The sequence below is a fragment of the Hippoglossus hippoglossus genome, chromosome 1, assembly GCF_009819705.1.
Source record: "Hippoglossus hippoglossus isolate fHipHip1 chromosome 1, fHipHip1.pri, whole genome shotgun sequence".
NCBI lineage: Eukaryota > Metazoa > Chordata > Actinopteri > Pleuronectiformes > Pleuronectidae > Hippoglossus > Hippoglossus hippoglossus.
The window spans coordinates 5988514-6132692 of NC_047151.1; positions in this window are offsets into that span (position 1 = coordinate 5988514).

The following is a 144179-nucleotide window of genomic DNA, read 5'->3' on the forward strand; positions in this document are numbered from 1 at the left end:
ATCGTGATGCCGGTTGAAATAAAAGTCAGATCATGACCAAAGCTGGTAAGATTCTTCTTCTGGAGAAATGTCAGTGCAAAACATCAGGACAATCCATTCAGTAGTTGTGGAGAATTGTCTGTCTCGAGTCTGGAGGAAAGAGGCAGAACAACTAACCAAACACTGCCATCCACTTAGCCATGCAGGCAGGATGGATAAAGACAGCATTAATTCCACGAAATTTTACACATAAATGTTTTAACAACTAGGACTTGAAGCCATGTTTTGTCATTTTTGTTCCCTCCAGCGCAAAAAAAAGAAGAATCCTCATCAAAACCAGAATCTGACCTCAATATCCACAGTATTCAAAGCAGCATAATTACAGTATGTGCTCCATGCAGTGACCATTTGTGAGCCTACTGTAAAAATACAACAAAGGCACCATCTCTTACTAAGGCCGATAGAAATTTTCATGAATCATTCATCTGAGCGGCTGCTATTCAGACTGAGAGCAGTTGTAACTTTGGCCGTGTACTTGTTCTAGAGGACATCACTTTGCCACTGGCGGTCCTGACTCTACAACGGCAAATGTTGTTTTGTATTGGATCACGGATCATAACACAATGCCATATTCATGTCTAATGCAGAGAATGCTATTATTATTATCTGTGTGTGTGTGAGAGTGTGAGTGAAGGAACTCTCCTGCCAGGCATCTTGACATACTGTAAATGTGTTTGCTTGTATCCCTGGCTCTCGGCAACATGAGTGTCAGTGAACTCTTTGTCTATTCAGTTACAGTGCAGATGTGGTTGAAAGGAAATCTACAGGTCACTCCACGCAGCACCATGTCGACATGTCAGTGAGAGGAAACAGACAAGCTGATGGATCGTCACTGTAAGCACAAGTTCATGTTGAGGTAAAACTGTAGTTTGTAAAAGTAATACCCAAAAAGTTTTCATCTTAATGAGAATCCAATTAATTTAGAAATTTGGAGACAGGTGCTATCAGATCCTCAGAATCAAGGTTGAGAAAAGAGTGGATCATCTTGTTGTACAGATAATTGATGCTGTGCGAATTCCACTGACAATTAAACATGTGTTGACTCTATGGAAACGGCACTAATCAGACATCATAGAGTCGGTTTCTGGCAGCTCGACAAAGTTAAACATTCACTTTTCTCCTAGCGCTGTTTTGGTCTTCGCTTTCTCTCAAGAGAGATATATATATCTGGGTCTTTGGCAGCTTAAAGCTCCACAATGTCCTCAAGTTAGTGGTTAACTTTGAATGTGGTCTGTTTGGTGCTGATGTACAGTAGAGCGTGGCTACTGCCCGAGAGATAACGAACTGAGCCAGACCCGAACTCCACAGGAATTCTGTTTTTTTTACGTTTGAGCCTGACCCGAGCCCGGTGTTTTACCTGATTACAGGAACAAGCAGTGTAATAAATCAAGTCGCCAAGCCAACCTGACCAAACCCAAATATAATTTCAAAATTTTGGGACGAGCCCGAGCTTGGTTGGGTATCCACATCCTAATGTGCAAGTGCTGGCTATTATTAGCTTTTAACGGATACACTGTAGTTTCTCCACGAGAGAACAGTGAAACGTTCATATTTTAACTGCTCAGCTCATATATTGGACATAAATCTTTAAAGGATAATTGCAGTATTTTGAAACCCCGGGCATTTCCTCAATAGTTTTTGGTCTAAATTATTAATCAGGAGAAAAATGTTTGGAATTGATCCGATATTGAGCCAGAATGCTATAACTGGCAGTCGTTGAACGGCTGCAGGGTAAAACTGTTAAACTGGGCATTTGTTCGCGTCAAAATTCCCTGAGGTACTACTGGCTTTGTGAGCTTTTTCTCGTTAACCTGCCATGACTGTGTGTACTGACGCCAGGTTAACAAAATAACTTTAGCTATTAGCTCCCCTCTGTCTGAGGCAGGTCTGTTTTACCATGAAGCACATTTCTCTTCAGGAAAAAGGGCTTAAGGATAGTTTCTAATATTTGACTGGTAGTAGTCATTGGGGTCAAAGGGGTCATTGCAAACACGATATAGTCTGCAAGGTGCAATGTAAGGACTGACCTGTTTTCATCCATTCACACAACAGGCCACAATTTTAGCACTGTCCCTGTACCCCAGAGGCAGTCAGTTAGTGGTTAGTGAAATGTGGCACATGAGTTCTTGTCTTTTAATAATAAATAATAAAGGTAATATTGTGCTAAGCTTTCTATACTCCAACTCCGTAACATTCCTCCACTCTTCCCCAGACGGCTCCCGTCTCCCACTTCACTGCAAGATTACACAGCGAGACTTGTGTTTCATGTTAGACCCGTCATTCTCTGTAGGAATCAGATCCATAATGTTGTCAGACACTTATTATAATAACCATTACTTATCAGTGGGCATACTTTGAAGCAGATTATCATCCCTTTGGTTTCACAGTTGCCGGTTGGAACATTCTCTCTTAGCAGTGGCACATCCGGTGGTAGGAACTTCCTGCATTTTACCTGTCTCGTGAAAAGTGGTTTTGTTAATTTAATGGGTAAGTCCATTTTCCCCAGAAAGAGGAAATAGTAATGATTCCAGCTGAAGTATAAGTTCTCATCTCTGCTTCTAATCAGCCCCTTTGCACTCTCTCCTCTGGAATTGTTACCAGCAAATTGAACAGCTGGAGAGAAACAAATGGCAAAAGGGAAATTATTTTGTGAAGGGCGCCTTTTCTGTGATTCTTTTCTTTTTCAGGTGTCCAGAATATCCAGCCAATATGTAATTCAGGAGGTGCTATGACTCACTGTCAGCCCTAAGGGTTACACCATTATGGTTCCCTCGTGAAAAACTACTCTCACTCTGTTATTCTGCCCCTGAACAATATGCATAATACCCACAGTAAGCCATTTCATTAATTCTGAATTGTTTTTGGAATAGGACGGTATTCTCAGAGAGCCTTACCAAAGCAAATAGGGTATGTTGTTATTAAACTCTATTGCATATAAAGCATTACCAGAGGAAAAACTGTTAAGATTTATGGAAGTAAGCTGCTGTATATTCCAGAAAACAAATCCGACAAATTCAATCCTAATTCTGATTGCTTTTTTTTTGCTTTCCGCAACTCTGTGTCTGTTCCAATGACAGCTCGATTACCTCTTATAGCAATATCTATACCCAGTCACAAAGCATTCCTCTAACCCCTCAACAATATTTACCTCAACTCTGCCTACCTACTTCTGATATTCCACTCACGCCTCTCCATCTCGGAGATTAAAGACCCAAATATATCCCCATTGCAATATTGATCCTATCGATCATGGCTCGGAGTGCAGCACAACCAATAAAAAGAGGGCAAAGTATTCCAGAAAGCCTTCCCACTAACTTTATTTGCAGGGAATACTATTCTGGTCCATTTGTCAGGATCAAGTTGAAAGACAAGAGAAAACACCAGGGATATCTATAAAGGGACTTAAAGTTTCCTTTGAGCTTTTTATAAACCATAAAGCATGTAGCCGAATCCTCTTATGTCGGCAGTGAGTGGCAGAATCTTGCAGCATCAATCAAAATAATGAATCTGTATTAAATCCAGACATCCCTCTTGCTGACATCCATTTTTCGAAAATACATATTCCTCTGTCACAGAAGCTGAGGGAAAGGAGGGAGGAAAGAAAAATGAGCCGTGTGAGGGTAAATGTGAACGAGGAGGAAGTGCTTGTCAGTTGATCACTGTCAGATGCTGACAGTAGATACAGTTTGTACTGTATGTGCACGTATATGAATTCTCTCATCACTTTAGGGGGACAAGTCCGATTAGAATCCAGTGAGAGGTTGCCTCCCTCCCACCACAGTGACTCTCTGCATTACATGATTCATCCACTTTTATTAATTTATCGCTCTGCTACTTTTCCTCAGTTCTATTGTTTCTTCAAACAATAGTTACGGCCCCGGACCCTGACTCAATCTTCCAATTACGCTACTGCCTTATAGGTGCTTATGATGTGGGGCCTATTTTACTCATATTTGTATGATTTGCCCATGTTTAAATCCTAAGTGGATTTTTACAGGCTAAGTGGGTTAGCTAACTGGGACTTTGTAGGCTTAGTCACAAGTTTGCATTAACACACACTGAAAATTTGCTTATACCAGTCATGAGTTGGAGAACATGAGCTGTCATTTGAATGTACAAAATTCAATGTCTCAGTGTTTCTAAATTGAAAGTCTAGAACAAATAACTTGGTGATTTTAGAAACAAGGAATCAAGGGATCCTCTCGTTGAGCTAAATGTAATCAGAATGTTCTGACTCATCCAGTTTGTTTTGTTATCTCCTTCTGTCCAGTGCATCGTAAAGCAGCTTCACGAGGTTTGCGTGTAGAGACTGTGCTGCTCTTCATCATGTGAAGCCTCCGTCTACTCCTCTTCTTCTGTTTTGGGTCTGGCATTAATAGATAGATTTGTCTTTTTGCCATCATTCTGATAATATAAAGCATTACTTCCTGCAGCAGAGTGCTGTCCCAACAATTCATTAGAGGGTGTAGTGGCAATTTGTTCCAACCAGCCAGAGAGTTGTAAGTCATCAACAATAGTTGGAGAACCTGGGGGAACTTTCAAGGCTTCATTTTCTTGCACTGCTGCTGGACAGCGAACTATAAAGTAAACCAATTTCTTAATCCATGGAAAAGGCCGGTTGTCTGTTGACCGTGTAGTCCGTGCAGTCCAGTCCAGCATTCTGCTCTTCACCCATGTCTCCTGACAAGCACCTGATAAAGGCACAGATCACCTGCAGCTACAAATGTTTCTACTGCTGCATCAATTGCATTCAGCAGGTAAAAGGTGAGTGTAAACATGATCTATACTGAATGTAGAATGGTGGTAGTTCAGGAAACATTTGAAACTGTAATGACTCACTGCTTTTGCAAGATGAAAGGCTGTATACAGAGTAAACACTGCAAGTCCAATGTTGTCAGCTCAATACAAACTCTGCTATGACTGTATATTGTATTGCTATAAACAAAAACCTATTTGGCCCATGTAATTATTTGCTACTGTCACTCACAGTAAATTCGATTTTTATTGCCCTAACTAATACTAAAGCGGGGACAAAGTTCAAAAAGTCAATTTCTCTGTGTCTTTTATGGAGCACCGGCATTTTTACTATAAAGTAGTGGTGCAAATGTAGCATCTGTTTTTCCCAGATGTTAAATTTCAGAAATGATTACCTCCTCCCTTCCGGCTATTTGGCAATTACAGATGAGGTTAAGAAGCTATTTGAATGAATTTCTATCCCACATCCCCTGCCTTGTGCCCATGAATAGAAACATTTCCAAAAACATAGTGCTACAAAATCTATCAGTGCTTTTTTCCCATCATTTTATGGTGCAGTGCAGCTTCATACTATATAAACAATGCAATATGATGGTTCAGGGCCACAGAACCTTAGTCCTCCTCAGTGTTTGAGAGGTTGTTTGTCCCACTGATAACCAGCGTTCTGAAGAAGGACCTTGCACATCCAGCATTTTGTGAATCCTGGCAACAGAATAAACGTGTGTGAAATCTCCAGATGCAGGTGTGCAACGGGCGACCAGAGACTTGACTTCCCTAGCATAGCATTGCCTAGAAAAAGGTTTGGAGCATGAATATACTGCTGTCCCTGTTTACTGTTGAGGACTTTATAAGACCTTTCTCTGTGTTATGTGTGTGCATGTAATGATGCACATTAAAATACTTTAAAAAGACAGGCCCTCTCAGGGATAACTTATGTAGTACATTAGTCTGTATTGGTTGTAAATGAAATGTAATATACAGTAGTTGTCTGTTTTTACAGTTGCAGTGGCACTCTGTGCATGTACTTTATTGATACAATACTCACATAATGAAACCAGTAGCCTGTTGTTTTTCCTAGTACCCGAAACTGTCCAAAATGACAACCCGCTATAAATACACAGTGTACATAACATAAGGAGTTTCATTATCCTTAATTGGTCTTAGAAAATGATGGAATTACACATCACGGCAGAGCAACATTTCTGGCTTTTTTTTAGGTGACACAGAGGACCCTAAACTTGCTAAGAAACCTCCAGCAGATGGAGTAATTACGATAAAAGGAAACATAAAAAATGAAGTATATGTTCTAAGGAGTTGGTTCAGTAAAACATATACAATACTGTCAGTACTATGAACCAATAGCTAGTTGGTGTCATAGCTCCCTGAACTGCCCTAACTGACAACCAATCATAAATGGATTTGACCTCACTGCAGAGCACTCATTCTGTCTTTTTTAGTTTTACAGAGGACTCTATACTTGCTAAGCAACCTCTAGCAGATGGAGTAGTTAGGAGAAGAAGCTAACATAAAAGACGCAGTGTAATAATATAAAGAGCGACAAAGTCTGCAGTGAGAAGGAGACACAGGACATGGGAGGCTGTTACTTCAGGATATGCTCTAAATGTATCATATCAGATGGTAGGGTTGGGATCATTTTGATTGGTTTGTCTTGTTGGTACAGATTGGCAACTGGTGGCAATAGGCAAACCTAATGGAGTTCTATTATGTATGGTGGAGAAAGCGATTGAAAATATCTTTATGGTTTTAATGCATCCACTTCTGTGAGTAAAGATGAGTAAAATGTCATTTCCTGATAGAGGTAATTTCATATCCAGATAACCGCACTTATTGTTACACGTTACTCGCACTTTTCTTTGCAGATGTTAGTTGCAACGGCAGCTGTTCCCTCCTTCCATCTTCCAGGATGCTTTGCCATATGCTGTGTTGTGGGAAGTAGTGTCTGAGTCTGGGGTTTGTTTTGAGCACCTGACGGTACTTTTGTGGCTCTCATCTGTCGACTCTCTCCATCCGGTTTGACGTGGTAAAAGAAGTTATCGGTGTCTCAGTCTGTTGTGGTTGTCTGGTCGTAGAATACAACATTAATAGGTGCTTTATAATGACTATTAAAGAGACAATATTCCCCTTATAAAATAGTTGGTGGGAAAATTTGTGTATCTTAATATAAAGTGGTACTGGCCAGTGGCATTTTACTGTACATTATGATGAGGATAATTGACCCAAACTCACAACAAGATGAAATAAGTGGATTTTGGTGAACACGGAGTAGAGATACTCACTCAAGGATGGCTTATCGCTAATACCGTTCTCTTCGCTTGTGGCATGTTCATGCACCTACTTTTTTTATGTTCAAGGGTCTTGAGACTTTTTAAAAAGTTTCAGAGTTGATTTTTTTGTCATCTCCCCAAGACAATTGCAATTGGTCAAAGAAATATAAACAAGCCAGCGCGTTTTTCTCCCCTGAAGCAGATTGATAATGGGTGCAGCGCGATGTAAGACAAGCGATTATGGTTTCTGTTGTAAAACAGTATAGTTTTTTGCTGTGAGGTTATTATCTTTACTTCTATCTTTAAGTTTGACATATGACACCTATTTTCATTCTCTCACCTTCTGTCACCCTCCTCTTGCCTCTGGTAGCGTACACTCCGTGTCATCGCCTCTCCCGCCCCCGCCCGACCCCAACAGCCCCAGATGATCCTCTCTATCTCTCACTTTCTTGTGTGTGACACTGCTGAACTGCTTCTCTCAAACCAGCATTTTTTAACAAGGCTGATTCTTATCCTGCATCTCAACATTGACATCTCCACCCCTGCGCCAGCACTGTGTGGATAAATCCCCCTCTACACCACCTTATCATTTGCTCCGGGCTTCCCAGATTCTCCCTCTCTGTAAATTAAACGACTGTCATCAGAGATGGATCTCTGCTATAATCATAACCACTCCATTTTGTGCATAAGAGTCATATGTATATGAGTATTCATTCTGCATTATACAGATCTTTTTATGTTGGCATGGGTTATGTTGATTTAATTATGTAGAGCTGGGCTGTTTTTGAGTAAAGTGATAACAAATAACATTGGCCACTATATGCAGTGGGGCTAAAAATCTTATGATATTTCCAATTTAGTCTGAGGATGAATGTTTTTGGTGACACCAGATGTTCACAATTAGGTCTCATCATTGCAGTTTTATAGAAATAAATAGGGATATATCATTTGAGACATAATGATTGCAGGGAGTCGCAGATGGTGGGAAGACAGGGAGTAATATGGAGAAAAGATATTTTCAAAGCACTTTATGTCTTGTAAATATTCCTCTGGATACCTTTGTGCTTGCACAAGATCTTACTTTAATAACCAATATGCAATATTTAAACTATCCATAAATTGTGTTTATTCCTATCAAAGTGCTTGACATAAAACACTGTATGTCTTAATAATATCTCATGATAATTGTAGAAACATTACAGATGTAAACAAACTGTAATTAGTGTGGACATAACTCTGACCCAGAAACCGACTCGTGTGGTTGAACTGAGTTCAGAATACAAACCCAGTAAACACTCTGTCTTTGCAGTCAGTAACAGGCAGTCAGAACAGACAAACAAATCAAAGGCAGATAGATGTTCAAAACAAGTAAAGGTAGACAGGAACAAAGGCTCCAGCACTAAAGCAACGTTGACATTCAGACAGAGTGGGGGGAAGCCATGCTTTCTGCTGGAGACATTGTACTGAGGCTAATGAGGAAGTGTGCAGGCAACTAACTGGATCGGGTGAATCAACAAGGGGTGACTCGATGGAATCTGGAAGGGCAGGAGATGGGTATTTGGCCAAAGCAAAGAAAGCAATAGTTTATCCTCGATGTTATACTTCACAAGATTACTTTGGCTTAATATTGGATTTCGCTAAAGACAAATCAAGGCAAAAAAATGTATTCTAAAATTATGTACACAAGCTAATAAAAGTGACTGTGAATCTTGACTCCCAGGTTACTAAAATACCCAGATTCAAAGCTCCAAGGCTCATTGCGAGTTTTTGTAATCAAGAGTTTGCAATTCGTAATGAATGGTCACATAAAATTCCTTGTCATTATTTAAACAGATTAATCTCCGTCAACACTGTCCTCACACAATCACCTGGAATACAACAGGCGTTTTGATGAAGCAAAGGTTGCACACCATTGATGGGAGTCCCATTTGGTCCAGATTATTCCCATCGAACATTTTCCATCAATTACCTGGTTTGTCCCACTACAGACTAAATATTTTTGCTGTTGCTTAATTTGAGATGCGTGTGAAACTTTCTTTGCCCCACTTTTGCTCTCTTTTCCTCTCTCTCTCTCTCTCTCTCTCTCTCTCTCTCTCTCTCTCTCTCTCCCACATATGTCCCTCTCACAAAAACACAATCCATCTGTCGGACTGACCACCAACATCACCGGGAGAAATCCTGATCTGGTGGGCTGTCAAATCATCCAGAAAGTTTTAACTGTCCTCACAGGCAGGCAGACAGAACTCGTCATAACGCCAGTGATAGTTGTTCACGTTCCGGCGACAATCGGCCCTCTCTATGTCCCTGATACCCAACCTCCATTGCGCATAAGCAGTATTGCCCATTCCGACACTAGAGTGCGCCGGCCTGTCATATTCTAATTTGTCCTGCCCTAGTATCACCATTAATAATACAATATGTAATAAAAAAGAATAAGAGATCTCTCACTTGTTGTTATGCTCAATTGCTGTATTGGGTAGCTGTGTGCAGCGCTATTTGAAGCGCCTGCATGGTCGTGCTATTGTCTGTAAAGCTGTTACCATCCACGCAGACAGTCAGACCTCATAGATTCCGCTGCAGTTGAGCACGTAACACCCACAGCTCCCACACAAATATCCAGACAGACACACGGAGAAATATCCCTGCTCTCCAGCCACCCACCCTCATCTCTGAAGATGAAATATATTGAGTTGGTGGAGCAGACAGTCCCACTTGATAAGCGCCTCAGTCATGCAGAAAAACATCTTCCACATTCTCATAATGTAGACAAAATGCCATTTGCATGATCCATCGCCTCCAGATAATGTCTCCCTTTGTGGGTTTGGAGGTGTCTGTGCGTGAGTGCCACTCTGTGTGTGTCAGTGTGCATGTGCGTGTTTGACACTCCGACAGGAAAGAACTTGTCTCTGGTTTTTGTGCACTTTCTGCAACTGTTATGGGTTTAAAGTTTCTATGGGCTGGAATGGAAGAAAAAAACACTGCCATAAAATGTGCATTACGTGAGAACCAATGTTTGATTGACAGTAGACTTTGTCACTTTTTCTATACGGTTCTACAAAAGAATATATTGTTTGTTATTGTGTAAGCACTTAACTATTGGTATAATTTCTTATTAGAAGCAGTGATGATGATTAATTAGTCAATGAAAAGACTGTACGGTGGCTCTAAAAGCAGCAGCGTATTTCTTTGTTTTTCCCTCTTTCAGCAGTAATGTACCTCAGCCTCATTTCCATCATCTTTCCTTTTTTATCACGGAACTCTTTTCTCTTCATGAACCATTTGTAGCCGACCCTGACACTGGTCTTTACAACAACAGAACAAGCCTGGTATAACTGAGACAGCGTGACACCTTTCGAGATGGGTTTGAATGTAGACTTCTCCTCAGCACCCTAATGCTCAGCGGCTTCACAAAGCCAGCTGAAAGCAGAGTCCTTCACTGTTGTTTGAGGGTCGACACTCCACTCTGCCATGACTAAGAGGGTGATGGAAACTTTCACACATGTCAGCGAGCTAAATTTAGCACCGAAGAAAATCAGGTCTTTGGGGTTGACCTTTGCTCCTGAACCAGGCAGGTGTGAGAACACCTCTCAGGCAGATCACACATGTCTGCCTGCGCACTACCACAGTGAGAAAATGGCTGACAGCCGTGGATGACTGTACTGCAAATGCAGCTGCAATATGCAAGGCTAGAAAAATGTGAAGTTACAAGTTCTGGGTAATTGTAGCGGCTACTGAGTTGATTTGAATTTTAAGTTTTGTTGTTTTCTCTAAATCTTCAACCCTCGGGACTGCAGATGGAAATTTGCCTCTAACTCTGGCATATTTTCAGAAATGTTATTAATATGCACCGTCCCTGTCTAACGAAGTCTATTTGTTGCTGTCTCTCACTCTGGATATCTGCCTCTCCTTTGTCCGTTCTCTCGTTTTCCCATTTTCAGTTGCACAAAAGGTGGAGACTGTTCAGTTTATGTAACAACTGTTTAGCGAGGGCACATTGGGAACAAAAGAAATGACGATCATCAGATAGTGATTATCTTTGCAGCTACTCATTCACAGGATAAAGTGAATACATAATGCAAGTCCCTCATCTACCACGGCCGTCAATGGCCCCCTCATCCATTATAAGCTCGGCCCAATATGTATTTCTCAACTAAAGGGTGATCGAAGAAGGCGTGATGGGGCTGTGGCGCCTTGAAATAAATGCAACTTTGACCCACATCTCCTACCATCTCCCTAAATTAGAAATCCATACTTCATTTCTCGGGCAAGAACTCTTGTTTCTGCGAGGCAGAAGGCTGATGTGGGCAGCCTTGATAGGCACTCAGTCAGTGTTCGGGGCTGCTTGTGCTCTCTATGCTGCTGTACTAAATGGTGGAAAAGTCTGTATGATGGAGGGAGGGTTGAGAAAAGGGAAGGCTGACCTTTAGATAATCATCTCAGGGTCGGGTTTAGGACAGACATTATTCTTTTTTTTTTTGGAGAAGAAGAATTAAGTTTGACTTTTTTGTCTAAGGGGACTAGAGGTCGAATCAAAGTGTCCAGAGGTGAAGGTCCACAAGTTTAGTTTACTGTATCTGTGACAGAAAGAGAGAATCAGTCGTTGTCTGTGTGCTGGACTTGGTAGCTCAAAACTGATAAGGGTTGATGTGTCCCTTTTTTTAGGGGACATCTTTCTATCTTCAAGGTTCTGCAAAGTATTAAATATCAGGCTCAGTTTAAGCCTATGATGGTCACATTTGGCCTATTACAAAGTCTAACAAACAAATCAATAAATACACCTTCCTAAAAGATCAAGCGATATCTTACGATATTTTATAATTCAAATTCCAGTATTTGTCTTAAAGGAACGGCAAAGTGTGGCCAAGTCGGAGAGTTGGCCGAGAGTTACATGAGACGATTCTAATTCAAAAACTAGTCTTACACCTAAGCTTCATAGAGGTAAGATCAGGTATACAGCACTGTCCCTAAGGGAATCTTATCTCTGGCACCAAGCCACCGCTTCACATCAAATACAGCACAATAGTGCAAATACGTAAAAGTACATCACTGATACATCAAATATTTAAGCTCCTACAAAACACTTAACATGTGGAATGTGGGCAGTGTTGTTTAGTGGCCTGGTGGGAGATGGGATTAATGAGCTCTTGTTCCTTTTAACTCTGTGATTTGGGATCCTGAACCATCAACCTGAGGGCAACACGGCCAACCTCAACCCCCTAGTATTTAAACCCCCTCTTTAATTAAATAATACATTCGACAGATTCATTTAGGTCTGGTACCAATGTTGTCATCCAATTCTTTGTCAGGAGGTGAATTTGTGTATTTTTCAAATATTGAACTAGTGTTTTGAAAGGATTCGCTCCAGTTGTTTTTCCCTAAATGTCCCTTATTGTCCCAAAACATCTCCAAATATTAAAGTAATTTATTTGCGAGGATCTGTACATATGCATTACTGTGTTCCGGTATATACAACTATACATGGTATGGAGCTATAAGGATCAGAACGAGGATTTGACCTTAAGATTGTGATAGATCAAATATAAAAATGTTTTTTTTTATCCTGGGTGACAGAGCTCTATTAGACGATGGCTGCACACGTTGCATTAGGTTGTCGTGGACTTTGCAGTTATAACCTCTTTAAATATATTTTCTTCGTGGACTTCCTCTATGTGGACCTAGATTTGCTCGTGAAGTAAACTAGTGTCAGAATTAGTGTGATAATATAAATATATAAATAATAATTAATGGTTGTGATCGCTAACTTCGCTAAATAATATTAATAGATCATTTGAAATACATGTGGAAATTGAAATATCTCATAAAAAAGTTGTTCTTTTTCCAAACATACCAAGAAACTGTATCTGGGTCCAAATGTACATGCGGTGATCCGAGATGAGCTCCTCTCGAACTGTGCAACAATTTTTTGGCACTACCCTGGAGCCATTATCCTGAGAGGAAGAGGATCCATGTGAAGGTGTTCTCACACCATCCCTGGCTGCACTTGGTAGGAACAAGAATAGAAAACTACAGTCTTTGATGTGTTGGCAGAGGATGGCATTCAAACCCTTCTTGGCAACACATGCAGGAACAAACAAGACTGTCCTGGTCACCGTTTATCCTGCGCTCCATGAAAGTGCATACCACAGTCTTGTCTCCTGGCAACAGAGGTAAACAGCTGCACTTTGCGCCCGGGCCACACTGGACGCGGGAAACGCAGGAGTCTTGGAAACGAGTAGAGGAAGTGTGGCAGGGAAATTTGACAGAGCTTTCAAACTGTGGTGAAAGATCATTTTCACTGTTTGTTCTGCTGAGAACAGCGCACGGAATGTGGATAAAAGCGGCAAGACCTCTATCCTCCAGAAGAGCAGCAGCAGCCAGTTCTAATCTGTTAACATGGGCGCGGAAATGAAAACCAAGCCGTTCTGCTGCCGTTCTGCTGCCGTTCTGCTGCCGTTCCGCGTCCAGCGTGTCCTGAGCATTAGGCTATTCTGCTAACGTGCCACCAATTAGAGCGAGTGTGAAAGCAGAGCATCCTGGGTAGACGGAAGGGGGGGGGGGGTCAATAAAATCGGTTTCTCCATCCACTCTTTGCAATTGTACCTCTAATTTCTAGATATAGAGAGTGTCAATAAATAATAAAGAGCCCAATGTGTGAGCAATTACTTATCTAGTATATATCATTTGCCATGATCTTTTCTAAGTGATCACTCATCTCGACATTCCGTTCCATCTGCCCTGGATTTGAATCCCCTGACCTTCTGATTGCCACCATGACATTTACCTGCTTATCCACACATCATGTACATATTAAGTGAGGGTCAGGGGCTCGTGTCACCCTGTAGGCTAATGGTGAACCATGTGTCATATGTCAGCTCATGTGCCTTATTGCATGTCATTTGCTTGACCCGTATTTAAATAACCGTCACTTAATTAGGCATGTTGACTAAAATGTGCTTGGCCTGCCACAGTGACCCAGGGGGCGAGTTGTAGGGGGGGGGAGGGTCGAATGCTCTGACATATGAAAGCTTCACATTAATGTCCATTGAACAGATGAACTAATGAGTTAACAAATGTTTTTTTTAAATGAATCATTTTTTGGGTTCGGTTAATAGAGTGAGTGGCCTCTGGTCACTGTTCATCCACACTGAGCTGAGCAGCTGCTGCGTTCCTTTTTCACCGCGTCGCCGACGAGGAGGAGGATTGATTGTAAAGCACTGAATCGCAGGTTGACTGGAGCGCCTCCGCACCGCAGCTCGCTCATTTGCAATCGGGAAACATTTGTGGCGGACACACTGCTGCCTTCCCTGTCGGACTTGTAATCACAGTTCAAATGCACATGGAACAGTGTTTCCTCTGACCCCAAAAAATAGTCAACATCCCAAAACTTGTATAGCTCAAGTTGTGACAATCTACAAACATATTGATTTGGTATTGTTATTTTATTTACTAATAATTTATTATTAGTACATTTTTTGCCAATGTTGCGTAAAAGTATTGAGGAATAAGCTCATAGTGGTAGCGATCACTATAAGCAGAAATACATCGAAAGAGCTTTAGAATTTGATTCACTTAGATGTCCTTATTAAAGTGTTCTTATGGAACAAAAGAACTCAAACTGCCACAATCTTCTTGCGGATGTAGACGAAAGGTAGCATTTTTTTTTATAGATCTAAACCTTTGACTATTTTCTATTAAAAATATTGTTTCTCCTCTTCGACCCCTTTGCGTTCACTCCCATTTCTCAACTTGGTTCAGTTCAGTTCAAACAGCAATTACTGTAATCTCTTCTTTTTATTATTATATATTTTTTAAAGAGAAAAATAATTGCTGTTTGCGCCAACCCCCTTTTCAAGAATAATTATTTCTCTTTCCAATACAATCTGTCTCCCTGCCCCAGACTTTGCACTACAGAGGAAGAGGTCAGGGAACTGGACTACTGTCGACCACCCAATGGGATGCGTTTGATTCTGTCAGGAACAATTTGGGGCTGGGGCAGGGTGTGCCGGGAGCGTGTCAGCCTGATTTAGGCTTCCACTGTTGGGCTACCGGCATCTGGGAGAGTCCCTCTCAACTGACCGTGACTGGAGCTGGCTGGCAATGCATATGGATTACTGTCACGCCGAAGCTGGACACACACGTTCACATATATAAGGTCAAACGTGTCTGACATGAGCACGTAACATTATAAGCACTCTCCTTCCCAGCGTGAAGAAAACACACAAGGCGTAATCTGGTAAATATGCACACATATACATATTCCATGAGCAGACGCACACACGTGCGGACACGCTGCCTCATTCGATCACGCCGCCGGCCTGCAGGGCTTTGGAGAGATGGGAGTAGAAGAGTGCACGGGGGAGAGGTGTCCTAACATTTCACAACATTACAATGAATGCTCTGCTCTGTAGAGAAGCCACTGATTCATGAAATAATTCAGCACATCGCAGTGTGAGGTAGCCGAGCGAGGGGCTTATATCCGGGAGGAGCGGCACCACTGTGGACTTATTCAATTAAATGTTATTACATTTGTATGAATATATGTGATTTAATGTGGATTAAATACAAGTGATGGGATTTTGAATTCCAGATATTATCCGACGCACATTGTCACACCAACACGCACTCGCTCCTACGCCTGCCGCTGTTGCAGTAGTTACCTCGAGAGCCCTTGACTTCACACAACACATGTTTACCTCATGTTCACAATACGTGGTTGCAGCGGTTCCCTCTTGGACCACTCAGGTGTACGCCCATGCTTTATCCTCAACACGTAGGTAATCTGTTTACACCTAAGGAGCTACCACTGCATTTCCATATTTAATCATAGACACTGCAGGTAAACAATGCAACACATCTCTGCTTTCATACAGTGATGAATGACACGGCAGCTCCTCCATTATTACTTCCTAATCAACCCCCTTTGGGTTCATACGTACATGCGTGTGCGCCTGCGTGTGCGAGCGCGAGAGAGCTGTGAATCCCACCTTGAGGTGGGATTCACAGCAGGCACTATTTCATGAATTTCATTAGTGAGGTGAAAATAATTTCCTTGCCAGCTAGTATTGTAATTCAGCTATTGTTGTTAATCCAAATTTAATATGTTGAAAATGATTACAGGGATGGTGTAAGAGCGGCGTGGTGGTCGTGCCGCCGCCGCTGCTGCTGCGGCTGGTGCATTTGTACAGTGAGTCAAAGTATCTCCCCGTCTCCTCGGAATGTCGCTCTCTTTTTTTCAATGTTTTATTTCCTGTCCAAGAAAAAAAGCTTATTTATTCCCTCCTCTTTCTCTTCTTCTAACCCATCAGATCTCTCGATTTTCCTCCTCCGTGTCATACGAACACGAGACACTTTCATCTTCCGCAGTGATCACAGCGAATAGTTCAATAATGTTGCTATTCTTGCTTTGAAGAATGGGACTGGGGTGTAAATACATGCATATGAGATCCGTGTTTGATGTAGTGATTCAGGGTTTTTCAACAATGGCGGAGCACAGACACGGAAGCTGATTCACTTGACACATTGGTCCGACTTCCACATAAATAACCACTAGAATGATGGAAAATGTATAATGGCGTTTTTAAGCTCCTATAATATGACTCATTCAAACTGGATGTCAACAACAAGTGACCCTTTACCCTGTTGCATTTTAAAACACAAAATCTTGTTTTTGTAAAACTAAGGGAAGAGAAGAAGAAATTCCTTCAAAGAGAATTCATAGAATGACTAAAAGCAGACTTCCGAGTCTGTGTACATTGAATTTTCAGCCATGTTTCAAACTTCTCTACAACTCCAAGGTTCAGCTGAGGTAGCAAGTCATTTTTTATTCTACCCTCAAAGGGGGGGGTGGATGCTCACTGTGTGTATTTTCACCACAGAAGGGGACAGAGGGGAGGACCTGAGGATCACATCACACTTTAACTTGTGGCAGGACATCTGTGAAGGCCTGTGGGGGCGAGTTCAGCTCCAAAAACATTTGTCCATACAGAAACCTTAGATTTCCAGAAACTAAAGTACGTACTGATGCAACTGTTTCTCTCCTGATCATAGATTCTGATTCCAAGAGTGACTGCACTGATACTGTCTGCTACTGGTGCAGTGGCCGTTCTGAACCTGCCTGTTTGGAACGGGCTGTTCGCTTGGCAGGGGGCATTATGTTTTCGGATTTTCCATCAGTATGGACTCACAGATTTACTGATTTAAGTTTGGCAGCCAAAGGTCACGGTGGCATCACAAAGTATTTTTATGTTTTTCTTGAACATGACATCTTAAGATAAGCTTACGGGAATTTCTTAAAATTTGCTACAAACATTAACTTGGACTCAAAGATAAACTGATTCGATTTCACTGGTCACTTACCGTATAGGAATCTGTCTATGTCTATGTGTAAGCAAACAGCTCTGGTCGGAGGAGGCAACTTTGTTATTTACATCTGATGTATCTCATGTTTTCTCATATTTGTAAAGAAATGTGACATGTGAAAGTGTAAATCAGGCATAAAATGGGTAACTAGTAAACATTATACCTTTCAAATGTCTGCATATTAGCCATTGTGCGCATGTTGGCATGCTATTATTAACATATTGCAACTCAAAATAGCACTGTGCAGTCTCATAGAACTGCAAGTGTGACTGTAGATCCTTGTTGCCATCGCCACAGAGGTTATGTTTTTTTTTAGTAGGATTACGCAAAAAATATTAAGCCAATTTGTGAGTGATGTGTCATGACCCAAGGAAGAACATTTTAAATTTTGGTGTGGATCGAGATCAGGGGGAGGAATTTTTCTTTTCACTTTTCTTAACATTGCACATTTTTCAATATTTTTTGTTGATTTCTTAGAGAATAATTGATGGATTTTAATGAATAAAAACAGGCATGTTTCGGGGACTGATATTTATGAGCCTGTGAAATTTAATTAGATTGAAATAAAAATCCAGATCTAGTGAATTTAAATGTGGTTTTATAAGGGGAGTCTTTGGCCTCGGCATAAGTATGAGCTTCTACCTACCGTTTACTGACCTGAGAGACACATTGACGTTGCTTAATATGCCAAAGTTACACACGGGTGGGACTGTTGCATCACTAATGTTGGACAACGTTGTTAGTGAACTGTTGGTATAAATGATGAGCAATGGAATAGAGCAGAACAGAAAACACTATTCAATGTGAATTGGTGGATCAGGCACATCGGGCCAATGTGCCAGCCAAGGTCTATGTGGAGCAGATTTGTTCATTGCTACTAGACATTGTTTTCTTGTTAATTTCTCAGGGAAAGCAACTTGCTTTTGTTTTTGGTTAAATCTACCTGGAAAATTGTGTCTTCTCATTTTGAAAAACAGCGTGAGTGCGAAAGCCATTTCTGTCCGTCGAAACATTGGCCTAGACGCACTGGAGACTTGCCAAACAAGTTCAATTCCATCAGAAGTGCAGTGAAAAATATAGCCCTGGGCATAATTAGGCCAACACCGTCTCTATGAATCAATCCAGTTCGGCGTCCAGGATTTATAATCATAGTGACAGAGATATACAGCTTGTTGACAAACACCTGGATGAGGTCGCGCCTCGGGCATGGTACATACTGCAAAATGTCTCTCTCTGTGTGTGTGTGTGTGTGTGTGTGTGTGTGTGTGTGTGTGTGTGTGAGAGAGACTATCTGGTTCTACAGCCTGCAGAGCACATACATTGGTAATAAACAGCACTCCCTTATTTCCTACTCTATTAATCATCTGCCTGCAAGTTTAGGTTTTTATGTCACAATCTTTTAAAAGAGGGATTAATCCGCTTTTACACTCTCATCACAGCAAGACACTCCAACTTATTAAGTCCCCATGGGGACCCAAACTCTTCAAGCAGGTTTAAATTAGTGTATTCTTTCTCTGTTTGATTTACATCCTGTGATTAAATGGGGGGCAGGCTAGGGGGGGGGGGGGGGGGGGGGGGGAATATCCTACATCAGCAGCTAAGAAGATCTTTGAATTGCAGAACTTTTATTTCACACCAGACTAAATCATTAGGATACTTCTCCGTCTCCGCCAGGCTATGTCTAAGACTCCAAATTACTTGGGCTTACTTCCGAGGCACGCAAGGTGAGGTAAGGTAAATGTAGTAAATTCAAACAATTAAGCAAGTTAGACAGATAGTGTGTCACAACTCTTAAATGAAATGAAATAACTTTTGAGGCATGTGTCCAGCAATAGAAAAAAAATCCAAAGATTTGTTTTCCGAATAACAGCAATATACCGTCTACTCGTTCTACTTAAATGGGGACTCCTGTTATTTAGTGTGGCACATCCATAATGCAGGTGGACTCACAGAGGTAAGCTTTTGAATGGTCAAAGTAGATGCTGCAGAGGCCTTGACATTAACCGTTTCCAGACACGGACTCCGGGAATTGTCTGCCCAAGTGGGTACAGACCTTTTCCCAGAGTTAGCCTTTCATATACTGTATAAGAATGCAGCAGATGTGCTCACAACAACACAGTAATCTCCAGAGTGTTCTGATGAGGGGTGGTGCAGCATTCAGAGGCAGGACGTACCGTATTCATTCTGCTGCGGAGATCACGTGTTGTCCCACATCACCAGAAACTCTGGCGTGCCGTCTTTCCAAGTCAACATCTCCGTTGGTGTTGTCTATATTAAAGGAAAATATTTTTCATCCTGAGATATTTGTATTCTTTTAGTTTTTAATATTTTATATCTATCATTACATCTGCAGGTTGTCTGTCCATCCGTTATGACTGTGCATCAACGCAAGATCTCAAGAATGCCTTGAGGGAATGACTTCAATTTTGTTCAAACTTTCACTTCGACCTCAAGATGAACGGTTTAGATGTGGGTTCCAGGAGGTCAAAGGTCACGGTCACAGTGACCTCACAAAGCAAATTTCCATCACGCCTAGAGGGAATTCTTTCACAAGTGGCACAAACATTTACTTGAACTTGGATTTCATTGTGGTCGCCATAGGTCAAAGATGGAGGTCTTGGTGGCCTCAGAAAGTATGTTATGTTTTTCTTAAACATAATGTCTTAAGATCAATTTGAGGGAATGTCTTCAAATTTGGTACAAACTTTCACTTGGACTCAAAGATGAACTAATTCGATTTTGGTTCGTGGAGGTGAAAGGTCAAGGTCACAGTGACCTCGCATACTGCAAATGTGATAAATAAGAATTGCCTGTAGGGAATTTCATGACATGTGGCACATTTCCCTGAATGTAATTTCCCAGGAACATCTCACGGGAATTCTTTCAAATTGGGCACACATGGTCATTTGAATTCACTGATTAACTGATTGCATTTCGGTGGTCAAAGAATAAGACCACGTTGTTCTCAAAAAACATGTTTTTGGCCTCTTGAGTGTGATATTTCAAGACTGCTTGAGGCATTTCTTCAACTTTTGATCAGTTGTAACTTGGACTTAAAGATAAATTGATTATATTTCAGCGGTTAAAGGTCAAATATCACAGTGATCTTATATGAATCTGGAAAAAAATGATGTAGAAATATATAAATGGCAACGGCACTGGCTGGCGAAGCATACAGCTTGTAGTTGTATTTCTACGAAACAGCTTTGCCCTGTCTGGTAATCGCCCACATCTTTAACTCCAAACTTGAAAAATGACCATTGACTGTAACATTTGTGTAAAATGCCCTTTAAACTGTAGAAGGTTTAAAGGTTTATACCAACTTCATGATCTCTTTCCCATCAAAGTCTGACTGACCTGCTACATGTGCATCTATCACCACGATGCAACAGTGATGAATTATGTGCACCATCCTAAATGCAGTAAGCTTAAACATGCTTATTTTCTGTACACACACACACACACACACACACACGCACACACACACACACACACACACACACACACACACACACACACACGCGCGCACAAAGAGGGTGAAAATGTTAAAATTAAGAGAAAGAAGCCAGGGAGGTCTTGCCAAGTCTGACAGGCAGGGAAGGAAAGCTAATTATCCCTTGGTGCTTGGAAACTAAAGTGCTCATTGACGATCACAGTGCTGCTCTCAGGGTGTATATAGCCATTAGGCTGAGAGATAAGAGTTGGCCAAATGCACTGATCGCTGTGGCCACTCAAGCCAAGCCAGATCAACTACTAGCCTACAGCGTAAGTAGCATTACAGGACAAATATCGGCACGAGTTATCTGACTCTGTAGTCATGATGATTTAGATCTTAACTGGAGTAAACAGGCTAGTGGAATGAAATGAACAAGAATACATTCAAATAAAACTAACAATGGCAAATAAAGATCTCAATGAAAGGTTTTATTGTGAGATGTGGTTTCCCTTAACAGCTTTAAAGGTTTAGCATTACATTGAGCCAGAGTAAACACTGTATATAAAGATGGACGACGCTTCTCCACTTCCTCCCACTAACCAGAAATGAAGCCAAAATATCCCAGATATGAACAGACTTCAATGGAGCCACAGTAGCAAGGTCCCGCCAATACCACAACCAATCGCTCACTGTAGTGTCTGTCGGTTTTCATCAAATAACCAATACAAATCCTACTTATCAAAAAAAAGAGAACTTGAACATACATCAGTTTGATAAGAACAATAAAAAATTGTGTACTTGGCCTTTTTAAAGTCAATGTCCCATCTACTAACAGCAGTTACAGGTAGGATTTATGTCCTACACTGCAGCCGAGACACTTTGCCTTCAAGTCTGGGGAGCAGCCATGTCTTTATAGGCAGTTTACAAACTAAACAGACTCTTCTGATGTTGAATTATAGCCCACACTACAGTTGATATCCCATTCGCCAAAATCAACCCGACTGGTCAAAGGGTTAAGCCACGAGCCACATGAGGCCTTAACTCCAATTACAAGCTGTTTGCATATATTCTTAGAAACATGCAGGTGCAAATGGACCTTAAATGCTCTGGGATCAGACTGAGATCTAGAAATACAGTGTTGATGTATCGGGATAAATCACATCTGAGTACATTCTCAGTGAGGAGCACCTGAAATGTCATGTGTGAATAATGTGTGTGACAACAAACTACAAGAGCTCAGAGGATGAAAGCCCTGCCATCAATTGCAACCCTAACCACACCGATGATGGCAACGATAATAATAATGGGAAGAGAAAAAGACCAAAGATGAATAGAGCGAATTGGGAGAAAATGCAAAACAAGAAATAGAAAGAACAGCAGAATGTACGCGTGTGCAATGTGTGTGTGTGTGTGTGTGTGCGTGTGCGTGTGCGTGTGTGTGTGTGTGTGTGTGTGTCTGGCTGACAAAACCTATTTATTTAAGCCGGTCAAATGAGCCTGATGCATTGCTCGGAACTCTATATTAAGCCCATAGGTTTGATCAGGCTCATTTTTATCTTTGTGCAAAAGCCGTACACAGCATGTTTGGTCGCACTCATCAGTCTTGGACAATTCATCCAAGTGAGTGTAATTGAACTGCTGAGGTACTGCAATCTGCAGCTAACAGCAGCACCTCTCCACCCCCGAGCTCACTGACAGAAATGCTCTTTGAAAAATAGAAGTGGCTGAAATTTTGAGTCATGCATCCAATCTTGGACGCTAACGACGGATTTATGCAATTAACCCCGGCTGCATAACTCTCCCAGACTGGGCAGCGGGTGGAGGGGGGTGAGGTGTGGGTAATACCTGCAAGGTCCCCATCTGGATGTAAATACGCCTGTTCTTTTAAATGAGCGACTTTAGACGCACAAAAAAGCCATCAGGATTCTCACACCTCTGCCACCCTCTGGCAATGTAATCACTTTGTGCATTCGATATTGCATTTATTTTTTAATATTTCACTCTCCCCCTCCGTCCGTTTGTCTCTCTTTCTACCTCGCCTTGCTCCCCTGCATGCATTCCATTTTCATTCCCCCTCTAAATGGCATTTCTTCCCCAGAAATTAGATATCAGCCCGGCTGTCCCTTATTATTTCAACCCAGAAGTGAGGACTCCAGTTACGACCTAGATATCGCTCTCTCCTCTCTTTCTCTTATTCTGCCCTTCCCTTCTCTCCCTGTCTAACCCTGTCTCTTTATCCCCTTTATCTCCATTCATACCTCTCCCCTCCCTCTCATTCTCACCTCGGCGGCCTCACCTCCTCTCCTGCCTCACCTATCTCTTGCATTAAATCAAATGGAACACATTAAAAGTGGCATGCACAGCAGACAATGGCTTTTATGATTGCCTGCCGTGTTCGGCCTGGTTGTGCTGCACATCCCCATAAAATGCCATTTGTATCACCTCATTTCATAGGGCCTTACGACACAGATGAAACAGAGAGGGGACTGAGAGGGGACACAGAGACCGAGCAGAGATATAGTAGGTTGAGCGTGGCGAGAGGATGAAAGAGCGACTGGAGAACAGGGGTGATGGTTTAGCGGGGAGGAAGGGAGAGGCCAAAGAGTGTAAGAGAAAGACTTTAGAAAAGGGATATAGAATATAGAGTTGGAGTAAAATGAGAGCGGAGATACTGGGAGGAATGAATAAAATCGCATGAAAAATAGCAAAAGAAAAAACCTGCAAGAACGAGGGGAATCAAAATGAGTGGACAAGACAAGACAGATGAGAAATGCGGGTTGAAAAAAATGGAGGTAGGCTGAGAAAACAACTCAGAGAATGAAGGGGAAAGAATAAACGAATGAAGGGGAAGGGTGAGGTGGGTTGAGCAGAGAGAAATAGGTGAGAGTAGGATGGAAAGGTAAGGGGAGTAAAGAGGAGGTGAAAAAAGGGTGAGAAAAAAGATATTGGTGAGAGAGCGATAGAAAGTTTGATGGGCGGGGGTGTGAGGACTGAAATTACTCCGGGAAGCCCCGACACTATTCAAATAAGAACAAGCTGCCAGGACAACTACTACGATTTAGAGCAATAAGAAATATATAGCAACCCGGGGAACGGGAGTGGGGGCTGATGAGGGCACATCTCTTGCTCTCCCTCCTCGCCTCCCCTCTCTCCCTCTCCATTAGTACAGTGAGCATATTGGGCTTATTAAATTCTAATTGTCTATAAAGGCTGCCCAGGCTCTCTGAGGCACGATGTGACAGGGTGAGAGTGAGAGGAGGTATTTGTTTTGCTAATTGGAAACCATTCAGCTCCCTTAAGTGTTTCTGCTGTTCGCCGCTGCTCGTGGGAGCAGCTGATAAAAACCAGGCGGAGGCGATGGATAGATAGCACAGGTACGGCGGCATGAGGGAGAAAAGCGGGGGAGCGGCGAGCAGGGCGGGAGGGCAGAGTGTAAGAGGAGCACCTTGGGGGTATTTACCGGTGAGAAGGAATATGAAAAATCAATGAGGACATAATGAGCTTCATTTAGAAAGTTGTCAGACACAAGTGGAGGGCTGTTTAGCACGCTGGATCCACAGTGTGAAACAAAAGCTGTTTCCACAGCAGTCCATGTACGTGGAGGTTTCAGGATATGCTCACAAAGGCTCCCGTTCAAGCATCAAAGGAGGTAACAATATATTTGTGATTTATTATTTATATATGACTATTGTTACGTGGCTTTTTCTGTGTTGGTGTTTATGTTTAGATTTCTTCATATCCCGCTGTGCTCAGGAGTTCCTTGACCCTCCTTCCCAACCAATATCTCTCTCGTCCTTGCAGTGTCCTTACACACAGCATGGCCCAGAAAGCCATTTAAGAGTTCTTTACTTGCTCTCTATACTTCATCCGCACCATCTTTCCTTCCCCTTTCTCCCTACGGCAATATAAGTAGTGAAAAGAGCAGGAGGCGCAAAGAGGTGCAAAAAGCATCTACCGTGTTTCCATATGGCCTCGCTCTGCCACGCTCAATGTGCACACAAACACATGCTGAAAACAGGCATGCAGGTAATGATTGCACACAGTGTCTGACCCCAGGTCAGGAAACTTTCCTCAACATGCAGTTCCTCAAGAAATATAACTTGCTCACGTGATTATAATAACACTACTTTTGTTTGAGATATTAAAAAAATTAGCTTATTTGCTTTAGTGCCAAGAGTTAAATGATTAGATCATGCTTCTCTTGTATTTGTTTGTCCAGTATGAAGCTGGAGCCAGCAGCCACTTAGCTTAACATAGCATAAAGACTGGTAAAACTGGGAATTAGTCTGGCTACCAGCAGAAGTGAAACGTATTACTACCAGTGTAGTGCCTGTTTTAAATCTGCCTGTTTTAAATCTGCCTGTTTGTTTGATCTGTGGTGTTGCTGGTTGCAGCTTTCTTTCTGAAATTGTGAAAGCGACCTGCAATAACTGAGCAGTATCAGTCCGCAGAACCCTGAAGCCACCGCTGCTGCACAAAGAGCTCATCACCTGTTCGTTTAAAGTTCAGTGAAGCTCGACTCAGTACGCAGAGCCTTGAACAGGAGAAACCGTTTCCTTATTTCCTTTACTGAGTCTCAGCCGCCGAAGATACAGAGCACTGGTTGCCTGTTTATACAAATTGTATTAATAGTGAATGTATCGTGTATCCAAATCGCAAATAAATTCAAAACTACACTTTTTTGGACCCTGAAGAATAAACATGCCAAGTGTGAAGCCGATAAGATGAACGGTTCTCACGATATGCGCTACACATACATACAGACAGAATATTAGATGGATTTTGAGGTACAGTGGAAACTGCTCATAGTGATCATGGTGGTCTGGGCCACTATAAGCAGTTGATTACTATAACCGAAATTCCGTAGCATCTGTATACACACACACACACACACACCTCTCTCTCTCTTTTTCCCTGACTCGCTGACACACACACACACACACCTCTCTCTCTCTCTCTCTCTCTCTCTCTCTCTCTCTCTCTCTCTCTCTCTCTCTTTCCCTGACTCGCTGACACACACACACACACACCACACACACACACACACACACACACACACACACACACACACACCAACTCAGCTGATGGCTCTGACCTGCTACAGTTTGAACGTCGATTTGTTTGAAATGACCGCTACAATATCAACACTGACACGCAGACACACTCACACACACACAGACACACACAGACACACACACACAGTGTCATAGGACACATCTGTAGACTCAGACTGGGAAAAACAACTGAATTTGTAAACTGAGGGCAATGTATAGAGAGACAGAGGAGATAGCGGGATGCCTTAGTTTGGCTCGATTGGGTTGGCTGTGCGCAGAGACACAGAGTTTACAATAATCATTACTTGGTTATATTACATATATAATATGCATACTGACTGACTTGGCTATTCACCAATGGGACATTTAAGTAAGACAGATAAAGTCTGACGGATAAGGAAACCAACTGTTCTGTGCCAGTGCCTTGTAATCCAATGTGTGATGGACCATATGTTGGTCATGACACATAATGTGAAATGGAGTGCTAATCAACCCCCCCCCCCCCCATTCATACCTGGTCATGTCTGGAATTTTAACATTTAAGTAAGAAGGCCACTTGACATTTGACATTTTTTGATGACAGCAAGGCCATGGAATTAAAGACTTTAAAAAGTGTATTTAACTTGTGAACAGGGTCAAGCTCTTTCATTGCCTGCAACCACTTGGTAACTGTTATGAGATCGAACCTGAAAAAATATGCCTTCATCTATAACCTGAACCTCTTTTCTCCAATGAATACAACCAGGAGTACAACCCATCAATAAAGTCACAGTTCGGATCAGATCACATTTTTTTGTAACTGATTATTTATATTATACACATATTAAAGATATCAGCAGTTTCAAAGTGAAAAATAAAATGGCACTTCCACTTAGTGGTTTGCTTTTTTTGTAGAGCTGTCGGTAGTGCTGTTTGCCTCGTGCTAGATTGGTCTGTCGCGCAATTGCTCTATCGTCCACAAAGTTGTTACCGTCCACACAGACAGCCAGACATCATTGCTTCAGCTGCAGCTATGTGTTTACCAGTCAGTGGCATCCAATGCAGTTCTCACAGACACAAGACATTCACTCTCCAGTCTGTGTACCTGTCACTTTGGCTCTGTTGTGTGTGAGGACAAAATGAGTGCACGTACAGGTGCACCTGCGCTACGGCTGATGTCGCTTCAAAAGTGAATGCTAGATGCATTGTTATTGTTCTATAGCTTTTCTTTGCACAATGCCTGTGTACCTGAACAGTTTTTTCCATCACCATTCTGTCATCAGTATATTCTTCTGGGGAGTCAAAATGTCCCCATATTTCTGTGATTGTTCCGCACCTCCAGTAGTCCTGGCTTTCACCATCATCTGCTGTTAACATGCACATTTCACTTGGAACACACAGTGATTTGATTGAGCTCTGGGTTGAAACGTACACGTTTATTTCTTAAAGGTTCAGTGTGTATAATTTAGTGACATGCAATCAATCCACGGGTCACATGCATTCTGAACCATTCAACAGTCAACAGTTACGCCACTAAAGTTCATTATGTGCATGTATGTGTCAATCACAGCAGTCGTCTGAAATGTTTTCTCCCTGTGGATTTGTGACCGATTCCCCTCTCCTGGCTTGTGTGGGTGACCCGTTAGAACTGAGCAGAAGTGCTTTTGGCTGCCTTGTCTCCTTTCCCCCTGTGCCTTTTTAAGTGCTGCCGTGTTATTTTTACATCGCTGTGTGTCGCTGTCGCTGTGTGGCAAGTCCCACAGCGATTTGTCTCAGTGATAGTTGGGGGAAGAGCGTGTGGGAACAGTGGATGTGAAGATCAAAGTGTGTGCGGAGGCGTGTGTGCATCTCCCAGTCTGATTTCTACGTGTTCATGCAGTATTTTTGAATGTGCCACTACATGTTCGGGCATTTGAGCATGGACATGTATGTTTGGTAAAAAACTTTTACTCTGTGACACTAGAAAAGAAGTAGAGACAAGGCTGTCGTCGAGCAACACTGGATCAAGATGCCCAGGGAATGTATTTCTGTCGGAAGCAATGGAGATTGTATTTGTTTGAATGAAAGAAATCAGAAAACCGTGAAAGCATATGGTGAAATGCATAGTCCATCTCTTGAGATGTCAACGCATGTCTCAAGAGATGCTAAACTATATTTGCTAAAGAAGTAGCATATGCCTTTATGATGAATTAGCAGAAATACACAGAAAAGGCTGATTTAAGGAATAGAGCATGGTTGATTTTACAAAGACATGCATAAAAATACAGGCACAAAGTACTAACACAAACTATCGTCTGTGCAAAGATCTCAATTATTCTAAATCACAAGTTAATGATTCCGTTATTTGGTTGACAACTGAGATCACTGCTGAGATTACTGAAGTGATTTCTCAGCTTGATGTTGAAATTGGGTGCCGGTATTTTCCAATATTCAAATTAATTGATTAAATTTTTTTGAATCAATATATGACAAATATATTATATACAAACTCCTGGGCTTTCAGCCTCATTTTGTTGCTTTCAGTGAAGATCTGACATTATGACCTCATGAAGATTTATGGATCACAGAAATTGCTCTTTGTAAATATTCTGTTGACTGACAAAGCAATTCATTGTTCCAATCAACCAATTGTTCCAGCTCTAATTTAAAGACAATCTCAAACTAGGAGATGTTAGGAGGAGTTTTACCACTCAGAACTCGCACCTTGATTCTCCTCTGTTCTCTGGCCCCTGAACATCTGCATGTGTGCCCTGTCAACAGCTGAGACAAAATACTCCCCACGACTACACACTGACTTGGTAATCCCCAATTAGACACAATAATACTATTTAGTGAGCAGCTGTCCCCACAGACACCTGACACACGCACGCACACACACACACAGACGTGAGCACAGCCAACACACATCACTTATGGTAGTATGTGCGCACACACACTGTATACACACATGCACACATATGGCCTTAGCCTGTATGCTCTGCTAGAGCGTGTTAGCTGCCTCACCAGATGCCTGCTGGATAATCTAGGTGCCATATCGGATGCTCTGCCAGCCAGTGTGTGTGTGTGTGTATTAGTGCGTGTGTGTGTGTGTGTATTTGTGTGTGTATTCATTTGTGTGTGTGTGTGTGTGTGTGTGTGTGTGTGTGTGTGTGTGTGTGTGTGTGTGTGTGTGTGTTCTCTTGTCTGCCAAGATTTGGGCTTAAAACTTTTATCAGTTGGCATGTTTGCAATTTATGTGTCTTTTTGGGGTTAGTTACTTCCCTCGTCCATTTTCCTTTCACTCCTTCTCCCTCCCTAGCTTCTCTTGCTCACCTTATATCTCTTCTTTATTTCTCTTCCTTCACACCTCTCTGATTTTCACTCGTTCCCCATCCCTCCTCTGACTGGAAGCCGCCCCAACACCTGTGCCTTCCCTCCCCCAGCCTCTGCTTCGTTCCTCCTAACAGCACACGTGCTGTCCAGAAAATCCTCAATGATTATTGTTCCTAATTTGTTATGTCAAACACAATGTCTCTCCAGATTGTTGGATATTGTGCTGATGGCAGACACTCCATTTAGAGTGGCAGAAGCACAGCACCACAACGAGAGAGCCCTGCCATTTGTGAGAGTTAAAATGCTGTTTCGAGTGATTGCCATTATAGCTACTACATATGCATCACACACACACACACACACACTCAAATACACCCACAACTCTGCATAATCCCTGTAACAAGTAGCCACTTATTTACACCAAATCTGCATTTGCAACTTAACTCGCTCACTCTGGTGGCCCAACCGCAGAGACAGGCACATTTCCTCAAGCCATCCTCGCTCCTTTTTTTCCCTCTTCTCCTTCTATTGAATTGTCGCTCTCTCTTTCTCATTATGTCAAACACTCAATTGCTCCCCCTCTCTTCTATCTCTGTGTTTGAGTGAGTGAGTAATCGCATAGTCACTAATTCAATCCTGGACTGGCTCAGGATACCAGAAAATGCATTTGATCTTGTGTGTGTGGGCGTTACATCCGTATGTATGGAAAACACGAAGATGTTCGCTAACCAGACAGATTTAAGACGTTATATCATAGTTGTACTTCTCAATGTGCAAATCATGTTTTGGGGTGTTTTTATTTCCCTTATATAACAACAAATATATTAAATTGTCCCCGGTCGGACTCCACTTTATAGATATTTGTATTCTTTTTGTCATTTTCAGTTTTGCATCTGTCACGTGTTAGAAATGTTATCAATGCGTCCACTCACTCGTGAAGAATCCTCCAGAGAATCTCCTGCTGTGTTCTCATGTGGACTCATTAGGACATCTTTCAGAGTTTTTACTAGGGGGCTGGCAGGAGACACTCCAGAGAATGTCCCCAGCAACTGACTCAGAAAGGTGTGTTCTCACGTACACCGCCTCCAGATAATTTTAGGTGATTTTCCGACCTTCACTGCAGGTCTGAAAGCAGCTATTTGGTGCAAATTGGTTCGGATCCAAATTATATCAGGAGCTAGCTGATTGAAACGAGGTCGATTTTATTTAGCAATCAGGTATAAAGATTGGTGCGGATACGGACAAGCTGGCAGATCTAGGAATTTTCATCAGTTTTATTTTTATTTAAATTGCCCGTGGCAAAGTTATGCACCCTCCTGAGGGCCATTCTTGTGTCAAATATCTGGCTTTGTCAACAGTCAAAAATGCAAGGAGATGTTTCCTATTACTTTTATTAAAAACCCAAGTCACTCTACAGCGCCGTTCACTGAGTGTTTACTCAGTGTGTACATACTGATGGCCTTTCATGCATTCAAGCTGAAGGACAAGTCAGTTTCATTTCAGTATTTTGCTCCCAGAGCACAAAGCTATTCAAATGTTCACATCTCTTTACTCATGACTGATTCCAGCCTGGTGAAACTCCACCTCTTGAAAAGGCCACTTTAATTGAAGTATTTATCATGAGACTAATAATCTACAAATGAAAAACAAGTGATATGTAAAGCCACAGCTGAATGCTAGAATATTCAGAGAGTCAAATACAAAGGATCTTTTTTTACAACCAAGAAAACAAAACAACTATATTTCTAATAAAGTGGGCACGTCTCCATCACTCCATCACAAGTCCGATTCTTACCGCCACATGTTTTATTCTGTGGTGTGAGGTTGCCTTTGAGTTTGAACATCTGAGTTGACAAAAAAAAAAAGCATAAGAAGCAACAGCAAGTGATGTGGTTTTGTGCCAGCACTCTTTCTTTTTGCCTTGGTTTTATCTTCTCAGATGACATATATGCACCCTGCCTTATTGGTGAAGGTAGTTATGGCTGGAAAAGGTCCTGCAGAGTGTCCATTCATCCATTCATCCATTATCTAAACTGCCTATCCTTTGAGGGTTGCAGGGGCCTGGAGCCAATCACAGCTGACATTGAGCAAGAGGCGGGGCGCATCCTGGACAGGTCGCCAGTGAAACGTGGGGCCAACCTACAGTGACCATTCACACTCACATTCACACCTACGCTCAATTTAGCATCTCCAGTTACCCGAACCATAATCCGCATGTCTTTGGACTGTGGAAGGAAGCCGGGGTACCAGGAGAAAACCCACATGGGAGAACATGCAGACTCCACACGTAAAGACCTCATCCAAAGGATTCCTACCGGTAGGATGCCAATTATATAAGCTATATTCTAATACAGTTCATGTTTCCTTCAAAGTAAGGGTTGGTAAACCTAGAAAAGCCAGCAAAAGCAGGCACTATGCAACCGATGCGTTCCACCCCCCTCCCATCAGCCCTCACATCATAGCTGCACCTCTAAAACACATGAACGTGCACTGACTGACAACTGCTGACTTTTCTGTGACTTGCTCGGCAACTTCTAGCTATCATCTCTGCTTCACTTTTATTCAGCAAGGTTCTTTGTTTGTTTTTCCTTTTATCCTCGTCCGCCACAGTTTACAGGACATCTCTCTGTTGAAGTTTGACCTACCTTACGTCTTATAGTTTTCCTGTTTACTGGTAGATGATTATATCATGGGATAGCTCTCTTTAGGAAATAAAGTGGTTTGGGTATGCAAGGTATTGGCTTCTTTACCACCTGTCTGTTCAAGTTTCTTTTCCTCTCTGACTTAGCAATGTTACAATGTACCCACATTTCAGCTGTTCATTTAGTGAGTGCAATTTTATTATCACCGAAATAAATGATGTTTAAAACTAAAAGACTACAAGTGGTGATAAACTGGATTCATCCAGGCAATAACACGATCCGTTCCAATGATATCCCCCACGGGCGCACATTGATTAAACGTACAGGCTTGATGTAATGCCTGTTGTCATTTGAAATTTCACTCAACGGAAATTCAGCATGTACGAACTGTAATTCTTTATTTATTTAACTCTGAAAAATAGCATTATTTCCATTTGTTTATACCCTTTCAGACGGTTTGAAGTGTTTTACAATTACAGGCCAGACAGAGCAGACAAATGATGTTGACAGGGAGGCAGGCCAAGAGGAAGACAGAAAGGAATTGTACTCGATGCATTTAAAATGGAAAATATCAAGCTGTATTCAACCGATGTAATTTAGCCAAACCTCTTCAGGAGTACTTGACAAGGCATTTTAAATATAGCTACTGCTTTTTTTGGAAAGCAAAACAACAACAACGTCATTCTGGCTGCGCTACTTGGGGAAAGATGCGGCTTCATTTCGTCGACGCGTCAAAAAGGAAGGCGCACGCGAGTCCTGAGATCAGCGGCGAACAAGGCTCTGAATCGATATCGGGGGGGAAAGAGAGAAAATATGGGATTCCCACAGCTGAGCTCGCAATTCTTTCAGCTGTAATCACCAGCGATGTGCCGTGAACCAGACACAGAAAACCTGTTCGAGTGAATTTACTCGGGGGCCCACAGATTTTTAAGCAGAGAGAAACGTATCTTCCAGCACGTGCTTCCCAAAGACAGGGAAGGAAAGATACTTTGTCAGCCAACTTCACCTGCTTATAAAAGGGGTTGAAAAAAAAATAATGATAACTGCACTTTTCTCTCACACACTCACACACACACACACACACACACACACACACATAGTATATATAACATACGAGCAGGCAGTCTGATAGACGATGTCGGAGGGAATACATGTGGGCAGGTTCAATGATTCCAATGTCAGAGGCGATCTGAATGCTCTCTGTGTCTATCCTCTCTCCACTAGACCTTACATGGCAGTTCTCCTCTCCCGGGTGTTCTGAGAAGACAGGAGGGGCGGTGGTGGGGAGACGGGAGTGATGGGGGGGGGGGGGGGGGGGGGTGCAGCGTGATGGCAGGTACTAGGGGGTTGTTCCAATGCCCTTGACGAGGGAAAAGCTGGAATAAGAGAGAACAGGAGGCCAACCAAGATGTGGGGGGGGGAATCAGAGAGAAGAGAAGCCCGAGGGGGACGAGGGTGTGCGTGTGAAGCAGCGATGGTTTGCACTTCAGATTTATGTGCGTATGTATTTGAATGTGTAAGTGTGTGCTTTCACGTAGATCGGGGCTTATTTATGTGTTCTGGGTGTGTGTGTGTTGCCTGGATGGGAAGTGAACATCACGTCGAGTGTAAAGGTCTAAAGCTCCTGACAGTGTGTGTGTGTGTGTGTGTGTCCAGTCTGTGTTTTTTACTGACAGCAATTTAATCTATGTGAATGAGCGTGTGTGCATGTGGGTGCGTGTGTGCGCTTGCTGGCCAAACCCAGTATGAGTCCCAGACTAGGGCTTTTCTTTGGGCTAACAGATGTTTTGCTCTCACCTTGCCATACCTCATAAAGCGTGATGGCTCAGGACCCCGGGGCCAGCCTGGCACACACACACACACACACACACACACATGGATGCAAACACAAATGTACACGCACAGACACACACAGACACCAGTGTGCATACCCTCCTCCCCTTCATGACCCAACTAACGGCCACCTCTTCACAGCCCAGAAAGATAGAAATGCACACACACACACACACACACACCTACACACACACACACACACACACACACACACACACACACACACACACACACACCTACACACACACAAATTCAGCCACATAGAAATAGGCAAAGGCGTGCTCTCCCGGCCTGTCTTTGCACACAGACAGACATTTTCAAGGGCAGAACAATGTGAAAGTTTGAAAGCCACAAAACCTACAGCCACGGAGCTGCAGTGGAGCGCAGGCAGGCGGGCGACCAACACACAGCATTCACTCACACAGAGAAGGAGGAGAAGTGAATGAAAGGCAGCTTCAGCCACAGTGGGGTCCTTTTGAAGTAGCGACCAGAATAGTACAATCATGACCGGAAACAAAATAATAAATCCCTGTGTTCCATGCCAGTCAAAAATGAACGAATTAGCAAATTCCTTAACCAGAACAGTAATTATACATCCTGTCAACAACCTCTGCGTCTGACAGCCAGTGCAGTGTTTTACACCCATTGTGATTCATTCCTCTGGTGGTGGTGATTTTCATTTGACTTGAGCTGGTCAATTGTTTTAATCCCGTCCGGATGTACGTGGGTAACATTTCAGCAAAGCCCCAGTAATAATTACAGCTGCAGCTTTTTTTCAGCCAACCTGCTCATCCTCCGACAACTTAAATACCATCTTGCATTTTCATTTTTTTCTCCTTCAGAGAGACACACGCTTTTTCTCAAAATTTTGTCAGCCAAAACTGTGGTAATGCACCAACAGGAAAAAAATCCGTCAGGACCAGGAACTCATATAATCGTATTAAATGGGCTGTTGTAATATCAACTAAGGATATATTTGTTTAGCCTGTTTATTTATGTATGACGAAGTAGTTATTAGTAGTTCCACTTAGCTTTGTACTATAAATGGACTATGTCATCACTGATGGAAATTTTGTTCTAAAGGGTCCTTTTCTCTGAGTTATTTAACATTTTATTTTCTATCATTTCTGAGACATGATAACAGGGACAATCCCAGTAATGAGGTCATATAAAATCCTTTACAGTCATGATTTCAGATTCATATAAATGCTTGTTTATAACGTATCATTATTATTATGAGGATTATTAGCACAATTTTTAAAACATTGTACACTGTATGCCAAAGCACCAGGTTATCAAAGCTTACACAGTTGCACATATGAATTCAACTATTTCATACAGGACACAAGCTCATTTAAAGGGTGTTCATTCAACCTGCATTCAAACCCCCTCAAATGACAGAGCGCTGTCACTGTTAGCCAGGGGCGTCGCAACAGGGTAGGCAAAGCAGGCAATCGCCCCGGGGCCCCGAGAGCGGATGATTACATCAGTTCACAGCAACAACAATTTTGTGAGAGCCCCCGTAAATTCTATGATCAGGAGACTCCATTGACACCATTTTGGGAAACTGACTAACAAGGCCCCATGCTACGTATTTACTTATTTATATGTAGATCTTTGTTTGAAGACTAAAATGTCTAAATGCAGTTTGGGTTCATGAAGTTCAGTTTTGGTTCGATGTAATGCCCCCGAGGACCCTTTTGCCCGTGGCCCCTAAAATCCCTTGAAACGCTCCTGATGTACAGCAGTATGAGTGGTAGACATTCGTATCTCAGGATGAAAAAGAGGTGCCATACACATAGAAGACGCTGACAAAGATGTCACATTGGAAAGAAACCAAGATTTGGGAGCTTTTGAATGTGGTGAATGTGCTCTAAACAAAAAACACATGATTTCTGTAGTGGAATTTATACGTCATGTCCTGCTCCATGCAAATTTAACCCAGGCTCCACCCCTCACCTGAATATTCTGGACATTTACTGGAACATGTCTAACCTGGACAATCTCCTGCTGCAAAGTGTTTCACTTCTCTGCGAAGATGACCAGGTGACTCCTTGGCAATACAATATATTGTCCACAGAAAAGCACTAACCTGCTGCAATTATTATTGCAAATAGAGTAGATATTTTGATTGTAAATATTTAAAAAGAAAAAAAAGAAATGCATTTTTGTTGCCACAAATATTGACGTTCTACCCTCATCAATCAATCAAGGGGAAAACATATTCATTATAAAGTAATTTCAGAGGTTGCAGCAGCACGCTCGACGTCCATGTGGCATATTAACAATTAGAAAGTTATTGTTTTTTGTAAATTACCACTTTTTCCCAGCCAGTGTAAATGAAATGCACTCTGCAATCACCTGAATTTAGATAATTGAGCACAAGGCTTTGGAAACATTATTTATCTGACAGACAAACAGTTCAGAATTTACAAAACTAACCACAACCAACACAAGTTTTATTCATCACTCCCCATTGTTCATAACCAGAAGAAAAGAAGAAATGAAAACACAAGGAGACACCCACCCTCACACTCTCTCACACACACACACACACACACCCACACACTGAGACTGACATGCAAAGCACCAGGTTTGATAGAGAGACTACAGGGCAGTTAACACTACAAACACTGCAGAGATTCTCATTAAAAAACCCCGAGAGAAAATCTGTTTTAATCGTGGGAGCATTACCCAGTGGTAATCCACTGTGGATTACACTGAACTGTAATACTCAAGGCAACCGCAAGGTGGCAGAAAGCCTGGCGATACCCCAGCTCACACAGTAACGGTTACACAAGGGCTGGATTTATCTTTTTGACTTCAAAATGAGCACCCAGGGTGAGATCTGACTGAGAAGGCAGATAAGACCTCTTAACTTTGTCAGTCCATTGGGGTATGAAGTAATAATAAATGACAGAAAACATGATTTTATCTATTTGTTTCTAGGACTTTTCTTTAGTCTTTCCTTTTCTTTTCTTTAAAAAGCCAATATACTGTATAAAGAGGATATATCCACCATTGCTCTATTGGCTTGACTTACTTTACCCACTCTTCAGCATCCTGATATAGAAAAACACTATACCGAAACAAACAATATCTTTTTTTTACATATCATGTCATATGGGCTTCGCTAGAATATAAGTATAATGATAAGAACCCACTCAAATACTCGATACTTCAAACACTGTAGATTTTTCTGGGACTCACGAGGGTACATGTGTCATCTTGTGTCAAGTGGGTATTAGTGCTTTCAGTAATAAATACTTCCCCTCGTTCCTGTGTACCCAGTGTCCCCTGGCAGCTTAGTGGTTAAAACAGCAACAATGAACTGCTTAACCCGCGATGCTCATATCGGTGTGGACCTGTCTTTCTCCTCTTTTTTTTTAACCCCTCACTATTCTCCTTTCCTGTCATCTCTCCACTGCAATTGTCAAATAAATGGCTGAAAAACAATCTTAAAAACTGGGTTCTTGTCACGTGATTTGACTAATTCAGAATGCTGAAGCCACCTATTAACTCAGAGATACATTTTTGCATTGTCTGATGTTTGGAAGGGATCACATCCTGGGCAATTAGGAAGACTGTTTGTTTGTTTTTTCACTGTAAGACAGACTTTAAAAGATGGACACACAAAGATTCCTTTAGTTGTTCTGGTCATTAGAACAACATGTCTGTTTTTTTACAGGTCAAAGATATGGCTGAAAAAAAGTCTCTTATCCTGTGTTTGCTTTTCTGTGCATGTCAGTGTGTGCAGCCTTCAGTAACATAGGCTCACACCTTACCACCTTTCATCTCTATTTGTGCTTTTAGAAGAACAAGCACACATATGAACATGCACACACACACACACACACACAGAGAGATACACAGATGTGCAAAGTGATGAGCGCTCTGCTTTTTTCCAGGCACTGAGGTGCTTTCATCTTCCTGTGCGTCAATCAACTTTGGCCGATATAGTCTCTTTTTTTGGAGTGGACATGTATACACACATGGGGAGAAAAGCTTTCATGCCTGCATGTCTAACCTAATATTAAAACCCTGAAACTTTCCAAGTATTTTAGCCCTCTGACTTGTTTGAATACAGAATCTTGAGAGGTGCTAGGTTTGATCTTTAGGCCCATCAGAGATGACAGTGCAATGTAATAATCAAAAACTTCTGCAGCCGCTCTGCAGGCGGACTCCATTGGTTACGAAGGAGGCCAGAGATAAAAGGATGCCTTTGAAAAGACATTCTTTGCACAGCCACATACAGTATGTCTCTTCCAATTTAGCCTACACTGGTTCACTACCCCCTGACGAAACCCAAACACACACACGCGCACTTGCAAAGGCACACAAGGACATGGTCATGCATGAATGTACAGGAATATACACGCCCATAAAGACAAATATATTCATATATATGTGGAGGCACATGCCTGCACATGTGCTCACCAACACACGCACACAGCTACACACACACACACACAGGCAAGGCACTTGTCATTACTCGCTCCGTCAAAGTAGATCATACAGGCATTAATTGAGAGTGCAATCATGCTCTGAGCCCACGGTTCAAAGGAGCTGATAATAAGCTGTGATAGGTCCATCTGATGGAAAAAGCCAGGCGGGCTGCCGGCATGCGCAAATAGTACATGCTGGGTTTGTGCGTGTGTGTGCGTGTGTGTGCATATGTCTTTGTATTATATTCATAGAATTGTGGAAAAATCGGGTACATTTTAATGAAAACCTTGTATTTTTAGATTTGAAATTAGATTCAAGCTCTGCAGTGCCTGTTCTAAACCTGCCTGTTTGGAATGGGCTGTTCTCTCATCCTGTGTTAATGCTCTGGAACGACAGGACTTCACAATTATTATTGTCATTAGCGAGTCCTCCTTGAAATGTTTACAATATACTGTCACTTTTTATTGTTTGTGTGCTGGACATTGTGTGCAGAGCTTTTTATAAATACTTTATAATGCATCTATTGATGAAGTGGTCACCATTTACTCTAATCTTATTGGATTTGGCTTGACACTTCAGCCACCCCTCTATTGGCATAGTGGTGAGTAGATAATGAGTGAATTTTAAATTCGGGGTGAACTATCCCGCTAACAACACAGATGAGAAGTATGAACCCGAATAAATTGAGCTGTCCTCGAGATATGCAACAAACAGACAGATTTCTAGAGCTAGTAGATAGATTTAGTTTTTTATTACAGTCCTCACTGTTTTGAATTCTGGCGTTGAAGCTTGAATCCATATCTCTTCTGAAATGTCTCCTGACTTTGCTTCAAGGTTCAGATACTTTTTATGATGAGGAAACCTCATCTATGTGCCTGGGTTTAGGCTCAGAGCACCACACAACCCTAAAACCAATGCCACCCAAGCCACAGATCTGGCTTTGTAGCTGTTACCATAGCTCTATATATAAGTGTGTGTGTGTGTGTGTGTGTGTGTGTTTGTGTGTGTATCCGCTTGCCACTGTGTGTGAGAGCAGCCACTCTAGCCGCTAACTTGTCTTGTAGCCGGCTCTGTATTCCTGGCATTGCTGTGGTCGATAAGACAGTAGCATGAAATATTAATGCAGCCTTCTACTGTGGTCGGTAAGATCCTTGGACAGCCTCCGCTACTGTTTCAGAGAGAACTGAGAACAAACAGTGAGCCTGAGACACAGAGGTGAGGACAAAGCAAGAGAGGAGGGGAAGTAAAAGGACAGAGGAAAACAAGTCTGAAGGAGGGAAGAGGTGATAAAGACAAAGGGATAAAGGGATGGAGGAACAAGATAAAACAGCCGGGCAGATGGAAAAATAGAGCAATAAAGGGGAAGTTGCTGAATCACAGGAGAACCAGAGGGCAGACACAGGTCAAAAGACGTGAAAGCCAAGGAGAGAACAGTGGATGAAAAAGAGCTACAGGTTAAGCAAAATTGGAGACACGAAAGCAGGCTGAGGAAAATGAGAACGGGATGAAACACTGATTCAGAGGATGAGTGAGTGGAAGTGGACGCAGGCAGCGGAATGAGAGAGAGAAGCAACGGCACGATGAGATGGAGTGGGAGGGGAGGAGGTAAAAAAAAAAAGAGATAGTGGTTCAAATGGAGAGACAATAAGCGTGTGCTGGGAGGAGAGCTCAGAAAAGTGAGGCATTGTAAAAGCAGTTGAGGGAGAAGAATGATGAGGAAGGTGAGGGATGCGGTGCGACGACTGCGCTCCCGATAATGAGCGGTGTGGAGGACAGCTGAGCAGGCAGATGGAGAACATAATTACACACTGTAAGGTCATATAATATCAATACAGTAATTAAATCCTCGTCATACTTTATGGGGATGCATGCACAGGCCGCGTGCAAGAAACGGCAAAATGTCTGTTTTCCCACTGACACTATGTGTCACTCTCAAACATGTGTGCCCAAACGATTACTCACCCCGACACAGCCTCTTTAGCCGTTGCCTGGCAACTTTGAGGCAATTAAAAAGCAAAGGGGGTGGCTGTAACCTGACAGGATATATGAGTTTTGGGGAAAAAGCTCAGTTTACATGACTCTTAACTTACAGCGCGAGGAACCCTGACCCAAATTAGCCCGGTATCTTTTTTATATATATTGCGCTCAGCTTTTAATGTAAGATTCTCATGAGAAAGTTTTCAGAAGTCAGTTCTCCTTAAGTGGACTAGATTTCTCTGGGGAACATCTCAACTCATTTGGATTTCTCTCACTTGCTATATTACTTACTGTATCTTCCTCTCTCCCTCTTTCTCTCTCTCTCTCTCTCTCTCTCTCTCTCTCTCTCTCTCTCTCTCTCTCTCTCTCTTGATGCATTTAGTGGAGGAGCTCCGAAATGATTTAAGTGTCGGCGGGTGGTAATTTATTCATGTTCTGTTGGTAGGTTAATGATTGCACACCACGAGGAAAGAAAGAAACGAGGCAACCTCACGCTCAAGTTCAGTGACATTTCCAAGAAACAGAAGTTAAACTACGGTCTTTCAACATGTAAATTCCCTCGGCTGTGAAGTGAACTTCACAGCCGAGTGTTGTGCTTTTCTGTCGGTGCTCTGTGGAAACCGGGGTGGCACTGTTATTTTGCAAATAGACGGGGAGCGTGTGTGTATGGGGGGGGGGCCATGAATCTGCATTTGAGTAATTCAGTTTCCGGTTATGATTTGCCATCGCTCTCTGCCAAAGTTGTTTTCAGGGATGGAGAGTTATGTGTGGAAAAATGCATAACTCAAACCCATTACGGGTTGCTTTTAGCATCAAGTAACACTGGGCGAAGTACACTGGTGCTGCACTTGATGATGCATTATCAACTCTCAAGTGGGTGAATTGTGGCTTTGGCTGTATTCAGTCGTTTTCAAAGTCAGAAGAAAAAAACAAAAGCATTTTGAGTCCTGTCCATTTTTCTTTTTTCAGATAGAATTAATTCCAGTTCCAAAACCTATAATATTTCCCTATTATGTGAAACGTGTCGTTTTGAAAGATTGTTTCAGTTTCACTTTGTATTCAGTAACCATGGTTTCCCTGCTCAACACTCTCGCCTGAATTTTCTGTTTTCACCTTGATAAAACTTACCTTGACAATTGCAACAGGAGCAGAAAACGGACTATAAAATGAATGGGGAAAAAAAACCATTCAGTTCTTGTTATAAACGAATACATCTGCAAGCTATGATTAAATAGACGCTATGATTAAATAAACTGGATCTCATCTTTGATTTCAATGCGTCACTCACAACCTCTTCATTCAATAGGCTGTCATTTTCCACCCCAACACACAAACATGACACAAATTAAAAACACGCAGTTAAACACACATATGGTCGACCTCAATCTGACTCTCTCATATCTTCCCCTTGAGCCCACAAGTGCTCCACTGTCTGTTTTCCATTTGAGTGGCCGGTTTCTGTGTGCGTCTACTCACATTGACACTTCAAACCAGCAAGGTAAATGACCACGTGGCACTGCTTTGTAGAGGCGCTGGAAATAGATCCACACACCAAACAGCTCCGGTTAAAGGATTTGATTTGTCTGACGAAGAGCAGCGTAATGCATTTTCAGCTAATGCAGTATTTTTTGGGGGGGATCCAGTCCCCATCCTGTTGAATACCGCATGCATGTTGTTTCTGTTTGATCGTTTTTTTGTTGCCAAGGAAATGAGGATGTTGAGTTAATACAGTTAATACATTTTATATGAATAATAAATAATAATATGTAAATAAGTTGGCCTAGATCAAATTACATGTACAAATATAACAGAGGTCGATTGTTCTAGAGACTATCCTCCTCCTGATTTGGATCTGTTCCAAAATTTAAAGGAATCGTCCCTGGGTCATGTCCACGCCTTCACAAACTAACATGGAAATCGGTTGATTAGTTTTTGTGTAATTCTTCAAACAATTGTGCACCTTCACCTCCTGATTTACACTATTTTTTAGACAGTTATGAGACTAGGGTGAAGCGTATGAACTAACTAACAGTTTCTTTCTGTGGACCTACATCGCAGCTGGTATTACCATCGCATGCTTCATTGTGAAATCAGTAGCTGCAAGCCACTTTGGTTTCAGTGAGTAAAAATGGGTTAAATCCATAGCAATCCCATTCATAGAACTGTGCACAGCCCTACAATGAAGAAATGGTTAAAAAAAAACACCAAAAAAACCCAACAACCTTAGAGACGAATATGTTTTATGAGAAGTGTAGAAAAAAAGTTGGGTGCTTTTGAAACTGTGGCAGACTCGCCACTGTCAAGGTAATTAGAAGGAAACACTGCAGTATGTGTTTCCAAAGTCTAAATAGATAATCTGGAACTTTTGAGAAGGGCAACATGGCACGATAGGCCATGTTTTGGTGAGATGATGACTTTCTGGAATATACTGAGCCCACCAGGGTTCAGCAGAAAAGGGATTTAAGCTGCAGAAGTGGTTTTGAAGAGTTTCTATTGCTTTGTCACTTTGTCAAACTTGTAACTACTTGAATCGGCTGCAACCAACACGGAATCAAGCTGCTCACAGTTAGTTGTAAAGACACTACAAACTTTTTCAAACCCCTTCCAAGGCTACAGCAGATCAGTGTTTGATAGTGGAAATATTACAATTGAGGAGTATCACCGTTCCACTTTTCAGTCATTGCCAGCAGACATGCTTCCTGCCTGGCACTGAACAAACTACTTCTCTCCTCATCACTTCAGCACTCTTGGCAAGTCGCCATTCTGTCAAAACCAACCGGCTAATGAATGAGCACGTCAATCATGCATGAAAGGCTGTGTCCAGGGATTAGCACAACCACATACTGTAATGTGGCTCCCCTCCCGCATTGTGACATAGAATTGATAGACTGCTCACAATCACCCTTAGGCTCTCAGAACAAAACATTTTCAATGAATTAAAGGAACAGTGTGGACTTGGCTGAGGGACATTTCGAGGAGCTGACAGCTAGCCACAAACACGGCTAATGGGGATGTGGGTGCAAAATCTAGACGTTGGAAAGACTCACACAAAGCAACAGTAGACAGAGAATATTTTCTGAAAAAGTTCGGTCTAATGAAGGACCTGTTGCCAAAATGGAAAGGTCACATGTTTCCTAGAGTACACAGGGAAGGTGTTGCCTGCTGTTTGCCTCTGAAAATCACCATCTACTGTAGAAGTGATGAATGCACTATTCATTTGTCAATTTACGTCTGTAGTAATTTCAAAGCCTCTTTTCAAGTGCAATTATTTCATTGTTGAGTTTTCTGTTGAAAGCCCGGCTCCCTCTGGGCTAATTTAATTATTTAATACGATTTTTTTCTGCAACACGGACAGCATGCCTCTAGTGACAGCAGTATCGGCCCATTGTTTGGTCAGTCAATACACCACTTAGGTTCAGACTGAAACATGGAAAAGCCAATGGATGGATTTGCAGACAATATACTGACATTAATGGAGGACGAAGAGGTGACTTTTCCTCACCAGCATGTTAGTATTTTTGGCTTGTATGTAAATGTAAGAACTCCATTTTGGTCGGGTTTTTATCAACATTTACAGTGTTTGAGTCTACAACACACTTTTGGAGTGTCATGGGTAAACAGCGTTGGAGCCAAATCCAATACAATTGAAGAAAATAAAGACCGTTTCTTCAAGTGTAAAACAACAAGAGAAAGAAACATAACATGCCTCCATTCTGCTCCTGTGGTGTCATCCAAGGGTCTGTAAGCCCAGACATTCAAATTCAACTGGAAACAGCTTCATTTACACCGTGTTTTTAGCCTAAATGTCCTCTGTGATCCACTTCACCCACCCCTCCATCGGCATAGTGCTGAGTAGATAATGAGTGCATTTTCATTTTTGGTTGAACTGTCCCTTTAACAATACAGATGCCAAGTATGAAGCCGATACAATAAATGGTTCTTGATATATGCGTTCCACAGTCAGAAAAACTGACAGCTTTCTAGAGTTAGTTTTTTTTACAGTTGTCAGTCCTCACAGTTTTGAATTCTGGCATTGAAGCTTGATTCCATATTTCTTTTGAAATGTCTCCTGACTTTGCTTCAAGTTGTATAAGTAAATAAAGTATAATCTTGGTTATATTCCATCTCTTTCTGTGGAAAGGTGGACACACTTTGAGATTAAATGTTCACCTATAACCAACCCTCATTCACTGACCATTAACAAAATTGAGAAATACTAATGAATGTTTACATAACAAGGGGTCAATTATTACGTGTGCAATTAGCAGATTGTAAAAGTAGAACATGAGGATCCACTCGTCACACACCTGAAGCTGCTGTGAATGGAGTGAAACTGAATAAAACCCACCCAACAGGTCTACACAGTGTTTCTATTTATTACCCCGACTATGGCAACAGGTCAGGCCTACCTCAGCCCTCAGTGTAGCGGACAGCTTGTCTATTTTTTGTTTTGTTTTCCAGAAATAGTACATGTCCAAATACTTTGGTGTTAGTGTTGTGCATAACTGTGTTAACTGTGAACCCCACGGCAGAGAATACCCGCTCAGATGGTACCTATGTCCCAAACTACCACAGTGGCACCTCATAAGAGTGGGAAGCCTCAGGAAGCGAGTCTGATTTAATTAATTAGCTAGTAGTATTAGTCGATTAAAATACTTGTTGTCAGTTAACTGTTAATTAATGGGTAATTATATACATCCCTTATCATGACAAGTGCAAAGCCACAAACTGTATCTTGATTTTGGCTCTAAGTGGTATATAAACATGAGTTAAACAGCACTCTGCGTCACCCCGATGCTACACATAATGATCTGTTTTTCCCAGCTTTACAAGAATTTGTTTGTCTTGATATGTGTCTGATTTTTGCTGAGAGAAAAATCCTTAGTCTGTATGCCTTCCCTTCCCTTCTCTCTCTCCCAACCCTAGTTTTCAAGCATCATGCAACCATAAACACAGAGCCCAATATGTTTTCTTTCACTTTAAACAAATCTGTAACAAAGTAAAGATCGCTGTTTGAATATTCCACTTGCTCTGTTGCTCCACTGAGCTTCAGGGTAGGCATCTATACCAACAACAGTATTGCATTTGGAAAACAACAATTCAACCATACAGGATGCTTAGTTGCACGTCTTTTCCAGTCTTTTCTTTCCTTATCTGAAAATGTTTGTTTAAGTATAGATGAAAGTAACACAATGATAGAAAGACATTTAGACATCTTTTCAATACCTCTTTACCAGTAATATACTAGATACCTTACATTTAATTTTCTATTCCACTTGATCATTTCTCTTGGTCCTTTTCATGCAGCATTGAGTCCTCTGCTCTTTTAACCCTGACTCTTCTATCACATCCACTTGATCTTCACCATATCCACTTCTCCTTTTTTCTTACAGCTCTGATACCCTCTGCCCTAAGCTTTGTCAGCCCAGCGAGTCCTTCAGACCCCTGAGCATGAATTTCTAATAACACAATCCTCTCTGGTCACCTCACGCCCATCTAGCTCTAATCTAGGAGACACATACTAGCACGGACATAAACTCCCATTCACCCACTGCATAAATTGACTGGTTGAGTCAGGAGGACCCCATCATAGTGCCTGGAGACATGCACTGCCACCAGTGCTCCAGTCTACAATTCATCTAAAATGGCCAACCTTAATCAACGCTCCTGTCGCCCCTGGTTACCAGGCTGACCTGCTTCGGGAACAGATTGGCTCCTGCACTTGGATGATGTCATCACTGTGAGACCTCAGCAGAGTTAGTAATAAATTACAAGTGACAGGGTCAAACGTATAGCATTAAGTGAGGAATGGACTAATGGGATTAAACAGAGCGATATACCAGATGTTATTACAGAGGATCCATAAATGAGACAACAGTTGTTAATTGAGGATGGGTCAAATTGTGTGTCCATGGTTAAGATTATCCTCTAAAGATTGAAAATGTGCGTGGTTTGCCAAATAACTTCATCAATTAACGATTATCAATATTCACTGAACAAGCATGTTATTAGAAACATCTGTCCACCTGCGCATCCATGTAACTACCCTGTCAGCAAATCGTGCCAGAGTGGATGGTTTGAGTATTCCTGTCTGCCTGTAACTGCTGCTCTCCTGGTATTTTTATACACAACAGTCTGTAGAGAATGGTGCAATAAACGAAAAGCATCCAGTGAGCAGCAGTTCTGTGGGCGAAAAAAAAGGCCTTGTTGATTGGAGAGGTCAGACCATGTTGGGTTCAACTCCTATCAGCCAAAAACTGTTCTGTGAGGCTGCAGTGAGCACAGACTCACGGAAACTGTATAATGAAGACTGAAGAAATGTATCAGGGTCTGAGGAATCTGGATATAGATTGTTGGGTCAAAATGTGGCATCAACAGCAGGGATTCATGGACCCAACCTGCCTTGAGTCAATATACTGGTGGTGGTTTAACAACTGACACACTTGAGGTCCCTTAGTACCAATCAGTGTTGTTTGAATCCCACAACCTATCTGAGTATTGCTGCTGACCACCTGCATGTCTTTGTGATCACAATTTACCATTTTCTTACGTTTACCAGGCCATTCACAGCATGAATGTGCAGCCTACATATCTGCAGAAATAATGTCATGTCAACACGAAACCAGAACCTCAACGGTATGTTTTGAAGATTTTGTTCAATCTATACAACAAGTGCTAGTGTTGTTTGAGAGCAAAGTCCTACCAGAGTTACAATGGTGTTGCTGGTTTTCTGTGAGTATTGGTTTTATATGTTGCATTAACACTTTTAGCCGTGCTAGCAGCATGGGCCGTTATGGCCATGTTAGTATGTCCACCTCTTATGCTCACATCATAGACTGTATATAGCGTCAATGTCTGCACAGATGCAATTAGGGCAATGGAGCCAAGTTGTCAAAGTTGTGTCAAAATACATACTTAACCAACCATTAGTCAGTCTCAGCTGTCCATCATACTGGGAAATTAGACCTTGGATCTAGATCTGTGTAATAAAAAGGAGCTAAATGACAGAGACCATCCAACATTTATTAAACATGTTTTAGCCTTGTTGTCCCAGCGGCTAACATGGAGGAGGCAGGGTTTATAACCTGTACTGCAGCCAGCCACAAAGGGACCTTTTCTTTTGGGGAGCTGTCGTGTTATAAATTGTTATGTACAGTCCATGGTTCAAACTGAAACTGAAAAATCTTAGATGACATGAATCAAGTGTTATGTTTAATATCTATAGGCTGGGATGACTGGTACAAACATTCCTCTGACACTGTAGTCCCCAGGGGATAAGCGACGATGGCCATCCATTAACCTGTCCTCTAATTTCCATTGATACAACCAATGACTGTGGATGAATAACATGCCAGCTTCCCGGCAGGGTGCCTTGCTGTAGTAGAGGGCATAAAAAGTGTCCCTTTCCATGTTAGCAGATCGCTCCACTAAAAAGTAATTCACAAATATATTTTTTCCTATATTGTGTTATTAAAGAGCCACTGGAAACCCATGCATATATACGATTATGGATATGAACAGCAATGTCTTTGAAAAACATTTTTTGAAATCACAAATTTATAATAGGCTGAATTGCAGTAATATCTCTCGTATCTGAAGGCCTCTGTATAATCCCCCCCCTCCGATACAATTGAAGAATACAATTTATCACGGTTCTGCCAATTTCAGCGCTCTACTTAGTTTGACACATTTCTTTCCATCTTGCAATCCAACCTGAAAACATTAGCTCCACGGATGTAAATACCCATTGAAACATAGTGTAGCTGTGAGCCTCCCCGTCTGGCTTGACAACTCTGGCAGAAAGACAAATTCCTATCATCCATTGTTGAGTTTTTCCTTTTACTCCGAGGGCTACGAGGCCTTTTAACCAGCGGCTGCAATTAACATGTCATTTCTTGGCAGTCAGAAGCGTTGTGTGTGTATGTGTCTGTACGTGCGTGCTTATGCACACATCCAAGTGTAATAGCTGAGTGATAATTTGGACCACATATGCAGCATTTACTGACATGAAATGAGAAGCGTATCGTTTGGCTTGTCCCAGGTTCTTCTCCTCATCGTTTCTTACCTTCTGTTCATTTTGACAGCATGCCAGAAGGAACATGTATCTTAATTCAATCCTTTCCTGTCTCACATACAATGTGGTAATTATTAATAGAGACAAGCTGTGCAGAGTGTAGGTCGTTTTTTTTAGTGTCACATGCATTGTTGTATCTCTATCACGCCAGCAGGTGACTGCAAAACGAGAGAGGGCGTAACGGATGTGGCTGGACCTGAGGCTGTGAGCCCCGGTGGTAGTTTGAGTCTGCAGAGGTGCATCACCTGTTTACAGCACATTGCAAACAATGAGCCAGCTTTTGTTTCTGCTACAGTAGTGCAATAGGTTAAAGCTGGTTGGGATTAGTGTAGGTCAGATTATATTCACAGATTTAAAGGCAACAGGGAGACAACAGAAAATCATGTTCAAACCTTATGGGATGTTTGTCAAACTGAGCGGCGCATTTTAGAGGTTTTGTGAAATTTTCTTTTACCTTGGCACCGCTGGCACCTTGAGAGAATATAAAGCGACCACTCATCTCAGGAGATGTGGGCAAATCTGACATCCTAACCACAGAATAACCTGCACCAGAGTCGACCATGAAATTAAGTTTGTGACCGGAGTCAATTCAAACAAACAAGTAGAAATGACTGTCTCATGTTCTCGGGATAATCCACATACATCGCTGTGAACAATACCTTTTACTGTTTCTACTGTATAAAAAAAAAATACTTTGTGCAGCTCATGGACAAATACGGGTACCATTTAATTGTGCCAAGCAGTACAACTACTACTGGTTAATACACTCACAGAGCACTTTATTAGGAACACCCTACTGACACTGGTGGGCCCTTCGTTCAGTCAATATTGTCTAGATCCCACAAGATGTTGGAAACAGTCCAACATGATGCATTATCACACTGGAAGTACCCATTAAAAGATGGCCATAAAGAGATACACATGGTCTGCAACAATACTTAGGTTGCAGCATTCAAAACCTGATCGATTTGGTCTTAAGGGACCTCAAGAGTGCCAACATTCACCACATATCACACCACCACCAGTCTGAGCTGCTGATAGATGGCCGTTTGGATTTACTCTAACCTTGCTGTCCACTCGTAACAGTCTGACAATTCTCCTCTGACCTCTCTCATCAACGAGGCATTCCCCTCTGCAGAACTGCCGCTCACCGGATGTTTTTATGTTTTTCGCACCATTCTGAGAAACCTCTGGAGACTGTTGTGCATGAGAATCCCAGGGGATCTGCTTTTTTCTGAAACGCTTAAATCAGCCTGGCACTAACAATAATATGACTGTCAAAATTGTGGTGATCACGTTATTTCTAATCTGATGTTTTTTGATTATCTGCATGATTTCATGCTTTGTACTGCTGCCATGTGGTTCACTCATTGGTAAATTATACAAATAAGCAGGTGTACAGATGTTATACATATGTTACAGAAAGTTTAGTGAGTGCACACTTGTGAGTACCATAATTTACACATCAGTTAGAACTTAAACAATTAGTTGATTTATCTTTTCTTCAGTCGACACATTACACACACTTATAATGTTCGCAAAAATATTCATTAGTAGTTATTTATATTAAATAATACCGTTGCTGGTTGTAGCTCAGGTGTGTTTTGGTTCTGTTTCACCTTTTGACATTATTGTAAAGTCAATACTTTAGTTTTAGTTATAAGTATTGTTAAGTGTACTGGCTATGGGAAAAGATTAGCTGTTGTCAAAAAGCCTTTTAGGTAAACTGTAAATTTTTACATACAAAGTACATTTTCTGGTTACTTACAATTAGAGCGACTTCACAAACACCTTCATAATAAACACAGTTACTGCAAATAAAACATAGAGAAAAGGTGCTAAGGTTCTGCCTTTTAAGTCAAGCATATTCTCACTAATTGCAAAAAACTCTGAAGCTTATAAAATCCATCTTCCTATCCCTAAAATCACGTAATCCATTATATTTGTCTGATACGTGTAGCTGACTTCCATAAAACACATTTGCTTACATGTTGCTGACAAGCCTCTCAAATATTCATAAGAAGTGAGACAACTGAAAAGGTGTAGTTACATCAGGTGTAGCTAACAAGCGACAACGTCACATATGTCAAATACCCAGATGGTGTTATTGTCCCATCGCTGACAATTTCCTCTGCAGACAATGTTGTTGAGGCATTTGGTTGTAGTACGGATTGAAAGTCACATTTTTCACTATGTTTTGTATTTTATGTTATGTTCTACATAATGTGGTTGAATTATACCTGTTTTGTAACATTAAGAATATAGTACTTGAAAATATATACCAGATTTACTCAGAGACAGACATACATGTAGTATAACCAAACTGACCTTGTTCTCATACATAAAGACAAATACTTCTAATTATAGATAGTGCTTTTGGAAGTTCTCTGCTTTTGTATTTTAATTATAATATGGTCAAAATATGATTAAGATTAGAAAGCTAAACTTTAGAAAACTCAGGTGTCCATTATCCAAACCGAGCACATTCACCACTCTGACTTCCAGAAATGTGTCGCACTACATCCTGCACTGGCTTTGTTGACTGGCGTTGGGAATTGTGTACTGGGGAATCAGCCAATATAAACGTTATTTGTTCTGCTTTGTAAAAATGGCGATTCTGTGGCTAACAGCACTTTGCCAACTCACATTCCCACATCACAAAAGAAATTGAATATCTGCTGAAGTTTGAGCTGAGATTATACATATTTTAGACCGTTGGATATTTCCTTTCTAACGGAGTATCACTCCTTAGTGGTCACACACAGGCAGTTGCTCAGAACCCTTTGGCTTCACTTTTCAACATACAGGCTACACCTACCTACAGAAGTGACGCTGAATGTACACCCCAGTTTCTGGTGTCACAGCTGTGAGCTTTCTAAACCGGCAATCCTGCCCAACCCACCTCCTGTCGAGTCCACAGTCATTAATAAATGTAGTACTTAGCTTTATCAAAAAACACACTGCTCCTGCCTGTTGAAATGTCAATGGGGTGCCCTGTGTGTGAATGACACCAAAGGAGTTTCGACCAAAAGGAAACGCATTGTCCTTTCAAATTGAAATGAAACACTTAACTGGCAGAGAAGGCAGAGCAGAAAAAACATTAAGGTTATAGTGCAATCCTTTTTATCTGATAACTGCTCATAGGACATCTGTTGAACAAGTAAGTAGTCTACAAGCATATTTTGTACAATTGAGATTCTGGTGTGGAGCCATAAGACTGCAGAGCTGTGAGTAGAGGTGGGTGTATTGATACACCCAAACTTGGGAGGATTGATTCAGGCGCCAATAGAATCGATACGAAGATCGATTTTGTTGAGTGGCTAGGTGTCCCTCGCAGTGAGGGAGCAGCAAGCCGATTGGCCGATGCAGAGCGGGGTGGACGGGCTGGGGTGTAAGGTTTAACCATGTCCTGGATTTAGGCTGGGCACGATCTGTTCACAGCACAGTACGCAAGTACTAGTGTCTTGAAGCGGAGGAGCGGAGTAGTGTAGGGGAGAACTTAGGTAGGTTAAAGACCAGTCGAGCTGCTGCATTCTGGATGAGCTGCAGAGGTCGGATGGCTCTAGCAGGTTGACCAGCCAGGAGGGAGTTGCAGTAGTCTAGACGTGTGATGACCAGAGCCTGGACCAGAACCTGCACCGACTTCTGAGTGAGAAGGGGACGTATCCCCCTGATGTTGTGCAGCATGAATCTACACGATCAGGTTGTTGCAGTCGAGTGTCACACCCAGGTTCCTTGTGGTCTGGGTGGGGGCTACCACAGAGTCGTCGATGGTGATAGTCAGGTCATGGGTGGGAGAGCCTTTCCCTGTTACTTCAGCAGACTGATTAAATAAAGCAGATTAGATGCAGACATCAAAGTAATATATTCAGCCCATTGAAACTTGTTATCTAAAGTAATTATTTTGATAAAATTTTAAAAAAAGAATAATCAGAGTTTCAAAAACTACACTTATTCTCAAAAACGATTCAAGTAAAAATATAAAAGCACAGGTTCCCAAAGTATAAAAATAAAAGGTTCCCCTCGGGAGGCCATTTCTACTGGCTGTGTCTTTTCAAAGCAAACTGAGTCACATCACATTAACTTGAAATACTCTTACTTCAAATGAAAAATAAACTATGTTCTAAAACCAGGGGTTAAAGCAAGAAAGACTTTTGAGCATGAAAAATAGTGCGGGAGTATATGTACATGTGGCTGGAACAGAGTTACATCCACATGAAGTTAGGTTGACGCACACAGACCAGTGTAGAAGCAGCAGCACACGTGTTAATGTTTGGGCTCCTGCACAGAGGTAAACGACTCTGCATCGATGCAGTGACAGAGCATTATCATGTTTTCTGCTACGTTCATAGTTTCAGTGGGTTTCCAGCGCTGAATAATTATAACGCCGCTGCTTCAGGACAGACGCTCATTAAAGCTCCGGTCATCCTGTGTCTCTGTTGGAGTTTTCCTCCTCACTCCCCCTCTGACCAGCGCTCACTTTACACTTTAACAATAAACACCAGCACTGATCGCAAGTTATTAGGACACGTACAGGACTGAGGTTTACTTGGTGATTGTTTGATTCTTTAGAGTTTATGAGACACATGTTTAAACCTGCTACACAACACGAGACATGCACAGTCATGACATCAGGGTTAAAGTGACCGGAACGATCCGGAGTCATGATCCGACGTAATCGATTAATAACACAAAACTTTTGATTATCAGTTTGTGTGTGAAGAGGGACAGAGACGAGCACACACACACTCCTGCAGACAGAGGTTCTTCCCGCAGACTGAGTGTTTTAACTTCTTTGTTGCAGAAGAAGCGACTCCCTGTTTATTCAGGAACGTACATATGAATTCAGACGTTTTTTTATAAAGGTCAGTCCAAAGTGTGAGTGATTAGAAAACATCAGAGGAGCAGAGTCACTTGTTGACCAGCGGAGTAATGCGCCTCAGTGCAGTGGAGCTGATTTAAGATAAGATAAAACGTATTGCTCCACACACCGGGGAAATTCAGTTGTTCCAGCAGCAGGCTCGTCAGAATGAGGTAGACAATAGTATAAAAAATTGAAATTAAATAAAAACAAATGCTGAGTATGTACATTATATACACCTTTTCACTGTAATGGTTTGTATGAAATGTTATAAGTCAAGTGCAGTGGCACAGCATGATTGTATGAGCAAGCTAAATCTGTATTTGCCTTTGAAAACGGTCCTGTGTTTTAATTTCAAAAGGTATCATATCGGTATCAGCAATATTGTCCCTAAATTACTTGGTATTGGATCATAACCAATTGTTATGGTATCGCTTCCCTGGCTGTGAGTGATTTTTTTTATTTATTTAAAGACAGTACAGTTATATAGGTTGCTTGTCTTAATAAGCTTTTACTTGTGTGCTGACTCACAAAAACTCTTTGAAGCCTTTCATCTGTTTCTCCCTTTTTGCTAAAATTTTGTATAATCTTATGTTTTTGGCCATTAACTGTAATGAAACCTGAAATTAAACCATCTGTAATGATTTGAGGGATATTTCTCTGGTTGAACTGCTGCCAAACTCAAACCATTGATTTGATCATCAACAATACATCGTGAGTAATGAACTTATCTTGTGTTTTTTCTATTTCAATTTTAAATTTGATAAGTAACTAGAAACTATAGTTGTAAGATAAATGTAAGTTTTTCTCTGATATAAGTCAGGAAATAAGACAAGAACTTTTGTCATGTAGAATGAAGACGAGTTCAGTAATTAGGGCACTGGCCAACTCAATTTCTTTGTGCAAAAGGTCAGATGGCCATGAGTGACTCTCAGGTAGACTCATCTGAGGCTTGAACAGCCAGTGTTTCTAATAATGCTGTGCCTGAAGTCTCGAGTCCTTGTTTTCTAATTAGCATTGCAATAGTTGGGAGATGGCAAGTCTTGTAGTGGTCTCACAGGATGACACAGTTTCTAACACCATTCTCAGGAGGTGAAACAAGGCCAAATGCTGGTGGTGGTCTCAAATTTGCCAGCATTTCACAGTGGATGACTGAAAACATGTCCTATTTATTGATGAAGCCAAGTTTGAGATTCATGGCAGTGACAGAAGGGTGTGTGTCAGTAGACAAACAGGAGAGAGAATGATATCACAGTGTATCAAGCAGACTGTGAAGCGTGGTGAGAATATTCAAATGTGGGGTTGTTTTTCCTACTGAATTGACGACACCCTGACCAATGTACAGCTCCATTCATATAGCAGCAGGATAATAACCCTCAAAACACTTTGAGATCTTTGCAGGAACCACTTGAAGCCTAACGACGACCAAGAAGTCCTGACAGTCAATGCCTTTCCTCCACTGTCACCTGACCTCAAACCAGTGGACACTTTTTTGCGGACACCTGAAAACATTCTGTGACTCATTGAGCTCTTTAGACCATTGTCAAATCATGCTGAGATAACATGAGTCCATTCCTGTTTGAGAGCATGCTGTAATAACTCTGTAAACCTCTGTCGGTCCGTCTGTGGAAATCCTTTTTCAAGAACCTTCAAAGTTCTCACACAGGTTGTTGAATTTGATGCAATTTTGAAAAGTGATACGTCCAATATTCATAAACTGTAAATAAACAGGCTGTGTAGCAGAGTCTTCATCAACCTTCGTCGATCCTGACAACAGCGTGCTCACGACAATAAGCGAGTTCAAGACATCAAAACGACAGCTGATTCCACAATTCAGGTCTCTGTGTTGAGTCGAGCTTCTCCGAACTTTGAATACACAGGTGCACAGCTCTTTGTGCAGCAGAGGGGACATGTCTTCAGGGTTCTGCGGACTGAGTCCTGCAGCTGGTCTTTACTTGCCATGTTTAGAACAGTCACCACTCTAGTTAAAGTAAAAGTGGGACACACTTTACCAGAGATATTCTTCAGCTCATGCACATTTTTAGAGATTCAGGTTTTTCGCAAAACAATTTAAGCTAATGTCATCATTTGTAGTAAAAAAAAATAGTTTAAACAATTGCAAAATAGAAGTATCTTGACTGTCTGGAATCCATCTTAAAATTGTTGCAATCCCACTGTACAGCTTTTAATGTGAAGCTAATAGCTTTGATGTGGCTGTAGACCTAAAGAAAACACTATGTGCCCGCTGCATCTCTCAGTGGATGTTTCACAGAAAGCTGAACATTAAAGGACTTTTAAAAATGACGCTTTGACCATTACAGTTTGCTCCCAGGCAGAATAACATGGGCCAACGCAATTCTCCCCTGCTGAGATATGATCGTTGCTTGTCATGAAACTCTGCAGCAAAAGTGTGGGGCTTGTGGGGAGGAGGGGGGAATTGTCAGAGCCTGTAGATCACTGGCAGACACACACACACACACACACACACACACACACACACACACACACACACACACACACACACACACACACACACACACAACCATCTTAAAGCCTCCAGTGTTACTGGCTTTTAATTTTATTGTGAAACACTTTGGTTTATAGCCTATAAATTGCAGTCTAATTATTTAGTATACACTGGGTAAAATACAGAGCATTTATATTGGAACAAATATTTCAGTGCTAGGAAATAAGATTTTAGTGGAACTTATATGGTCAGTGTGCAGGATTAAGTGCAATCTACTGGTGAAGTTGGTAACACTATATTTGTGTAAATTTGTTCACAATTAATGAGTTTCTTATTAGCATCCCATTTAGGGCCATATTACCTCTTTATTAGTCATTTAATGTACTTATAAATGTGGTTTTCTGAATGATTCTACAACCACTAGGCCATTAACAGGACTTTTTCCCTCAAAAATCTCCTAATAACTGCTTGTTGATGTTTAGTAAAGGGCATTGTTGTACATGAATTACTATTTTAATATGCTTTGCTCAGTAATGGCCTTTAAAGGAAGTAGAACCACAGGAATAGACATTATTTTAATAAAACGTTATATGGTGTCATCTACTGTGAGTTTTTCTAACTCAGATTATGTTTCTCATTCTAAAGTGAGGTTTTGCTCATAACTAATTCACTGGTAGTGTGGCACCTATTAGCCCTCACGTTTTCCCTTGCTCTGAACTTGCCTCTTCACACTTAGTAAATCCATGATAGCTCACAACTGCTGCAGTTAACCGACCCTGTTCTTAAGCGATGGGTTCTACCTTGAAAAGAATGGAGTCTACAGATGCACATGTTTTATTCTCATTCAGTGGTAGAAGAACAAAGTCAGCAGAAGTAGAAATATCTCCTTTATTAATGGAGCACATCAGAGATATTCACCCATATATATTTTATACGGTTTCAAGTTTCTTCAAACCTAAGACCAAATGTACCTCCTCAACTTGTATAGTTTTGAGCATTTTGGTGCATAAATCACAAAGATTTAAACTGTATTTCTTTGTATTTGTTACCATATGTATTAGTATTAGTTTTCTGCCTATCCTGTCATCAGGCTTTGGGATTGTGTGTGGTAAACAGTTAGTTGCCAACAAGACTGAAGGTGCTATTAATAAACATACCAATAACTACAGTTCAAAATTGCAATTGGCACAATTGGCAACGGGAGATAAGTATTCATCCTACATGCGGGGGGGGGACCTGTTTGTAATAAAAATATATAGTCTAGAATAGCATCAGACCTGAAGAAGTCTCCTGATCCAACAGAGGGGGCGAACACTGTCAGCTTGATCTATTTCATGCCCCCTTGACCTTTCAGTAGAGTGAGCCATTTATGTTACGTTATTTTGCTGTGAAATTGGCTCACACTTGCAAAAAAAGTCGTCCTAAGTGAACAAACAACACCAGAGCGTCTGAAAAGCGGTGTGTGGAAGTATTTTGGGTTCTACACCGTAGATGACACACTAACAATGAAAGATATGGATGTTATCTTTGCACCATGCAACTGCATTATAACAAATCTGAGGGCTCACCTATTGGCAGAGTCACCACAGACGAGCGTAGCGGACTGCCTGCGCACACTGGGGGGGGGCGAGAGGTTGGAATATATTTGAATTAATTGTGTTTCATGTCAAATTCATTGAGATTTTTGAAAAAACTGACAGCCCCGCAATCCCAATTTTATGATTGCTTTTATTTACCATGCTAATAAAAGAATTTATATATTTACATTATAACAGCTAGCAGCTAACGGGTAGCCCAGGAGCTAGGATGTTAGCGCAGTCAAGTTGATCACCGCTGACCGGTAACAGAATGACATTCTGCTAACTGCATATGGCTAACTGCCAGCTGCTGTCGACCAGAAGCTTCCAGTTCAAAGCCACCACATGACCATTTCCTACCCGAGAAGAATGTAAAAGCTTTCATTAGATGTGTTTGATCATCTCTGAAGTGCTCCAGTAATATAGGATGTATTATACTGACTTTGTTCTTCTTCCACTGAGTTGGAATAGAAGCTGTGCATCTCAGTAGACCTCCATTATTTTTCAAGACCCAGAAAAGGGTCTGTTAATTGCGGTAGTTGTATGCTACAGTGGATTCTGTTGCAGCTTTTTTCCATCATTACAATTTCCCATGAGTGCCATTACTAATGCTACACACAATTTCACTGTTTTATTGCATGAGTCTGGAGTTAATTGAAAAGTTTTGGGCTTCACTAATCTCTCTTCCCAAATTTGCATTAAACCTGGGACAGTGTGCATGTGCATGACGAGGGCGTGGCCTAAAGATGGACTTATTGTGTGCTTTTTAATGAAAAAAACAATATCTGCCATACAATGGGTATCCATTATCAGCTTATGAATGGTGGGTTTTTGTCAACCATTTGTTGCATTTAATGGGGGGACTGGGAAACAATTGAGCTCAAAGTAACTGAAGTCAGTTTTTCCCAGTCACCCTGCAGCCCGCTCGGCCTGGACCATCATTTGACTTCAAAACAGAGTTTCCCCATTTGCTTATCTTCCACCGGCAGCAGGCCTACTGTGCACTGAGCAGCTGCAGTAGCCCATCCTCATTTAACATTTGTTATTTCAGTTTCCCACTCCAAACAGACTCCTCTTCAAGTTTAGCCGGGGACGAGGCAAAGAGCATGGAAAAATCTCTGCCCTTTACATTAGGATATTGACTTTCTGTTTGCTCAGACTGTGGCAGGGATGCTTTGTTCCGAGTCTGTTTCTTGAGGTTTGATTTTTTCTTCCTGCTCAGTTTAGCATTAAGCAAACTGCGCTGACAGAATCGGAAGATGCCATTTTTCTTTAATCGTTCTGCTTTTGTACGGCCTGAAACCCCCTCACCGTGTCCCACATATTTTACATATATTCAGACATATCCATAGCTTAAGAGAAACAGATGCACATGAAACAGTTGCCAGATTATTATGTACATGCCGTGTTAGACACGTACAATTAGGAGATGTAGTATTAAAATATTAGATGGTATAAATGTAGTCAAAGTGGTGTCAGATGAATTACAGCTAAATATCTATATCACGCAATTCCTCTCTCACTTTTAATCGCATACGTGTCTCCATGGTGTGCAACTGTGCCACAGGGATTCCACCAGCAGGATTGCTTACATGTGGGTTTTGGGATAAACTTTGGATTCCTGGATTAGCTTTGACATTAGTGAGTGTTAAACGCTTTGGTTCTGGATTAAATTGTTCCCTCATTCAACTCATACATTAATATCAAATATGTAGCTTTGCCACGATAGAAGTGGCATTAAAAGCTTAGCAAATTTGCTCAGAAAAGACCAAATTAATGACCATTGCAGAGACTTAGACTTGCTTTTTTTTCATTTACAGTAGATTAAACGGATTAAGCTAGAATATGCATATTGATAAGTGACAACCAAGCCTTGATCTTCATGCTATTTCAACATTGTCAAGAGTTTTCCTGTGCGCATGCAGAATGTATAATATCGCAGGCCTGATCAGAATCTTATTGTTGGGTAATTCCTGCGTCTCCAGGACATTCATTTGTTATTCCAATAATAATTGTGTTGTTCCATTTCTGAATTATTCCTTGCAGCACTTCAGCCTCCGCTATACAAAGTGATTGTTACACTAAATGAATCAAGTTGATCTCATTAAAAAACAGATCACAACAATACAGAGGAGTGCTAATAATAGATAATGGAATTAATCTTTTTCATACAGGGGCAGCAAGAGAACATTTTAAAACAATGCCTCTGATGAAAGTCAGAAAGTTAAAAGAAGAAGTTGAATGATTGATTTGGGTTGAGGAAGAGTAATTCTGTAAATAAAAGTTTAGTAGACTGTATAGTCAGCATGTGGGGCATGAATAATGACTACATTGTACTTCTGACAGAATTAAATACTTTATTTAGTCCTGTGTATAATGATTACAAATCACATTGAGGACAACATGGATGTCTGGATTAATACCATGGCAATCCAATTGAATAGTTGTTTCGACATTTCAGTCAAAACCACAAAAGTCAAACTCAAGGTGGCATTACAAATAAAATGTTCCCGGATATCACGTAGCTAACAAAAACAAGTGCGATGTGTATTGGGGCTAATCCTTCGAGAGTGACAGACTAACAAGCAGCCTGACACGATACTGTATCACCAGATCATCTCAACAACTATTTCTGACACATATGGAGAGACTGATACATGGACAGAGCCCTGGATTGTTGACAGGGTCCGTCACACTGTTTGTCATGGCTGTGTCACAAGCGACAGCTGAAACCAAAATAAATCCATACTGTTTACATACACATACAGCACGGGGAACACATTGTCACCGACAAACAAAACCTCTGTCCGGCTTCATATTTGCAGCAGAGCAGTGGAGCCAAATCACAATCTGATGCTTTACCATTCATATGAAAATGAAAGGATGGATGTAATTAAATTCCCCCACGATCTTGAAACTCTAAAGAAATGAGTTAGACTAAATTATCAGCGAGAAAAAAAATCCTCTTTTTTTGTGCACAAACCATTTTCACAAACACAAATCCTCAGTGGACCTGTGTGCATGGCTTTAACACAAGAAACAGGTTCTTTCATGAGCATGTGAAAGGCTCTCATTGAAATCAGACTTTCTTCTAATAAATGTGTCAGTCAGTTAGAATGCACTCATGTGCTCTGGCTTGGACTAAAGTCAAGTTTAAATTGCTTGGTTTTAAGAGGGTCAGTAAGAGCATGTTCTGTGCATTTGTGCACTCTGAATTTGTTATCATGTTTTGAAGTAACTATAATGCATGCACAGGGCATCGTCGGAAAGCTGAATGGACCCCAAAGTGTATGAAAGTGGTGAACGTTTTTCTCTTCATCCGGCCTCAACATTTCTCTTTTCCTCTCAGAAGCTTCCTTTTGCTGTCAAGCTTTTTCGCTTTCTTTTTCTCAGGCCTTGGCATGGCAAGAAAGAGTGATCAATAAGAACTCTGAACACTATAGTTAGTCTTGGTGGCAAAATGTGAGATACGCGTCGACTTGAACACTCACTACACCTACACGCCGGCTGTCTGTACTCCCTCTGTACACCTCTGTACACAGGAGATATGTGCCATTTGTGCTTCTTTTCCAAAAGGTTCTTGCAAAATAGAGCCAAGTCAAACAAGCACGCCAGAACTGGCTTCACACACTTGTATTAAGCTCTCCTTCATGTAAGAAGTACACACAAATGGGCTGCTGTAACAAGTTAACAGGTTTGTCTTGGTACAAGAATAAAAAGGGGACAGAGATTTTCGTGTATTTACACGGTGGCACTGGACTCGTCCGCCCCCGCGTATGTGTGGGAAAGAAGCATCTAATCTTGTGACTGTTGCCATTGCGTGTGCACACTTGTTATTGTATCTATTATGAAACACACAAAGGTTTGATTCCCATTTAAAAACCTTGATTTCCAGCCTGTTCACAATGACGTGACACACGTGCCCTCTGTTTGTCTGGTGTGACCCGGTGCACGTGTGGATTTTTGCTAAATTAATACATTTGCGAGGGAGTACGCAAACAGATACAAAAATAAATCACGTAAAAATGTAATTTGCAGGCTACACTGTCAAACATAAGAAAGCTGTTGCTAAAGAGAATAACAATCCAGAGTGGATTTGTTTCCATGGAGACCCTTCTTTGTTAGCCGTGCGGCAATTTCGCAATAAGTGTTCCATGGCAGTGCTGTGTATGTGTGTGTGTGTGTGTGTGTGGGTGTGTGTGTGTGCACACGGGGCGCGCATGCATGTCCGTGTTGACAGGGTTTGGAAGGTACATGCGTGGTTGCTACCAGTTCACAGCGAGCCCGACAGACTCTACCGTTCGACATAAAAAAGATCACTGTTGCATATTCAGATGATCTGTCCCACGGGGGTCATTAAAAATCATGTTTCGAAGGAGCCAGCGATCTCACACTGTTGTTAATGAGCTATGGTTATGGCTTCATTAAAACTAACACTTGTTAGCCGCTCTTTACGTGGACCTCCTATTTGAGGGTTAAAAAAAAAAAAAAAACGATGGGAGGGAAGTTACATTACTCTGCTCTCTCTTAGTTAGGTTAGTTGCACACAGAGGGGAATTTATGGACATGCACTCACCTCATTGCCAATCAATTTTGAATATGCAGTGTGCATTAACCGCTCGGTGTCAGTGCCCGCCCAGATATTTTGGGAACAGATATGTGCTGCCAACCTCATAAGTGATATGAGACACTTGACAGCATTGTAATTCAGCGTGATGGGAAGCTAGCCATCTGCCGACTAGTGACAGAGCTCTTACTGTGGCGCAGCGGCTGAAAGCCTGTTGACAACCATTTCCATGCATTAGTGAGAACCACTGTACTTTAGTTCCATTAAAACCATGTCTCCCCAGCCACTCCTGAGCTCACTGCAGGGCACTATATTGTGAATGTGATGGGGAGAGATTTTAAAACGCAGCAGCCTGGTGCAGTCACATCCAGGTGAGCAGTGTCTACCTGAAAAGTGTCTGTTAAACAAGTAAATTGTACTTGAGTGCAAAGTGCAATTTCTTTAAATTGCAAAGACAAATATGGTTTAAGTGCAAATATCGTGTTTTTCCTGATGCTGTGCGATCACTTTGATATACTTCGAGCAGCCGGGCCACCCAGGTTTACAGGCACAAAGAAACCATATGGTCATAGATCTTATTTTTTCCAGGTTGCACGTTGGCAATATGAATCTCTTTACCTGCTGCACTCATGTTTTTGATCTTCTTTCTGTCTTCCTATCTGTGTGCGTGTGTGCTTTGGTGCGCTGAGTTCTTGGTTTTCCTCTTGGGGGATATGAGAGCGAGCTGGAAACATCTGGTGGGGTCATCTCAACCTGTTGCGCAGCCTTCTGTACAGTATGTTCTCTCATTGATACATGTCCCACAACCTACTTCTCCTCAAAAACCAAGCGGTGAACTCTATTTAGCTGAGTCAACATTTTTGTCTAAATTTATGTACTCAAATTTCCTCCGTTTATTCATCCCCTTTGTTAGTAATCACTATGTAATTACCATCATTACAATGGACCCATCTGCCTGAATAAGCAGACTGGCTGGCTTTTACACACTGTTTGCTTTTGGCTGAATTTCCAAGTAGAGGCAGTATGAAGACAATTATTTGACATTTATAATTTAAAAGATTCTGAATTTTGCTGAGAACGACAGGGCTTGTTTGTGAGATATTCCCTGGTTGATGACGTGGATCAACTTGATTAACGAGATCATAAACAGTCCAGACTGTACAGCTGAGAGGCAGCGAGGAGATACTGATCTCTTTCGCAGTCCATTTCCTCATACCAGGATGTCCTGCCTCAGTGATATGGAGAGCAGGTCCACAGAAGCATAAACGTTCTCATCACGGACCCAGCATGTTTTCCTCATTGTCGGAGGCAGCTTTGGAGTTCAGGGTCAGTTGGGCAGGGCTCGAAGAGAGAGAGAGAGAAACCCGCCACGCTTCAACATCTGCAATTATACACATTCACTGAAGGACGGCCTTGACAGTGCTCCCGCTGGTGTTTACACCAAATGGCAAGAATGGCCTGGCAGTGAGCGCATGCCGGCAGATCTTCTATGCCAGAGGCAGCGTGCTCCACATGGAGGCAGATAAAAACCGTCCTGGTGCTGAGCCACCACTGTGAACATGCCAGGACAAGAGAGGCAGAGGGATGAGCAGCCCAACAGAGCCATTGCCTGGCTCTCAGTCGGCACTGTGGAAAAGTGAACGAGGCTTTTATTTACCTCAAAGCCTGAGAGAACTCAGACCTTTACTTGAAACAGGGTTATATTAGGAATGAGCTTTACTATTCCCTGTTCTCTTGAATTTATTTCTTATTTACATTTCCCAGTTTTATCCGCTGTTGATCTAAATCAAAAAAACTTCCTCCACGTTTACCTGTTGTCTTAATAAAATGCAAATTCCTGCTGCACTAATTATGTCTGCCCAGATTTGTCCTTTGAAGAAAAATACTTTTATTCCATTAATTGTATTCATTTCTGGCTGTTAGGCTGCTGCACAGATTTTTTTCTAGTGGCTCATTACATGTAATCATTCCTGCTTTTACAGATCCAATGAAATTGTATCAATAAATCTTAAATCTGATGTGAAACAGAACAGGTAGGGTTCAATATTAAACCAATGGGCGAGACCGCCTGAGAGGTGGCATCACTGGGGTAAGATAAACGACTACTTTTCCCAGCGTGAAGTCTTCAGTGAAGATTAAGTGTCTTACAGGAATTTGAAGTTCAAAAAATCAGTTTTCCTTTCAACCCAAAACTATTTTCAAACTAGAAGTGATTGGAGTGAGTCAGTGATCTAGAACAGCTTTTCAGTTAAAAAGAAACCCAGCAACACGCTGGCAAGTATTATATTAACTTATTATTATTTTGAATTATAATATTTGATTGTACTACTGCAATCTGTGATGTAGAAATAAAAATGATTTAACAGATTTTAATGAAATATGCACAACTATGCATGTTCCCCAGAGGAATAATCCTACTAGTTTTAGTGATCCTGTTACCGAATTGTCTTTCTGTGTGGAGTGTTCTCTCTGTGTCTGTGTAGGTTTTTTCGGGTACTCCAGTCTCCTCCCACAGTTTTAAGTGGAATCCAAATTTACCATTGGTGTGAATATGAATGCTGTGTGTGTGTTTATGTCAGTCCAGTGATATGCTGGCAACTCATCCAGGGTGTACCCTGCCCCTCACCCAATGTCACCTGGGATTGGCTCCAGCCCCTCAATGGCCCTCAAAGGATAAGCGTTATAGATAATGGACTGACTTTATACCCACCAACCATTGAGACTGGTCGAGCTGCGGCCTTAGAGATCCTACAAACCAATACCCTATTGTTGTGTGCAGCAGTTATTTGTCTTCGGCGAAGGAGAGTCCCAACCACACCTAACTCTATCTATCAAGCCACAGAAACTGAGCTGAATTACATTTGTTTACCTCTCATTTGCTAAAATGTATTCATCTGCGAGCGCGAGTTTGAATGGCTTCATATTCATTCTTGCGCCATATGGGCTGGAAAACAGGTCTTTTCCTTTTGAAGAAAACCACTTACAGACTGTCACTGCTCATAATTGGATGTGTGAAAAAAATGCTCAGCAGAATCACAGAGGCGTAATTATTTATCTTTATTTATTAAAAATGCTTTGGTTTACATCTGATTGCTTCTTAATAGAATAGTTGTATTAAGATTGCATTGGGTGCTTTTTTTCGTTCCACTGCCTCCAATATAAATTTCATCCCCAAACATGGCTTGGCATTATGCAAAGCAGAATCTGCTCTTTAACTTGCATTACTTTGAATTACTCCCACATTATGAAAGGTACATTGATATGTATTCACTTTGCCGGTCTTCCTGCACCTCGGGCTCTATTTGAAGGGAAATTGGTCCATTGCATCCCTCATTGCTTGACTCGCCGCTCTCTCTCATGTGGAAAATCAGTGGCAGAGACTCAGCTGTCAATCATACGGCAAGAGTGACTTCTGCCTGTGATGCTTATCAATAATAAAATGGCCAATTTAACAGCCTCTAGGTCTCTCACACTGTCTCTCTCTTACTCTGAAATGGAACAATTTGCTGACATATACTGTGCCGTTAAATATCACGAACTAAAGACTTTGTTTGATTCCTGCACCAGCCCCATGCTTTATCCCTGCATATGTGAACATGTGTCATATATTGCATTGAGGGTGCCCCCACGTCTTAGGTTGAACACCTCTCATGCGATGTGTGCATTACCCTCGTAATAATGCAGAAGCCTATTTAAGACTGGCAGCTTGCAGTGATGGATGCCAGCTCAAGTAGATCAAGCATTTGTGTGCCACCGGAGAAACAAATAGCACTGCTGCACTCAGTGATGACGGATTAGACCATTAACTGTAATAGCATGGAAGTTTTTTACATTTTCCTATACTTCGTTTCCTATGGTGAATTATTGATGTCGTAGTTCGACCATTTTCCTGTTTAAATCAGCCTGTTATTGTGCATTTTGCAGTGTTGGATCAAGAAAGTCAGGGGTCGAAAAGGAGCCACAATTTACACGGGGGGGGGGGGGGGGGCAATTATATGTCCAACATCCATGCACAATCCCTGATTCAGTAAGGTGCTCTATAGCTTTGAGCAAAGCCATTCATCATTCAATATATTTTGAAAATTGTTCCTTGTTCAAGCCCATTGTTTATTATAAAAAAAGATTAGAAAATAAACATTAATTAACATTAATATGAGATTGTCATATCTTTAGCTAGCAGGACACAGGCCCTTTAGCTTGGTGCCATTGACCCCCGGATCCGCATTTAGAATTTTGTGTTCTCTGGTTTCTTATTGAGAGGTCACCGGGACCATGATACCCTCTATAGCAGGGGTCAGCATCCTGCATTATTTTGCTTGATTGATGTTAACACCTCCCAGCCACTAGGTGCCAGTAATGCACATAGGCTGGATGCCAATCGCCATTAAATAATAATAAGAAGCCTCCCAGCCAGCGCTGCTCGCATTTTCCCACATGAACCTCCGTGAAGTTCAGCCTTTCAGGTGTATTGGTGATGGCATGCCCGCTAGCTAAAAAACGAAGGCACGGGCATTTCAGCCCTCATGGGCAGAAGAATATGGCTTTGTTTTTCGTAAGAACCGTGCTGTGTGCACGTTATGTTTCGAAAATCTTGTGTGCCGAACATCCAGTGTTAAGCGCCACTTTGAGAGAAAGCACGAAAGAAGTTTCAAAGATCAGGCAGACAAGGGAGAATCAATCCAACGTGCAGTATCCAGGTATGGGAAGCAAGCCAACTCTCTCAAAGTCTTTGCCACTGCCAAAAAGCATGCGACTGAAGCAAGATTTCGCATTGCTCACTGCATTGTAAAACATGGAAAGCCATTTACTGATGGCAAATATATAAAGGAGGCTTTCGTCTCTAGCTCAGAGGTTCTGTTTGAAGGACTACCAAACAAAGAATCAGAGACATCCCCATATCAGCTCGAAGTGTTGAGCGACGCATCGAAGAAATGGCAGAGAATGTCAGGGCTTAGCAAACAGCTGGAATAAAAGATGCCGTGGTATTTAGCATCGCGCGTGATGAGAGCGTTGACGTGAACGACACACCACGCTTAGCAGTCATGGCAAAAAACTGTGATTCCACTGTAAGAGAGGAGCTCTGCTGTTTAAAGCCAATGTCCGACACAACGAAAGGTGAGGACATAGCCAGGGTGTTTATGGAACATTTTGAAGAGCGAGGGATTGACATCGGTACGATTTTTGCGGTAACAACAGATGGCGCCCCCGCCATGGTCGGGAGAATGAGGGGAGCAGTCAGATTAATAGAAGAAAAAGTCGGTCACCCCATCATGAAACTCCACTGCACAATACACCGAGAAAACCTCTGTGCAAAGATGTCAAAGTCAGATCTTAATGAGGTAATGGCTACAGTGGTAAAGATTATTAACTTTATAGTTAAGCGATCTTCACTGACGCACCGGCAGTTCCAGTCGCTGCTCGATAAAATGGACTGCATGTACAAAGATACCCCTCTCCACTCAGCGGTTCGCAGGCTAAGTTCTGGAGCAGTTTGTCGGCTGCTTTGATGCCATAAAGGCCTTCCTGGCTGAAAAGGGCCAAGACTACCCGCAACTTGAGGACGAGAAGTGGGTTGTGAAACTCATGTTTCTCACAGATATTACGGGACATCTCAACGAGCTCAATCTCCGGCTGCAAGGTGCAGGGCAAACTGTCTTGGACATGTTCGACATATGGACGGCTTTTGTCGGCCAGCTAGCAATATTTTCAAGTGATGTTGCCAACTCCACTTTCCGCTATTTCAGACACGTAAGGGAGTTGTCCTCGCAGCACAGCATTGGTGCCGCTGAAATATGCAAATGCAAATTCTCACACATGAAGAATGTGCTCTCAGCCCCTCCCGCAGTCATTTGACCACTGATCACTCCGAAGCAGGTTGTTGCAGGTCCTACACATGTGTTTGCATATGTTGCTGTTTGGGCGTCTCTTTTTCTCTGACTCAGATGTGGATGTTTTCATCAGGTCACATTCTTGTACAGCCCTCGTACTGTTATTTATGTTTGATCTGCTTTTGTCCACTTTTGACAATTCCAATGCAATACTTGTTAATGAGCTACTGAAAGCAGTGTTTTGAAATGGTGTCAGTGCAATCTGTCATTGGGCTGGGAAATTCTGAATATGAGTGTGGTTGATGGGGTTAATGCCAAACTTGTTATTGCAATCATAATGAGTTAAACATGTTGACAAGTGTTGTTCTATAAATAGCCAATATGAATGGAATAAAATGACATGTCTGTTGGAAATATTAATGTGGTTCAATAATAAAACTTAATGTTAAAAACAATGTTGATATGGCACACTAATTAACAAGACAATTGGCACTAATTGTCAAAAAGGTTGCCCCCTGCTCTATAGTGTGCCACAGCCTTTTGTTCATATCATCACAACCTGTCTTTTGATGTGAAAGTTTTGAGATGTGAAAGTGATGTGAAAGTTTTGAATAATTGTTTGAGGGATGTACCGCGCTGCACCTGTCAACAGCACAGGCGATGGTAGTAATCCCTAAGAAAACTTTATTCTTGGGATTAAATCGAAGATTGAGTTTGCACAGCCATGTCAGTTTAACATATTCAGTGTCAGGATAAGACTTGAGTGTCAATATTGGAGCCACATACAGTAAGGGCATTAGCAATGTTAGCCCAACAGCCTAATGTATTTTCTCATCACAGCTGCTGAGTGACTTGTTCATTTGCAACTTCAGGGGCACATTTGTAAGCTTCGGAACTCGCCGAAAGTTGGCAACCTCACAGAGCCGCCTCGCCTCCTTTTCACTTACTGTCTATTAGCTTTTACAAATGACCTGCATGCTCAGTGATGTGAAATGCCTCCTCAATTTTTCTTTTGAATTGAATTGATTGAATATGAAATGACTTCAAGGGCAAATAAAAGATAACGGTGAGAAAGAGATATTGAAGGAGAGAGAGAGAGAGAGACAGAAAGACAAAGACGGACGTTTCTTTCATGATATCCTTCACTCCTGCTTGCAGGTCCCTATGGGTGACTAAGGCAATGGCAAGAGAGACGATAATTTGGGTCCTGACTGAAAACGTATGTCAGCAGCCTGAGCTGTGCAAACTACCAGGGGCTTACTGGAATGTATGGCTGGGAAGGCGGGTGTTAATTCCTGGGTGTATTGGCCCCAGCACAAAAAAAAATGAAAGCCCATCCTTTTGTGTTAAGCATGCCTGGCTTGGCTGGTTAGTGTTTGCTATGCATTAGCCGGCTTCACTCTTTGGAGACTGGCAGCGTCTGCACACAATGTCTCGCTCTGCCAAGTGAGACAGCACGAGAACGTGCATAGAGCGAGCGATGGGGAAAGCAGTAAAGGGTGGGGTAGGAAGTTTAAAAAAGCAGGGGAAGGGGTCACGGAAAAAGTTGTTCCATTAACAGGGCGGGAGATCCAATAGAGCTCAACAGCGTGGTTCTGAGAGGAAAAATCCCATCCCTTCTGAATAGAGGTTTTGATTATCAGCCATATTATTATAACCATCCAAGGTAGACTTACCACAAGCTACAAGACTGTAAACAATGATATGTTCTGCTGTGGAAGCCACAAGTCTGTATGAGATAATCTACGTTTTATTCAAAATGTCAAGAAGTACTGCACTACCCACAATCCTCAGGTGTAAAAGTGATGGCTGGGATTGGTGGAGCTCATTGTTACCATGGAGCACAACCCATCAGATCCTTTAATGTTACATTATGTTCACGACAGAGTCAACGCGATTTACCTTTCTGATGAGGTTAAATTCAAGAAGACGCATGTTAGAAATCACACTTAAAATAATTTTGAACACAGTCTTGTACCTTAGCCTTTCCATTTTCGCAAAGTGACAGCAAAGGAAGGTAAAGATCTCAAATCTGAGTCCAGCCTTTTGAGAACATGCCTGTGAACCAGCTCTACTCGAGCCGTCATATACAAGATATACAAACAGGTGCCTGAGAGCGGCGCAGCCCGCGTCTTGTCTGCGACACTGTAACACGCTCGTTGCAACAGCACCATATTCTCGTGTAACCCTTTTTTTCTTCTTTGGCATTGTCTTTTTATTTGGGTCAAAGAAGTGGAAGCTGAGTCTGAGTAAGGGGGTAAGAAGTGCCACTGGAACTTCAAAGAGGTTCAACATGATGCAAGTGGATGCAATTTAATGCCAAACTCCAGCAACCGGGCCTCAAGAAGCAGGTATTTTAACAGAGGGCAACAAATTCTGCTTAACAGTGTGGGCAGACACCGCTGGCTGTCTCGAACTGATCCTCCTGATATTCAGAATTAGGCTCGGAACGTGGCTTGATTTAAATTCCATTAGGATCGCTCCTCCGCAGCTCCCTTGCAAGAGAGTCTGTGTCGTAAGACTAACATTTGAATGAGCTGAAATTGGGGTGCAATCGTGTGACACCAAATAAATTGCCTCCACAGATGAGGAATGGAATGATAACATGAAGTTGTGATTAGAACCACGACAAGGAAAGAGCACTTATATGTTTTTAGGAGTACAGTTCTAAGAGAAGAATAAAGAGGCGAGGCCCTGAAACAAAAGACGGAATAGCATGTTTTTGATTGCTGAAAATATCAGTATTTTCAGCACACTTCCTTATTTCCACTCGTGATTGTCCAGAGGTTAGAACTTCACAGGCAAAAGCTTTAAGTCATATAAACATCATCTGAAGGAGTGTTGTTTAATTATAAATGAAACCCCCTTTTCTACAAACCGCCTCTAGTTATTACGTTCAGGAATTAATTTGGAACATGAAAAAGCCAGCATCATTGACGCGGCCTGCAAGAGGTCCGCTTCCCTTAGAGATTAGCCATCTATCAGTAGTTGTCGGAAATTATTCCTTTCTCCATCTGCAACTGATTGATATTAAAGCAAAGGGGGGGGGGAAACGAGGCAGCAGGAAAAATAAACATGAAAACACAGATCTCTGCTATTTGTTGTACCCGCATGCATCACAGCACTTTGTTGTTTGTCATTGTAGACCGGCGTTTTGAAGAGAGCTGACCTGCATACGCACAAGGAAACGCTTTTGTACACTAATTTACCATAATTTGCTGCGAGCTGTTTTCAAAGGCTGGGGTAAGAAACCCAGCCCTTTGAGATAAGCAGCCTTTGTTTTTAATCAAAGCCCTGGTTTGAATGAGAAAATGTTCCAAATGACTACATTCAAATGAAAAGGAGGTTTAGGCAGCCGCAGCACTTGAGGAATCAAATCAAACCTTGGAGCCGAGACTATGTAGCAGACAGCCGTGAAAAACACAATGAACTTTTCACAGAATTTTGCAAGTTTGGTGTTTTATCCTTCTTCCCTCAATCCTGTGGTACGGTTTAGTATTAATGTTCTCTGCATGAAGTGACCGGAACGGACCTGACTGAAACCAACACTTAAAATGCTTCGATGGCAAGTTTACGATCTGAAAAGATAAGAAAATCCCGTCTGACATTTTCATTTGTTGACCTTGACAGCGAGCTGAAGTGCAGCAGCTAAAAGCTCTGTTTCGCAAAGTGTAAAGGGGAATGGAACTGAGGTCTGGGCTCTAGTAACTTTTAATACCTTTTAATGTTCCTTATTTAGTTTCACTGTAAGTTAACTGCAGTATGGGCGAGTAACATCAGACATTTAGTGGCTACATGTGATTTTATCTTATTATTTTGTTTTCAATTATCTCTTTATTATTTTCAACATTAAACAGTTAAACATTTAAATGTATACAAAATGATGTATATAAAAAATAAATCAATAAATGAATAACAATTATAATTAAATACATAAATAAATAGATAGAAAAAAAACTTTAAGTAAAAAATAAAAATGAAAAACTCAAAAGATCAGCTATGGTCACAAAACATTGTGTTTCCTTCATATGGTGGAATCAAATCAAGGACACAGTTCAGCGGGCTAGATCGTGGTCAGAGGCCCATGTTATTTTCTTTCACATTACAAATACAGTATTTGTGTAGGCTTACATAGTGTATTTTAATATGTTGTATAACACCTCTTGTTTGTTTTGGGCACATTCAATATTAATAAACTTTGAATAACCAGCGCTCTGTTGCTGTGTGACGGCTGGGACTCACCAACGTAAGTGACTGTCCATCACCACAGAGTATTTACTACAATGGGCACTTTCACGACATTGGCAGTGACAACCGATTGCTCAGTTCAGGCTTCTGCACACTGAGTCCAGCTATTCCGAAGTTTAAATATACAGGTGAACAGCTATATTACAGTTTCAGAAAGAAAGCTGCAATCATCATCAACAAGTGGCCAGGTTAACAGCCCATTCCAAACAGGCAGGTTTACAATGGGCACTGCATTAGTTAGTTAAAAGTCAGCATATATTTGTTTACATTTTGGCAAATGTGCAAATGTATGTCGAATTAGCTACAAGCTGTTGCTCTTTGTAACTCACCCATGATTTTTGAGGAAATTATAAATAGATTGCTTTGATGTTGGAATCTGGAAAATGTATCCTTTTGCAACGTCTGAAGTTACAAGGAAGGAGTTATGACTCACAGATTCTCATTAGCTCATCTTACACGGTTTTCTGTGCATCCACTTCAACCCTTACTGGGGGTTATTTCACACAAATAAAAGTTTATTTTCACAGAGGACAGGGATAAAGGCTCACACTAACAACGTACATGGTTTTCATACCAGCCAGCATGCCAGCATAGTCTCGGTAGTCTTGGTAACAGATGTTCTGCACTGAGTGCTATATCTTATTTTTCAAATATCAGACGACTTTTCTGATGCACTGCAGTGATAAAATGTCAAATTCTCTTACCCTTGTTAAACGGGTCTGTGTCGACAGGGGCTGAAGACAAAAGTTTGAAAGTGAAAATAATCTTGGTGTGAGGAGTTAAGGCCAGTTTATACTACTGTGCTACTCTACAGCTAGTGCATGTGAGAATTTATACTTGGCTGACAAAGAGAATGTCCGCACACCAGTTGATATTAACACAAACTTGTTTAGTTTTACCTCCCAGGTAGCTAACATTTCAGGCACAGGGCCCCTCTTCAAATATATACGATTTTGGGAGCGTCAACTGTTTTGCAAAGATTCATTGTCGGATTTTCATCACCTGGTGCTTATCAAGTTTGGATGTGCGAGCTTTTCTATACTTTCAGAAGCATGTATACTTGTGACTTGATGCTGATTTGCTCTGCAGTTACATGACCAAAAAGGCTATTTGGCAGTTTGTTTTCTTTGCCACTTTGTCTTTATTATATTAATTATGTTGGAGTTGGAGCTAATCAAATGTTTTCCTGAAAATGTCAGAGGAGATGATGTGTGATACATAAAACCGGCTGAGGGACAGAGAGGGTGAGTGTTCTGTGATGTCCAGTCACTAGGACACATGCTGGAAGGAAATGTAAGCGGACTAATCCAGTGTTTTGTAGTCTGTGTTGCAGCATTGTGTATTTATGTTTCCAGGGAGGTCTTTATTCTACACAGAGGCTTAAGCTGGAAGAAGTAAGCTAACCAGACCTCTGTAGCCTGCTCCTCATCTCTGCTCGGGGTTAACGGCTCGAGGCTACATCAGCTGCTACGAGCATGACACATCCCAATCTCCGACCAAACTGACAGCTATTGACTTGCATTGTGGGTGAAGACAGGCACCAGATTTTGACAAGGAAGAGGATATGTGGACCGTCAACAGTGATGGATGCAACAAAGTACAATTTAGAGCCTGACTAATATGGATTTTTGAGGTTTGATGCCGATACTGAAACTAGGGAGTAAAGATTTTTGGTACCGATAAATTGGCCAAATGATGTATTAATTAATAATTAAGCAATTATTCCTTAGATATGGTTATCAAACACTTTGGCTAGAAATGTAATTGAGGGTTGATATTTTATAGTTAAACCATAAACTTTAGTATAAATAAGTATAAAGAAAACACATTTACAACCATTTATTTTGCATTGTTCACTCTGTAAATAAAAGTATTTACTATATGTTGCTGCATATCAGCAAACATGGGCAAACTCATTATTTTTTGGGGGTCACAAATAAAAGATTTTGCCCTTTGAAGGTGATGTGTCTGGAATGCTGTGAGGGAATCCTTAAAGTTCACAGTGGCCTCACAAAGTATGTTTATGTTTTTCTTGAACATGATATCTTAAGATTGCCTGTAGGGGATTTCATTACATCTGATACAATTCACTTGGACTCAGTGATTAACTGATACGATTTCAGTGGTCAAAGGTCAAGGTCATAGTGGCTTCTAAAACCCTTTTTTTTGGCCTTTTCAATGTTATATGTCAAGACTGCTTGAGGGTGTTTCTACAACATTTGATAAATTGTCACTTGGACTCAAAGATAAAGTTATTATGTTTCAAGGTCAAAGGTCACAGTGACTTTATATGAATCTGGGGGGAAAAGTATGTAAATATGTACACACACTGGTTGTTGTAGGTAAACAACCGCAGAGCGGTAATTCTAGTTACAGTTAATTTGTGACATGTTCACACAGTTTATTTTTTAATAAATATATTTTTAAAAGTTATCAATAATGAAAGGGGGATTGATCCACACAATCAGAGTGGGCAGGCAACATAAGACCCCGCCTCCTGTAGCAGCAGCATCACTGGTGAAGAAGAAACAACTGGAATTGATTAGGAGCAGGCTACAGCTGGAACTCAGCCATAATTATGTATTAGAGCATTGCATTAGGGAATAGGCTAGACTCATTAAATACTTTTAATTTTAATAAGTTTATTTCAAAAACAATACTTACTTACTTTTACCCAAGTTGAAATGTAAATGTGCACTCTACTTGTAAGTACATTTTTGTCTATTTATTTGTACTTTTACTTAAGTAAAATGTTTTACGACTTCAACCAACAGATGGCCATACGGTGGATATTGGGTGTAATAAGTCATTTCATATTGGAGTTATCTTCATGCTGATGAAAACCTCAGAGTGAGTTTGCAGCCAGTCTCAACCCCAGCACCAGTTGTGTCTTGCAGGATGATGTATAGCTGTGCTAACTAGTGGACCACTTCAAACAGTACTCCCAAATTTATAATATCCCAGTTGTCCCAGGGGAGTGATTCAACTCTTGTTGACTGGACTAAGCTCTAATACGAAAAGCTTTCTCCTTCATATTTGTCAACCTCTCTCAACCCAAACCACCATCTATGTAATATATCATGGCAGGGACAGCACGCATCCCTTTGAACTCGCCTTCATTGTCCTATGACTCATGTTTAAAAGGTCTGCAGCCCCCACCAGTATATCTACACTATCTTTCCTCATATCTGCGAAGGTCTTTTAGAAGTCACCACTAACTAGAAGCTGGGGAATAGACTGGCTGGGCTGACGGAGAAGAGAGGGGGGGTCTCCCCAAGAGCCTCCGTCAGTCCCTGACGCTCACACCTCATACAGATTCTCTTTCATGTGGACTATTAGCATCAGGTAACACTGCACCCCACCTCTTTGAAGTCGACGCTGATATCAAAGGATCGGGAAGAGACAGGGAAAGGGGACGCAGATGAAGAGTGTATTTAGATATGACTGGTACACTGCATATGAATGAGCAGACTGTGGAATAAAAACTGCATGGTCGCAGCATTATTATCACCACTGACAGCAGTTGCTATTCAGTGCAATCCTCTCATTAAAGTTGTCGGTAAATAAATAAATAAATCTGTAGTGTGATTGGTTGTATAAGTGAGAAGCCAGTGGAATGGCAAAAGTAACTGCCACTACAGAACTGGCTGAAGTGGATGACTGCATACTCAAGAGTGTCAAAGGAAAGTTGCGAACATGTCAGATATATGCTGCCATCACTGGGAAAGTTAATCTGCCAGTATTAAATACAACGAGGCTCACGCCCCAGCGCTCCAGATGTGTTTCTCACACGCCACTTTGTGCTAAGACTCGTCTCTGAGTGGTGAGCTTCGATCCGGAGCAGTCCAAGCAGCACGAGCGCTGCAGGGGAGGGGAGACTTAGCTGAAGTTCTTCCACCCTGCCATGTTAATCCTGTGGCTGTGAAGAGAGAGAGAGAGAGAGAGAGAGAGAGAGAAACATACAAAGAATGATAAGAAGAGAGAGCAGGGGCTAGCATGTAAGCAGTGATGGTTCCGCAGATTCAGCCAAGTGTGGACACAAGGCAGTGTGTGCAGTGTGTTGCACTGGATGGACGCTCGATACCTGTGTACCCAGAGAACGCAAACACAAGTGCACTCCACAGAGACGACATATACAAAGCATGTCTCAGCGACTGCCCATCATAAGGTTGGGCAAACAGTGTTTGATGGGGGCTCCCATTTTGAATAAGAGGCTTTTTCTAATATCAAACGATTGTCTCTACACAAGCGTTTGGCCCTAAAAGGTCACAGATGGTTTGAGCCATGTTCAACCCATTCATTTAAATTTGTTTTTCATAGATTTGATAATGAAAGTGAACCAGTGTTATTGTGTTTCATCAAATAACAGTCATGTCATTTCGTTTACAGCTCGACAAACATGTTTAGGTGTCCAGTCTCTCTGTGAGTAACATCTTTGTGATACGGGGCTGATAAAGTTTGACTTGAATCATGTACTGTTGCTTTTGTTTTTTTGAAGAGCGGAGGCCGTTTGCTCTCTCTTGTTACGATTCGGGGATAATGCTCAACTTAGGAGTCAGTCAGCTTGCATGTTAGAACGTGGATCCATCCAGTAATGTCTGAACTGCTCTGTTTACAAATTGCACCGCAGCTGTCCCGTAGTCTCGACTTCAATCCACTAATCGCTTCGGTTAATAAAGATGATTGAGGTCACAAGTTCTCTCCTAGGCCACTGGGTGCGAGTTTGTGTGAGAAAGACCACGATTGTGTGTGTGTGTGTGTGTGTGTGTTGTTGAGCTGCATTCTGTCTGTCGCTGTGAATAAACAGGAAGAGAAATCATTTTGATGATAGTGACGTTAACCACAGCTGCATTAAAACAATGAGTCATTCACAAAAAGCTTCAATTATTGGTATTAAACCCCGGTGCACACAAACCTTCCGCAGCGCGGTTCAGGATGTCATCCGCTCATCTCTAGTAATTTTGCTTAATTTGGTGGTGCACTTGTTGTACTTAACTATGAACAAATAAGAGGCATATAAAATAAAGAAAACAGAATATTACGGAACGAATGCACAAACAAACACTCCAGCTTTGGTAGAGTGGTGGTTAACCAGACCAAAATGAAAAGGATATCAAGCTCTGCCCTTTGCTCTCTATTTGTCTGTTACTCTCCTGACCTCAAGTCCCCCACCCCTCTCCGAAAAAATGTTTTAGTTAAAGTGATATTAGGCGAGAAGCAAGTGTGGGCGGTGATTTTTGGTTAAATGCGGGAGTAATCAGCTTAATGCAGAGTTAAAGGGCCGATGGGACGCCAGCCAAATCTCCGGGCTATTAAAGTCACACCATGTCCCCGGCAGTGACCTCATCCTCAGCTTTAATTATGGCAATAGTGTCCCTCTCTTTTGGCTGCTCTCGCTCGCCCTCTCGCTCGCTCTGATTCTTTCTCAGCCTCGCTCGCTCGTTCTCATTGGCCACTTTTATACTGAGATACTGCTAAATCTCTGTGAAGAAGAAGAAGAGCCTTGTTATGTTGCTTTTTGTGTGTTTGTCCTGAGCAAGACAAAGACACAATCGAAGGCGAGACGTGTGACACAATCGCGTCCGTCCCGCTGTTCTGTGTTCTTTTACACGTACGTCGATCCGAACTCTGCTACCACTTCTGCTGTTATACAGGCGGAATAACAATATATCTTATACAGCAAGGCCAAATAAAGGCACAACATCCCCACCTTCTCCAGACCGCGTAGGAGTAGCTACTGTTTCTCATAGGCCATTTTCAGACATGACCTCTGGAGAATGTCCACACAACTTCTTCCGGACGGGAGTTAGCCTTCCACATATGAGGAACGCTGCAGGAGATTCGAAGAACATTTAGTTCTCCTGCTGTTCTCTCACTCTGGCATATTCTGACATTACCCTGAGCTTTTTTTTAGGGGCTGGCAGGAGAAACTGCGGAGAATTTCCACAGCAACTGAATCGGACGTTTGCGATTCCGCATTCGGCCCCTTCGGATTATTTTAGGAGAGTCGAGTGCATGCTGGAGAGCAGCTTTACTTCCTTTGTAGCCCTCTGCTGTTCAACATCCCTCCTAGTTCCGAACTGTCGTAAACTCATTTAAACACCCGCTGCACTCACTTCCTCAGCCTCACTTGCCGATGCTCTCTCGTCTTCCTTTACTCTCCTGCTACTTCTGATCCTCCCTTTCCTCCCCCCCCCCCCTCGTATGCTCTCTCTCCCTCTGTTCTAACATATCCATCCGTCCCTTTTTGAGTGCACAGCATCCTCCCCCCCCACATCCTTTTTACTCTCATCCCTTCCATCAATTAATCTCTCTCTTTTTTTTCTGGGCTTCTTTCCTCCCCTCCCTCCTTCCGTGCTTTGCTGTGCCTGTCACTTTTGTCAGTGAGTGACAGCGCTGAGGTGAAAATTTGTGCGGCGGATTTGATTATGAGGAGAGAGGCCAGTGGGTGGTCTCGAGCTACGATGACTGCTCTGAGGAAAGTTTAAATAATTACACATTAAAACCCAGTGTACAGTAGTAAACGCTGCCATCAGACCTGCCCCATGGGAGCCATCGGTTAGTGTTTTTAGCTTCTAAGGCTGCATTTATGCTCTTTTTCCGTCTTGTAATGTCTCTTGGCATTTCTGTGACTCCTTCCCTGTATGCCTGATATAGCTCATTCTTCATCTATGTCTCCCTCATCCAGATTCAGCCTCATCCCTTTTGCTACCCTTTTACTCTGTCAGAAAAAGAAAAAAACGTATAATTATTTAACCTGTCTGTCTAATTCCTTCTTCATTATGATTGTACCTATCCTCTCCCCTGTGCCACTTTACTCCCTCCATTTCCATCCTCTTCGATCCCTGTTTCCAACTCTCTCACCTCTTTTTCACTTCCTAATCACCTTCTTCTTTATCTTTAATTTATTCTGCCGAAGGCTTCACTTGCTTCCTGTTACAATGCACTATCAATATTACAAAGAGAACCACTGCTGGCTGCTCATGTTCAACCACTCACATAAATTCTAAATTCCTCTAATTCATCTCCACTCGCACACACACACACACAAACACACACACACACACACACACACACACACACACACACGCACACACTCACACAGTCACACAAAACACAGAAAAGAACACCCAAATCAAACACTACATCTGGAAAATATACACAAACAAAAGCAAGTGTGCATACAAGCGCACGCTGGAACACACACTCACACAAGTAAACATGCACATAGTGGCACACACCCATAACATCACTGCCAAACATCTGTTGGCACGTCTACAATTTCAACAGAACCCCAGTATGCCATTGAGATGCACACATTGCCAGCTGGGCTAACGCTTCTGCCAGCATCACAGCTGCGTGTGTGTGTGTGTGTGTGTGTGTGTGTGTTGACTAAAAACAAACACCCATACACTGTCTTTCATGAACCTAATTTCAGTCTTTGTGCTTGTTACTATATGTTGGTATGTATGGCGCGTCCCTCTGTGAGTCATCTCGGCTCCGGAGCTTGACTTGTTAGCGCAGCATCCTTTCTTCCCGCTGAAACACTTTGATCTGCAGCCAATCACCATGCATCAGTCCAACATGACAGTGGCTGTCACCCTGTGATAAATACCATGTAATCAAAGGCAGATGCATAAATGCTGCATGCGCTATGTATTTACTGGTACACCGCGGATATGAAACTTCCATGTGTAGCATTTTTCAAACTTTGCAGAGCAGCATTAATCATTGTCTGGTCCATTTCAAAACATTGTCTTTAAAACTTAAAATCTAATCTAGGATGCTCTTACATTTTAGTGCAATATAATCCTGTGAGACCTCTGAGATCAGCGGTCATGCAGTGGTACCCAAGATCTAAACAAGGAGAAACAGCTCCCAGTCATTATGCAGCACAGTGCAACTGCCTGATAGGAATGCCCCATCCATCTCAGTTTTTAAAACATTTCTATCTGTTTTATTTGTGTATTATTGTTTTTAAAATGTATCCTCTTTATTTCTTTTACCTCTTTTAACCTCTTTTTTCTCTTTTTAATTATATGTTTTCTATCTGCGTTGTTTTTTAATGTTCCTGTACAGCACCTTGTGTATGAAAAGTGCTGCATCTCCTCGCCTTGCCTATTTCCCTGAATTATAGTAGTAATGACAGGCTTGTATTACACCTGCAAGTGGGCAATCTTAAAGTGACACCTGAGACGCCTGCACAACTATCAGTCAACGTGATGTAAATCTGATACTTAAAGAATCTTACAGATAAAACCAAAACTTCTATGAGCTTTTCAGCGTTTGGAGCTCACTTCTAACTTTGAAGTGAGATCTCGGGATAAACTTAGAATAGATCACGTGAGGTGATTAAAAGTTTCAGAGCAGTTGATTTCTTCGCTGCTGTTTCAAAGGTCAACTCTTTGAACCTCAGCCTCAAGGCCGACATGGATGAGGAGTCTTTTACTGGTGAGAGGAAATGGAAAATTCTGCATTTTTACAGTTCAATAACAATTGGACAAACTCCATCTATTAAGCAGGAACCTATGAACCCCAGTCGACTTTGATTCGACAGTTTGATGCCCATGTCCATGCCTGGGTGCCCTGGGAAAAACACTGATCACTGAATTAATTAATTACTTTTAAAGCATATTTCTGTGATCCAAGATATTGGACAGCTTGTGGTTTAAAATTTCATTTAGAATCTTTTCAATATGTGACTCTAGCAAATTCACTTGTGAATTAATTTCTCAGTTGTACAAATATCACCGTGGTTTCATTCACAGATTTGTACAGTGTAAAAAATGTGCCATGGAAAGTTGAATCCATAAACTAATCTATAAACATTATCACAGTCAAATTCATGTGAGTGAACTGTACTTGTAACGTGCCTGTACAAAGCTCAAAGTGGTTGTGGTCAATAATGACTAATTGACTTTCGTTTAATGACATATTCCCATGCTCCTCAGAACGGTCTTATTTCCCGAGTTCAGACTTTGGTGTGTTTATGTGCCTCCATGTCAGAATGTGGAAAAATGTGTTGTACTCAAACAACACCTGTCCAATAGTTGCATAATAACAAAAAGAGCAATGAGCAAAGGAAATAATTTTAAACATATGCAAGTTAACCATAAAAGTGTCTGTATTGGCTAAAAAGTCTGTTGTTAGGCACTTGTAAGAGATGGAGATAAAGTTTGCTGGTGACAGAAGTGAAACATTTCACAAGTTCACGGTAAAAGTTACTTTTAAAGCCGATTGTAAAATAATTTTTATTTAGTTCCAAAAGTGATAATGTCAGAAACACTGCGACTTGGCGATTCATTAATGCAATTATTCCGACACACATGAACGCACACTAACATAATTTGATAACAATCAAATATTTCACGTTTAACCTGTTACTTTGTCATGTTGAATTTTTCCTATATTTTCCCTTTAATGTTTATTTTATCTCAGTGCTACGACGGCTCTGAAGGTCAAAAATATCCTTAATTGTCAAAATGCCCTTAATTAATAGTCCACTGCCTTTTTTTGTAGCTTTCCCCTGCATCTCTTGGTCTTCGTCTCTGAATTGAGCTCCGGTAACATGACTTTATCCCTGTTTAACTTCAGTCATCTGATAACAAATGTTTCTCCTTCATGCAGGAGGACTGTAACCATGTCTCGATCCAGTGATGCTCTTCTGGCATCTGGCAGCAATGAAGGTGACCAGATGTGGATTTAAGGTCAGAAAAAGCCAGTAAGTGGACTGTTGAGTTGAGAGTTTGTTATATGCACGTACTGCTTCAATCCAGCTAAATTGCATGCTGTTTTTTTATAGCTTGTCCAGCTTAAAAATTACATATAACTCCAAATGTTCAATTAAAATGCTTCTCAAACCTGGAGGTATTTATTGCTTATTGCTTTGCGTATACCTATATTTAGAGATGTGCCGGTTCAGCTCCAGTAGATGTGTGTGTGTAAACTATCTTTGAATTTGAGTTGTGCAATAAAAAAAAATTCTGATGCCATCGACGGCGCTGGCATCAGCAACAACGGTAACCTCTTGTAGTGATCGTGCATCAGCTCGCTCAGTTATGTATATGTGTGTGGAGGTGAGGGGGCCGGGAGAGCACCCTCACCTGCTAGAGAGGATCAATCAGCGCAGGTGAGAGCTGTTAGCTGATTGGTCCTCGTGCTTAAAAGGCAGCGTCTGCACTGCCTCAGGACGAACCCAGAGACTCAGACACTGGAGAGACGCAGACACTGGAGAGACGCCCGGACTGAGCTGCAAAGCCAGTCTGCTTTAAGTTGTAGTTTGAATTTATGTTTATTTGATTAATAAAGAATGTTAAAAAGGAACACTTCCGTCTCTGGCTGTATGTGGGAGAGCCCCGTGGCAAGGTCCATTGCCACACTGGCGCCCAACGTGGGGCTCCACACAGACACGGACCAGCAGGCGGAGTGAGAACTGGTTCGGAGGATGGGGGACCTGGTGACTGCGTACCGGGAGGAGAGCGCGAGGACCAGACGGGAGCTGGAGGCGCTCCTGAGGCAGGTGAAGACGGAGGCGATGACGTCGACGGATGCTCCGGTCTCCAACCCCCTTCCGGCCCCTGCACCAAGGCTGGCGGTAAAGCCAGCATCCCCTGTACCCGCACCAAGGTCGGCGGTGAAGCCGACGCCCCCTGTCCCTGCACCTAGGCTGGCGGCGAAGCCAGCGTGCCCTGTTCAGGCACCCAGGTCGGCGGTGAAGCTGACGCCCCCTGTCCCTGCACCTAGGCTGGCGGTCAATCCAGCGTCCCCTGTTCCGGCACCCAGACTGGCGGTGAAGCCAGCGTCCCCGGGCCCCGGACCCAGACTGGCGGTGAAGCCAGCGTCCCCTGTCCCCGCACCCAGACTGGCGGTGAAGCCAGCGTCCCCTGTCCCCGCACCTAGGCTGGCGGTGAAGCCAGCGTCCCCTGTCCCCGCACCCAGGCTGGCGGTGAAGCCAGCGTCCCCTGTCCCCGCACCTAGGCTGGCGGTGAAGCCAGCGTCCCCTGTCCCCGCACCCAGGCTGGCGGTGAAGCCAGCGTCCCCTGTCCCCGCACCCAGGCTGGCGGTGAAGCCAGCGTCCCCTGTCCCCGCACCTAGGCTGGCGGTGAAGCCAGCGTCCCCTGTCCCCGCACCCAGGCTGGCGGTACAGCCAGCGTCTCCTGCAGCCCCTGTTCCTGCATCGGCGGAGAGGCCGACACCGGCAGGCCCGGTACCTTTTGCCGGGGCGCCCGGGCGGAGTCGCCCACCTGGCCGGCCTCCGGAGAGACGCTGCGTACGTCGTCGCCCACCTGCTCGACCTCCTGAGAGCCTCGGTGGATGGGCTTCCTCTCCTGGTCCGGGGGGGGGGAGTAGGTCAGGCCGGGATAAATCCCTGGCCTGAAATTTGCGGTGGAGGTATGTGGAGGTGAGGGGGCTGGGAGAGCACCCTCACCTGCTAGAGAGGATCAATCAGCGCAGGTGAGAGCTGTTGGCTGATTCGTCCTCGTGCTTAAAAGGCAGCGTCTGCACTGCCTCAGGACGAACCCAGAGACTCAGACACTGGAGAGACGCCCGGACTGAGCTGCAAAGCCAGTCTGCTTTAAGTTGTAGTTTGAATTTGTTTATTTGATTAATAAAGAATGTTAAAAAGGAACACTTCCGTCTCTGGCTGTATGTGGGAGAGCCCCGTGGCAAGGTCCATTGCCACAATGTGGTAGTTATGCGGCCTTATATGATATTATGCCAGTGTGTTTCTATGTTGTACACTGAATAAGGTAAGGTATTGATTTGCATAAGTACGTAGCTGCAGCCATCAAATCTAAAGGGTGTCTGCGAGATTGGATGCGTATTTTCAGAGATAGGAGTATCGACTTCATATCTCAGCATCATACCTTGAGGTCCTCTCAAAGATTGGCAGGCTCAATTTCATTTTAATTATACCTTTAGGTGCTGCTGTCGGTACTTAATTGCAAAACAGCTGAAATATTACATGCTGCAATTTGATCTCAAGAGAGGGCGTCTTGTCTTCGGTACGTTTTCTCACTGTCCTAAGGACGAGGGAGGATCGTTCAACTTTTTTCACCGAGTCGCATAGATAACCAGTAATGATTTGAAGGTGTTATCTCAGAATGTAACTAACAGGCAGACTCTTAGATTATGTGTGGGCATAGATGAAGGACAGAGCATTTTCAGAGGAGCAGGAGAAACTGTGAAGTCTGTGCAGACAGAAGAAGATGGAAAAATAGACGGAGGGAGGGTGAGGGACCATGTGTGGAATGTGAGAAAGATGGAGGAGGGAAAAAGGATATTCATGCAATTTCTTTTCTAACTTCTATATGTTCCCTGTGAAGAAATGCACTCCTGCCAATAAACAGGTCTGCCGTCATCCCGCCTGCGTGGCTTTAACTGGGACACCAAAAGAGCATTTCGATGTTTGGAAGCCATCTTAATGTCAAAAGTTGAGCAGGAAATGTCCCCTTTCATGCGAGTCCTGTGACGTTACATCACACGCGTCCCTCATCCCGCGCTGCTGCATGGAGAGCTGCCTGAACAGAGTGGGAGAGAGAGGGAGACGGAAGCAAAACGTTGAGAGATACAAACAGCATTAAGCCACATTAAAGAAGATTAGGGCAAGCAATCAAGTGCTGGTCGCCATGGAAACACCAAGCCTAAACTGTCATTAAGTGGAGCTGGCCGGCGAGCCAAGTCTACGACTTTACAATGGGGGATAAGCTAAATGTTATCTGCCTCCCATCCCTCCTCCCCTCAGCTTTCTGTCTGTAATTCGGGATAACATGACAATCTACATCCCAGATAATCTTCGTCCTCTAAATGTATTTATGCCTGTTCTGCTTATTTATGGCAACATGGATTGGAGAGGGAAAAAAAAAAAAAAACCTTTCCTGTGGTTTGAATTTAGCAACACTCAAAAGTATTAAGGGGTGACAGGTCAATTTGAGTGTGACACTAAGGCCGGTCATGTGTTTTGGGATGATTTTTATACCTTTTTGAAATTGTTACACTCAAATTTCAGTATCACTTCCCTCTAGGTTCTCCACGTGACGAGTAACCCTTTTATTTTTGCATGCGCTGCAATGCGTGCTCCGCCACCGTGACGGGAACTGCCCCAATTCTCACTGAGCCACACAAAAAAAGAGGGTGAGGTGCTTTTCAGCGCTCCGATTGGGCTCTTGAAAGGCAGTCGGCTAAAACGCAGGCTTAAATGTGAGCGCAAAGCCACAGAGCGTCACCACTCGAGTCACTAGCACAGAGAGAAAAAGAGCAAGGGAACATAAGCCACTTTGTGTCGTATAATTTTAGAAAATGTCATCTTTAAGCTGAGCACTAATGAACATAGAGACCTGAACAATGCTGAAACCTACAAATTTAATACAATACATTTGTATAGAAAACAGGGTTAATTGTCTAAAATGATGAAATAAGTACATCCCCTCTGTGTTTTAAATGATTTGATGCCTCACGGAGCACATCCTATATTAGCATGGACACAATAAAACAACAATAAAAAGTAAAGGACGATTAAAAACAACAAAACACACTGCAAAATGAAAATACCTGATGTTGAACTGCTCTATTGAAAATAATAAATCTGCTGAAGTAATTGCTCCAGAAGTGTCACAGAACAAACATATAATGTAAAGTCTATCGATCATATTCACTTGACGTTATCAAAGCGATGACATTATGCTGATGCCTTGTGCACAAAAGGTGGTGAAACCTGAGTCGCCTCCTCTCAACACGTTGTCCTTCACTTGTGTTTTGCTCATATTAAATTGAAAGTGTCACTATACAAATCATTAGCCTGGAGTTGTGATGGACATGCTACCTGCCCTCTGCCCAGTGCATGCTGGGGCATAGGCGCCATCACCTCCTAACACATAAATAAGATAATCAGCGATCTAAAGTTTATCATGAATTAATGTATCTACTTCTGGATGTTTTATGTACCGTTAATATTCTCAAAGGGAAGTTTCAGTCTTATATATCAAATCTTTCTATGACTCTTTCTATAATTTTTCTTTTTCTTTCAATATATTGATGTTAGGCACCCGTAAGGTCGCACTGGTACTTGAAGCAATCAGTGGTTTATTATCCTCTTAATACAGTTAGCCATAGGCTAAATGAGTGTAATGGAAATAATAAATGAATAGAGAAGACAAGTGTATTTAAATCAATACAAACAATTACTGCAAAAGTAGTCATGCCAGAAAACACAGACATGAGCGTAAAGTCGGGCACAAATACAGGAATGAATCAGAGGAAGTGCAGAATGTGGGAGCTGGTATCACCAACCACTACCACTGTATGTTTCCCTAACTAGCGCGCACACACACACACACACACACACACACATCAGACACATCTTTAAACTCAGACTTAGTAAAACAAAGTCATTGGGTTATTGGGAACACACAGAGCGGGGAAGTGAATTCCAATCATAAGTGGTCACAGGAGACACTTTCAAGACGTGTTTTAATACCAGGTGTGAACAGACGTACTTATCGCTGTCCACTTGGGATCGGATCTCTCAGGACGGATTTAAGTAGCAGGTCTGAACAGGGCCATCGCGACAATCCCACAGAAATCACCCAACACTGCAGCTCCACTCGGCTCTCCTGAGATTTCCAGCATGTTTCAGGTCACTGTTTGGTTTTTAGGTCACTGAACTTTGCTTTATGGTTCGGTCTTAACACTCTAATCAGCTCTGTTTCTCTCAGCATGCAGCTTTTAAAGTGAAAACTCTGCAAGTTACCGATTCGCTGCTGAATGTAGCAGAGCATTTAGCAGCCCAAGAGGCAAATATTTTTTGGGAGCATGAAACCAAATACCAGTGAAAGGAGAGCAAATATTGGAGTTCCATTCATCAGAGAGTCACAAACAGGAATCCACAATGAATGCTTATGTTGATAAGTATCTGCTAGGTGTGCAAATAAGCAAATGTTTGCTAACAAGTTTGCAAAATCGACTTTTAGGGGATGATGATTTGTTCTTTTTGTGTTTTCCAAATCACTAAATGCAAGTTTTTAGTTCCAGTACAGTTTGTCACAGCACGAGAGACATTTCCTGAAGAAGGTTTTATTGCTCCGTGGCTGGCAGTTAACTTGCTAATAGTCGATACAAAAGCCAGGGAGGCAGGACGAATCGAGAGCTTCTGTTTGAGACTCAAGGTTCAGGCCTGGCACATATTTAACTGCAAACTCGGTCCACAATAAGTGAAATAAATGTCAAATTTAGGGGTGGCACTTCAGCACACACACTGGAGAAGGAATAAAATGCAACAGCACCACAGGTCACAGTTCAGTTCGCTTTTATTTTCCTCTCCTACCTCGTTATTAACAAACCACATTCCCTGCGTGCTTGTCCTGCATTACACAGTAGTGTCGACACTGCTCATCCAGGAAGTAGCTTTGGCTCCTACAAATTGAATAGGGAACATTAATATTCCCCTCTTGTGCCGTACACAGGGAAGTGGAGAGAGACGTGTACTGTCCTGTCAGCACATGTGTTGGGCCCCCGTCCATCTGCGTGATGGGGCCCTGTAGGAGCACTAATATCCCTCTGCCCCCTCCCATTACACTACCCTGGAAACCAGTAGAGTGAAGGGCCTCACTGTGGGAGAGCGAGAGAAAGAGTTCCCTGTGCAGTTAGAGCGTGAGCAGTATCCATGTGTGCTCTGTGTATGCGTGTATTTCCAAACTGTGTTTGTGTACACATACAAGCATGTGGGTTGTGTCTGTATTACACAAGCACACGCATGCAAATCCTGACCTTCCATGACCACATGAGTTCAGCAGCATGAACTACAACGCCCCGACTGCCATGTTGGGACAGAGGTCACCTGTCTGCAATCTGGGGACTGTTCCGTCATTCTTTCTCCTCCGCTTCCTATTACCCTATTAGCTGTTTCCCCAGAGGCACTTTATCCTTACTGCCATCTGCTGGCACAATGTGTATACTGATTAATTAACAAACACGGCTAAAAACAGGCTGGGCACTCATTAAAACGCTCATTATATAGGACATCCAGGGCGCAGAGTGTCAGAAGTCTGCCGCGGGATTCTTTATATATATTTCTGCCCCGCTCCTCCTCGAATAACATTGGAAGCTGAGTCTTGGGATGTCCTCCTTCAATAAGAGCCAGGAAGGAGGGGGAGAGAGAGCAAAAGGAGACTGAAGGAAGGGTGGAAGATTTGAGATTCAGTCAGGAATACTGTGGCTGATCCAACGGAAGTACAAGATGTTTAAGACTGAGTTATAACCCTAGAGGGGGTCACAACAGCTGGAAGCGCTGTAAGAGCATGGCCATATGAATTTAAAAACAGGGGAGGCTATTAGAGCCCAAGCGATTTATCCGTGGGACGATAAAAGTTAGGTGATATGAGCCTATCACAGACATAATGGTGTCACCCTCTATGTTATGTCTCTGCAAACTCTGAGACCATCAGTTATCGCCTGATGATGAATTAGCCTCTGGGGGCAATGGCCAATATTATGGGGCTTACGGTGTAGACAGCCTATATCCAGGCCAATCGTCCTCACCACACACTGTCCACAGTCTGACGAGTCCACACCAGTTGTTTCTCCACACAAAACACAAACACTGATACTTGTAGGTGTTTTAGGTGCAGACCGTATTTTGAGTAATATCTATTAACGGCCATCTGGATCTGAAGACAGATGCATTTCTTTCAATGTGTTCCACCTCTGTTGCTCTACACAGGTACTGTTTATCTGTGGACAACAAAAAACTTAAAACATAATTGATCAAACTAGAAACATAAACCAAAAGGCGTCTGGCCCCAAAATATTCACAGACAAAATCTGTTTATAGAGATAATGTACATTGATAAGCACCAATATGAAAACTTTTATGTTACAGAATAAATTATGCAGGAAAAATGAGAATTTATATTTTACATTTATTCATTGTTATTATTTATAATAAATTTTCTGGATATACTTTGAAATAGCATGCCTCTATAACATTTCTTTGTCATAAGGTTTTGATTATGACATCTTGTAAAATAATGATATCTGTCTATCTGTTTTGTTGAGGCACCGAAAATTGTTCTGTCTTTAAATTTCCACTGTACAAAATGTTAGTAACTAATGACATGAAGGGGGAACGAGAGAATTCAAAACAAGAGCTTGAAAACCGAAAAAAAAAAAAAAAAATAAAGACTTAACATAGGTTTAACAAAAATGACTGAAGGAAGCATTGAAGCTGCGTTGAAGCTGCAGGAAAGTTCAGTGGTGGTGCACTGTGTCACTGTGCAGCATCGAAGCACAAACATGTTCTGCACGGACAAGTTATTTGATGGAAACCTTTTGTCCCGACCTGATCACTAAAGTCATTATTTGAAGTCTGAAAAGCAACATCTGGATAAGGCAGAGTGAAATCGGAAACAAGTGCTGTGGACAGATGAAGTACAAACTGAGCTCTTTGGCCACAATCAGCAAAGGTGTTTGGAGAAGCAGCGTTTAATGAGTGAACACTTTGCCATCTGTCATCAGGGTGGAAGTATTCTGCTCTGAGGTCGTGTGGCAGCCAGTGGCACATTAACACAGCTTGGATACATATCAGTGGATTCTGGATGTAAATGTCCTGCAGTCCATCAACAAATGAAACTGGGAAAAAAAAAGCTTTTCTACAACAGGATTATCCAAAGCAAAATCCATCATGAACCACTTCAAGAAAAATAAGCTCAAGCTTTGGGGGAATGCCCTCACAGTCTTCTGACCTTAACACCACTGACAGTCTGTGGGTAGATCCTCAACCTAAAAATACATCTCAATCTTGATGGAAATCAAGAGGAAAATATTCTTTGCTCGCTACAAAAGCATAGGGAAGCTGTGATATGTGCCACAGAGGAGGGTTGTTAAGCACTGACTACTGCAAACAGCACAGCTACTGAGTTATTTATTTTTTTAGTTTGTAATAAAAAGGAACGATACATTAACATTTAAAGAAAGGCTTGTTTTAATGGCTGTGTGTTTCTCCTTGTTTTTATATACTTGCTGGGGGATTTAGCGTTCAATTTAGAATTAGGTTTAGGTTGGGGTTCGGGTGAGGGGCATTATTTCAGTGAGTTGTCCTCGCGGGGATAGTGAAGCAAACGCACATATGTGTGTGTGTGTATGTGTCTGTGTTTTGTACAGGAATGAGAGCACAATTATGTGTGCACACATTGTTAAAGGTTAACCCCTCATACCCCCTGCTGCTCCTAGAGATTGAGATCAGGGTTAAGTACTCTTCCCTATCTTGTGTTTGTATACACACACACACACACGCACACACACCGTGAGGTAAAGCCCTGTCCTTAATGTAAGATCAGTGGATCAGCAATGAGAAAGGATGGATTAATTGCAGCTGATGTGACCTGGGGCCATAAAAGAAGATGTAAAATAAGACACAAAGGGGGGGGGGGATATTGAGTGGGAGTGAGTCTAAAACCAGCCTTCCTGCATCATCCCCTCATACACACATGCACACGTTCACTCACCCACACAGACATAAACCATTATCATGAAACATCTGTCCGCCCTGTTGACCCCCTCAGCTCAGGTCAAATAAGGCCGATTACTCTGCAGTGAGATGGACGGGAAGATACAGATTGATGTGAGTGTGTGTGGGTAACCCTGTCTGTTTTTATGTCGCATAGTGTGATGTGTGTACTGGGCCAGAGGGCTGAAGCAGTGCAATCCAAATAGTCACATATCTGCCACAGTAAGGCACACACCAGCAGGAGGACTCCTCAAGTGTACTTTAAAAACAGCGTCGCACCTTAGCTGTGAGGCCACTATGAGCAAAAAAAGAAGTTAAAATGTAAATTCCAATCAGCAATTGTATAGAAGTCATCTTGTTGTGTTTTACTGTTGTAATACATCAGTCATAACTGAGCAAATTAAACAAATATTATTAACAAACAAAGAGACAGAAAGCTTCTAGAATAAGAGCGCTGGTGAAGTTACTGTCAAAATAGAGCTCAAGCTCCCAAACCCCATCTGATTAATTTCACATTCTGTCTAACTACATTACATTACAGATCAATTAGCTGACGCTTATATCCAAAGTGACTTCCAATAACTATTAAGGGCAATTCAGATATCAGTATCTTGCCCAAGGGCACTTCAGCATGCAGATGGGAAAGACTGGGATCGAACTGCCAACCTTCCGGTTGGAGGACGACCACTGTAAACCCCAGCCACAGTCTCCAGATACTGGTGGAACCAGAAGTATATACGGCAACAAGAAACTGGCAACCCTGTTGAAACTAGTGGCATTCTCCAAGGCAATTTTCTCAAACCAATATTCTCCACCACTCTAATACTAACAGCAACAAATCCTCCACAGGATTCAGGTGAGGGGTCGTGCAGCAGACAGAGGCAGGAAGTAGAGTATTGAACAAACAACATGTTTACAAACTAAAAGGATCACAAGCACAAGCTGTCCTGTTCAGATGTGACCTTATCGAATGGGTCTGGTGAGCCTGGACAACCCCCCATTAGTCATCGCAAAATTTCAACTTGGAATTGGAATTCAAAAACAAATAAATATGTCCTATAGTTCTCATGTGAACAATCTCTGGGTAAATCAGCTAAAATCTGGTCAAAGGTTTGAACAGTGTGACAAAAAAAACCCTGATAAAATTGTTTCCTCACAAATTACGAGCAAAGCCTCACATATCTGCTTTTGATGAGACTTGTTGTATAATTGGCTGCAACACAAGGTAACTAAAACAGTCTACTCAAAAATTCTACCATGAAATCAGTCCAATCATTTGTATGCCACTATAATACAATACGCAGGTTGTAACTCTGGACTGTTTTTGAAAGAAAATTCTGTTTGGCTGAGTTGTGTATACTTCATCAATAGTCCCACATTCTTTACCAGATTGTCAAAGAGTATCTGCCAAATTTAATTTCTTTGGGAGAAGGTTTTTTTTTTGTCTCTGCCAAGAAGGCTGTGTCTTTAGTCCTGTTGTTACTGTTTGTTGGCATGAAACCTTAAAAATGTGTTAACCAATTAAATTTAGTAGAAAGATTGGCCATGGGCCAAGGAACAAAATATTAGTCTCCCTTTTTTTTTTTTTATTACATCCATCATTGTAGGAATTTTGCACGTGATGATCGGTCACATGTTTTTATTTGTTGTATGATCCTTTCAGGTTCATATTAAGAATTTACCACGAATTTCAAATTGGAGTGGAATGTAGTATGTTAACTAAAGTATGTAATATATTGCACATAGGTAGAACACTGGGAATGTGGTGGCACTATAATGGAATATTTACCATTCAAACTGTACACTAGACTTAAATAATAACAAACAGCTGCACCTATTGGTGTTATTATGAGTGCTTTACATGCTGTAAGTTTCCTGAACGCCACGTGGACCACCTCTGTTGATAATGAATGATTCTTTAAGGTGCTGCTGTGTTTGGTTAACACCTCAGTGACGAATGCTGCAGTAATGACGTGAAGCCTCACGCTGTGACATTTGTATTCTGGCTTTAATGGTTTTCATATGACTTGATATGAATTATCGTTTCAACAGCTATCCATCAGAGGTTTCTAATGTGTCTCGCAGAGTTCCCCTGGGGCTCAGCTGTCTGCTGCTCGGTGTTGCCAATACCATATACCCCGATTGCAGGGTTTGAGTAGTAGCTCCTGCTGTGCACTCACATCTGTCTTTATTACTCTCTTTCCTGTCACCCCCTTACAGCTGCTAGCATGGAACTCTAATAAAATAACAAGGCAAGGGGAGCTGAATTGTTGCTTAAAACTGAAGGCCTGTTCAGACCTGGTATGTCTTGGGTAATCCAATCCCCGCTAAGACCCCATTCTAATGTGGTTACGGATGCATGTGGCCATATCCTTCTAGCAGTGTGAACACAAATGTGTCCTGGGCCACAGTGAAGGACCTCCTGCCCAACTGATGTTTTCTGGCCGACTACACTTTTCTAACTGGACTGATAATACTAATCTGTACATTGATTTACTTTTGGTGGCCCACCAAGGGCACTCTGAGAGCACATAGCTCAACCAAGGCTAATCCCATGTCTCGTCAAGTCAAAGCAGTGTTTGCCTTTTGATTATCTAAAATATGGTGGCCCGCCATATTCAAATTTGTCATAATGAACCCAAAATTTGTTTCCACGTTTGCTCACATGCTCTTGCTATTGTCCATAAAGTTTTTACTGTCCCCACACATGGTCAGACCTCAAACCGCCATCGATTGAATGAATTCTTTCTGAAATGCTGCAGTTTAAAGTGAAGCAAAGTTCCTGGATCCGCCCATTGATTTGGACCCACGTCAAAATTGAATGACCTTACCACATCCTTCCACCAAGTGTCATGGTAATCCATGCAGTCGTTTTTTGTGTAATCCTGCTAACCAGCAGACAGCAAAACTAAATTATAACCTCCTTTGAGGAGGTAACATTCACCGCAACATAGTTGTTTTTTTTCTTTTACGAAAAACAAATGAATACAATGCTATATTGTGTGTAGTATTTAAGCTGTGTGTAGTGCATTGATTCCCTCATTGCCCCCCCATCTCTCTCTCTCACACACACACACACACACATGCTGACAACAAACCTGTCTTGCTCAAAACAACAGCACATTTGATCTTCACAAACATTAATGATGTACATGTTTATTTGCATATAGAGCGAAGAAGTGACATCCGATTACAAGTGGTCACAGGAGACCCACGTGAGGACGCATTTCAATGCCAGGTGAGAACTGACGTACACAGAGCTGTCTTGGGATTGGACCACCCAGGACGCATATTAACGTTAGGTATGAACAGTGTATTTCCACAGAGAAATACACCAGAGCAGAGACTGGAGTGCATGGAATCCACTGTGCTATACAGTGTAAGACTATCTTAAGCTGTGCTCGGCGCCGCACTGGCCTCCTTGATCATTTTCATTTGAGTCTCATGGTATGTGAGCTGTAACCCCTCAGGCTCAAGGCTGTGCATTTGGAACCGTTCTGCTAAGTGACTGCTACAAGCTAAGCGGCAGTCATGTCTTTGCCTATAGACATTAACGAGATTATAGCATAAACAAGATATTAAGTGTGTTGTCTGTGTTCATTCACATCAACCGTTCTTACAAGTCAAACACTCTGCAGGCTGTAAACACTGAGGTCCAAATCGTATAAGTAACAAAGGTTCTATTTCATGTGAGCCCCTTTGCGTCATGCACCATATTGATTTTGTTTGAAAGCAGATTAATTTCCTCTGAATGTGCATCATTTGAATATATTGCTCTTGATGTGCCCAAACTCCAGGATTCTGCAATTTTGCACTTTTCCTCAAAAAGGCCGCAGGGTGAAGTCGGCCATGCAGTCAATAAAAGCTGATGAATCAAGTCAGAGGGTATGAGCAAGACAAGAACAAAGAGACAGAGATATATATTTTTTCATTATATATTTTAAAGGCCACTTCAGCACATGCAAATTATTGCTCAAAGTCTCAAACCTTATGGAGGCCGTCAGGTCGACCCGTGCGGCCGCAAAGTTTTATCACTTCAATTTACAGTAGAGCTTTTTTTATGATCTTGAGTCGTAAGAAATAATTTATCAAATGCGTTGACCTCTTTTTCACCGGGTCAGATTCACCTTTGAACCAAAACAAAATCCATAGGTTTAAATGCACCCACACACAGGAGCGCACTTAATGAGGACATCTCATGCCTCGCCGGCCAGATCCGCATCAATATTTCATATTTACCACACTATTTATCTACTTCGTTTATCATTTATGAATGTTATTTAGTGTGTCACAGTGCACACACAGAGGATTTCTGTGTGTATATACATCTTTTGTGAGTGTGCCATTTAGATAATGTCACAGCAGGCCATAAGCTCCTCTGGCATCTCGGTAACACTGGTATGCAGCCATCAACAAGGCCATTCTCTCTGAATAAACAAGTGTCCACTCTTCTCAACACTCGACCTTTAATTATTCATATCGAGTTGAATGGGACATTGTTTATCAAGTCTAAGGCACCAGGGGACCCTGTGCTCTAGGCTATACACCTATGTGTATGTGTGTGTGTGTGTGTGTGTGTGTGTGTGTGTGTGTGTGTGCGTGTGCAGTATGATAAAGCAAGAAGAGTGGGTAAAAAAAGATATTGAACTAGCTCATGCACAGGCAGCCAACTTTCTAATTGGTAATTAAAATACCTTTGACAAACTAGCTTTAGCTGTCTGCTCGCTATTGGTATGATAATGAGGGTTGAAGAGGTAAACTGCGTTCCCATCAGAGGGAAAGAGAGGGTGAGGGGAGAGTGTGAGTCTGTGTTTGTCATGATGAACACTACTTATTTAACATGTATTAGTAGGTGTCTGACTCCATTTGACCCAGAGATGTCAACACGCATTCACACAAACATTCAAACACACAAACACAGCCCACAAACACACTGTGCTGTTGCAAACAAAGTGGATGCACAATGGTAATACATTAAAATGCAATAATAAAAAATGCCCGAGTTCATTGTAAATTTACATTAATATTAACAAGATAACACAGATGAATCTTTATTACATATGAGTAAATTAAATTGAGTCCCTTTACTCATAAACCAGGTAATTGAGAAAAAAATCTGGATATGCACCATGTCACCGTTTATATAAAATCTGTATTTACTGTGCATGCAACAAATCTGTGTGATATAACATGCCTCTTCCTGGAATGTAGCTTTTGTTTGACAGTGAGTAGGATTATATAGATGTAGATTATTTATTATTTAGAAATATTCATTGTATGGGGAAAAAAACTGCATTCTCCGCACAAATAGTCAAAAGTTCCACAATGAAGACGGTCTGATTTTTGTCATAAAATATCAGAAACAAATGTGAGACATCCTGACAATGGGAGTATTGTCAGAGCCATGTGTAAGAACAGGGATTTAGGAGAATTTGCCAGATTCACCAGTTTGCTCTTGTTTAGAATTTTCTCTCAGGTACAAACTTAATCTACCAATGGTCCAGACCTAGTTCTCTGCTATTAATCAGATCAGGCATTCAAGCCTGTATGAGCCTGAATGTAAATAAATGTAAAAAATTACACCTCATAATTATGTTGACATTATTGTGTTTTAGTCTGCAGTTCAAAATATATAATATAATAAAAAAAATAATAACACACTTTTCTGAATTTAGAACTGTTTGCTAATTATGACGTAGCATGTTCATACAAACAGATGTAAAATAATTAAGGGTAAGAATACAAAGCTGCTCTTGCATGAGGCCCAATATTGGTTCTTTTGATTGAAAAACTATTCAAATGACAAAGTGATTTTTTAAATCATAGACTTTATATTAAATGGATGACATGACGTCTTCTCAAAAGTGAAGCCAAAGCTGGGCAGATGGGCATGGCCCAAACTAAAAATATAATGTTTTCTCCCAGATGGTTTCTGTCATCTAACATAATTCTCATTGCACTGAAGATTGTTCAAGACTTTGCGGACCTACAATAGTAGCATAATGTAGCCAACTCCATCTGAGACCGAAGAAAAGGAAGTTGTTTTAACAAAAAGGCCACAGCACTCAGTGTTAAGAGAACAGAATGAAAAAAAAAAGCAAAAAGATAATTCATGTATGAAGGACGGTGCATTATTTCTGAACTCCCACAGAGCCACACACATGCACTAAGGCATACCAGAGATAATAAGAATATAAGTTCTTCTATGATTTCTGTTCAGTGTCATTTTGTTAATGTCACATGTCGATGCATGGCATTTAAAGTCTAATATTATGTCACCATGTTCAATCAAGTTTAAGGCTACAATAGTAATAACAAAGGAAATGGCAATGCTTTTATGCCACAGGTGTACATTTAGATTGCCTGCACTGCAGAGTTCCAACATAATTATGCAGTCAATTTGGACGAAATGACAACTGAAAAATGTTGCAGGGTGTTGGAGGTGACATTTCACAACGGACTGGCTTTGTGCGTAAATTAGTTGTTTTTGTTACAGCAAAATTAATGTAATTGTTGCTCTTTATAAAACGAGACACCCTGTTGGACATTATTATCAGTTAAAATAAGCAAATGAAAACAATTATTGTGTAAAAATGTCAGTTCTCTGGCATGTCAAGAAAACTTGACCCAATGTTCCAGCTTACAGACTCTTTTAATGACTGGAGCATCTCCTGGACACATTGAGTTTGTTGCATACCTTTTATTTATTTTCTCTGACTGTGTCTAAAATCCTTCATTAATCACTATATAATCCATTATATAGTGAAGTTTGTACTGTTGACCGAATGGTTAGTAAATTTCTGTTTTCCCTCTATCGTGGACTCAATGTAGCCCACAGTGCATTGTGAAAATAGTGTATAACCACTGTATAACCAATGGTCACTAAGTGAGCAATCTGTACCATCCTGCATCGTGATTTCTGTGTTGCCAAGAAGTAATGTGGCAGAGAGATGAGAGGCGAGAAGGCAGCATTGACAACTTTTTCTCTCTGGCGATGCATTTTTATTCTTATCAAATTTGCAGCCATTTTCACAGACCTATTTTAAAACAGTCTTGCCGTATGTCCCTAATATTTCAGATGGAGTAGATATTTTCTTATTAATTTGTACAAGAAAAATTGTTGTGGTGGTGGTATTTTCCACTGGCCTTGTTGTACGTCATAGTCTTGTGACAATGACATAAGTATTGGGGCAGAGAAAATGCGTCAAGATTTTTTAATTTTTTTATAATTATATAATTTTTTATTTTTTTATATGTCTCTTAAGTAGTAAGTTGACCTGGTTTTACACAAGATAAGATTTTTTTTGAGGTGTGGACATGTCTCCTCTCCTTCCTCATCAAGGTTCTCACCTACACCGTTCTTCCCGGAAATGTAACCTCCACCATTCCCTTTTCCTCCCTTTTCCTCACCTCCACCCACTCCTATCACCATCTCCACCCACCTCCCTTTCCCTCCCCAATTACAAAGCACTGTCAGCGGGTTCGTCAGTGTTGCACTGAGGAGTGCGCTGCATAGGCAGGGGCACGGCTGTTTGATCATTCCCTGCACATCCATGCAGAAAGCCACCCTGGATAAGCACACACTTATGAGATAACATTCTTGTATCATTTAAATATTAATAGGCTTTCTATGGGCTCAAACCCACATTTATTATTGTGCAAATTAGCCAATTTCCCCATATCTGTGCCGTCGTTAGAGCTGGCATGTTTAGTTGTCGGAACATAATTAGAGTTATTGTACTGTAAGGAAGACAGAAGAGGATGGGGGGAGAGAAGAAAAGAGAACAGGGGGAAGCTCATCGTCTGTTCTATGTAGAGTGGAACAAGCTCTTTGGTGAAAGTTTCCTTTGAGAAAGAAAGAAACATTCTCACTTTCTTTGTCATCCCAGATTTATGGATCATCCCAATTTTCCTCTTCTTAGTTTTTTTTTTTTTCTCCACACACGACTCTTGGCATATTTAACTTTTCTGGGGGGGGGGGGTTGCTTTGCCACAGGCGAGGGTAGAGCAGTGAGAGAGAATGTGAGAGACAATGGCAAATAATGTATCACGGATACACAGTTTGTGCAGGAGGCCCAATCAATGTGAGACAAATCAATTTCAATATCAGGGATCTGTTGGGGGCCTTCAAGCCCTCAGCGAGCCCAAGGCGGCTCTGATGTATACCCCTCAGTTTGCTGTCAGAGCGTGTGTGTTTGTGTGTGTCTGTGTGTGTGTTAAACTGTAAATGTGAACATTAATATGTCATTTAGAAGCTGTCAGCGCTGCTAGATGTCATTATAGGTTCCTCGTGTCATTTCCACACAGAAGCTGCAGGAACACATGTCCGTTTACATTCATTCTAGGGAATGACGGCTGTCTATAAAGCATCAATTACTGTATGTCGATGATTACACTGCTGTTCCGTTAAAGATATTTGTCAATAGCAGGATATGCAGTGCAAATGAAACACCATGAGATTAAATGCTGTGATTACTAATATTTGCTTAGTACATTTTAAATATTTTGAATGTTTTTCTTACCTTCCATTGGTTTTCATGCTGAATCAACAATAAATCAGAGCACGATTATTTCATTCAGTCATTGCACCTAATGTGTTAATGGTTTGTTCAAGTAGTGTAATATTTTATACTAAAAGTAGAGGACTCATTAGATTTGAGCACGAGACATTAATGTCTTCTCTTCTCTTTGACTGCAGACACCACCAGAGCTCCTCCAAAGAATGGTGCATTGTGGGTTTTTTTGTAGCCTTAATGTTGCTAGGCTAGCAAGTTTCATGTCCATGTACAGTGTGTCTTTCAAGGTGTGAGTATACTCCATTGCTCTTCTGATTAATTGGTCATTACATATTTTATTTGAAATATTAAATGGTGGGGAGTGTCACCTTGACTGTATTGTAACTTTGGGAAACTTTCTCCCTTGACTAGGCTGTTTACAGAGAGATAGACAACTTTAAGCGATGTCTAATATTCTAGCCAATACAACAATGCCCTTATGAATTCCCAGAGCCGAAGGTAACATCTTGAGATTCCCTGTCTTCCCTGACCAGGAGTACAAAACATAGATCTGAGATACTTGGTAACATGTTTATTTGTGTGGGTAAGATGTAGCGGGACACTGACTGGAAGGTTAGATCAGCAGAGATGAGGGCTTTGTGCTAAGTGGACCGTCGTTGTTAGGAGGAAGCTGAGTCTAAGGGCAAAGCTCCTGATTTAACGGGATATATATGGTCCAACCCTCATCTGTGGCTGTGAGCTCTGGGTAGTAACAGAGATGATGAAATTGTTAGCACACTCAGTCAGTTGGAGTTTCCTTTACAAGGTGCCAGGGTTCACCCTTAGAGACAGGTGCAGATCTTGGATATTCCGAAAGTGCTTGGAGTAGAAATACTATTATTTCACCTTGAAAGACGCCATTTGAGTCGGATTGGGCATCAGAATAGGATCCCCCTGGGCATTTTGTTTTGCGAAAGGTATTTTGGGTATGAAGACACCCAGGCAATGACCCTGAACCTACTGTTTGTAATTATATATCCCATTCAGCTCAGGATTGCCCTGGGAAACTCGGAGAGACCTGGATTACAAGGTCAGACAGATGGACGTCTGAGCTCCCTGGCTGACACCGTGATCTAGACCTGGATACAAGGCGTACAAATTCCACTGTGGTCCAGAGAGAAGATGGTATATAAGAAGATGCATACAGATATCTATACAGACAGATGATCTCTGGACATACAGGGTAAACCAGTGGCAGTGTTTTGTCAGGGCCAATGTCTGTACGATTTGACATCCCAAGTGCACATAACTCATGGCAAGAGTATGCGAGTTGCAGTAGGCTGTAGCTCAGACGACAGTATCAGGTTCTGCTGTCATAGCTCACAATCCACTGAGATGTCAATCACCCCTCTCCCTAGCGACAGATGACCTGTACAATATACTCCCTTTCTTCTTTATATCTGCACTGCACTTCGCTATCCTCCTTTTGCTGTCATCCTCTCTGTTTGCCTGTCTCTAACCATTCACCTGCAAGCCTCTACCTTTACATCATTTTATTCTCTATATCATTTCTTCGCCTGCTCTCATCTCTCATCTGACTTGTTCAGCACCTGCTTGTTCTGTATTTCCCTCTCCACCACAAAATGATCCTTTTCTCCCATTTTTCATCTATTCAAAACTGTCTTCACACCCTCCCTCCAAACATATCCACCATTTTGCCATCACTACATGTGGCGCCAGTCCCACTCGGCTGTCCCTGCATGTTTAAGTTTCCGTCACTTGTCATTGCATTTCTTCCTCGTTTTTGGAAGCACTCAGGCGCGTTCCAACCCGTTGAAGGCCATCTGTTAGCCGATCTGACGTGGCTGTAACACTGGCAGTGGCCACCGGCACTGGCACAGTCCAGTGTCTGGCTATGACAGCGTAACCAGACAGCCAAACAGACAGACAGCTTTCACACTGTGTTTATAAAACAGTGTGATTGTTCATTTGCAGGCATCTGGCAACGATGATCAAGACGTCTTGTGATTCAGTACAAGGATAGTGTCAACTGATGCGGGACAAGCACATAGCCCACCTCTACACATCCGGTCCTCACTTCACTTCATCTTCCGTCACCCTTCCTCTGTCTCGAACACTTCAGCCTTTACTGCGCTGGAGAACTACCCCGACAACAAAGTGCTACACACCGACACAGTGTCCGTGTCTCCCTCCTTTGCAATCAGGTTAGCCGCGCAAAAAGGTGTGAAATTGCTTACTGCTTTGTGAACCAAATCTGTGGTCTTGGGTTAATCCTGGTTTCTGGAATCAAACCCTGCGAGAACCGCTTTAAGGCACGGAGCATGCAAATATTCATATGGTTGCAAATTTAAAAAAACAAAAGAAAGAAAGCATGCACGCATTGTAGGCAAAGCACATCGAGTAAACCATCAATTGAACCTCTTTCTCTCTAAAAGTTAGATATATACTTGGTGTATGAACTTAGACCTTATGAGTAATAGACCTTTTTTCTCTCTCAGGGATTTCTTACCTCGAGGTCAGTTTACTTGTCAAGAGTGCTACTCAGCAAGTGAAAACATTTGTGTAACGTGCTCTGTGGCTTCTTAAAGTCTAACAACATAAGGCACCAAGGTCAACTGACTGCGTTGCACAGAGCGTGAAAGTCGGGATACTTAATGAGGGTTTGAAGAGATATGTTATATTGTTATGTTATATGAAATATACAGTAGGAGTCTATATTAAAGACATATAAAAGACAGTATGTTTCTTGTGCCTCATGAACGCAGCTATCTTTATCCGCCCCATCACTTTATATACTGTATTTCAATACGTAGCAAAAGATGGAGACCAATGGACAGATTTATATTAGAACTAAAAAAGTGACGAGTGCCAGCTTTATGATTTGAAAGGGAACTGCCATTGCTGTAGCTCTGTTAACGTGCCGCCCACCCGTTATCTTCTGCGTAGACAGGGTTAGGTGTAAGGACACACACTTTAGGGCAATGATTTCAATTCTGATAGGCTTTCACAATGTTGCATTCATTTGTACAAACCTAATTGTGATGTCCATATATATATGTGTGTGTGTGTGTGTGTGTTAGATATATATGTTCGATAACACATGCTCAGGAGGTACAGCAGGTCGTCCTCTGGCCAGAAGGTTAGCGGTTCGATCCCCATCTCCCCAATTCCACGTTCCAAAGTGTCCTGGTTACACAACTGTTCCTGGTCTCTCTCTCTCTCCTCTCTCTCCCCCCCTCTCTTCCACCCACCTCTTCTGTCTTCCCTATTTTCTCCGCTCACCCCAACCAGTTCGAGGCAGATGGCCGCCCACACTTAGTCTGGTTTTGCGAGCGGTTTCTTTCAGTTAATGAGGGAGTTTTTTTCTCTCCACAGTCGCCATAGTGCTGCTCATTGTGGGAACTGTTGGGTTTCTCTATACGTTTACAGGTCTCAACCTTAATATGTTATGATTTGGTGCTTAAAAATGGACTGAAATGAAAACCTTTACTTAAATGTATTCATTTTTTGCCATATAATTTGGAAAGCACTTTGTAACCTTGTTTAGATAAGTGCTATACAAATAACGTTATTATTATTATTGAACCCCAAATTGCCTCTGACGGCTGTGATATAGCTGCACATAGAAGCTAAGTATGAATGGGTGTGTGAACCATGTAAATACAGACCATTTACCATTTACATATAAGAGAAAGTTTGACACATACTGGTACATTTTGTGTCACTGTAAACATATCACATCACTGACACAACATCCCAGTGTAGACCTGTGACAGGTTTAAAGATTGCAGGACCCAAAATGCAGACACACGGCAAAGGCAGGTAGGTGCAGTGACGCTAATTTGATATTTAGAAAAAGGCTTACAGAGGATATGGCAGGCTGGCAGGTGCAAACAGAAAATCTCTAAAGTCACAGAGGAACATTAGGGAGCAGAAGCACGAACGAACTCCGGTGAACAGAGCAGCAGCACGAGGTACTAATGGGAAGCTGAACAGACGTTAGGACAAAGAGGAGTGGGAGCAAATGCGACTAAATACACACGGGAGGAAGGGGTAATTGGACATAAGTGAAACATACCAGGGCGGGAAATGAGACAGACAGGAAATAAAACAACCAAAAGACATAAAAGCTCAGTATTATCAAAGTAAAAGAGGAGATAAGAGTTTAGAGTTACTTACGAGGAACAGATCAAGACAAGACCATATCTGATGTTAACAAAAGCTACGGAACAACAGCACTATAATAGAAACGGAGCTCATATGCAGGTAACAGAAGTAATCATTATTCTGACTCTGCCCTTCTAACTAATTAGCTGGACTAGATTTTATTATTCACATTAGAGTGTATATAATGTGATTAGGATCCTGATTAAGCATTGATTATGACCTTAATCGGTAGCTTGTTAACAAAGTGGGTTTGGCGTCAGTAAGATAAATTAGATCTCACTTCTCTGGGACTCTCGTGTCTTCTGCTGCAGCCGCACACAAACAAATAACAACTAACCACGAACGAGCTCAAAACACCCGACAAGTCGGTGGCAACTTCTTTGAAATCAGTTGATTGTGCAATTAACATGGCTGAGAAGCTTTTATTGTGTTGAATTGACTTCACGCAAAGTTGAAAGCAGCATCACAAAAGATTCTCGTCAGTGCTTTCATGACTGTATGATTTGCAAGTGATTGCCTGTCATTACCCAGCTCAAACCAAATGTAGATGGTATATCTGAAAAGCTCACAGTGTGTAAATGTTACATTAAAACAGCTTTCAACTACATAGTCAACTTTGCTGGTATCACTGCTGCTCGTCTAAGAGAGGAAAGATTCTCGCCTCGGTATGTTGACATTTAAGCTGCACTTTCCATTTTAAGATAATTAGCTTCAGTGTCTTACAGCTCTCAAGGTAATGCTGCATGCTTTGTCTATTACGAAACCTGGCTTCGCTTCTACTTGTGGAACAATCCAATTTGGTGGAGGTAGTCGACTCACATACTATGTAATCTTTATAACAAAAGCATCTCCTTGTACAAGGTGTTGTAGCAGGTTATTCTAGGATTGCTGGGATTAACTGTCACAGATGTTTTCATAAGAAAACACTGAGCAAATGTGTTTTGGTCTCTTTACATGCAGATAACCATAAAACATTCCATTAGGACCTAGTGCCAACTATTATCACAGCTCCCATATTTCTTCAATCATCTGATTTATCCACCAGTTAACACGTAACAAAGTGAACAGTGGGAGAATGAAGCGATGTTCCCTTTTATTTAGGATCAAATAGGCTTTTATTGAATTTTTTTACTCCCCAGGTTGAATTATGTTATCCATGCGCTACAAGAAACAACATGGCCTCGGAGATAGAACGAGATGATGTGGTAGTGGGGGGGGGGGGTGGAGTAATGTAAATCCATTTTCGCTTTGAGCTTGCATGCTTGCCAGCCTTACAAAATAAAAATAGTAATTTACTACCCAACTTTTACTGAAATTGTCTATTACTGAGCGTCCAAAATCACAACACTGTACAACATAGAATACCGTCTATCCTTAAAGGTAACGTTTGGCATGTTAAATAGGCATGGAGTTTTTCAAAGTGACCAATCAAACTGCAGTTAGACACTCGGATAAATGCCTTTCTGCTCCTGGGTATTGTTCTGTGCACTCGTATCATATCTGAGTAGCTTCATGGGTGACTTCCAAATTTCTCAACCAAAATATATGCACATTTAGCACATTAGTGCCACTTTGTTACCTTTGGAAAGAGCTAGGTTAGCTGTTCTTCTATTTCCACATGTACCTCTTTTCCACCAGGATTGTGGTGGTGCCAGATCTGGGCTAGCTCGTTTTGAGAATTAATTTTCGACAGGTTGGTTATTCGATCAGTACGTAGTCCACACTCAACACCAAACAAGAGGGCCAATTTGTTGTTTGCCAACTGCCAATAAACCTCCAAAGAAGAAGAAAAACTTATTGTGAGGGGAACTTTCCACTGAAAGAAATCAAGGCTGACAGATTGTAACTGCTTTGCTTGCTTTTTATGAATTTACTTTTAAAGAATTTACATCTCATGTTTTCTCAAAATGATGCAGAATTTCTTGGCGAAGCTCATGCGGATCATTCAGCTTTTTAAAGTGTAAGTTGTGCTGCTGTTGAACTTAATAATACAAGGGTGTTTCTGCTTAGCCTACATATAAATGGGTTGTTTACAAATAATATAGACACTCATAAAACAATACAGTTCAACAGACTGCGGCCTCTAAAATGACCACAAAGCTCAACCAGGACCTCTCAAACTGTTTTAACATCATCACTGACATGAAGGTAGGGTTTATTGCAGAGCTGCTGTTTTAGACTGCATTACTTTTAGCTAGGGGAACTAAATATACTGCTGAGGGTTACATTTTTTAACTTTTGATGTAAGCAGAAATATAAAATATAAGAGATGTCGGGCAATTGAATCCTGGTTTGACTCATTTGGCCTTGCTTCAGTAACATATCCTTCAGTAAAATGGCCGAGAAGGACATAAACTAACAGTGTGCCTCAATGAGGAATCTGGTTTGTTTGAAATACTTCAGTAAACAAAAATGCACCTCCAAACAAGAGAACACAACTTAATTATTTCATTAATTTGTGTGAGACAATCAAGCCGTGACTTTATAGGGAATGAAGTTTGCCATCTCCTTTCTGAACTGTCTCTGTTTATACTCACAAGTCCATAAAGCATGGATGAGAGACAGATTGAGAACAGAAGAAAAAATGGGGGGGGGGGATAGGCTCTATGAATTTCAGGCTTGATGTTCTGCCTGGTGACAACAGTTCAGACTGAAGCTGTAGCAGCCTGGAGATATCTACTGCTCCCTTCCTTGAAACAAACTAGAATTGCACTCAGTAAAGGGCATGTAACCGCCAAGGCCCAACAGTCCTCTTAACTCCTAACTTAATGAAGCTGCATCAAGTTGTGCTCACTCATAGATATCATCCCACTGAATATGTCTGAAAATCAAGAATCTTTTCATCAAGATTCCTGAAAAAGTCCACAGAAGAACCATCACACAATGTGAAATAAAGTGATGAAAAATTCCTAGATTTTCCCCTTTGTCCGGATCCATGTCAAATTGAAATGGGTGTTTCCTTGGCCCATGTTCAACTCTTCCAGGTTTCAAGAAAATTGTTGATGACAACCAGACAAACAAATAGACAAACAACAATGAAAACATAATCTCCTCGGAGGAGGAGGAAACAAAAGCTTATGCTAAATTTGAGCTAACAACACCAAACACACTACCACACTATGCTGTAGCATGCTAGCATGCTAATGCCCTAATCGTGGCTAGTGTTACCACTTTTTCGAAACATATTGTATTAGTTCCGTATTACACGTGTGTTTACCTTCAAAATATTGCAATGCATCCTGAATTAAGTGGTATTATATTGTAATCAGTGTTATGTACTTTTTAAACTAAACCTTGCTGACATTTACTATATTTTTGCTCTTTGTCTGACTGACATTTAGCTACATCTACAATTTGGTTATAACTTGGATTAAAATAATACAAAAGAGAACTCAAAGGTCGTAAATAGAGTGGAATGATTGACTTCAACAAAGAAGCTGCAGGTGCAGGGAGGGCAGAGAAACTTTTGATTTAATAGTTTTATGAATTCAGCCTCAAGCAAGGTTTCAAAAAACACAATTCAACTCGATGATGATCCTGACACTCATTACTTAGCTTTTCCGTTAGGTGTGATTTAAATAAGGAAAGAAATGTAAGGATAATTCATTCATTTGAGCAGATCTACATTTTAAATGTAGGTAGTTTAACTGCAAGAGTGAAGGACTTTTCACAGTGTATTTCACCACACTTGTTGTTGCAGGCTGATGGACGTTTCCATGTCTTGATTAAAAAAAATCCTCTTGATTTGATAATAGACCGGTATGAACAGTGTGGCCCCGAAGTTCAGCCGAAACTCAAGGCTGCATGAAATAATGCCCTACTTATATATAGCAGAAAATATGACTCTTTAGGTTAAACACTAAATACTATATCATTAACAGTTTTTTATACTTTCTGACCACGGGTCACAGGTCCGGTGTCTTTACATCAACAAGGAGAGATCGATTGGCTCTTGTTTCCTTCTAAAACAAGTCACCTACTGTATGCTACTGCCAATCCATGAAGATATCAGCAGTTACCGTTGGCCCTCTGCGTCACTGAGAGTAAAAATAAATACGTAACTTCCCACCACTTTTCTCTTTGACCTGAGCTTCCAGGGTTCAGCCGTGGATGCCATGTAAACATTCTCTCATGACTCCCTGAATATGCTTCTTGTCCATGTGGCACCGGGTGAAGGTCAGGAAGAACAAGCGAAAAGAGGAACGGCGTCTCAGCTGACTAACATTCTCTGTGGTTACATCTGTATTCCTCCAGCCTCACATGCCCGGCTTGTGATATCCAGCTCTTGAGTGGCAAGTGTGAGCCTTTGATTCGAAGATGTTCCTCCCCTCTGGGTGGTGGGCCGCTCTACAAAGTCATAACATGGCACAATGGGCTCCTTGTTGTCAGATGATTAGGTGTGTGTGTGTGTGTGTGTGTGAGAGAAAGAGAGAGAGAGAGGGAGAGAGCCAGAGTGTGTGTTGTCTAGTTTGTCTGACAGCGGTTTCAAATAACAATACATGTCAGAGCCGGTGAATAAGCAGTCTGACTGGCAGAGCCTTTTGTCTTCCAGACCTTTTCAGTATTGTATGAGAATGTCAGTGTGTTGATTGGGGATTTGCCGGAAGGACCACATATTGAAAGAAAAGTGAGCTTCAGTCAGTTAAAAAAAATGAAAAAAAAAGCTTTTCACACTCCGCGTCTCTCATCTAAAGTGACTTTGCTTTATCATGTATGAAGTTGAGAGTGTGTGACTGCTCTCACACCCTGACTGACGGGTGATCGTTAATGACAGAGTGTGCGGCCATCAAAGACAAACAGATGGATGGGTATCTTTCTCTTTTGCGCACACACACACACACACACGCATTTCTTATGCCTCCACCAGCATCTTGCCAAACTCTGTTAGCACTTCTTCACCGTGACTGATCCCTTTTTTTCTGTTCTTGCTCTTGTCTTGTCATCTGAGAAGAAAAAAAAGAACAAAAAAAATCCTTAAAAAGAACAAATATCTAGAAACAAGTATGTACTCAACAGCTAATAACTGTCTAAATACTCATTTGCATGTTATTGTTTTTAGCACACTCCTCTGGCATTATTACAGCTCAAGCAGCAGCAAATTAGCTTGGCGAGGGGCAGGGGAAGCGCCGCGTGCATGGAAGCAAACCTCTTTTCAGAGACAAAAGAGGAGCAGAGAAAGAGAAAAAAGCCAGAAAAAAAGGTGAAATGTGACTCATTAAATTAGACAGAGCTTGGCTCGAGGGCGGCTACAGGGGGAAGAAGTGCGGGAAGACAGGAAGTGAGGGGAGGGGTGGGAGTCGGGAGAAGAGGCAGGATATTTAACTGCATATCAGGTCATAGAAATCAAAGCCCCGGGGCGCAGCCGAACCAAACATGTCCCAACCGATGAGGTGCCAGCGCAGAGACGAGCTCCGACCTCTGAACCTCGACCTCTCCGTGTTTTGGAAGAGGTCGGGGAGTCACATCTACCTCTCTTTGGCCTGCCTAGCCCTGAGGGGAGAGTTTTTTAAGCTGACATGGATGCATTGGCAGGCGAGGAGATAATGGCTGATAACACGTTTGTTATTGTGTGTGTTTTTTACATGGAGCCCTTAAAGCTCTGAAGGTGGTCTACTCTACATACCACAACGAGGAGGTAGTTCCGTGCCTGGATTGTATAAAGTGCCATAATATGACCTAGGTGGAGGTTAATGGTAAATGTGATTTGCACTTGTTTCAGTAAAAGGCTAATGTGTCGTATTTTTCCCACCAGTATATACTGGTTATTACTGTTCCTATGTGCAATTCACTGAGACAGAAACTAATGATCTTGGCCATTTAACCCACCTCCCTTTCAATTTATGGAATTTCTAAATGTTTCCCACCAGACATAAAACTCATATTTAGCCAGCACCTACAAGAATGAATTGCAAACAGAGATAAAGTTAATTTGAAAAACTTAGTTTCATACTTTTTACTTCTAAAATTATTACTATTGTTGTTATTATGAATTTGAATAACTACAGAGAATTAGTAACTCAACAAAGAAAAGACAAAAACAATAAACACTGGAACCAAAACAACACCAAATTTACAACAAAATAGGCAAACTGAATAAATAAGCTAAATAAATTTATATTCTTTTTTGGTTGAATAAATTATTAGAAATTGACAATCAAATGTTCCTCCTTTGTCACTTACATTCTGGCTCTAAACTGTCTCTCTGTGTCTCTCATCACAAATATCAGTGTGTGTCCAAAACAGTACAATTCTCTTCTTCTTTCTTTTTGTTAAAATCGAGTGAGATTAGGTTTGCTGGATTCCACTTTCTGGCAGCACTGTGTCTGCTCCAGCTTCAGGGCTTTCTTGATATGAATGGGATATTTACAGGATTGACATGACGCCACAATGTCCGTGCAGACAAATCCACAACCCCCTCGAAACAAAGATGCACACACACACACACACACACACAAACACACACACTAAGTGTATTTTTCAATGCATGGTGCTGGCTTTTAATGGCACAATCAATTAGCCTGTGTGTTAGGTGGGCTCACTGGGGTAAAAGTAGGCCACAAGAGACAGCAAGAGAAGCGACAGGCTTCTGCGTGTGTGCCATCAACGCAGGTTGCAGGCACGAAGCCATGTTTAACCGTCCTACTTAATAAAAATTCACTGAGCTCACTGCATGGTATCTGACCTGAAACAAGACTGGGAGTTAATAGAGGTAGATGAATGAGGAACAAGTGAATGAAGATAATGGGGAAAGGGAAAATAGAGTACACTTGCACTGGAATTACTGAGAAAAGAGTTTAAATTCTAGAACAAGCGTTCAACCTGGCGTACACTCTCAGTCAGCACTGATTAGGTGATTTGCAGGTGAAAAGAAGTGGGAACGTCTAGTGTTGCAACTTGGTTGGAAAGTTAGTTTCTTGAGCCCTGTTCAGATTGGATTAACTTTATCTTCTCTGTGCTGCTCATTAATTTAACTCATCTCTCAAAACTGCATGTCTGGGAATTTGCAGGATCTGGTCCACAATGGCATGGGAGAGTTGGGGTTTTCGTTGGAGTCATATCAAACCGGAACACACAGACATGGAACATATATTGACGTACTTCAGTTTCTTATTATTTTTCGACAAAATGTAACTAAAGGATAAAGTCAGGTCTCAAAATAAAAACCTATGCCTACCTGTAGCTGATATTATCCCTGGTCATTAAGTTAGTCTAAGGTCACACATAAGCAAATGTATCAGTATCAAACCTTCTCTTCCCAGTTTACTTCCAATCCAAAGCAATCTGAGGGTGAGCGTTGCGTTTAACTTTGGTGAACTTTGACTCAAAATATTTGCTTTGCATATGTATGACTGTGCCCTCACTCTGTTTTTAGCTTTGGTTTATAGTTTTTTTGTCCCGCTCTTGTAAAAGAAAGCAAGCAAAACATTTTTGATTTATTCTACTTTCACACAAAAGTATTGATTTACACGGATGAAAAGGGAAAAATATACATATGAAAATGCATCTGGACGTCAGAAATAAAACCAGACTGAATTAGGTTATTCATTATTTTGGTAACTCTGCTTTTGATCACTGTATTAACTCAAATTTATTTCCAAAATATCCCACAGATTTTTCCTGTAAAATACATATGAGTTGTTGCTAAATAGAAAATGATCATTGACTACACTATATCTTAATCTGGAGCCTTTATTCAGACGGCAGCAGATGATCTGAAAATGTAAATTATAAAGTGGAAATTGAAATACCCGATCTTTTAAGAGCACATTAATGAGATGTCAGAATAAAGTAAATTTCTATTGCACACTGAGATACAATGCTTAAATGACTGTTGAAACACACACACATCTTTGAACAAATTTGTGATTCCATGAATTTGACATAACTACACTTCAAAGTAAAAGTCTCGACAAGAACAAAAGCCAATGAAATGTTGTTAAAACAGCACTTAAATATAACCAAGTCAGTCTGAAAATCTTCAACTAAATGTCTTACAATGTCTTCTCATGTACAATTCAACAAACCATTATACATATGTGCAGATACACAAATAAATTCACTCATCATTTCATAACGTCTCGAATCTCTGACAATTCGATGGTCTTCTCTGTGTTCATACATTTGAAACTCGGAGCGGGTAACAACTTTGCATGCGCTGCAATCGTCAGTAACCATCAGAATAACGAGTAGTCAAGGGTGAAATGCCAGAGCAGGAAAGATAAAGAAGTAACAAGGAAAAAGATCTTAGCTGAATCAAATTGTAATTCTCAGGTCCTCTCTCTTCCCCTCTCTTCTCTCTCTCATGTGTCAGTCTCTTTTAAGGCACTCTCACCGCACGTCCGCCTCATCCCTCATCTCTTTTATCTGCCTGTTTCACCCGCTCATCTTCACATCTTCCTCATTTACAATTGCTCCTCTCCTCGGGGGAGCGTTAACCTCGGTCGTCCGTTCGCTGGGCCCCGAGGCCATGATTAGAGCGAGGGGGGAGAGCGATGGATAGACAGAGGAAGTGAGTGTTGCTGGAAAGGTGGGTGGGGAGGGGCTCGGCATGTCTGCAATGCGCACAGACCAGACGCAGCCAGTGACCCACCAATCAACCCTAAAACTGTGCTGTACACACACACACACACACACACATTTCACTGTACGGCTCTGCACGTGCCTCACTTGCAGAAAGCGCAGCTCTCCAACACGCCCACAGGTTATTTCACAAAATGTTGATTCCAAAAAAAGGGAATTAAAAACACATTTTCTCAGCATTCATACTGCAAGTACACTTCTTTGAATAGCTGTGACGGAACAATTATTGTTAACACCTCAGGTTGTAATAGTCAATTCCACACTTTGCTCACAAGCTTCCTGCCTCTGGCCCGCTGTGGACGTTCTGCTGGACTCAAGTCAAACGGGATCTACAGCCACAAGCGCTCTCAGGTTTCACATCGTGGATAATCAGGAAATCGAATGGAGGCTGTTCCCAGTGCACTGTGGGCACTGTGGTGTCAAAAGTGCTTAATGTTGTGTTTGGGATTGGCTGTCAGCGGGTGTGTGATGGACAGCGACGCTCCCAGAGGCCGAGGCGGGTGACCGAGGTCTCTGCAAAATGAGTAATTACAAAGGCCCAAATGAGGAAAACAAGGATTAGTCATTCACAGTTATGAATGGAGTCCCAAACTGACCAAAAAAGGTTATCCTACTAATCAAAGTTCCCAAAGCCCAGTCAGTTTTATGAAAATGTATTAAAAAAACTAAGTAAATAAAATTCTAGAGCTTACTAGTATGCAAAAGATGACAATGTGATTCGTTGTGCACATGGAATATGTGTAATTTATTGGATGTTTTTACCAACAAAGAACAAGTAGAATAAAGGCAGTAAAGAAAAAACGATTAAAATACGAAACATAACACGCTAGACAGTGCAACTGAACTCAGTTCTTACCACGTGAGCTTTCTTAGCAAGTGCTCGTGTCCCGTGTTCTCTTCAGCAGACATACCTCAGAGATTGGAGTGTCTCCCTTTGTGTGACCGCCTGCACGTACACTCAAGTGATTCTCCCACAAGCCCCTGCTTTGCACTTGAACTTCAAATTGGGACTACATCTCACACACATTCATGTACTTCTCTATTAGTGAGGACACTCATTGGCATATTGCATTTGCCAGCCCCTTCCCCTAACCTTAACAATCACAACTAAATGCTTGACCCTTACCCTAACCTAAACCTAATTCTAACCCTAACCCTAAAACCAGGTCTTAACCTTCAAACAAGCCTTTGGAAAAGTGATGGTCAGTCAAAATGTCCTCACTTTCCAAAAATGTCACCACTTCGTAAGGTCTATGCTCAAAATGGTGCTCACAAATATATAAGTACAAGTACACACGGATACACACACACACGCAAAAAGGATTGCAAGTAGTTTTACAAAAGTATGATGATTGGCCTTGTTTCGCAGGTTCAAGGTGTCCTTATTTTCTTTATAAAGAACTTTTTAAAGAACACACACACACACGAACACACACACAGTTGTGCAGCAACTTTGCATTGACCACCATTTATTGTGGAGAGCCTAACCAAAACCTTATCCCAAACCAATTCATTTGTAACTCTAAGCATAACCTTTAACCAGGAGTAAAAAATAGTCTTTTGCCTCATTAGCACCAGGCCATGGGGACTTTTCGTAAGAACAAGTATATATACACACACACATGCACACACATCAAAACCCTGGACTAGAGATGTGTGGATCGGCTCTGACGTCATCCTAATCAGCACATATGCTTGACTCATGCACCCATCAAACCACCTGAAGGAATTGTTTTCTCCAGTTTAGAGACCTGCACCACCATGAACATTCCAAAAATAAATTAGCGTTAGTGTTTAGTATGTTGGGTTATTTGTGTGTATTTTCTTGGTGGGGGTTGTGATGTTGTGCTGTTTAGGGGAAAGTGCAAAACTGTGTTGCTTTCTTTGGTGGGTCTTACCCCTATATTTTGTCAGAATGCGATTGTGACAAAGGGAATCTTGTGCAGGAATGCACAAGATTCCCTTTGCACATTGCTGCAGCCGTGGGTACGGGCGGCCTTGTTTCTCCCAAAAAGAAAGCAAATAGTCTTCTAATGACTCGTCCAATTGGCCTATTTCACACACCCCAACCCATCCGCTATTCATCAGAAATTACATTTTCTACAAGTCCACGAGTATAACTGCAATGCATACATCACTACCTTGGGCAAATGCAAACTCAGAACATGCATGGGCTTGCCCATCTCATATGGCCTCTCCACGCCCCCATCTTTACCCTCCATTTCATAACACTCAACATACTCTCCATTTCCTACCAATTTCCCATGAGAAATTATCCCTAGATAGACAGATAGATAGACAGACTGTCTGCCTGCGGACCCCTCGCCCTTGTCTCTCTATTCGCCCTTTTTTTCTTTCTAAATGTCAATCCTCATCTCAATCCACCTTACATCTCCTTTTCTTGCCATCAGGCCACTCTGATCATTCCTTCTAGCCTTCGTTCCCCCTCCCCCCCCTTTCTCCCCTCCCCACCTCCCTCGCTGGTTCCTGACCTCCATCCTCCCTGTGATCCTCCCTCCAGAGTTGAGGCCATCTGTTCCTGCAGGAGAACCAAGTGCAACCCAGCACCCAACGCCAGCCAGGATGTGTGTATTTATGCACGTGTGTGCCAATTTATCGGCGTGTGTGTTAAAGTGTGACCACATATTCCTCTGTGGTTGTTGCATATTCATGACGCTAAGGGTGGAGAACCATCTCTACCTTTTATGAAATTATCTTTCAGGCGTGCCCCATCAGTGATGAATTGCTGCGTAAACAAAATTACCTTGATGTCTAATGCATGATGGATGCATATGGATTTTATCGAGATGATAATAGCTAATAAAGCTGATACCTGCGTGCACTCCTCTACCTATTTTTCGGTATGTGTGTGGTATAGTGTTTGCGTGCATATGTGCACGCTTGCACCTGCCTACATGTGTATGTGGCGACAGTGAAAGTTCAGGCCCTCAGCGCTCCCTCGGCCCGATTACGAAGTAAACAATGTTTATTCAGGAGCAGCTGTCTAAGGGAGAAGGCTGTGCGCACATGAAACCACACACATGCCCATACGTGCACGTTTGCAAAGACGAAGATGAAGGTTTGGAAAAGAGAGACTGATTAGTGTCTCTGTGAAGCCGCGGAGTGAAGAGCCCCCAGTGGAGTATACATGCACACGTAAAGAAACAAATGAATGCAATAACTCCACATGTAGCCACTTCTGCAAAGACAGCATTGGCACTTAGGACGACCATTGTGAATAAGTTTCAATTGTGTGTTATGGAGAATCATGGGTGTCATTGAACAGAGACGTGCATGGCCACACTGACTACTCAGCCCTTAACTGTAACAGAATGTGGAACTGAAAGTGAACTATGCCCAAACCATAAAGGAAGACCTCACTGCAACTGCATAGAATAACATGAGGAAATACTTTCCTCCGTTCATTACGTCAGTCCGTTAAATGGCTGTTGTTTTCTTTTATAATACCAACATTTTAAGCAGGATAGTAGCAGGGAGTTATTAGGAGACAATAAAAGACAGTAACAATTTGTCATATCTAACTTGTCAGACAAGATGTGCAAAACCAAACCTTCCTGATTTTTTATTGTCAACCACAGCATGGTCTTTACTCAGACTTTTTTTTAAAAAGAAACAAGCTGCAGAAATCTGCCAAAACTACCATGATTTGCGATCCAGTCCACCCACTCCTCTCTCTCAGAGCGTTCCTCATTCTTCCCTCCTGTCTCAGCAGCAGCTGTGTGCATTCCTCCTCAGGGTGAATCCTCCACGAGCAAGAAGGCCTGCTTTGCAAGAATGACCCAATTTATCAGAGACAGCACTTGCACTGTTGATGGATCTAATTAAAATCTGTGTACAAATCTTATAAAGGCAGTGGTAATCATAGTTACGGTGCAAGATTTCAGTCATTCTTTCTCAATGTTAAACCAGGATAATCCGCGACATAGAGTATAAAGACGCCCTTTTTCCCCCCCAAGTTTGATCCTGTCACTTTCTTTCTGCTCTCGTATATACACTTTCTTTGCTGTGACGTGATTGTTCTCCTTTATATTCATGTTCACTGCATTCGAGTGACTTAACATTGATTCAGGCGTCTCTCTGAGTGCAGGAGTGTAAATAATGACTGTAAATATCAGTATGAAAACGTGCACATAAATGGTGTTAGAAAAAAACACTATAAAAGCCTGTTATTATAAAGCGTTCATTAGAGTCTCTGGGAATAATCCCACATTGTGCACAAAGTTAACAATTGATTTTATTCGAATGCTCTGTGTGTGTATCTCCCCGTGAGCCTTGTATCGGAAAACAGTCAGGCAGCCATGACCGATTCCACTCCCTGGCCTAAATGTATTTTCAAGTATTTGTTTAAACAGCACCTAACTCCCTCACCGCACCACTGCTAATAGCACATGTTATTGTGCCACAGAATTATAAACAGATAGTTACAGCCTCTCTCATGCTACCAGACCATTTTCAATATATTATGAATGTTTTTTGTGAGTGTGTTTGTGTGTGTTGAGACTGGAGGTACGTGCTTCATATGGAAATTAGCTCATTTCGATATACCCAGTGTGGACTGAGTTGTTTCTAATGGACTCTAAAACCAGCTCCCAAAGCTTCAAATATAACTCCTGTGTCTGCATTAGAAAATATCAATTTTAGTTGGTGAAATGTCTGCCACTTGAGAAACAAATGAAATCCAATCTCAATGTGAATGAGGCAAGGCACATTTATATCTACAGTACACGGAAATTCAAAGAAGTAAAGAAAAATGAAATGAGAAAGTATTTTAAAAATTATGGTCACATTGCCCAGTAAAACAAGATTTTTAAAGTTGATTTGACAAAGCCTGAAGTTAGTTCTCATTGTCTAACTCCCAACATTTTGCAAAATGAATGACAGAGACCTATTTGAACTGATTTCTTTTCCACTTGGGAGATGTCTGGCTCTTCAGCGGTTTCGTGCTCAGCGAACCATTCGTGGCCTTGCTCAGAGTGGTTACATCTGTCTCCACAAATGGACAATACATCAGATCACTTCAGTTCAACATCGAGATTGTTGGAGTGAATACAGTTACCCCAACTTCGCAAAACAAAATTAAGCTTTTTCAAAATAAAAAAGACCCTGAAAATCAACAAGTGGAGGTCAGAACTGATATTGCAGCGATGGCTAGGGTTGCTGTGGTAGGCTTTTATTCGGTGTTAAATGACACGTACACTTACGAAACTTGCCACACTTTCTGTTTCATTCTTTTCTGGATACAAAATCTATTTGGTTTATTTTCACATCCTGTTGCACCCACTTCATCATATGAAAACTTTTAATTTGAAAAATACCAGTTATCACTTATTTGTCGGAAGCTACAACTATGCATCGAGCGGTGTGCAGCGACAGAGCAGAGTTGCATCCCAGAGAAGTGGAGTCTTTTGTGTGACAAGAGGAGAGTTGACTGAAAAGGTGGAGAATTAAGTTTAAGGACACGTAATAATGTTATGGACATGTTGACGGTCCACCGAGCCACTGACACACAGGTCAGTGTGTTCTTGAGACATGTAGCTAGAGCAAGCGAGAGAGAGAGCAACAGCAGGACAAACAGTGCTGCATGAGAAGTGTGAAACAAAAAAATGGATCATTATGCGACTGCAGAGAGAAAAATCTGACTACACAACTTCAAGTACACCGCAAGAGTGAGGCTGCACACAGCGAAATCTAACAATACAGATCATAGATCATCTCTACAGATTCTGGGGTGACACGTTCTCAGTAAAATGTATGGAGTGATCGGTATCCGGTGTTATCATTATCATTTATCTGATGGAGGTAATATTTCCACACCGTAGCATAGTGGTCCTTCAGTGTGACCCAGGACACATTTGCGTTCAAACTGCTAAAAGAATGTGGCCACATGCATCCCTGACCACATCTAAATGTGTTCTTAGTGATTATATCACCCGGTTATATGATTAAAGTGCACACGTGTACCAGGCACTGTCCGCTGGTGATCAGATCACCCGAGATGGATCTTAATAGTAGGTCTGCTGTAGCTGAAAGTAAAAGTGATAAGAGTGGTGAGACTGATCCTAAACAGTCAATTTAAAGACTAGAAAACCAAAACAATGAGCAGAAAGATGCTAAAACGCTCCATTGAGCTGAGGAAGGTCCAGAGTTGGGTGATAAGTGTTTGTGTGTTTATCACTGTGGGTGTTACCTTTCAAACTATACATAGTCAGTACATCCATTTATAATACAATATACTATATATGTGTATCGATGAGAGCAGTTTTAACAGTTTTCACAATTTAGAAAACTAACAACATGACAACATATTTTGTTGTGTCTGAGCCTTCGAAAAATGGGTAGTGGGTCAATAAGGAAATGACTGTTGCTTATTATTTGCCACACACAGTAACTTATGACTCCCTGGGAGTTTGATTTTCTGCTTTGTAGATCGAAGGCTTGCTGGCCCATAACTGATCTTCTCTTTGGCTGACACAAAATCAAAGAGTCTTTCTTGTAAGATGCTAATGTCTCATGTAGATGGCTCGATTTATCGCAGCTAGATAGCTTCATGCCATGTGTTGGATTTGTGCTGCGCTTTCCACCGATCGGAGATTTACAGCTCAGTGAGCTCACTCAACAAAGAAGAGGCTCCTTCTACACACATCCATCTTACACTGATCAACTCTTAAAACTTACTCTGCTCAGTTTTATTTCGTGAAGGTATTGAGATATCTGAACAAACCTCCCTTCTGGCCCCAAAAAGCTTTGATTTCAAACAAAGGATTGACATATGCTCCTGGTGGGAGGGGAAATTAGTTTTGCTGGCATTTGTCTGTCACTTTACAATCCTATTTGTCAGATAAACAGATAAACTCTTTCTTTAACGTTGCAAGATTTCTCAGGGAGCAATGCATGGATCTTGATTAAAAACAAACAGGAATATTTAGAGGACTGGTGAATATGAGTGTGTTCAATTTGGTGAGGCTTAATTCAATCAAAGGGGACCGTTGGCTCTGAGAGGTTCTGTTTTCACCCCCATCTGTTTTATTCTTGGTCATTTTTTTCATTAGGATTATTCAAAAACTCCTGATCATATTCCCACAAAGCCTGTTGGAAGGATGGGCTATGGGCGAAGAGAGAACCCATTAAACGTTGGAATGGAACTGGACAAAGGGGTGATCCAGCATTTTATCAGAAAAAACTTTATCGAACATTGTGAGATAGGATGTTTTTTTTTTTTAAGGTATAACAACTTCCAATGCATGGAACTTGATGAAAAAAATCTGGCATTTTTAGGGGACTCCTGTCTATGAATGTGTGCAATTTGGTGCACATCCAAATGCAAGTCGCGATCGAGCTGATTTAAATGTGGTTTCATAAGGACACCTTGGCAGAGGTACGTGTTCTACTGAGTGCTATTCTAGCTGAATTAGATGGAGAAAATGAGTCCAGGATGTGTCACCTCTCAACGTAGATAAATGCTTATCGCCAGTTTACTGTACGTTCTGTTTGTCAGGTTTAGCAGCAGCATGGAAGGCTGTTCACTCACATGCGGTTGGGCTCAGTCTTTAGGTTCCGTTTGAAAGCATTCATTTATGGCTTCTGTTTTTTTTTTTAATGTCAGACACCTCAGATCTTTTTTTTTATTTTCCTGTGGTGACTCCAGTTGGCCAGATGGTGTTGATAAATCTAGGTTTTGCTTACATAAATTGAGTCTTTATATTTGTGAGAGCAAACTGACAGCGATGGTGTTTCTGATGATTGTGTATCCCATGTTAAACATTCTAAATCTTTTTTGGTTGCTATTGTCTGATATTTTCTTCAATTTCTTGCACCTTCTTGTCCAGATCTGCTCAATCTGACCTATGTTTTTATATCTCTTGTCCTGTCTTGCATAGTCTATTTCACCCCCCATCCCAATCTCTGTGCAAATGAGCTTGGAGCGCAACGGAGCAGTCTTAATTAAAAGGCTTGTTGGCACAAAGGCTAAAAGTCCTGATAACACAATGTTTTCCCTCTGTTTAAAATGAATGTTGCTCAGTGTGATAGCACAGCTTAGGCTGAAATTAAACAATGAAAGACATAAACCATAGCCCCAAACAGAATCCCCTGGATCAACCACCTCACATTTCTAATAGATTCTGCCCACTTAGCAACACATTCACACCCACTGATCAAACTCTGATAAGTGGCAGCAAAATGTGGAATAAGTTACTCCAGCGACCGCAGTTGAATGTATTTAGTGAGTAACATTGAATCGCATTCGAACTTGCTGGTTAAGGCTAATGGTATATAAAATAAAAATGTTATTCATGTCTGTAATGACAGCAATCAGAGTTCACCAAAGTGACTGTGGAATGTTTGTATCAGTGCAAAGTAATCATAGTGATTCTAACATGTAAATGTTGAGAGTGACAGACTTAGTTCTGTTTTTAATTCAACTGTTCAACTCATCAAACCCACTTACTGTTTAAAATACACACTTGATCTTGTTGTGAATTATTACATTTAAATTTAATATAATAATAAAAAAACTCAATTGTGTTTCCATTTTTTAATAATGTTTGAATTCACAATGGACCAAACAACTTTGGGGCATTGGTGTCTCTCTAATAATGCTGTAACCAAATTCAATAATTCCCTGGTAATTTAGTAATCCAATGCCCTGTGTCAGTACAATGGAGGACAGCAGTTTTAACTTTACTCCTTCAGAACTGGAAGATCTTGCTGATGGTTGAAGCATCACTGCCACTCTCAAAAGAAGGTAATGAGTCAGAGGAGTTAGGCTCAAACGTACAATTCTCAAATACTGTTTGAAAGGAACATAATCTAAAGCTGGGCATTCACTGTGGGATTTGAGCCCATCTTTGACCCAAATATTGAAATGGGTGACTCATTTTAGAGTCTGACCTAATTTCAGGAAATAAAGAAAGGAAATGTACTTTATTGCTGCTTTCAAAACAGCACTCCGTATTTTCTCCAGAGGAGTTGCATGTGTGAACCCAAATGATGACATTTCTAATGCGCAACAGATACAACAATGAAAAAAAGAAAACAACTATCTGCCAGTGAAAAAGCGGTGACACACATGTAGAAGACACCAACGGATGTTTCAAGAGAGTTTGTGGTGATAAGAGTCGACACCAGTGTCTGTGTGTTGTCAAGAAAACCACGTGATCTTCCGCAGCGGACTTAATAATATCTTAATATCTCAATATCTACACTTAGCCTGTGGCTATTGTGTACGGGTCTGTGCAGAGAACCTCCCACTGCGTTGTGCATATGTGAAAGGCAAACTCCGGGTAAACTCCATAGCAAATTCTCTTTGCCCACAGGTCATGTTGGTTGGAAGCATTGCACAGCAAGTAAGAAAAAGAGGGAGAGAAAGGGGCTCCTTCAGTACAGTTAACGTAGCTCCCTATCAGTTTGCAATAGTAAACTCAAAAGTACTCTGTTTTCTTTCTGCAAAATAGCTGAACCAAAATACAGATGTCTTCCAAACAACCTGTGTGGGAAGACAACCTACCTTTTTTGTTGGACGTTTAGACACAAAGAGTGGAACATATGATCTAGGCGACGTGTTTTCCCTTGTTGGCATTGTAGGCAAACAAAACTTTGACTTCTTCTTTGACGAAAACACCAGTCTGGAGCTAGTCTGGAGGAGCGGACGATAATGTACAGGGAGAGCAGTCAGTGTGTGTCGCACAATTACAGTGTGAGCACATAAATCGTGAGCTTTGGCTTCACAGCTACTTTTACAGTGTGAGGTGAAATTTGCATCTTCTCTGTCCAATGTTTCATACCTTTGCTCTCTCTACCCCTCCCCCCTTGCATCCTTTTTTCCTCCCCCCCCTATTTCTCTCCTGTCGACCAAACTGGTGGAGGCAGATGGCCGCTCACCCTGAGTCTGGTTCTGTCCGAGGTGACTTCCTGTTAAAAGGGAGTTTTCCTCTCTGCTGTTGCCAACTGCTTGCTCATTGTGGGAACTGATGGGCTTCTCTCCATAACATTGTAAGGTCTTGATCTTACTTTTTAAGTTCCTTGAAATAATGCATGTTATGATGTGGTGTAATATAAAAAAAACATTGAATTGAATAAAGACAGATGATTAAATAACATAGTCAACAGCCAAACCGACAGGTGTTAATGTGCTTGCTCATTTATTTCAATATAAAATTGGGATTTGAGTGAGAAAGTCTACAGACCATCTCTCCAGCCATATCTGCCTGTTCTTTCCTGGAGGATGCAGAGGTGTCCGCCGGTCATGTTCCCTCCAGCATGTTTAGGGTATGCCCCATTGGTCTCATCTCAGTTATTTACCTCCATGGGGAAATGTCCAGGGGGGATTTTGAGCAGATGCCCAAACTTCTTACAACTGGTTCCTTGTAATGCAACGGAGCAGTGGATTTATTGCTGGACTCACTGTCAGAGCTTCTCTTTCCCTGTCCCCAAGAGATGATGCCGAAATGCCCTTGAGAAAGGAATTCATTCAGCTGCCTATTCAGCCTTGGGGGAGCCCAACAGTCTGAAGAACGAGTTCCTACCCATGGACTGTATATAAAAATGGAACCAATGTGGAAGTGCCTGAAACTCAATAATTGTATTCTCTTTAATGATCACCACAAGGCGAGTCCACTGGTTTTCCGTTTCAACTGAAGTCTGTGAGAAAATGACCTTACTTCTCACTTGATTACATTAGTAAACATTTCCATTTACACGTTATGTTCTCAGTCTCTAGTTTAAAGTCTTCTAAAATACAGCATGATGTTCATTTTGTAAATATAGATCCCATTTAAAGTAAAATAGGCGACTAAGCGGGGTAGTCATTTTGGCATGGATACTCTGTGATTGACAGCTACTAACGTCCAATGGGTGCAGTGTTCTTAAGCTCTTAGGCCCAATCCCATTTCACGTGTAGGGGTAGGCTGTCCCAATACTTGTTGGGACGGAGGGGTAGGGCTCTATACTTATTTCCCTGACGACTAATGATGATGTAACGGCTTCTTGAGGGGCTGTCCCAATTCGTAGGGAAAGATTTCAACCACTATCCCTTGTGACTCCATTTCAAGGGGCAAGATAACCCTCGAAAAAAAGGGGTAGGGGTAGGGGTAGGGCCAAGGGGTGAAATGGGATTGGGCCATAGTCAGGCTCAACCCATGCCCACAGTCACCATGACCGGGTCAGAATCTGAATTACTTCCCCCTGAATAAAACTTGCTTTGAGTCTTTGCTCCAGTTTTAATGGCCTCGCTGAAAAACGCAGAGCAGTTTAAAGCTCTGACAGTTGGAGTACACTGTCCGATACGCCTCTTTAAATATCCCACCACCCTATCCCCCAGTCCATAGGTCAGCAGGGTGAGAAATTGGCCATCAGAGCAGCCCTGGTAAGCTTGTGCCTTCCTACCAGGGAGGCCTCATGCCTTGCCAGCAGCCAACCAATATATATGTAGATATGCAGGATATAAAACATATTGTTTCTGCCTCTTCCGAATACCCAAGCTTCTCTACACCTCTACTGTTACTACAGCTGGCATGCCAGTTTATATTCCAACCACATCAAACATCGACTGGGAACCTCATTAAACATAATGTACCCCACTCCCTCCTCTCTTCTCATTTTCTCCCTCGCACACTCTATAACTGATCACTAATAAAGTCACTAAGTAAGACTGATTCTCTTTCCCACATAGCACCTCCATACTCCTCTTGTTCGCTCACTCTCTCCCTGCTGTCATTGCTTTCTGTTTCTATGTTACTGTCTCTCTCTGCTTTCCCCATTGCACTCTATCTCTCACACACACACACACACACACACACACACAGAGACTAACATGGATGCACAGTTAACAAAATAGGTGATCCTTGTCCCTTCCTTCCCAGCGAGGATTGTCCTGGGTATTGGAGTATGTAAGCCCTGGCATGATCGCTGGAACAACAGATGGGAAACTATCTCCCAGGTGAAGGAAATATCAGAGGTCCTCTTTAGGAGAACACAGAGAAGAGGAAACAACTGAAGATTGCAGAAGCAGACACACTGGTGGTATAATGAACACGACATGACGAAAGCTCACTGATCAATATTTAAAATTGTCCCCTAATCGAACTAATAGAGGCTTATATAGATTTTTTTGATCAAAATTAAGAGACCTGTGATTTTCTTTTGTAATGCAAAGTAGCTGTGCACTCAGTACAAGGACGAGCTGTGTTTAACAGCTTGCCATGTAAATGTGAGTTGAAGTGCAACATGAATAAGTCATTTATTTATTTTACTGATTTTAAAAGGGGCAAAAATGTATCAAGATCATAAATTTGTATATTAAATATAACAGCATATACACTCATATATTTTATGTCCAGAAAAATCGAAAATCAAACTACCAGGTCTTTACCTTAGCTGGAAATTCAAAGTGCTGAATGCTGCAGATAAAGCGCATACAAACAAATATGGGGGATTTCAAAGCGTAACATTATCTGTCCAATAGCAGACTCCTCAGCTGGTATTCCCAGAGGGAGAAAAATACACAGCAGGATCCAGCAGCTTTTCAACTCTGACAATAAGTTATTCCCTAAGCTTGTAGGATTCAGCAATATTAATCTTCTGTGGAGTAAGCTCACTGCTACAATATCTTAGCCCTAAACTGCAGTGGATTCTCGAATCTCAATCCAGTTAAAAAATCAGCTGCTACATGTGTTTGCCATGTTGGCATTTAGGGATGCACACTTGGCTTTAAATCAACTTCATCTTCTTATAGCTCTGAATGTCAGCAACACTCCACACCGAGTGTTTTTAGGTTTTAATAACTCTGACCTTTTCCTTTGGCCAATTGGAGGCAATGCACAAATCAATCTGCTGGTTGTGGTAAAGCTACTGATGTATAGATTTTGTGGGGAGGTAATGGCCAGATGGTCTCCATGGTCACCACAGAGTGGTGGTGGGAGCACCATGTTTGTATGACTCATGCTGATCTTGGATTATTAGCAATAAGGAAGGTCTGCTGACTCCCCCCCGATGGCACATCAGAGGGCCTCGTCCCTTTGTGTGCATTGTTACCTTCCAAAGCTCTGGGCACCAGACAGAGTAAGATGGTACAAAGAGGCTGCGGTGCTCTCTGGTTGATCACTGGTTGTACATAGCTGCAATATGTTGTGCTGTGCCACTGTTTGCTAGACACTGTCACTTTCCAAACTCTCTGGTGGCTGCCTGGCAACTTCACAATGAAGCTTAATATGCTATTTTTTTTTTACGAAGTGCAAAGTGATAATTAGTAAGCTATACAGGTTTTTTTAAGGCTAGCTGTTTCCTCCTTCAAACATGAAGGCCCTTGTAGATACAGTAGAATGTGAAAGCCAAACCGCTGCACTCTGAAACCAACTCTCCTCAATGCAATGCTCCGCGCAAAGACAGTTGTGTGTCCATTTGAAATGAAGCATCCTGAATACAGTGACCAGCGTAGCCCAAACTAAGGCTGATGGACGGCTGTCTGCAGAATCCAGCAGCCAGTGCAGTGCTGTAATAAACTTCAGCATATCCATAATTGTATTTCCCACAATGTCAAACTGTTGCCTGAGACAGGGTTGCAGCTTCCCTTGTGTTTATATCAACAATTTATTTAACTTTTCAGTATCAAATTGGTTTGTACAATTTCGGTTGTATGGTACTGGTTGGACAGACAATGTGAATAAAATCTAAATATAATTATAATTACCATTTTCTGACTTTTACAATTAATCCAAAAAACGAATCAATCATTTAAATACCCCAGCCTGGACTGATAAGAACAGTCTCTCTATTACCCTTTAATCCATACAAAATTACATATTTCTTTGGAAAAACCTTAATGTCCCATTCATTTTACGACACACGAAATAAACCTTACTCTCAGTTGTGTAATTATTAACTAAGGCTTTTTTTTTACTGAGCCTTCTTACTCCTACCTGGTCTCGTTTTCATACCCGCATGTAGCCTCAAAGTAATCCTGTTTTTGTCTTGTAAGAACAAAATAAAACACATCTTTGTCTTTAGTAGTAGATTAAGAGCTGGAGTCGTTTGTCACTGACTTTCTTAGTGTCTATTTTAGTCCATTTTAGCATAAAAAATGAATATTAACTACATGGGGCCAAACGGTGAATCAAATTGTGGCATCAGAGATATTAATACATTTAGGGGTTGAGAGTTGATTCCTCATTAAGGCACTTAGCAAAATAAATAAAAACAGAGAGAGAAAATAATTATAAAAATAACAAAAACAAAGGGAGGAGTATAAAAGATGTTGCATGATTTTATCGTGACAGCCGAGTCAAACAGCTTAAGTGAGAAACCCAAACCCAACCACCCAGTGTCACGCTAAAATCAGATGTTGACTTCATTAAAATGCAAACACAACTTTATTTAATCTTCATGTTTCATCTTTTTGTTTCCTGCAGAATGTTTTTGTGATTTATCTTTAACCTTGCCGCGCCTCGCTCAAGTGTTTGTCTTCTCAGCCTTAAGTCGACTGACTCGCAGGTCACCACTGAGTGGATGTTTTCACCATCTCCCTGAGAAGGGATATTTAATCTTTGCACATTTAGCCTCTTTATTTAAACAGGGAATTGACTTTGTTGGGAAAATAGGGCAACTTCAAACAAAACAAATTTCCACATGTCATTTTCATTCACCTTGGGAAGAACGATACTGTTCAGTGGGGAACTTTAATGATGCCGTTTGGAAGAAGAATCCATTTCATTATTGGACTCCCAGGTCAGATGGTGTTATAGTTTGTGTTTGTCATAAAAGCAGATGTGTATAAAAAGAACAAAGCAGTCGTTTTATGGGAAATATGTCTGCTACTGCTGCTGCTGCAAAAAAGCATAATTATTCAGCTGCGTTTTCCAAGTAATAGCCAGCTGCTTTTCAACGGCATCAGCCACAAAGAGTCGGTGGGCTTCGGTTTACTGATTGCAGCGTTTATCTCGTAATACATTTAAAATTGCACAGTCAAAAGCATTTAGCAGTTGAAGAAGAAATGACCAAATTCTTTATAATAATTTTGAAAAAAGAATATTATTTTCTTTTTTGGCAACTAACTTTTGATTTCTAGTCATTCTTTGGAAAATGCACTGAGGTCCTAACCCTCAGTGTTAAGATGCTCTCATTGCCATGAAACAGACAGTGAAAAAGGCCTCTGAGGGAGACAGGGTCTGTGGCTGACAACTGAAGCTTTTTGTATAGCGCGGACCAACACACAATCACATAAAGATACACAAATGTGTTCTAATAGACACACTCGGAGACACCTGCGCTCACACGCAAACAAACAAATGCAAAGAGGGTGACAGGTGAGGTCATGTGTATGCACACACTTAGACACACTCCTGAGTTGATCAGAGACTGTTACTGTGTCATCTCACTCCCCAGCTCAAACCCCCCAGGAGATCTCTTTCTGTCACTGACGCCACTCTGTAGACAGCCTCACACAGAACCCGTCTGCTACCTCTGAGTGTGTGTGTGTGTGTGTGTGTGTGCGCGTGCGCGCGTTTGTCGGGGGAAGAGAGAGAATTTTTCCTCTTCGTGGAAAATGTTGACTCTTCTATCAAATGTCCCCCAGCGAGAGTTTAGACGTGTTCACAGCAGTAACAAAGTGTTAATCACACCAACATCACTTTAACCGCCTACGAAATAAAAATAAAAATGAACAGTTCAAATCTAGTTAGCATCGCGTCTTACAAAGTCAACTTTAAATGAAGACAAAAAAAATATCCTTTCCAGAGCTGTGGCTCAAAGTGTCTAATTTTACATGTTGTTTTACAGCTTTGGCGCCATAGACTTAAAAAAAAAGTCATGTTGCAGTTAATATTACATTGTATCCCAGCTGAGGAGGACATAATTCTTTTCATCTCCCACAAGGCCCAGGGAAATGTGGATTCTACACACAGAGCAACAAAGAAATAGTGCAGAGTCTAGTCGTCCCTCTGTTTTGACATCTCCAGGCAGAATGCCACAGCCGAGCTAATGGTGTGGTACATGATAAAATGTAGGTTTATGAGGGATTAGCCGGCTCTGCGGGTGCAACAGACACACAAACACACACACACACACACACACAAGAGCAAACGCGCGTGCACGGTGGCACGAGATTCCCCAAGTTTAGCGATGCATTAGTGGCTGTTTACGACAGCTTTGAGTGGAGCTTACCCCCATGCTCCTGCCCCACCTCCCCCACCCACACTTCCCTCCACCTCCACCGCCACCAGCAGCAATGTTACACACACACCCTGGCCACACATACCAGTACGGCGCGGCTTTAGTTAAAGACGGGAATTCTCAGTCACAGATGGTCAGGTCAGTGAGATTGGGAGGGGGGGGGGGGGTGTTGCGGTAGATGTGTGTGGTGATCATCCTGTTTTCCGTACCATGGCGTTCAAACGGAGAAGAAGCAGGGGGAAGATGAAGGGAGGGAGATGGGGATAGGGGGAAGACAAAGTGGGCCAGAGATTGGAGGCGGGTGGATGGGTCACTGATAAAGATGACAAGGAGGAGGAGGAGGAGGGGGTGAGAGTGGCAGACCTAAGGATGCCTGAAAAGAAGGAACAATAAGAAACAACAGACAGGGGCGGGACCAAAGGGGTGTCCAGGGCTTGCACGGGCGCCTCTTAGAATCCACTCCTGGTGCTCCCTCTGCCAGAGTCAGATGGTGTTTGGTAGTTGGCTCGTTGTTATCACATATAGATCATGAGCAGACACACACCGGGCACCAGGCCCAGAATCACTGTATTGTGTGACTATTACCATGCTGTTGTTGAAAAGTCAATCAAAGTACTATTAAGTGGCATAAACAAAGACTACAACAAATGCCCAATGGCCACAAAGTCAAACTAAAAATGTACAGGTGACAATTATGATCTGAGAGAGACACAAAAGGACAAAAGATCTTGAAGACAAATAAAATGACCACGATCCCAAACTGACCACAAAGAGATGCAAACAATCTCAAAGAGACATGGAATGACCATACAGATGTTTGAAAACTCCTCCAAAAAGACAAAAAGAGGACAACGTCATCCACAATGGCTATTGTTGCAAAAATGACCATAGAGAAATGCACAATAACATTCTTCCATTACTGCTTATCCTTTGAGGGTCGGGGGGGGAGCTAGAGCCAATCCCAGCTGATATCCAAGGAGCATGGTGGGTCACCAGTGTAATCCAAGGCTAACATACAGAGACACCTATGGACAACTGTCTGCAATTAACCAAACCCAAGTCATCAAATGTCTGTGTTCATGATTGTTGGAGGAAGCCCATGCAGACACAAGGACAAAATGCAAACTCCACACGGAAAGATTCCAACCAGGCAACTGTGCTAACCCCCCCACCACTGTGCCGCCTTAACAACAAATGCAAAATGACTGTTGTCGCTGTTTGGATTTACAAATATCAACTTACCAAAGAAGAGTTGAATGGCAGTCAACTGAACTTGTTGTTGATAGAAGTAATTTCACCTCTCATCAAAAGTGTCTCCATTTCTCTACCATTCTAGAAACTGTTTAACATTTACTATTATAAAAAAAGCCAGTGATCGTAGCAATATTAAATTATGATGATGTGTCATCAGGTTGCATCCGAAACTAATCTCTTCCTCTCAACATCATTATATTTGACTGTGCAGATTTAGTTTCATAACTCATCAATGTAAAATGTACACACAGAAAAATGTTGGGTTATTTTATCTACCCAAACACATGCAGGGTTGAGCCTGTTGTGGGGTTTTTCTCGGTTATTTATTGGGAGTTGTGTAGTTTCTGTGTAACTCAGCCCTGTGTTTTAGCTATGAGGTCAACCCTTGTGACATATGACACATCATAGACATCCTCCTCACCTTCAAATCCAGGTATCTACCCAGCTGCTGTAGTCTTTTGGGTTCTCTGCAGATTAAGAGAGTTCTATCAGTGGCATAATTTGAAGGCTTTTCAAAGAAAAATAAATACTTTTTAGGAATTCCAGCGTTGTTTAGAAGTGGGACGGTAAGCTGCTGCGATGGTTCGCACTGTCGGCAAGAAGGTTCCCAGTTTGAATCACTGTGTCTGCGTGGATTGTCTACGAGTACTCAGACATCCTCCAACAGTTAAAAGAAGATAATTTGAGACTCTAAAATATCTGAGGAATGGTTGTTTGTAAAGCTACAAGAGCTCTGAGGACACTGATTGCCACTGACAGATTTTACTGAAACGAAAAACATTTTATTTAAAATAACCAATAATTAATTAACCCAGCGTGTGTTTGGTCCAATAGTTCCCCAGCGGTGTAGTTGAACCCAACATTTTTTAAGTGTATGTGAAACTTGTATTTTGCCCTCTCCCATTAGTGACACTGACTGCAGTTAATTTTTAACTACACACATTTCAATCACTCCGACTATTAAAAAAATACAAGTTATGGTCCCTTCTTTAATTATCAGTTGAGACACATGCGGCTCTTTTGGTTCCTGTCAAGTCAATAATGAAGAAAGCCTTCATATATAAAGCTCCCTCCGATTGGAATCATTCACCTGTAAATATTTGTTTCATATCATCTTTCCTCTGTTGTCTTATTCTGATATCACTTGTACATGTCCTTCATAATAACACGTCTGTAATTATGTAACCTTATGACTTCTATCACTGGTATTATTACTTTTTTAGAATCAAGGAATGAATGATCGTTTTCATGCTCTGTTTGAAAAATGATCTCCTTGGTAGTCTCATTTGTCATTTACTCATCTTGTTATATTTTTGTTTTTGTACTAATTGTGTATATATTGCATTATTGATATGGAGGATACGGCCCTTATTAGAGATATACATCTCAAGGAGATTTTCCTAAAGGAGAATTTCCAACTATATGCATTATTGATCTGTTATTAAAATCCCAAATAGCCTGCGTTTAGCGTTTCTGCAACTAAGATCTCCACATGCTTGTAGCCTGGGCCAGTTCTTAAAGCAAGTCCATGCTCAGCTCCATAAAGCATCTCATTTGCTGTAACAAATTTTGTGTTCACTGAGATGTTTCTTTTGCAAGGGGATTGTGTAATAAACCTACAAAGTACATTTAGATGTTTTTTCCCTCTGAGACACAGTACTTCAGAGTGTGTGCGTGCATGGCTTATAATGGGGATACATTTGAGTACACCCGAGGTGTTATTTTTATGTGTGTTCAGGGTATTTTGGCCATTTTCCTCTGGATAGAATCACAACTCATGTAGCAAAAGGTGTGTACTGTCAGTCTGTAGTCATTCTTCACACAAAAGCCCCAAATATACTACTTCCCTATCCCCTCCCATATCAAGTAACAGATTAAACATGGTGTTTTATAATGGAATTTTTTTTTTTTTTTATCTAAATGATGGAGTGTGTTTGATATGGCACGGACACACCCACATACACACTTAGCTAAGAGCTTAACAAACAGTGGAATCTTCTTAAATCTATACTAATCCATTATCCTCTGGGTGCATGGTTTCTGTGGGAGGGACCACTGCCTGTGTGTTGTGCTGGGTTGTGTTGTTTGGGTTGACGCAGCCAAAGTTTATATGCAATCTATTAATGTATACCTACATTATGAAGAATACTTTTAGGAATGCACTTTTTGTTCATTTGAGGTTCATTAAAATCACCATTGAGGCTGAATTGGAATCATTTAATAACCCAAAAAAATACACCAATTCAAATCGAAAGCAAAAACACAACTACAACAAATTACCCATCATGCCCTCTTTCTGTATACATGCTTGCGAGTGTGAATGTGTGTGAATTCAGATAAAACTGTTTGGGTGATGAGGCGGCATCTGTTGTGTTCTCCGCTGCAACAAAACGCCAATCAAAGATGATTAGGATGTTGACAAAGTAACCCAGCAGATAGCACTTATTCACCCACAGCAGGAGTCGACAGTTCTAAATGGAGCCAAAGAAAACATTCATGTTGGGTAGATTCTGGTGGAGTTGGTGCCTCAGTCTGTTGAGGCCGTAAGCGGAATAAACTATTTTTTGAGCTGCTGCAGTTAACAAGGAGTCCAAAATGCCAGATACAAATAATTTATTCTTGGAATGTTGGATATGTACCAGCATTGATGAAAAGCACAGATGAAGCGTGTGTCTGTAAATATAGTTGTGGCTATAACGACCACTAGGCCAAACAAGGTCACACAGAGGAAGGATGTGAGAACATTAATAAATGGATAAACACAAGAATGATTGGGAACAGCACAATGTGTGGTTCTGTCTGAGTTATTATTTCATTTATAAAGAAAAAAACAACCAAGCATGTGTTTCTTCCAATGTTAAATGTGAGGATTCGCTGTTTCTCTGTGGTGTTTTCACTGTAAGTTCGGTGTCTTTGGGTTTGGGACTGTCTGTCCGACCTAACTAGAAAAATAAATGAAAATCAGTTGGAGGTGAGGGATATAGTGATGGGGATTTCTTTCATTCATTTTATCAACAAATGATAAATAAATAAATTAAGATCATTACTTGCTGCCTTATAATTCTTAATAAGCTGCTATCCCGTCAAAACTCTCTTTTTTTATGTTATCAGCTGATTTTCATTGTGTTTGTGATTCCTTGTTTGTTAATTCTTTTGGTTGCATCTATGTCTATCAAATTGAAAAAATGCAATAAACGTGTCACACATGATAGACTGTAAGGTGCTGACTAGACTGAGCAAATAATGACCCAAGGATAAACGTTGAAATATTATATAATTTAAAACAACCGGAAGGGACATACATTGATGCACCACTTTGTGTAATGTACAATACTGCCATATACAGTAAGTAAACCTGCCCTCCAAGTGAACTGCCATATATCGCAGGGCAGAGCCAACAAAGGCAAATCTTGATTGTTATTGTAATGACAACCAAACAGATGTTCTGTATGTCAAAGAGCATGCATGTCCAGTGGCCTAACTCCGTGAGCTTTAGGCAGATATATATGTGCAGTAGCAGGCCTGATTCCAGGAACACATGTTGTTGAAAGGACTGTAGCTTTATAATACCCACGAGTCATCCAGGGATAATGTGAGCCGACTTGGTTTATGACAAACGCTCAGCACTGAGAGCTCTTTCAGCAGAGCCATTATCTTGACCTTTAGGCTGAAGACAGTTTGAAGTATTCATGGGGATATAATAAAGAAAACAAACAGCTTGAATGCATGTATTTTTTATTCCCCATCCTCAGTAGACCCCGGCTTCTTTATGCGGTCCTGCTCCACATCTCTCATTGTGTCTGCTAATCCAACCCACTAATGTTAACGATGGTGCATTCACTATGCAGGACTTCACTGTGAAACGTTTGCTCATGCTGTGTGTATTTAAGATTATTTAAATACAAAACATAAACTAACAGTTTCTTCCTATGGATGAGGCCTTCTGTCATTTGAAAAGTATCTCATCTCTGCTTTTACTTAAATTTGATGTACACTGGAAATTCATTAATCCTTTCTTCCATCAGGCTTCTATCTGTTCTTCCATCCCTGCCTCATCCATTATTCATTTCCTTTCTACTTTATCTGTCTCTAACATAAACTTACTCCACTTGAGCTGTAAACAGATACATGTTCCCGCTGCCTGTGCATCTGTTTACTCACATTTTCATTGTCCTGTCCTTCTCTAAAAGAAACACATTTGTTTTACACAATGTGACTCATCTGCTTTTATGCCATCATTGACATATATGAGATGACTGTGCTATCCATTTGCACAGCATTTATAGCCCACCTGTGCCAGCAGGCTGTTGCTACTCATGCTATTACCTGCTCTACATCAGATGCTAAAGGAAAATCAATATAAACTAAAGCTACATCATAGTGCCAACAGGAGAAAGCAACCAAGCTGGCCTTGTGAATACATTGCAGACCTAAATGAACACAGCCCCAATCATTTTCTCAGGAAATTGAACTAGAATCCATTTAAACTTCCAACACAATGATTTCCTGCTCTTGTGTATTATACAAACTATTGTGCTGAACAGCTGACCTTACGAAATCCACATCTAAGTGGATTTCGAGAGACAATATCGTACAATAATTGCATGATTGTGTTAATCAGCGAGTTTAAGAGCTTTGTCATTTTAATAATTTAGGTTATTACCTGTATATATTTATGAAGTGGAAATACCCCGCTAACAGATGAGCAGGTGGCTAACACACATTATTCTGTGTGCAAAATCGGATGAAGGAGCCAGCAAGAAGTTAGCTAAGCCTTGGACAGCACAGAGCTAACTTTTCTCCAAGGACACTCTCAATTGACCTTCATGATTTGTAAGACATTCAGAAGCAGCTGAAAACCTCCATAGCATGCCTCCAGGACCAATGCTGGGCTATGAGGTCAATACGTGTACATGCAAACAGCACCACATGACACAAACTGGCCAGCTAACCAAAATAAAAACTGAAAATTAATGCATTTATGTTATTGTCTGTTCTTTATGTATGTTGTTCTTATCACACTGATGTATGTTCACATGTCCATTTTCCCAGTAAATGTGGCTTTATTTACTTGATGCTATAAAAACTGACATGTCATAATTGACAGATGTAACATGAAACATGTGGATCAGTGGGACCTTGATACCAAAGCTACGAGTCTCTGGTTTGCTGCCTCCAGCGAAGCAAAGCTAAGCCATCCACTTGCTTCCTGTCTCCTTTAGAGATTACTGTCAATCCTAATGTAAAGCGAATAAGAGTATGTACATTACAACATTTATTCCACAATATATAATGCATTCTTTTTAAAAGCTTCGTAAAAAGCCAACAAGGACATTCTATCATGTTACAACTGCTCAGCTCACATCTTAATGTCTTTCTCTCTTCTTGTTTTTCCAGTTTTTTCCCCCCCCACTTTATTAAGAAAGTACTTTAGTCTCCTCACTTTACCTCTTCAGTGGAGTCAGTCAAGACTGATAAGAGTACATGTCATTGGGCACGGTGCTGCACTGAAGACAATGAACAGGAGTGTGATGCTGCTTCAGAGACGCAGCATCCTGGAGTCTTCCAGTGTTTTGATGTTTGCCTCTTTGATCTTGTTGGCTGCTCCACAAAACTAGATGGCACTCAGTCAAGATCGTACCTGTGCCAGTGCTTACGTAATACAGAATATGCCAGTTCCACAAGTTAGAGTTTCACCGAAAGTTAGTCATTTATTTTTCCCGCAGACCTCATTACCAACTTGTTTCATGTCAGGAGATGCGCACATTTTCAAAAAAAAAAAAGGACTGTTCATTGATCATCACCACATCACAACACATTACCACACAAGAAAGACCTTGTACTGTCGCTGCTTCTCAGCTTTCCACGACAGGGCCATTATCAATGTCCCCAAGTCTAATGGAAAGATCGATCCATTTTGAATTATTTGTATTTAACTTCATTTGTATCCTTTTGCCATTCTTCCAACCAACCATTCAACCATGCTGTTCCCCGATAAGTGATTTCCAACACACAGTCAGGCAAAATAGAGATTCAAGATGAGAGAGGCAGACCCTTTTTCAGCTCTTCAGGCAAGGCCACATATTTTTAAAGGGACGTATCCACTGTGAACCATTCAAGGTGGAAAGAGAATCAGCTTCACTCCTCTCTTTATTCTGAAATTTAGCAACACATTGTGGTAAACCAATGAGCAGTGATGTTGGCAGGTGTTCTGCATCATCTGTTGAAGGCAAAGCACCTGTTGTGGCATCACAGGTTGACAACAAATCTCCATCCGTGGAGAGCGGAGCAGCAGCTGCTACGATTCAGTGTGGATTAAGGGAAACACATATGTGACATTGGGGGGAGAAATGTTTTCCTTGTTTCCATAAGGAGGAGGATACTGTACGGTTTGTCCCCTAAAGATCCATACAGAGGTTATTAAATAAATAAAGTACTTACTATGTAATGCATGCAGCTGGAGCAGCTGGAGATGAGCCGCAGCTATACATTTAATGTAATAGCATTCACTACATTTGATGTATACTACTTGCACTGTTTCCATAATTACTTCCTCATTCCCTATTCGCTCTACATAAAACACTTTTATAAGTTTATTCTACAGCTGGCTCTTTGAATCAGGGACAGCAATTGTCATGCACAATGTCACATGACATGGTATCCATGCCATGGGCACTACTCTTCTTCATGCATTGTGGGGGTTTGTAGGGCCCAGTATGAAATGTTGTACATTTGGACACAAGTGGGTGAAGGATAATATTGTGCACAGTCTAGCAACTATGGCTTCTGACATGGCCCAGCAAATTTAATTAAAGAGCTCTTTAAAATCACGTATTGGCCATTTATAAAAACTGACATCTTACAGAAGAAAATTAATGGAATAGTGTGAACTGTAGCCGAGAACTGTAAAAAATGTAAAATACTAAAGTAGAAATATTACTTGCTGGTTTTACCTAAAAAAATAATTGGAATGTTTTAATAGGCTGCTGTTGTATAATGTACGCAACATTAGCAGGATAAACGGCACAAATGCTTATTATCCTTCAGGTTTCTGGCAGGGGCATAATAGCATAAATGCCTTTTGAATATAAAGTGTATTGTTTATTTTCGTCTTTGCAAGAAAGATGTTACAGGTAAACAGAAATAAAATATCAAAGAAACTTAATGTAAGCGTAGTACGGGTTGTTGGTGTGGGTTCCCTTGGAACTGGGACGACAAAATATCACAGTTCCAAGCCAGACACTTTGAACTGAAACACCCACTGAAATCAGACTTCTGACTTTCACCAACCAAGACTTCAAAATCCAAGATGGCTGCTCTGCACATCAACAGTGGTGAAAGTTGCAAACCTAATTTTACTTCAGTTTATCTCAAGCACTTATTTTTGCTACGACAAAAATAAAACGCTTTTCGCACTTTTATTTGTTGAGGACATCATGTCTCTGCTCTTGACTGTCACAAAGGACCTGAACTGGCGAACAGACGCATCTCTCAATGCAATTATGTGTATTGAAAATGCTAACGCATCAATGTTAGATTATGAATAACTGGGCTGTTAGTGACAAACAGATCAGTTTCTCCTCTGCTATTGTTGAAAACGTTGATATCATAAGGCCTGCCCCTTTTTTGACTTTGATTGGTTGGTGAGATAAAAGTGACGATGACGAGCGCAGACACGTTCCAAACGTTGAATGACTTTTGACAGAAAGTGCCGTGAGCACAGTGGAGGAAGAGCTGTACGCTGAGGGAGTTTGTAGGCTGATGACATTGAGCACTGTCAATGTTGAACTTCATAGGACTTGTGTTAACAAATGCAAACACAGTATTCATGTTGTTTGCATTTTCTAAATAACATGTAATGTGTTGTTGTCGACTTGTATTGCTAGAACAACAAAGGTTTTCCTGGCAGTAGCCATCTTGTTGTATCTGAGCTTTGACTTCCGAGGTGAAATTAACACGGCGTGTGTGCGCGTGTGTGTGAGGGAGAGAGAGAAAGAACAATTTAAAGGTCATTGTCACAATGCCACCTACTAAGGAGTGTGTATTTCACACAGCCTGACCCAGCATAAAACCAAAGCAATTAAAGGCCAGCCACGGAGAGGGGAATCGACACAGCACAGCAGTGGAGCGATCCAATATGGCCCTGGTCGCACAGAGTAAACAGAGACTAAGGGAGAGGCTCAGGCGACTGGCAGTCAGAGAGGGGAATAGGTTATGCAAATGACCCTGGCCTCCGACAAAAGGGAGTCAATGAAGTTCCTCCACGCTGACGGGAGCAGAAAGTTAACTACACAAACAAGTCACTGGAGCTCTGAACCCTGTCCCTGCTTCACTCCGCTGTCTCTTTTTTCTAACCTGATTTGTTAAACTGAGCTCAGTCTCTGCATCTCTCTGCCTCTCGTTCAGACCTGGATGGAAAAACAACTACATTTGGTTATCCTACAATTTTGCATTCGATTCGGTATTCAGACCTGCCACAGCTCAACTTCACTTTAATATCATTTCAAGTTTATTTTCACCTTTAGAGGCCACATCTTGTGTCTCCACTGATCCGTCAAATTCCTTTTTTTTCCATTCAACCCACCAACCCTGTTATCTCGGCTTGTAGAGCGCGGCTGACTTGAGAGAGAGCGACAGGACGTCTGGGTATATGTGGGTATATTTTCATGCCATTCTGGTGGGAGAGTCTTGGCCTGGTTTTCAAAGCCTGGTGCCAGATGGTGGGAGCAACTTGCAAGGCAAAGGAGGAGAAAAAAAGAAAAACAAGCTTGACTCCATAATGCCAAGACCAGATGAGAAGACGTAACCCAAATCACACACACAGACATCCAATCTTGCATCCTGATCACAAACTTCAAAAGACCACTTTAAGAGATGTTCTTTCACAGGAGCCTAAGATAAGCTGAGGCATGCGATTGTTGGAATATAGAAACCATCTGTTCTTCCCACTTAGAGGATCATACGTTCACATTTGCAACAACAGCAGGTACACAACACATACAACATTTCACTTTGTATGTAGACTACATATCATCTGCTCTCAAGTCGCCAATATGCTCCATGTTTTATTTCATAATATGGTCTATTATAAGTAGTGTAAGTATGTGTCAGCACAAGTTGGAACTATTTCTCTTTGGGGACAAACAAAAATAAAATACAATGTGCTGCAGTGTTCTGGGTATTCAGCCAAACATTTAGCTAAATGATTGTAGCTCAGCCACACTCTAGATATTTCTGTGAACCATAGAATCCATTTGCTCAGCTGGTTTTCTGTTGGGGACAGAGACACTACTAAGGCAGCTGTCCTCATATTGAGAGTATCATGGGTTGGGCATCTTCAGTCACTATCGCAGTAAGGTATGTCAAAAATATAGGAAGAGATACCCAAATGAATTATTGATTTTGTAGCTTCTTCCACGCAGGAACATACATTTGGCAACAATGTCTGTATCCAGCTGACTGTGTTTAAATACAACAGAAGTTTCTGAGGAAAATCATTGTTTTACTTTTACATAAATAGATAAATTAGATACTGCTCATACCTACGAGACAACTTGGAGCAACATGATCCCCACCACCCACCACCATCATCACACCGGCTGAGGAAATGGTTGTTTATTTCTCCTCTCCAAAAATCAGACAGACATATGGAACGAATGCCAAGAAACACTGAGGCTGCTTTGGCTCAACACCTTACTGAGACAGTATGAGTGTTAGTTTTTCCTTTAATCTGTGTGTATTAGAATGTCCTGTAGTGCGGTGTATCAGATAGATAAACTCATGTCTTTAAAATGTGTCATAAAGTAGGTATTTGTGCTGCAAATCTGTGAAATTGCGTGGCTCTTTTCTTGGACGTTCCCACGCTGACACTTTCTCCCTCAGCGAAGATATGACTGAAATGTGGAATATGTGATACCCACTGCAGGCAGATACGGTTCCAATGCACTGAATCTTCCAAGTCATAACTTCGTTGAATGCTGGTCTGAATTTGGAGGTAGGGGTGAGTGGGTCCTCGGTGGCAGAGGCTGTTGTTGCTGTTAGCCAGCATATGGTGAGGCCAGACAGCTTAGGCCCTGTTCGGACCATTAAAGGGGTACAAGTCAGGCCAGGCAGCCTAAGCACAAAGATTATTCTGACATGACCTCAGGAACAGATGATCCTGACTTGTGTGCACCGCTCACATCCCCTCTACAGAAAGCCTGTTTGCTGCCCTGTGTACTTGAAACCACCAACAAATACAGGTGTTGCCATTGGTTGGATTTGAAGGCCTGACGTGAACCTTGTTTCCAAAGAAGACTGGGATCAGACAAATCGGATGAGGTGGGCATGTTTGTAGAAAATAGTCTTAATGCAGCTTTTAAATACAAGCAGCAGCTGACATGAATGTGTCTACAGTTGAGCACTTTTAAAGAGGTAATTGTATTCAATAATTACATTAGTTAATTGCAATCTATTGCAAACTTAATCTAAGATTAGATTGCAATTGGATGAATTAAAGTTATTTCAATCTGCCTCTCTATAAAACAAATAAAACAGACCAGACATAAAAACCTGAGGCTCACTATGCAGTATAATGTGCATGTTTTAATAATACAGTACAATAATGTCCGTTGTTCCAAATTCAAAATGTAAATGTTAACGATCCCTGTTCTCCAGTACAGAGAAATTACAGAACTGTTTTAATCATAGGAGCTTATTGCCACTGGATTTTCTCTATTTGTTCGGTAATTACATTTTACAAACAGAGATGGTCACTGAACCCAGTCAATGAACTGTATGCCTCAGAAAGCAGCAATATGTACATTGCTCATGGACACAGAAAATGACCTGCCAACGACTGAACTAAACTGAACTAATGGATGGCACTACACTTCACAGAGTTGTCAATCATCTCAAGGCTTCGTCTGACAAGCTAAGACTTTAAGGACTTCTTGAGGGGAGGTGAGGCCACATTGCAATCTTCTGAGTGTAAAGCGATCAGAGAAAGCGGATGACAGCATCAAGGCAGATTATATGATGAGACATCAGGTGAAGGTTATGGCTGGACAAAGTCCAACTGACCTACAGACTGCTGTTAGGTCCAAAAGAATTATATATAACAGTAGTGATCAAATGTCTTCCTGTATCATTTGGTTAGCTTACCCGGATTCTGGGGATTGTTTATCAATAGTTAATTGCAATGTGAAACAAACTGCATATTGGTCTCTGACTGTAGAGTATTTCAGTCCCTTTCAGAATGACCAGCTAAGGGACCATACAACAGATGTTGCACGTTTTACGAGTTAGATCTGTGTTTGTATTTATCTAATGGGGCTTTCACACTGGTCTGGACTTGGTTTGGACTTTTTAGTTGAGTCTGAACCAGAACAGCATGTTTGAAAGTTGCCTCAGACCATAGGCTGGACCAACGTACCACAATGTTGTCCAACCAAAAGAGGTGCATTAATTGTGCAACTTATCACATTAAGCTTCCTTTGTCTTGCCTCATTACCTACTATATATTTTTAGATTGTTTGGGTTTAACAACTGCATTTCCTTGAATAAAAGTTGGGTTATATGCCAGGACACTACAGTACAAAGCTGTGCATCTTCCTGTCTCGCAATAACAATCAAAGCCTTGTTTGTGGGTACAGTAAAAAGAAACACTGGAGTGCTTTTATTTTGAAACAGGCACAGGAAGTATATACCTATGTTTGTGACATATTCGACAGATCAATGTTGCTCGCGGTTCACAGCAGAAAAAACTGTGAAAATGATCTTTCACCAGAATTGTTCTGTTGATTTTATGTCACAAACATAAATGTTGGCAAATGTTGGCTTCATACTGTGTAGTACTAGTATTTATTTGAGTACATAGGACAACTTTATACAAGGAAATCCAGTAGTCATATTTATGGCCATTTTCATGGCAAACCCTATGGAAAAACAGCGCTGGCAGTAGCAGCTCCGCTGCAAAACATTGCGGAACTGAGAAGCTAAATAATGTCCAATGGACAAATGCTGTAAATAAGAATGGTTTGTATTGAACAGATATTAATTTGAACATTGTGCATTGACTAGATAGTTTCATTTGCCATTTTCATTTCTTTGTGTATATTTATGCTCTTACGTTTAGCCTGTTGTAACTGAAATTGCAGAAATAATGAATATGATCCTCCTAAGTGGGTTTTTCGGAAGATATCCGGGTGGTAGATCTCGGCTTATGCTTGAAATTAAAAAGTGACCAAAAGGTCGGTCACAACTGTGCTAGGAATATGTTGTTTTTATAAATCCGAGATTGTTTAACATGCTGCTGCTCTGTGAAATTGTTAAGTTCATTATTTATAGTCAATGAAATAAAATGTCTAAACCCGGTGGTATGGTTCTTAGTATAAACCCAGTCAAATATTTGAGTGATGGGTAAAGCTATGGGATTGGTAGCTGGAATGTTCAGGTACTTATATCTAACAGTGGGATGTGCTATGTATCCTACATAGATATTTTCATCAGAATAAAGTTGGGTAAAGACGTCTAGCGGTAAGACATGAAACTTCTGAGACTCGAAAGTGACTGTATCAAATATCAAACTCAACTGCGCTCGCTTTGAGAAAGGCTCAGACATCACTACCTCTGACTGTAATGACTGTTGTCAAAGCATTCGCGTAATTTATTATCAATTTAAAGCTCCGCCATGAGAGGGCTTTATCTTCATTTCTATTCAAAGTGTGCTTCTGTGTTCAGCAAGGCAAATACAGCCGAGCTGAGAGACTCTCTCCAGCCTCTCCTCATTTAGCTCTATACGACAAAGGGAGATGAGTTGCATTTTCGGATGCATTCATTATTCCTCCACTGTCTCTCGCTCCCTCTGTCTCCCTCTCTCACACTCTCTGCCCTTGCTATTAAAATCTGTGGGTATTTTTGTTCCCATTAAATGAATTATACCCATTACTCTCTCTGACAACTCTGCATTGAGTGTGCGCGCCCCGATTTAACATTGTTCTAATTCCTCTCACTATTATTGCAATAAAACATTCATCATAATAATTAACCATTTTGACATCTAATTTAAGCTAATTAATTTGAGAGAGAGAATGCTTGTGTTATACGGAGTTCTGTGAATTGCCACGAAACTTCTGCTAATCCTGGGAGCAGCAGTCAGCCTTGATGAGTTTCAACATGCTTCAAGAGCGTGCAGAAAAACACACGTGCACACGCATGTTACATGGGTCACTGAGCCAATGACAGCAATACATCTTGATAATGGGTGTTACGGCTGATGCCAGATAGGGTAGCTGAGGGTGGCTATTCTTCTGAATACCAACATAATGATAGACACTCGACTGAAATGATCGACTCTTAGATTGTTAGCAGTGTAAACTATGTGGATGGAAGCAATCTAGCTTTTCGAAATAAGGCTATCGGTTTTCTCCTTCTGTTATGGATCCCTCTAGGCAGCATATTGATATAATACAATTTGCGCGTCTTTCTTCTCTGCATTTGGCTTTATTTATTTATTTATTTTTTTTGTTCAAAGAGAAGTGCAGGCACAAACGGCAGTAGGCAGATATTGTTACTGGCACATTGTTTTCTTTATGATGAGGCAAACTTGCCTCGAGTGAATTTTGAATATCGACTGGTTTGAATCTCCAGACCAATCTTTCCAAGTGCTATCTATCTGGCGATTCAAGGAAATAATATGCAAAAGAAAGCTGCATTTATTAGTGTCAGCCGAATGGAGTGCCATGCTGTAACAGATTTGTGAGCATGACGAGCCAGTAAGCACGCCAACATCCCACCCTTTTGCTTTCACACTGGGTAGCATTGCAGCCTGGATGCACATCTTCCGCCACAGTGACACCATTAGATGATATTTAACATGAAGCGTCATCAGCAGTACTGGGACAGGCATATTTATCATACATGCTAATAGATTGTGGAAACACTCATTTTGTCACACGTGGTAAAAGTCATTAATTAAACTCCCCTCCAAAGTGATTTGTAAGCATGCTCTGCGGAAGCGCACCAGTGATGAATACGTCCCAAGCAGAACAGATTGTCAGACTGCAAATATAAATTCCCATTAAAGGTGCATGAGAATGAGAGCATGGGTTACTTTTTTTGTCACACTAGGCAGGAATCCAGATTCAGTTTCTGAGGTCCATTATGGCAAAAAAAAAAACAACATTGGACAAAACCTACAAAGTGTTGTGATCTGCTAGCTTTAGCTCTAGCATCAAAAGTAGATAGATTTTTTTTTGTGTGTTGGACATGCCTAGAGAAGTATAAAATGGATTATTGGAAATATTGAATTTGTACAGATGTTCAAGTTGTCCAGAGAATGAACCCTAATGTCCCTAACGATCCCCTGACTTTTCATCCAGCGCCAACGACTGGTGAAATTCTCTTTACCTTTGAAGCAAATAAAAATCTTTTAGACAGATTGGAAATGACATTTTGTGAGGACGTTCATGGTACTTAATTTTTTCCTCTCGCAGCAATATTAGGTTCACATTTGAAACGTTCTGCTAAATATATCAGAAAGAATTGGATTTATTGCCATTGAATATCAAGGAAAACAGTAAGAAGTTTATCCAGTCCGACACGTTCCTCTTTTCCAGCATATGGCCAAACTTTTCAATTTCTTTAATACTTTGATTTGGTTTGGTTTCTAATCAAATTCAAACATCACCATTTTTGCATTGTCAGTGGGAGAATGTTGTTATGCTAGCTTTAGCATTCAGCTGAAAGCCCCGCTGCACCTATACAGCCAGCATGGCAGTGGGTCCTCCTTGTTATTTTGTCTAAGGGACATTGAGGCTTATATTGTGATTCTTTTGCTGTTTTTTCTCAGAGATGGAGGGCTTATGAAAACAAGGTTTGTGTGCTTGAAATACATGTGGAGCTCTTCGGAATCTGAACGCTCGCCCCTCCCAAATGTCTGTCATTCAAACCAGCCATGAATCGGAGTTGCTTTTACTCTGTAACCTGTGCCTCTCACAGAAGGTGGGATGAACTCCCATTCCATCCAATTTTGAACTCAAATGTCATTGAAACATATTTTCTTTCTAAAATCCATCACAGCCAAAGATGAACGTATATAAATATGGAAAGATTTCTTGGTTCAGGTATTCATTTGTGAAGGAAAAGAAATGTGAACATATTGAGTCTCCCAGTTGTTATCAGCTTAAGGACATCATAGAATGGAATGGTATTTTTTCATTTCTTTCGTTACATGAGAGGAATCCTACATCTACTGTTAG